The sequence below is a fragment of the Onychomys torridus genome, chromosome 12 (assembly GCF_903995425.1).
Source record: "Onychomys torridus chromosome 12, mOncTor1.1, whole genome shotgun sequence".
NCBI lineage: Eukaryota > Metazoa > Chordata > Mammalia > Rodentia > Cricetidae > Onychomys > Onychomys torridus.
The window spans coordinates 67,279,883-67,424,061 of record NC_050454.1 but is presented as its reverse complement, the minus strand read 5'-3'; the positions used below and the strand labels follow the sequence as shown (position 1 = coordinate 67,424,061).

At 43.8% G+C, this 144,179-nt stretch overlaps 2 protein-coding genes and 1 pseudogene across 4 annotated transcripts; 2 read left to right on the top strand and 1 right to left on the bottom strand.

Annotated features, from left to right (window-relative positions):
• Positions 1 to 34,786: 34,786 nt before the first annotated feature.
• Positions 34,787 to 36,331, top strand: LOC118593873 (annotated as a pseudogene).
• Positions 36,332 to 55,140: 18,809 nt separating this feature from the next.
• Positions 55,141 to 113,384, top strand: Scaf4 (SR-related CTD associated factor 4). 3 transcript variants are annotated; one of them, XM_036204136.1, is made up of 20 exons: positions 55,141 to 55,618; positions 77,667 to 77,750; positions 78,640 to 78,684; positions 80,421 to 80,582; positions 82,298 to 82,433; positions 82,987 to 83,126; positions 83,688 to 83,864; positions 88,346 to 88,554; positions 88,840 to 88,948; positions 90,660 to 90,947; positions 91,381 to 91,454; positions 92,392 to 92,582; positions 93,299 to 93,399; positions 93,825 to 93,938; positions 95,621 to 95,777; positions 96,990 to 97,147; positions 98,181 to 98,346; positions 98,430 to 98,516; positions 98,735 to 98,860; positions 111,413 to 113,384. In XM_036204136.1, the coding sequence occupies exons 1-20, from the start codon at positions 55,589 to 55,591 to the stop codon at positions 112,360 to 112,362; spliced, it is 3,504 nt and encodes a 1,167-aa protein (XP_036060029.1). In that variant the 5' UTR covers positions 55,141 to 55,588; the 3' UTR covers positions 112,363 to 113,384. The 3 variants fall into 3 exon arrangements, with proteins under 3 accessions (XP_036060029.1, XP_036060028.1, XP_036060027.1); XM_036204135.1 differs by having other exon boundaries at positions 91,381 to 91,466; XM_036204134.1 differs by having other exon boundaries at positions 91,381 to 91,466; positions 98,669 to 98,860.
• A 1,600-nt stretch (positions 113,385 to 114,984) lies between these two features.
• On the bottom strand, positions 114,985 to 121,066 carry Sod1 (superoxide dismutase 1). The gene is made up of 5 exons (XM_036204137.1): positions 120,858 to 121,066; positions 118,781 to 118,877; positions 116,985 to 117,054; positions 116,150 to 116,267; positions 114,985 to 115,181 (listed from the first exon to the last, which is right to left on the bottom strand). Exons 1-5 carry the CDS (start codon positions 120,927 to 120,929, stop codon positions 115,074 to 115,076), a joined length of 465 nt encoding a protein of 154 aa, XP_036060030.1. The 5' UTR covers positions 120,930 to 121,066; the 3' UTR covers positions 114,985 to 115,073.
• Between the last annotated feature and the right edge of the window lie 23,113 nt (positions 121,067 to 144,179).

Here is a 144,179-nt window from a genome sequence, read left to right as displayed (position 1 = left end):
CATGAGGCATGACCCTCCCCACTGAACATCACCAAGGCCTCAGGTTGTAGCCCCAAACCTGGGGTTTCCGTGTGACCTTTGGTGGTAATACAGGACTTGGATTTCAGCACAGACCCTCGCTTCAGTAGGACCACAGACCCAGACATGGTCCTCAGCAGCAGCCAGGTCTGGATGTCACCACTGCCCCAGGTGGCAGTGCAGGCCACTCAAATCAGCATGGCTCCTGTGCAGTGTGGCCCTTGACCACAGACCCAGACCTCAGGTGACTGCAAGGCCTTCAGCAGTAACAGGAGCTTTGGATATCAACACAGACCCTGACTACAGTGGGGTACCCATCACTTCTAAAGCAAAAAGAAACCAATGGCCAAAGACCAAGTTGTCTGAAGTCTGCTGGGATGTAGCTCAGTTTCAGAGGTTTCTTTCGTGGTTCATCCGGCATGGAGCTCCATTGATTTTAGGCCATGGCAAAGCAAACATGCTCACCTCATGGTGGCTATAAAACAAGAGAGAGAGATAGGAAGGCACCAGGAACAAGACACACTCTTCAAAGGCATGCCTCAGTGATCTAGTTCCTCTAATCAGGCCCCACCTCCTAGTTTATACCACTTCCTAACAATGCCATTAAATTGGAAATCCATCAACAAATTGATCATTCATCAATTAGGTCAGATCCCCCAGGAGCCAATGACGTCACAAAGTCTGGTTGCCTGCCAACTAAGCCTTGGGGGCAACTCATATTGAAGGTGACTGGCTGTCTGTGGGTAAAAGACACATTGCAAATCAGAATTGTCAGTGTTTAGAGACTATGGCTACCAATGGTTAGAAAATCTAAAAGGCATTTTCTACAGAGCCATCAAAGTCACCATTGGTACATCAGGGCAAAGGCACACTTCCATGTGAATAAACTCAAAGAAGTTTCTCTTTTGTTGTGGTGTAGCGGTTTCTCAGGATAAAGACATTGGTATCTGGTTCCTTCATCTTCCATCTCCCTGAAAGCTCTATGTGTGGGATCCAGTCAACAGAAAGATCTAGAACTGTGCAACCCTCCTCTGCTGCACTCATAGAACTGAATATGATAAAGAGCACCTATGGGCTTGGGGAAGGCAGGATTGATGCAGGCTAAGATTGTTCCATATCAAAATGCCAGAATATTTCCTGAAGAGAATGTTATTTACAAGTTGACACACTGTTGAGAAAACTAAGAGTGGGCAGGGCTGTACAAATGGGATAGGAAGGGTTTTCCTGAAGAGAGAATTCAGAAGGTAAGAATGTCAAATCTACCACTCAACTATCTACCTTCCTACCCTGTGTAATTAGTGCAGTTTTCAAAGCACTTCAAGTCCGCAGACTCTACCTTCCTTCTTCCAACTTCTCCACCCCTTCCTTGTGATTGTGTCAATAATCACTAAAGTTGGCTCTCTTCCCTTCTTTCCTCACTTAGTAAGCTTTATCTTCTCTCACAATTTTGTCTCCAAACCTTTCTCCAAGATTTTTCCAGTTTATGGGAGGTGGTCCCATTTTGATCTACCTGAGATGCACGGGACATTAGTTATGGCCTTGCTGTCTGTCAGCAAACTTCAACCCGGGGAGAACATTTAATCTGCTATTATTAAAGGTAGTAAGAGGGAGAAAGAGGAGGGAGACAGAGACAGAGAGAAAATAAATAAATGACACATGATATCTTGTGGCCAACTATCATATGGTCTGTGATGTTACACACATATGATGCTATAAAAAGGATACGTGAAAAATGTATTTAAAAGGTATCTAGGACTACGTCATAAAGAGAAGACGTGACACCTTCCAACAAGGCAGCAGCTATGTTTGGAAGATGATCCTAGAGCCCAACCCTGGGGCTGGTTTGGAACCAAGTCACACACGTGATAGGCACTGTGGCTCCTTCAGCTCCAGCCAGAAGCTTCTGCTGAAATCTGCAAGAACCCGACTGTTTAAAAGAAGTCTGAAGAAGCAAGGGCTCATGGGAGTACAGAAATAGGGTTCTATGCTTTCAAGGTGGTGCTAACCAACTAATAATATCTAGCCGGGGGGACTTGCTGCCAACTCTCAAGGGCTTCTGCAAACACCAGCTAATTAACCTGTGTTCTGCAGTGGGCGCACATTGGAATCGTTACACTTCAGCTTGCAGAACCGCTTAGCTCTGTCTCACTTCCTGTACCAACAAGCCAAGTGATCGCTGGAAACACACTGGGTTTTAAATACCTGGATCTCAGCAAATAGTGTTAGGAATTCTGAGGCTGCTGGTGCATCCGAATTAGAGTTCTCTCTTTCCTCCTCCCCGGCTCTGGGTGGCTATCCATTCTTCTAGACTGATCGCCCTCTTGGATATCCTCCTGCACAAAGCTCTCTTCCGTCTGCCGCGCTTGCTCCTAAACTGATTATTCTCTATGGTGACCAACTTTTCCAGCTGGCCCAGGACTATCTCAGATTTAACTCTCAAAGTCCTGTATCCAGTCAGCCCAGTCTGCTGTGACAGCCTGGGATGTTCACACCCTAAAGCACCTGTAGCAACAACTACAAAACTATAATAATCCTGGATCGCTGTATAGTAGTGTAACTCAGTGCGTCACAGGCTGATTTTTATCTTAAGGTAATAAAGGGTTTAGGATTAACCATCTTTTAATCTCTTGGGTTGCCTAATTTGGGTACCAAAAATTACACACTGAGGGCTGGGAAAATAGCTTAATGGGTAAAGAGCTAGCTGTGCAAGTATGATGCCTGAATCTGAGGCTCTAGAACCCATGTTTTTGAAAAAAATGCCAAGTGCTTTAGCATATGCCTGCTGGCCAGCCAGTCTTACCCAAGTAGTGAGCTCCGGATCCAGTGAGACAGACTGTCTCAGAAACCCTGTCTCAGGCAAAAAGCAACTGAGAAAAACATCCAACACTGATTGCTGCTTTCCACACACATGTGCACAAACATGTACACACACACACACACACACACACACACACACACACACACACACGTCACATGCTCACTTTATTCCTTTCAATACCAGGTCTCTCCTATGACACAATTCAAGCTAAGATGGCTGAAAGGCTTTGCCTTGTGAATGTAGGCTGGAGTCGTCCCCACTGTCTGCATCAGGAGCTCCAGTCTTCAAAGTCAAGGTCCATAGTGTAAGAGCCCAGGACAGTCTTCTGGAGCAGGTCTGAGGAAGCCTGTCTAACTGCTGGAGTAGATCCCAAGAAAGCCTGTTGTCTGTCTGCTGGAGTAGATCCCTAGGAAGCCAGTCTATCTGCTGGAGTAGATCCCTAGGAAGCCAGTCTACCTGCTGGAGTAGATCCCGAGGAAGCCTGTCTATCTGCTGGAGTAGATCCCGAGGAAGCCTGTCTGTCTGCTGGAGTAGGTCCCTAGGAAGTCTGTCTATCTGCTGGAGTAGGTCCCGAGGAAGCCTGTCTATCTGCTGGAGTAGGTCCCGAGGAAGCCTCTCTATCTGCTGGAGTAGGTCCCGAGGAAGCCTGTCTATCTGCACACGCCAGGGCCCACTCCCAGTGTTCCCAATTCAAAACCTCTGCTCCCTAACAGTTTTTATTCAAGAGATCCTCAAAACCCAAGTTAGGAAATCATCTGACCCAGTTGGAACTATCTGGGTGCTGTCAATTTTTAAAGCCCTTGAACAGTAAAATCTCATTTTTAAGAAGAAAACAGTAAAATCTCATTTTTAAGAAGAAAACGGTAAATATTTACCTTAAATGTTTTATGAGGCCTTCTTTTGGGTTTATTGAGTGAACGTCTTTGAGAGTTATTTTTTCTTCTTCTTCTTGTCTAAACTGTATTTGTGCTTTTCTAGTTTTGATTTTCCTAAAATAGAAGAATTTAAGGATGCTTGTGGAGTATTCTGAAAGTGGAATCCTTCCAGACCGATGCAGTATTTCTTCCAATCTTCTTACAGTTGTCTCAACCACACCAAATTGAGCAACAGTTTGAGCAACTTACATATGTTAGGTCTCACCAAAGCGTTCAACTTAGCTCTCTAAAAGGCAGTTTGCATATTTGGGGATAAGATATAAGTGGTATGGAGAAAGGATATCTGTGTTCTTTGTTCACCAACTTATTCTGGACACCACGTCGATAACTATGCCCGGTATCTGCAGATATTCCATCTGTTGGATAAAATGGATCGTGAAACACTTACATGGTTTAATTAGCTGCTGGTATAAGGAAAGTGGCATAACAGGCTCACAGCATGTAGATCACAAGTGGCTATGTGAGCGTACCGGGCAGTACCAGCCCACCAGGCGTGAACACTCAGTTCACAGTGACCATCATTCAGTGTGTGTTGGGAGGGACTAGTGAGTGTACACAAACCTGGGCAGCAATTAGGTAGAATTATTATGGGATATTTCTCCCTCCTAATAAGAAGCCTCAGGTGAAGCTGGGTAGTCAAGAGTGCTTGCTGCTCTTCCAGAGAACCCAGGTTCAGTTCCCAACACCCACATCAGGCAGCTCTGATCCACCCACAGCTCCAGTTCCAGGTCTGAACCCCTCTTCTGGCCTCTGTAGACACCTACACACACACACACACACACACACACACACACACACACACACACACACACACTCTCGGCAGACACTCGGACACTCACAGATACACACAAATAAAATAAATCTTTTAAAAATAAAATATTGTTTTTTTAAAAAAAGAAGTCTCAGTCAGTGAAGGACTGAGGCAAGAGTCAGTGCAAGAAATGGGAAGTGTTTCCTCCAGGTCTGTTTCTCCTGGTGCCCCGTTTTTGGATTCCAGAGGAATCCATTTATCCATTTATGTGTGCAGGAAAGTGATTCTCTACAAACACCAAGCTTCTCTTTGCGCCGGGTGGCAGTTAATGCAGACGCACAGCTGATCAAAGCACTGGTAATAAGTGCCTGGCCCGTGTTTAGCCCTAAACCAAACACTGACATCACCTGCTTCAAGACTCAGGGACCATCTCCATGGGAGAAGAGGCAGAAGGAACGTCAGAGCCGGAGGACAAGGAAGAGGGCTATGAAATGCCACCATCTGGACATGACATGACCGTCGTATCCATGAATCCACAGTGGCTATGGTGACCTGCACCAGTCCAGTACCCAATGTTAAAACACCCATGTGCTAGCAAATAACCCCTCACCCATGCTCATAAAAGCAATTTTAATTCAGTTCAGTAGGTCACCAAAACAAATAAAAAGACAAGGAAATGGGGGGGGGGGGCTCGTTGGTAAGAAAGAGTCCTGTGAGAGAGAGGAGAATAGGAGAAAGTAAGGGGGGGGGGATGACCAAAATGCACTATATATCTATTTATACCCACACGCGCGCGTGTGTGTGTGTGTGTGTGTGTGTGTGTGTGTGTGTGTGTGTGTGACATTGTCAGAGTTGTTCTATGGAATACTAAGGTTACTTTCCCTCCAAATAAGCCAATCTGTAAGAAGAGGACGGGTTGAGAATTTTGAGTTACTGTTATTTTGTTGTGACTTAGGGTATCGCCGTATAGCACAGACAGGCCTGGAAGTGGCTATTGAACACAGGCTAGCCTCAAACTCATGATCATCCTCTTCTACCCCCACGTGCCGAGACCACAGGCTGCTGGTGGGGTTTCTCTCAGGTGCACCCCCCCCAGTGCTACAGCCTTAGCCCCCCAAAGGCTCCTCCTCAACATCCTTTGTGCATGTTGTCACAGGTAAGACAGGCTGAGTATTAGTCACTTATCTCATTGTTGCCATAAAATATCGGACAAAAGCAGCTTCGGTAAAGGAAGGTTGACTTTGGCTCACAGTTTGTGGGTAAAGTCCACTGTGGCAGGGTAGGGCTGGCAGCAAGAACAGCCCTCGCTGTAACAGCCAAGATAGGAGGCAGCCGGTCACACAGTGAGGAAATGGGGAAGGATGAATTCGCGAGGCCACGCCTTCCCCCTTTCTACCTTTTTGGCTCGGTCCAGGACCTCAGCCCACGGCTGGTGTCACTCACTTCAGGGTGGCTCTTCACTCCTCCATTCAGTCTCTCTGGAAACATTTCTCACAGGCATACACCGAGTTGTCTCCCAGGTGATTGGTTCCAAATCACACCAAGTTGGCAATCAAGATTCATCACCACAGCTCATTCTCAGGAGCTGAGAACCCTGCGACCGACCCAAAGTGCAGACCAGTGGCTACAGAGTTCCAGAGAGCATTGGGGGCAAATGGTCAAGAAAGTAAGATTGTATAAAAGCCAGTGGACGTGGAGAGGGTAGAGGTGCTGGAGACTCCAGAAGACATAAATAAAGACCCGAGGGTGGAGGCTGGGCACAAAGGCTGCAAGTCCCAGCCACTGGAAGACTTCAATAGCACAGCCAAGGGCTATAAAGAGCTAAGGGACTTGACTCTCAGCACACAGGAGCTTTAACTCTAGAGGGCCCCTGGGCCTTAGCACTCTGATCCCAGGGCACTAAGCCTCAGCCTCCAGCCCCTAGTGCAGTAAGCCTCCTGCTTTGAAAGTTTGGAGCCTTAAGCCTCCAGTTCTCAAGATTTACAGCTGTAAGCCTCTGGATTGGAGGGCCGGCTTGTGAATCTCTGAGACTCAGGGTCATCAGTGCAAAGGGTGCTGCCTTTCACTGTTTGTGATTGAGAGAGAGAGAGAGAGACAGACAGACAGACAGAGAGCAAAATAACCCCTAGCCATCCGTTTATGACTGAACTCCATGAGAGAACACACTGGAATCATTTGAGTGACATCTATCCAGGAGCAGACTCTGCACGTGAAGTCGTTAATGATCTGTTGACATCCCCACCCGCCTTTCACCAGGACCTAATATCAGAAGGAGACAAACAATGAAAATTATGGCAGATTTAATTTGCTCCTGCCCCAGAAGAATGAGCCCTGATCTACTGTATGGTATTAACCTTTGCATCTCCAGACCACATTGATTTGGAGGACAACCAAGAACTTGGCAGATTTAAAAAAAAACGATGTCCTATGAGTGCTCGGGAAGGTTGTGAAATCATATTGTTTCACGAACAAGAGGCTCACCCCTGCCTTTCTAACATCTACTCCCCTCCACTTCACCTCCACTGTCACCAGGGGTTCCCTATGATGATTCAACCAAGGAGGAGCAAGCAAGATGGGCTTCAGAGGGACCTGTCTGCTGTGCGTGCATGAGGCAGCCCAAAGCAGACTGCCCTACACCATCGTTCTTTTTTTTTTTTTTTTTAAGATTTATTTATATTTATTATGTACAGAAGAGGGCACCAGATCTCATTACAAATGGTTGTGAGCCACCATATGGGTGCTGGGAATTGAACACAGGACCTCTGGAAGAGCAGTCAGTGTTCTTAACCTCTGAGCCATCTCTCCAGCCCCTTCACCATCGTTCTTGAATGTCCTCTAAAAATAGTAGGCAAGGAAAACCATCCTACCTCCTACATCGTCCAGTTTTGCTGGGTGAGAAAGCTTGACATTACATATTATCTGCTTCATAAAGAAAGAGCAGCTGACGTTAAATTAGCTGATTGGGAATCCAGAGGAAACAGACTAGAAAATCAGTACCAGGGAGATTTAAGGAGCCAGAGGATAGGCATGCAGGAAAGTGTCTCAAGTGTATATTCCCCGAAAGACCTTTAGACCACAGTGGAAAAGGTGAAGATCAGCCCTGCAGCCACCGATCAGCTCCTTCCCAGCCATTGAGGGACTCCTCAGTGGGCTCATGCACAGAGCTGGCATAAAATCAGGAGTGGGATCCGTGAATGGAGTCAAAGGCACAGGCTCCCTCCCCCCACAGCTGATCCTATTGCCTTCCCAGTTTAGACTCAAGTTGTAACAGCATCAACGTTCAGCCTCTGTCATTCCTTCCTGGTGGGACCAGCCTGCCCCCTGGTGGTGGATGGGCTCCATTCAGCCCTTTGCATCATGATGTCCGATCTGCCCTCAGGGATTCAGACTTGCTCTGGATTTGAATGAGCATTTACACCTACCACTGTTAGAGTAACATCTCCAGACATCACACACACTGCTTCTATCGAAGCAACACACATTTCAGAAGAGAAATAAGTCAATAGGATACTGTGTTTGTGATTCTGTGACCTATGTTGTCCAGAACTTGTTAGGCGGACACACACACACACACACACACACACACACACACACACACAATGCAATGTTGAATGTTGGTTTGGGTCCCCCTTGACTGTAAAGGGGAAGCGGGGCTGCTTGCCACAACTGAAGTCAATCTGTGCAGGTGGATGAATTCCATGGGCTATCTCCTGACACTGCTGTTTTTAATTTTTAAGATGGAAGTCCAGCAGGAGGAACGGTCACCCTCTTCAGTATTGACCACCAAGATGAGAAACATATTGGGAGGAAGATTGTGTTGCTCCAGCAGGTACAGTGTCCTGGTCAGGGGAGGGGCTGGCTGATTTCAAGGAAGTGTGGCAATGAGGAAGAGAGGGTGCATCTGACAACTTAACGCTCTTAACCAGATAGAAAAAAGTGAGATTAATTTTTCTCACCTATAGGCTGGTATTTTAACAAATTTTCTTCTCTGCTTATTTCGCTATTTCTATTACAATTATTTATTTAAGTGTGTGTGTGTGTGTGTGTGCACTTGTGCACATGCCATGGCATGCATGTAGAGCTTAGAGGACGTCTTAGGGAGTGAGTTCTCTCCTCTCACTACACAAGTTCTGGAAATTGAACTGTTGTCATCAGGCTTGGCAACAGATGTCTTTATCCCCTGAGCCGTCACTCCAGCCCCATTTCATTATTTTATGTGAGGTGTGTAGTCGGGTTACTGCATGTGCCCGTAGATTAGAGTATCACGGTGGAGTCAGGATGGAATAGCTGAGCGTGGTCCTGGCTCAGAAGTCCTGAACGTTAAGGAGGACTCAGAACATAGAAAGCAGGAATTCCACTACAGAGGAATTCTATACCAGAGGAGCAGATTCTATACCAGAAGGAGTGACGGTCATCTTGTATCAGCTGGGAAGCATGAGTTTACGACTATGAGGACCTGTATATGTTGGCACTGAGTCCCTGAGGGGGACACTGAAAAGGACGACTGTCGTTCTTTCTTTCTGACTGTCCAGCTGACCTGCTTCATGAGTTTGGGGACGTGAGTCAGCTGCCATAACAGAAGCTGGGAATTTCAAGCATTGTCTGTCTCGGCCTCCTCGGACTTAGATTCCTGGAACCAGGCATGTCAGGACTTCTGATAAGGAGCAAAGATGACAGATGATCCTTGAGGAAGATGGAGACCAGAAGTGGTAGAGGGTGGTGATGGCGGACACAGAGCTGTTTCATCTACATCGACAACCAGCACACCCGGGGCAAACTGCAACATCACACTGCCCTCTGTGGACCAATTTTAGGCATTTCCCGATGCTTACTTGTACCACATTCTTCAGCCTTCCAGGCTGCAGCGATAGCGAACTCTTTGTTAAAGGCAACCTTGCGTATAAGTAAGTTGCAGTTGAGTCCATGTGCGTGAGTCTGATTACTAAATGTCCAGTCTGCTCTTGACCCATGCCTCAGTTCTGACCAGTCCTGACCAGACATGACCAGGCTGCCTTGAACTAACTTTCTTTCCTTTCCTACTGAGTTCACTTTTCGGCAACCTCCTTTGATCCTGTTTCTGAGCTGACTCTCTGGGTAAAGCATTCCTGGGTGCTGCAGCCCTTAGTCTCTCTGCCTTGGCAGAATAAGACTTGAGACTCGGACAGGTCAAGATGCTATCCAGCTTGGAGGAAGTCACACGGAGTTTCATTGGGATGCACTTGAGCTTCTGCCAATGGCTCCCACTTCTTAGAAGACCTTCATGAGCTTTCTCATTCGATGTTTCCATTCTCCTTATTTCCATCATTTCTTTCTCTATTATCTGAGGGCCTGACTTACAACTGCCACTTTTTAACTACTAAAACTTGACCAGCCATCCTCCTGCTGATAGTGTCCGAGCTCTTCTCCACCTGCCCCTGCAAAGCCCTGCACTGATACTGGCCTCTTTGTGGGTTCCAGAAGCACCACACTCTGGCTAGTGACAGGGCTTTATAGCGATGCTAGCTCCATCCCCATTAAACACTGGAATTTTACCTTTAAATACACCAGTAAATGCAGGAGTCCCAGAATGAGTTGTACAGAGCACCTTTATAGCAATGCACTCCATCTTTCCAAAGAATCCAGATGCCCCTTGGTCGAATCAAGGAGGGCAGGCTTCGCCTTCTCGGTAGATGTAGAACTGCATAGCAAGGTATTCTGGGGCTCAAGCATGAGCAACAGGAATCTCTTTAGTGTTTCTTCAAGGAGATGTGAAATCTTCATGTCAACAAGACTTCTAGCAGCCTACTCTTCCATTCCCATATCCAAAGGTGCACAGGTAGGCTAGGTCCAGTTTATAGTTCTCACATGCAACAGGTTGGTCAATGCAGCCAGTAGGTAACAGGTTGGCCTGGACTACTCAAGACCATCCTAGATTAAACACTGACAGTCCCAAATTCATGAAACTCTCAAGTGCCAGACCAAATCAGACAACTGGTCACCCTAGCAGTCCACCATAGTAGAAGCAGAATGCCAAAGGCTGAGATCAACAAAGAGTTATGGTAAAAGTATTCAATACCCTTAGTGGTGACACACAGCATTCTTTCCTTGTATCGACTCTCAGTGCATTTCCTTAGGCCCACCAAAACAGTAAAGCAATTACCATTTTGTTCCAGCTTGAAATTTTTCATGGACATCCCAGAGCCCACTCTCTTCTGGCTGGCTGGCTGCTCAGCAAAGCATTCCCTGCGTCCCTGCCTCAACTTCCCCTCCTCTCATCCTTTTAGCTGGTCTCCTCCAGACCTCTTCACTTTGTCTGCATCTTCTTGATATCACGGCAGTCCAACCGAATGTCAGGCGGTCACCTCCTTGACTCATGACATGCCTTGGGCAGCAAATGCAGCAGAAATCGTGTAAGCATGTTACCCAATTATTGTAATTGCCTCTCAGGCCCATGTACACAGACAGAGACTGTGTTAGTTGGGAGAATTAAATGCCTTCTGAAGGTCAAAGCCCACACATCTTAGGGTTAGAAAAGACAGAAATAAATGATTTTGTGTAATTGAAGAGTAGAGCAGGAGCAGTGGGTGAAGAGCCAAGGATGATGGTAGAGGTCTTCCTCTTCCTCTGCTCCCACAAGCTGGGAGACCACAGAGACCTTATTGGCCATCCCAACTCTCCATTTCCTCATGAATGAAAGAATAAAGCAGTTACACAGATCATCACAAAAGTCCTTCCTATCACTGCAATTTAGGGAAAGACAGAATAACACTCAGGGTACTATCCAAACTAATGAAGTTCAATGATAATGAGGCTGAATCTAGGCCTGAAATACACCAGCTTCTCCAGACCTAATCCTGCTGCCTCTCTGTGCTGTGGGATGTCTTTCTGTATGCTGTGAATATGTGTTGTTCTGATTGGTTGATAGAGAAAGCTGCATTGGCCTATGGCAAGGAAAATCTAAGCAGATATACAGAGAGAAAAGAAAGGAGAGGAGAAGGAGATGCCAGCTGCTGAAGGAACAGCAAGATCCCAGAAGACTGGTAATGCCACGGCCATGTGGCAACTTATAGATTAATAGAAATGGGTTAAGTTATAAGAACTAGCAAGAAGCCTGCCATAAGCCAAACAATTGGTAATTAGTATAAGCCTCTGAATGATTATTTTATAAGTGGCCACAGGACTTCGGGGCCAGGCAAGACGGGGGAAAAACTTAAGACTACATCTCTAAGCATGTTAGTTTTTAGGGAAAGGAAAGAGGCATTTCTATAACTGCAATGGGCGGGCTGTGATCTCCTCCTAATCACCGGAATCTACAAACATGCCAGGTTATGAGCCAAAGGGAGGGAAGCATGGCTGTAAGGGTTAAAATTGCCAGTCAGTTGAACTTAGGTAACACAGTGTACTGCTTTGTTCAGAGACAGAGAAAAAGAAAGAGGGAGAAAGGGAAATGGGGGAAGAAGAGAAAGAGAAAGAAGAGGAAGAGAAAGAGAAAGCAGAGGAAGAGAAAGAGAAAGGAGAGAAAGAGAAAGGAAAGAAAGAGAAAGCAGAGGAAGAGAAAGAGAAAGCAGAGGAAGAGAAAGAGAAAGGAGAGAAAGAGAAAGCAGAGGAAGAGAAAACAGAGGAAGAGAAAGGAGAGGAAGAGAAAGGAGAGAAAGAGAAAGCAGAGGAAGAGAAAGAGAAAGGAGAGAAAGAGAAAGCAGAGGAAGAGAAAACAGAGGAAGAGAAAGGAGAGAAAGAGAAAGCAGAGGAAGAGAAAGGAGAGAAAGAGAAAGCAGAGGAAGAGAACAGAAAGGAGAGGGAAGGGGAGCGGAGGGAACAGCAGCAGAGTGTTCTGAAGTGGTCATAATACAATTGGGAGATTCTGTGTTTATTAAAAGTATAAAAACATGAATCTGCATTCAGTCTGTCTTAAACATTGCACAGTTGGACATGTGCACCTCACACATATGTATAGTATTTCTGTTTTGTGTATCATTTCATAAATAATTTAAATTTTAAAAAGGATAATTTGTGGGCAGGTGAGATGGCTGAGCAGGTGAAGTTGCCACCAAGCCTGACACTCTGAGTCCCAGGACCACACAGTGGAAGGAAGAACAGACTCGGAAAGTTGACCTCTCACCTCCATGTTTGTGCCGCAGCACGCACATACACACACCTCCACGTTTGTGCTGCAGCATGCAATACACACACATACACGCAAAATAAATACATTTTAAAGTTTTAAAAAGTATTTATGCTACAAGTAAAATGGAATTCAGGTCTGACATTAGATTGTGATCAATGGCTTTTTCACTGATATTAATGACCAACTAGGCATTAAAAATAATGTAGAGGGAGCCAAGAACCAGCAAGCACTTGCTGCCAAGACTGATGACCTGAGTTCGATCCCTGGGACCCACATGGTAGAAGGAAGAACTCACTCCCACGTGCGGTACACACACACACACACACACACACACACACACACACACACACACACACGGTGGGAGAAAATAAATGTAATTTTAAAATTTTAAAATAATGCAGAAAGGCCAGAGAGATAATAGTAAAGTGAGTTCTCTAGCCCTTGTGTTTGATTTGCACGAGGATCGGTTTAGTCCCTGCCACCAATGTGAATGAAGAAGACTGACATGGCGGTCCTCTCCTGGGACCCTGTCTGCACTGAAGAAGTGGAGACAGGAGCTTGCTGGCTGGGCCGTCTGGCCAAACTGGCAAGATCTAGGTTCAGTGAGAGACACTCTCCTCAAAATAAGGTAGTGAGCATTAAAAAAGAAGACACCCGCTGGATGGCGGTGGCGCACACCTTTAATCCCAGCACTTGGAAGGCAGAGCCAGGCGGATCTCTGTGAGTTGGAGACCAGCCTGGTCTACAGAGTGAGTTCCAGGACAGGCACCAAAACTACACAGAGAAACCCTGTCTCAAAAAGAAAACAAAAAGACACCCAACATTCACCTCTGACCTCCACATATACATGCACACTTAACTAACACATGCACCACAGACCACAAACACAAATGTACACACAATAATAACAGGCATTAGAGACAGTTCTTCATCATGGAGGAGAAACCCCAAATCTTTCAGGATGGCTACAAGCTCTGGCTTTTATCTACAAAGTACTAGGAATGTCTCCAACTACTGAAATGACAAAAATATGCCCCACATCTGAGCATGGTGGTACACACCTATAATCCCAGGATTTGGGATATGGGGACTGGTAGATCAGGAGTTCAAGCCAGCCCTGACTACTTCATGATTTTAAGGCCAATCCATCTCAAATAAAAAAATAAATGCCCACAGATTTCCAAAAGACTGAGGTGAACCCTCTGATGAACCCTCACTGAACAACATGGTTCCTACTGTAGACTGCTGATCCAAACACTCCACTTTGAATGGAGAATGATGAGTGATGTATGAAGTGGAGCATCTCCTAGGTGCCAGCTTGGGGTTTATGTATTTGATAGTTTGGGATGACACACAGTAGTTGCATGCATTTATAGGGTACGATGTGGCATTTCAATTCCTGTTGTATAATATTTTTTTGTGTTCTGACAAATGAAGCTTGCCTGGAGATCAGAGGGTGGAGCTAGCCACTAGTTAACCCTAGAGGCCAGACGGTGGTGGCACATGCCTTTTATCCCAGCGCTAGAGAGGTGGAGACAGGATCTCCAGCCCATTCAGTCTGAGATTTCATACAGGTAAGAACTCTCCTCTAGTGACTGGCTGCTCTGCTTCTCTGATCTTTCAGCTTTCACTCTGATATCTGACTCTCATTTTTAATTGTTAAGACTAATTAGGCTCATCCTTCAAATTCCTGCATTCAGTGTGTATGGGTCAGATCCGGTAACTGACATGCAGATACACACCATTCCTTTGTGTGGGAAATGTTCTCTACAGGCTATGTTGAAGCATCCAATACAAAGGGCATGACCACAGGTACCCTACTACACTATAGAATGTGAGACGTTACCTCTCCAGTCTGTCCGAAGCCCCTGGGCCCACTGACCATTCTTGGTCCCTCCCACCAAACTGGCTTTCTCTCAAGAGCCATTAGTGGATAGTGGGTCCCCAGCACAATGTGCTGAGAATCTGTCTTTGCGTGAAGACTGCCACTCCCTATTCATAATGTCCTGCATGAGCAAGACAAGAGGTCAGGGTAGCCCACCAACCATCTATTTGCCACCCAGAGATGCAAACTCTTTTCTTCCAGATGCTTTTGGTGGGTTTGTCTTGTTTTGGCTAAACATTGAAACCAACTTTTCCAAAAAAAATAAAAATTTTAAAAAAAATTGCAATTGACTCAGATCACACTCTTTCCCCACATTTTGCAAAATGTTTCAGAATTTAGAACCAAGAAGGAAATGCCAGGTTCAAATACTCAGAGCCATATGCATTCCAGAGAGCAGAGAAATCTGTGGAAGGGGAGGCAGGAGGGTGGTGCCACTAGCAGACACCAAAGCTGCCCAGTGCAGTTCACACACAAGCAGCTCCCAAGCTTAAGGCTGGGTTACAGGCTGGAGAGATGGCTCAGAGGTTAAGAGCACCAGCAGCTCTTCCAGAGGTCCGGAGTTCAATTCCTAGCAACCATCTGTAATGAGATCTGGTGCCCTCTTCTGGAGTGTGGGAATATATGCAAACAGAACACTGTATACATAATAAATAAACAAATCTTTAAAAAATAAAAAAAAAAAAGGACTGTGTTAGTTCTTACACTGAAGGCTTCCTTCCACCTCTTGGCCCCTGTGTGATGTATTAACAAGCTTCTTTAGAATTTATCCAGGACGAGGAGGAAGTAAGGGCACTGGAGAGAACTCACCTTCTGAAGAAAGGGAGGAACTGGCTGTCACTGCCGCCACTGCTGGAGGTGATGAGGCCTGGGATGGTGGCAGTGATGATCTCAAACCGCTTTGAAGATCAATCAGGTCCTTTCATGTTCCCGCACAGGCAGGCACTGTTTCCACGGGAGGAACTGAAGTCCATCCAACGATGCTACGTTACTTACCCAAGGCAACACAGCCAGTAGGCAGAAAGGAGGAAGGAGTTTGCAACATCCTGCTTTAAAACCTAAATTAAATAGGTTTTCCTACAAAATGTATTACTATGGATAAATAAAATTTTATATATAAAGATATAGAGAGACAGGGAGGGAAGGAGGGGGAGAGAGAGAGAGAGAGAGAGAGAGAGAGAGAGAGAGAGAGAGAAACAGAAACAATGGCCCTCATTTCATAATAAAAGTAGTAGACTTGAAGCCTCGAACTCACAGAGATCCGCCTGGCTCTGCCTCCCAAGTGCTGGGATTAAAGGTGTGTGCCACCGCCATCCAGCGGGTGTCTTCTTTTTTAATGCTCACTACCTTATTTTGAGGAGAGTGTCTCTCACTGAACCTAGATCTTGCCAGTTTGGCCAGACGGCCCAGCCAGCAAGCTCCTGTCTCTACTTCTTCAGTGCAGACAGGGTCCCAGGAGAGGACCGCCATGTCAGTCTTCTTCATTCACATTGGTGGCAGGGACTAAACCGATCCTCGTGCAAATCAAACACAAGGGCTAGAGAACTCACTTTACTATTATCTCTCTGGCCTTTCTGCATTATTTTAAAATTTTAAAATTACATTTATTTTCTCCCACTGTGTGTGTGTGTGTGTGTGTGTGTGTGTGTGTGTGTGTGTGTGTTATGTGTGTGTGTACAACATGTGGGAGTGAGTTCTTTCCTTCTACCATGTGGGTCCCAGGGATTGAACTCAGGTCATCAGGAGTGCACTCCCATGCTGGTCTTCTTCATTCACCTTGGTGGCAGAGTTTTGTGCATTCATGGACTATGCTGTAGACAGGAAAGGAAGAATGAGTGGAGAGAAGGGTGGTAGATACACAAGAAGGGTTCCTTGTGTTTATAATGACTTTTCCTGTGTGTGTGTCAGAATGTCTGCTGAGAACTAAAGGGAAGGACACATGGAATGTGTCAGGGAAGTCTGGGTGAGGAAACTGATTCAGTCCTAGTGATTCGCTGTGTCTGTTTCCATGGATCTAGAGTTCTATTGGTCCTGGATTCTAAAACTATCCAGCATCTGGTTTTAATAACGGGGTGATGTTCAGAGGTTAGGACTGATGCAGTTCCTTCCATGCACACGCTTTTGCTTACTTGGGGGAAACTTATCTGTTCAATTCTCTTCCTGTATTTTGTAACCCCAGGAGGTGTAACGTACCACCTCAACAGATCACCTGATGGGATCTGAAGGTAACTGGTTTGTTGTGTGATGGAGCTGGTGGGGAACACCAGTTGGTAGTGAAGTCTTTCATACAGAGCCCAGGTCGAGTGAGTGGAAACCACAACAGGATCACTGTAGAGTAGATCAGAAGGGTCTTTGTCCTAGTTAGCTGTTATTGTGCCGTGACAGGGCCTCTTGTCATCTGAGAGGAAGGCCTTAACTGAGAATTTGCCTAGATCAGATTAGCCTGTGGAGGATTGCCTAAATTTTTCACTTATTTACCTGTTTTTGAGACAGGATCTCACTGTGCAGCCTTGGCTGGCCTGGAACTCACTCTGTAGACCAGGCTGGACTTGAACTCACAGAGATCACTCACAGATCCTCCTGCCTCTGCCTCTTGAGTGTCACCATCCCCAGCTATCTTAATTTTCAGTTGATATAGGAGGGCCCGGCCCACTGTGGGCAGTAGCCCTACTCCCTGGGAAGGTGGTCCTGGGCTGAATAAGAAAGCTGACAAAGCATGAGCCTGCGAACGAGCCAGCAAGAGACCTTCCTCTGTGATGTCTTCTTCAATCTCCTACCCTGACTTTCCTTGATAATGGACTGTGACACAGAAGTATAAGCCAAACAAATTCTCTTCTCTTTCCTCCCTTACACTACTTTTGGCCAGAGTGTCTTACCACAGGGACAGAGAGGGAACTAGACCTGCCTCTCTGAGGAGATGACATCTGATGGATTCCTGAAGAAAGCTCTTGTGGTTTGGATGTAAAACGCACCCCCATAGGCTGTATGTTTGAACATTTGGTCCCCGCCCCACCTCTCCTGTTCATTGAGCTGTTTTGGGAAGGGTGTGGAACCATTAGGAGCTCACTGAACAAAGGAAGTCACTGTGGGGAATTCTCAAGGTTTCATAACCCAGCCCCACTTCCTGTGCACAGTCCCACTTCCTGTCCACAGCCCTCTGCTTCCTGGCGGCGGATTCAATATGGCTGGCCACTCTACCCGCCTGCCACTAAGCCTTACTCACCATAATGGACGGCCTTCCCTCAAACTATAGCCAAAGTCGATCTTTTGTCCCTTCAGTTGCTTCCCATCGGGGATTCAGTGACAGGGACAAGGAAAGTACCTAACACAGAAGGCAGCTGTGAAGAGAGGAGGAGCCCCGGTGTGCAGGGTCCACACACAAGCAGAAGGATGTAGCACAGGAAGGAGTGGGCGAGTGTTGGAGAGAGAAGCCATCTGAGTAGGTGGCGCACTTAGGAAGGAGCCTGGCTTTGTGCGCATTCCAAGTGCAACGGAAATGCCCTGGCAGAAGACAGGCGGGGTATGTTGAGCTGGGAGTGCTCTGCTGCACTTGAGGAATATGTTTGTAGAGTGGGTCATTGGGAGGTTCTTGATAGAAATCCAAGCCAGCAGTGGTGATGCATTCCTTTCACCCTAGCACTCCAGAGGCACAGGCAGGAGGATATCTGTGAGTTCAAGGTCAGCCTGGTCTACAAAGTGAGTCTTAGGACAGCCGGGGCTGTTACACAAAGAAACCCTGTCTCAAAAGGGAAAAAAAAATTCCGGGCCAGCAAGCATGGTATCTTATGCTAAGCTGGGAGCATAAAAGACTGAGCAAGAAAAGGGCAGAGCTGGACGGGCCTTGGAAGGACACTGGGCTTACTCTGAATTAGAAGAGTCGGGGAAAAGTAAGAATCTGGCATCTGGTTTTTGGCCTGGGTGTATCCTCCTGCCTGTGGATGGATATGAGGAAGACTTGTGAGGAAGTAACTGGTTACTTTTCCTTTGGGGGTTGGGATAGGAATCTGGTCATGAGTTCTGTTTTCAGCCCCATTAATTTTGAGAAGCCTATTAGGCATGAGGGAGGGATTGCAGGCAGAACTTTAGAGATACAGGTGTGAGGTTCTAGAGAAAGGCCAAGCCTAGAGAAACACAGCCGAGCTCTCCGTGGGAGCCAGCAGCTCAGAGCAAACACCGCACGGCCTCTCACGGCCATGCACACCTGCGAGTGCTCTGAGCTCAAGGCAGACTTGTGAGAGTGTCCCTTCTCAGCTCTACTGATAATGTTTTCTATTTGCATCTCCCTTTGGAGAGTTCTGCGAAACCTTCAAGTCCACAGCCTGTCTCTTAATTCCCCTGCTTCAAACCAAACCTTCTTAAACATTTTCCACTTGCAACCCCCTTTTGCCCAAGAAATACTTGTGAATGCACGCGCACATCTTTATGTATGTGTGTGTGCACCTGTGTGAGTGTGCATGCACATTTCTGGATGGGTGCAAGTCGGGGTCAGAGGTCAACACTGAGTGTTTTCCTCATTTGCTTCTCCACTGTGTTTTTTTGAGGCAGGGCCTCTCACTGAATCTGGAGCTCATTGATTCAGGGAGATTGGTGAGCCAGCAAGCCCCAGGGATCCTCCTGTGTCCACTGGAATAGTTCTTGATATTCATATGCTTTTATCATTTATTATAAACAAAAGTAAATTGGCAGACTAGTGAGGTGGATATGATTCTTTTTTGCATAAAAAAATAAGTCTTGATTAAATATTTGATACAGCTTCATCAGTGTTCTTTGGAGTAAACAGATATTTTGATTTTATTATGGTCAATGCTGAGAATGCTAAATTGCATAAAAACACAGTAAAACAAAACAAAACAAAAAAAAATAGCAGAAGTATGTTTAGAGCCATTTCAGAAATTGCTGAAAATTCTGTCCTAATCCTGAGCTAAAATTCATTTAGCAACTTTTAGATTATATTATTTTTAATTACATGTTTACTGGAGAGTGGTTGTGCATATGAGTTCATGCTGCAAGTCGAAAAAATATACAAAGTAGGATTTCAGCTGATTATGACAGAGCTAATACCCAGAAGAAGCCAAGGGCCTTCCAGAGGTCAAGCTGGTGATATTTGGCTTTTGATTATCAGCCGTTTCCTGCTATGAGTTTCTTGTGTATTATTGTAGCTTTTCTATCATTTACTGGGCACCATTTCCCCTCTACTAAAGGACTATTTAGATAACCTTGTGCGCTGACAGCTATGCACAGCCAGAACCCCAGTTCAAGCCTCCCTGTAATTATTGTCATTGGCAGCATCCGGCCAGGTCCATCCCTAGACGGAAGAAAGTACCTTATCAGAGACATCTCTGTACTCTCTAAGAACAGACTTAAGAGTCCAGACTACCTGCTTGAGAAGGCCTGGTGGATGTGCCAATTAAGCTTAACTTCCTACTTTCCTAAATTTTACCTCTAGTTCTAGATCTCCCTTTAACTATCACCAGAGGCATCTACCTGTACACAGGTTGCCTAGTGACCAAGCACACTTCCCCCCACCCTGCAGAAACATGGCAGATAGCTTGGACAGATAGGAGAGCCACAGGAAAAAGAAGGCAGTTTTATTTTCTCCCATTAATCTAGCAACTTACAGATACTTAACATTTTCTACCAAACACATTTAAGACTAGTGGAGCACATAAGATCCCTCTTCTTATTTACTACCCAAATTTAGCCTTTAGTTAATTCATTTCCCCATTGGTCACTTCCCTTTTGGGTTGCAAATGATAATTAACAATTTCTGCCCCTCTATGTGATTCTTATCACCCCTCGTTTGACCCTGGAATCTTGGTGGTCACTGCCTGAAGAAAAGTCTTACCTGCCTTTATGACCCTGTAGAATTCAAGCCTGGTGACCTTGCTGGACCAGGGGCTTGCTATTGCTTGAGTTTATAACTGGATTCCTGAGAGACTTAGGAGGAACATGGGGAACAGAAAGATGGAGAATGGGGAGGGATAAGGAGGATTTTGACCAGAGAGTAAGAACATGTGGACGAGATAGAAGATGAGGAAGAGTCAGATGGGGATGTCCTAGATGGTTAAGAACAAGGTGAAAAGGATCTAGATGAGGCAGAATTAAGATAGAACTTAGAGAGCCAGGCAGTGGTGGCGCACGCCTTTAATCCCAGCACTCGGGAGGCAGAGGCAGGCAAATCTTTGTGAGTTCCAGGCCAGCCTGGTCTACCAAGCAAGATCCAGGAAAGGTGCAAAGCTGCACAGAGAAACCCTGTCTCGGGGAAAAAAAAAAAAAACTTAGAGGGAGCAGTAGATGAATATAGAGAGAAATCAGGCAAGAAAGGAGCTAGGCACAAGAACAGAACTGAAGCTGTGTATGTAGGATGTTATGCCAGAGGAATTAAAGCAAGTGGACTAAAGAGCTCGGTGTGCTGAGATTCTATTTCCCAAAAATAGTTCTCGCTGTTTGTAGTTCTCTCTCCTGAGTCCCTGGGATGTATAATATTAAGGCTGGTCCCACTAATATTATACAAGAAGTTCAGGTACACATGGAGGCTAGAATTACAAGCAGTAGTGAGCTGGGAACGAAACCCTAGTCCTCTGTAAGAGCAGTGAGCACTCTACATGCTGAGCCATCACTCCAGCCCCTCATTTAGCAACTTTTTATGAAACCCAAATCAGGAACTCAAAGAGCAATCTTTAAAACCAAATATCCTAACACAATACAGTCCAAAGATATACTCATTTGATACTTACATGCTGAAAAAATATAGTAGGCAAATATCAAAAATCTGTGTTTCCATAATTAAAGCATTATTATTCTATAATAATAGAAAACTTTTAATGGACAGTAAAAACACTGAAGTGTATACCGTACAATAGTCTCAGATCTGAGCTGAGGTACTTCCAATCATGTGCGTGGGCAGTGTATAATGTAACAGAACACTGTGAATGTAGATTGTTCACTGCCAAGGCTGCAGTGAAGTCACATGATGCAATATGAGCAAGCTGCCCCAGAAACACTCATTCATTCATTATGTGTTTAATTTTGCATTAATTGCCAGATTTTCTTTTATGACCCTCACACTGAGTTACCTGGTCCCATAAGGCTTCCTACACCACAGTTTAAGAAGCTGGGTTTTAAACATTAAAAGGCATGAATGACAGAGTCCTTGAGAACAGTAATTACATCCATCAAATTCATCCCAGTCAAGATTCACAGATAATGGCGTGGAGACGGCGCACCTGCTCAGTTGCTATGCATAAGCAGGCAGCAATCTGCATTGTGTACATAAGTGCCCTCTGCTGTTCAGAGGGGTTTTGTCCATTAACGTAGATTCTTTAGTTAAACAATATAGAAATACTAAATTACAGCTCTCTTAGAGTTTTGTGAATTCTTGGGGAGAGGGGAAGCCACATGATGAACAATTTTGAAGCAATTTCACTGGCTATAGTTGATAACACGTCTATAGTAAAAGACCAAATCCTCTATTTCTCAAGAAAGCAGCACTGCATGGAAGAAATCAAGCATTTTGACATTCAAGGCCTACTCTTTTTACTGTGAATTACCTCAAATCCAGAATATTTTGTTCTTGAATAAGGGTGTCAATTGATGGCTTAAAGAAGACAGAAAAGCTGCCAAACCTTTATAAAATCTTCATAGGAATTCCACATGACACCAACAGTCTAAGATTTCAAACAACTCTGAGAAACCTCATCATAGTTACATGTGTAATTTTTTTAGAAAATGGATACAGTGGCGTTTCCACTGGGCTGAAGGGATGAGCTGGATCAGTAGATCCCTGTTGATGGGGACAGAGAGAACAGAGATGGCAAAGGGTGTGCTAGAGAGACAGAGTCACAGACTCCAAGGATTGGCTGCCAGTGGAGCCCCCAAAAGACTCATCAACGGGATGATGAGCTGTGTGATTGAATCTCAGCTCCAAGGATGCTCTAGAAGGCACGTGTGGTACACCCAAAGAGAGAAGGAGTAGGATGGAGAACAGACATCAAAGGACCTCTCACAAACAGACACCGGGTTCCCAGATGATGTTGCCATGGCAAAGAAAACAACAGGAAAATATTGAGAGGAAGGGATGATAGAAAGAGGGATGTTGACTGGGAGATGGGGAATCGCTTCATAAACTATCATACAGAAGTTTCAAAAAAAGGTAGTTTTTTTTTTTTTCAGCAACAACCATATCTCTCGTGCATCCCAGGCACACATGGCCTGGAACTCACTATGCAGACCAGGCAGGCCTTGAACTCATAGAGATCTACTTGCCTCTCCTTCCAGAGTACTAGGATTAGGTATGCACCACCGTGCCTGGACCCCATGTTTTGAGAACTTAACCAAGAACCAGGAATTGTAGTCACACTGGTGACTACTAAGAGTCAACCTGTGGTAGTTTGAAAGAAAATGGCCCCCAAGGGAGTGGCACTATTAGGAGGTGTGGCCTTGTTGGAGAAAGTGTGTCACTGTGGGAGTGGGCTTTGAGGTCTCCTATGCTCAAGCTACACCTAATTCAGTTCACTTCCTGTTGCCTGTGGATCAGGATGTAGGATTCTCAGCTCCTTCTCCAAAACCAGGTCTGTCTGCATGCCGCCATGTCCTAACATGATAATAGTGGACTAGACCTCTGAACTGTAAACCACCCCAATTAAATGTTTTCCTTTCTAGGAATTGCTGTGGTCATGGTGTCTCTTCACAGCAACAGAAACTCAACTAAGGCAGAAATCAGTACCAAGAACTGGGGTATTGATGTGATAAGCCTGACCATGCTTTTGTTTGAAGGAATATGGAACCTTAGGACTATGGATTAGAAAAGCAGTTGAGCCAGGAGGTGGAGGCACATGCCTTTAATCCCAGCACTCGGGAGGCAGAGCCAGGCTGATCTCTGTGAGTTCAAGGCCAGCCTGGTCTACAGAGTGAGATCCAGGACAGGCACCAAAACTACACAGAGAAACCCTGTCTCGAAGAAAAAAAGAAAAAAGAAAAGCAGTTGAATGCTTTTAGTGCTGCTAAATGGACCATACTAATAGGAGCATGGGGGGCAGTGGTGCTGAGCTGTGTAGGCCTTGCTCAAGAGGTTTCAGAGGAGAAGAATATTAATATGTGGCCTACAGATTGTTCTTGTACTATTTTAGTAAAGAACGTGGCTGCTTTTTGCCCTTGTCTGAAGACTTTGCCTGGGGCTAAAGTGAAGAGATTTGGATTAATCCCCTTGGCAGAGGAAATCTCAGCACAGCCTAACACAGACTCTGTCATGTGATATCTAGTGTGCATGCTTATCAAGACTTATAATGAAAAGGAACAAGCTGAGCAAGGAAAAGTACAAAGTATACAATTTGAGGAGGAAAGGAGCACAGGGAAGTGGAATGAAGCTAAATCCCTGTGTTCAAGGAGATAAAGAGATTAAGAAATGGAGTAAAGGAGTGGTGATCTCAGGGAAAGATGCCACCCAGCTAAATTTCCAACTTGTGAAAAAGAATTAAAGAAAAGCTTAGACCTGGGTGTGGTGTTGCACGCCTTTAATCCCAGTACTCCAGAGGCAGAACAAGATGGATCTCTGAGTTTGAGGCCAGCTTGGTCTACAGAGTAAGGTCCAGGATAGCCAAGCTTATGCAGTGAAGGAAACCATAGAGAACAGAAAGCTGGTGAAGATGTAATAGAGCAAGGGGCCATGTTCCAGCCCCAGCAAGCAGCAGAACTTGGCAGCTTGACCATGTGGTTCTGGCTTTAGAGTCAAGAAGCAACTAAGGAAAGCCACGAAGGCCAGGCGTGTGTCAGGGGTGTCCATGAATGGAGGCTCAGAAAGGCCATTGTGTGAAGCTGTGAAGGTGAAGCCTGGATTGCCTTGGAGACCCCAAAATGTTAGAGATACCAGAGCCATGGGATACCTGCTGGGGAGAGCTGCTAACAAGGAGTGGAGCCAGCCCCAAAAGAGAGAAGTGTGCTGTAGTCAACAAAGCTGAAAGGAGATGGAAATCTGAAGAGCATTTTGACATCAGACACAGAGATGCAGAGTTTAGAGTTTGCCCAGCTGGTTTTCAGACTTTTGTCCAGTATTTCCTCACCATGCTCCCTTTCCTATGTTTTGGAATGGTAATGTATATCCTGGGCCACATGTTGAAAGTATGTGATCTGATTTTTTATTTTAACTTTACAGGGGATTGCAGTTAAGAGTTGGCATGAATCTCAGAAGAGACTTTGTACTTTAGACTTCTAAATAAGTTTGAGACTGTTATAGACTATGGGAACTTTTGAAATTGGGCAGAATGCATTTTTGCATTATGATATGGCTACAAGCCTTTCGGGGCCAGGGAGTAGAATGTGGTGGTTTAAAAGAAAATGCCCCCCTTAAAGGGAGTGGCACTATTGGGAGGTGTGGCTGTTTTGAAGTAGGTGTGGCCTTGTTGGGAGAAGTGGAGGCAGGTTTTGAGATCTAGGCTATGCTCAAAGCTGTGCTTAGTTTAGTTTACTTCCTGTTGCCTGTAGTCAAAATGTAACATTCTCAGCCCCTTCTCTAGCACCATGTCTGCCTGCATACTGCCATGTCCTGCCATAATGATAATGGACTAAATGTCTGAACTGTAAGTCACCCCCAATTCAATGCTTTCCTTTATAAGAGTTGCCATGGTCATGGTGTCTTTTCACAGCAATAGAAACCCTAACTAAGACACAATCCTTGCCTGTTTTGTCAAGGAATAAACTACTAGCTCACAAAAGAACTCATGCCTTCCAAAATAGTTCCCCAGAGAAATCCTAACGATGAATCAGGACAGTATTAAGCACAACCTGATGTTTAGTTCAAACTGGAAGGGCTCTGGGACTTCTTAGAAGAGAACTCTAGTTCTCTGAGAGTGAGTTTTAGCATTCAGTTCCTGCTCCATTCAGTTGACCCCTTTTTCAAATATATTCACATAGTCCTGATGCTGTGCAGTCTCTCCGGGGAAAGACTACCACAGTCCAAGAGAACTGTGCATGTGAAGGCACAGAGAAAGTATGGGTGCTCATGATGAAGCAAGGGGAAAGGCACCACTTGAGAGAAGAGAGGCCCAGAGGGGAGAAGCCACCCAGAATTCCTACTTTCCATCAGCCCATAGGCTGAAGGTCTTCTTCTACCGTCTCCTAACCATGTCAGCCCAAGATGGTTGCTTTAGCAGGGCACCTGTTTCCTCACACGCAACACACAGATAATGATAGTTCCTGCCATGTAGTGTTGTTATTAGGACTAAAGTGGTAATGCGATGTAAAGCACTTGGTACAGTTCCTGGTACAATGTAGCAGGGGTGTGGGAGGAATGAAAAAAAGCTAAGGGGGCTGTAGAGGTGGTTGTAGAATGTGAAGGGCTTTTAACTTAGAGAGAGGTGTAGGTGTAGGCAAGGTCTCATAGAGGTGGTTTGTTTGTTCATTTTCCTATTGCTAAATATATCATTCAAAATAAATGATATGTATGCATACATATTCCTACTGTAAGTACATATATATGAATACCAAAGTAGTTACATGTAAGAGTTAAGGAATAATAATAAAGCAGTGTTTGGGGTGTAACTTAGGATTGAGCACTTGTTTAGAATCTGCTAAGTTCTATCCTAAGTACAGCACAAAGGGAAGAGGAGGATTATTTTAGGAGGAGGAAAATCCTTTACCAACCAGCTAAGAAATTGAACATCACCCCATGTAGTATATCACCAATGTAGCAGAATTCCTTATAGATCCCACCCTGATTACCCTCCATCCCTCTTTCTTCAAAGGGAACTACCCTATCTGACTTGGTCACTCCTCATTTTGGTTGTTTAGTATATCTGCATGCTTCCTTACATGTAATCCTAGTTCAACTATGTCTAAAGATCATATAAATAGCGTTATAAACTTGTTTTTCTGAGACTTTCTGTTGTTCAACTTCAGGTCCTAGAGAACCTCCCATGGGGTGGTGTTAGTTCTATCCATTCATCAGCACTTAGTTCTGCTTTATGATCTCAGTTTCATCTATTCTTTGGTCCATGGACATTTGGGTGAGTTCCTAATTTACGTATTGGCTCAGGCCACTGGTGGAACTCAGTAGTAGAGCATGTGTTCGACCTATGTGGGTTCAATATTTGGCACAAAACCAAAGAAATGCTGCCAAGAGTTTTCTCCAGTGGAGCCTGTGTACCACAGCAGACTTTTTAGGTGTTCACCATTTGAGTCTGGAATGATGGAAGAGACATAACTCTCCCTCTCTCTGATAGCTGTCTGCCTATGATCTCTTCATATCTTTATTCCTGGACATATCTAAACACAGTCAACAGCTTCTTAAGGAACAGCCATTTGGCAGTGGCAGGGTCGATGGAAGGCAAGTTCCTTGCCAGGTAAGATGAGCAGGAGAGCAGAGAACACCATAGAGAGTCCTCTAGAGGACACTCCCTAGAGAGGCTCTTGGATCAGCAAGATGCACTCCTTTTGAAGGAGAATGCTTACAGTTTCATTCCTGGATATGAGTTGCCCACCAATGGTACTGCACCTAACAGAATATGTTTAGGAATTCTAATGCTCTAACAATGTCCCTGGTCCATGGAAAGGATCTGGTTACAGAAAAGGTATCATGCATCTTCAAACCTAGCCTCACTTGTCGGCTACTCAGGCATCCTGGTCCACTCTACAGGAATGCTATGTGACAGGACAGATAACTGACCGTCATGGGCTGGTGGAACCTATAAAACTGAACATATGTGGAGTTCTGTTGACAAGTAAGAACAGGTGACTCACGAACCAGTTGGAGGTAGGACCGAGCATGACGAGTCCATATGGTGCCTCCTGGTGACAGTTTGAGTCTTATTAAACTGATAAAGGTTAGTTTTGTATAAACAGGACTTTCCCCAAACCACGGGCTTCCTTTACCACCTACAGAGCAAAACAGAGTTGTCGGGGGAGGCTGAGGAGGAAGGCAGGAAGGACAGGAAGCACTGGCAGGTTTCTTGAGGGGCGCCAACTCCCTGTGAAGACATCACCTGCACACATGGCATGGCCTCATCTTCATCAGTCATGTTATCCTGTTTGACCAAGGGCTGGAGAGACAGGCACTTCTCTCTCTGGCTACCTTGTGGCTGGTCCAACTGCTTTGACAGAAATATGGACCCTCGGTAGCAGGGAATATCATGAATCATTGCTATGCCCCCACTAATTAAGAAAGGAGAAACTCTCACAAATCACTGGGGGGCCAAATGCAAATGATGCTGATGGTGAGACATGTCCTGTCTCAGCAGATGCTGATGGCGTGGCATGGACTGTCTCAGCAGATGCTGATGGCGTGGCATGGACTGACTCAGCAGATGCTGATGGTGTGGTATGGACTGACTCAGCAGATGCGAGTCTTTAATTTGTGACAACTGCAGACCATAAATAAGAACCAAGGATATGATGGCAGGACCTTCTGTCTTAGCAAGCTCCCAACTGCAAACACAAAATACCACAGACTTGGTGGCTTAAAGAGTAGAAATTGGGACCCGGGGAAATAATTCAGCTGGTAAAGTCCTTGCCTTAAAAGCATGAGAATCTGAGTTCCATTTCCAGTACCCATGTTTCTAAAGAGCTGGGTATGGTGGAAACAGGTGGATGTTGAGGCTCATTGGCCTGCCTACTTGGTGGGTTCCAGGCCATCTTGTCTCAAGAAAAAAAAAGTACAAAGTGGATAGCATCTGAGGAAAAACATCCAGGGTTGACTTCTGGTCTCACAAGCACATATGAACACACACCCCGTGTGCACCTTCACACACACACACACACACACACACACACACACACACACACACACACACGGGAAAAATTTTTCACATGGTTGTCCAGTGTGGTGAGATATCACAGGCCAGTCCTTCCTTCCCTACCTGGAGAGATTCTGCTCTCTCCACACTCCCCTCTCTCATCCCACTCCTCTAGAGACTGGAAATCCAAGTTCAGGGTGCCACTACATTCGGGCCTCAGCTGAGGGGAAGGAAATTGCACAGAAAACCAGCTGAGTCTCTGCTCTGACAGCTAAGCCAACCACAATCGCTCACTGAAGGCATTCTCCCACGGTCCTTGGAGGTGAGCACCACTCTACTGTAGTCCCCTTGTAGTCTGGGTCATGTATGTCACAAAAAGGTCTGTATGTTAAAGGCCTGGTCCCAAAGATGGCACCACTGAGAGGCGTTTGGTTCTGTAGGGTGAGGGGCCTGATGGGAAGTTCTTATGTCTTTGGGAACATGCCCTCTCAGGGGACTGGGGAAGTGTAGGCCCATCCTTTTCCTCTTTTCTTTTCTAGCAATGAAATAAGTGGTTTGATCCAGTCGATGCTTGCATTATTATATGATGCCTTGCCACAGGCCTAGAGCAACAGAGCTAACCAATCATGAACTGGAAACTCTTAGTAAGTTGATTATCTCATACATTTTACCATAATGGTGGGAATCTGGCTGGCAGGTCCCTATCAAGAGGAGAAATAGTCCAAGATCTCCCACAAATGCTTGAAACTGTAGTTAGTACCAACCACTTTGGATACCACATTTTTCCCCTGTGCATGTGTACCTCGATAAAATTTAACATCTAGATATAGAAAAAAAATGACGCACCAATAACTCATATTAAAATAGAACAACCATAATGGCATACTATTATAAATAATAAATTTGCCATTACTGCTATTCCTGCACTTTAGGGGCCATTATTAAGTAAAGTAAGAGTTACTTAACTAGAAGCAGCCTAGATGGTTGATGGGATAACTGAGGTAGCTCCTCACTAGTGAGTGGACAATAAAAACAGCATGGAGACATTGGACAAAGAGATGCCTCCCGTCCTCAGCAAGACGGTGCAACAGACCGCACATGTGTTAATTATACACTCCACCAGTGGCCAACACCCCTAGCCTTCCGCAGTCCTTTGTATGTCCTCCGTGAAGGAAACGCCCAAGAAAGAGCCTCCGTTCATCAACTGGCAGATGTGGAGATCTGAGAAGAAAGGTGATGGATCTTGGTTCATCCAAGATCCTATGGCTGCTGAATGCCATGGACGCAGGGCTCATCCAGACCATGGCAACCAGTCAAGGTCTCTTTCTTGTCTTTTCTTCTTTTTCTTTTTTGTTTTTGTTTTGCTTTGTTTTGTTTTTTTTCGAGACAGGGTTTCTCTGTGTAGCTTTGAAACCTGTCCTGGATCTCGCTCAGTAGACCAGGCTGACCTTGAACTCAGAGAGATCCGCCTGCCTCTGCCTCTCGAGTGCTGGGATTAAAGGCGTGGGCCACCACCACCCAGCCAAGGTCTCTTTCTACCTGCCCACATTAAGGATGGTTTACACAAAGCTAGACAACAGCAAGTTTATGCGATACTCCTACCTGATTCAGATCAAGAAACTGACTTGAGGAACAGAAACTTGGTCAAAACTGGTGCTCTGCAACCAAAGAGAAAGTTGAATGCTTAAAATAGAAAGATCTGTTATGTGACTGAGAGCGTGAAAATTTCAGAGATTGCTTGTCAAATGTCTTCTGTTCAGACTTGGAAACTCCTCCAGTCCAGCATAAGCCAACTGATATTAGTAGAGAGTCGTCATTTGCAAAACCACCTTCATCCTTTTGTGACGTCTTCACAAAGCACTGGGATGGGCCTAGAATCGGATTCACCTTATCTCCACTCTACCCTTGAGGTCAGTGAGGCTGGGAGGAAAAAAAACAATGGCTTTCTAAAACCATGCAGCGAAGGGCTGGGTTATGAGTGGATGGATTGGTGGAGGGCTTCCTTGGAATACACAAGGCCTGCATTCAAGGCCCAGTACTGAATTATACCAGGAATAGTGGTGCCAGCCTGTATTTCCAGAACTAAGAAGGTAAAAGGAGAAGGATCAGAAACTCAGAATCATTCTTGACTCTATAATAAGTTTGAGGCTAGCCTGGGGATAAATGAGATCCTGTCGCAAAAAAAAAAAAAAAAAAATCATGCAGCTGAGGCTTGAAGTTTTGTGGGGTACGGTAGAGGAAGGTGAGGAAGATGTGAATTTGAGCTCTGACCTGCGGCTCTCTCACGCTGTCAGTGAGCAGCTTACCTGAGGATCTTCGGCTGATTCATGTGTAAACTGTAAAGCTCGAACACACAGGGCAGCGACGGAGAGAAGAGAAAGAATGGAGAGTGTCCAGTCGAAAGCCTGACCTGAAGCAGACAGCCAGACCACTGGCCTTTGTTTTCAGTGACGAGCGCAGCTTCTTTTTATTATCCTCCCTCTCAGTGTCTGCCGGCCATTCATCGCACAGCACAGAACTGAAAGACACAGTCCAATCGTTGGCTTGGTTTCTCATGAGGCAGTTCTTGGCTCGGGATTACAATTTGCATATGCTTTCTCCCCTAATGGTTCATGTGCTGGATAGCACAATGGCAGTCTGAGAGACGGTGGAGTCTTTAAAAGGTGGAGCCACACAGAAGGTAATCAGGTCATAGGACACCATCCATAGACAACAGTAATACAAAAAAAAAAAATCATAAAAGAAAGAAAGCCCACAAGAAATAAAAGCTCTTGGATGCTTTTGAACATTCTGCTAAGTAAATACTGTGTTTAAAAGGAAATGGAACACATATACATAAATAAAACTAAAATAAATCTTTAAAAAATTTTAATTTCTATGAAAATGAAACTTAATTTCTTGGGTATTTTTAAACATTCTACTAAATCAACCTGGTGTTTGGGAAAAAAAAGTAAAAACAAAGTGTAAGCTACTTGGAACTGAGTCACAATCAGAGAGTGTGATACTGATGGAAGATATGTAGTTATATATCTATCCGTACACACACAAGTACATGTAACATTTATGCTCTATATATGATCACATACACAAAGACACAAAGATACAGAATTTCATGTCCACCAGTGTATTAAAGGAACAGTACAATGTGGTCATTCAAGAAATGTAGTCATGCTTCCTAGTATTAAAAATTACTAGGGCTGGAGAGATGGCTCAGAGGTTAAGAGCACCAACTGCTCTTCCAGAGGACCTGAGTTCAATTCCCAGCAACCACATGGTGGCTCACATCCATCTGTAATGAGATCTGGTGCCCTCTTCTGGCCTGCAGTCATACATGCTGTATACATAGTAAATAAATAGATATAGATAGATAGATAGATAGATAGATAGATAGATAGATCTTCAAATAAAAAAATTACTAAAGAGGGCCTGAGAAGATGGCGCAGAGGGTAGGAGCCATGTAGGCAAGCATGAGGACACACGTTCAGGAGAATGGCTGAGACTTGCTGGCTGCCAATCTAGCCAAGAGCTCAAGGACCAGTGAGAGACCTTTTCTTCAGGGAGTAAGGCAGAGAGGGACAGAGGAATTAACTCAGAGATAGAAGTATCTTAGAAAATAGTTACAATGTTTCTAATGTGGAAAATAGGAAAAATGTTTATCATGAATTAATAACACATAAACAATGCTCTAACTCTGTGTCACAAACTAGTAATTACGGCTCCAGCTCATAGTGGAATGGGTATTCCATGTTCATTTCAATTGAGTTGTGGGCATGGTCTAGTCTGCTGTCTATTGCTATGACAAACCCAGGGTCACCGTGACCAAAAGAAACTCAGGGAGAAAGGTTTCATTTGAGCTTACGACTCTGAAGTCACACTTCTTCAGTGAGGGAAGGCAGGGACTCAGGGTAGGAACGTGGAAGAGAGAACTGAAGCAGACGCCATGGGGGAGCTGATTACTGCTTGCTCCCTGTGGCTTGCACAGCCTGAGTGTGCAACTCAGGACCACCTGCCCAGGAGTGGTGCCCCCACAGAGCTGGGCCCTCCCCATCAGTCATTGCTCTATAAAATGCCCCCAGACTTGCATACAGGTCAATCAGATAGAGGTATTTTTCTCAACTGAAGTTCCCTCTTCCAAAACAACTCTAGTTTATGTCAAGTTGACCAAAACAAAAAAACAAACAAAAACAACCCAGCACATGGGATAAATAAATGAATGAGTTAACAATCAGTAATCCTAGTAAATTGGTTGAATCAATAAAAAATAATTAGTGAAATTAGCATAAGTGACCATGTTCGTCCTACATATTACTATTTGTTTCAGAATCAGTAATACAAGACATTCTTTTTTTTCAGAGCTGAGGACTGAACCCAGGGCCTTGCGCTTGCTAGGCAAGTGCTTTACCACTGAGCTAAATCCCCAATCCCACAAGTCATTCTTTAAATAATAATAATAATAATAATAATAATAATAATAATAATAATAAATACTCCTGCTTCCTTAGCAATAGATTTGGGCATTTCCTTACAGTTGAATATAAAGAGTTCAAACACGATTTCACTAAGTGAGAACGCAGACCAGACAGAGCTGTTGTGCCTTAGGCAGTATCTCCTTAATGAGACAATTGCTAGGGAAAAGTTCTTTAGGAATAGATTCAAAAGAAAAGAAAGCCTTTGAACTTTGAGTGAGGAGCGAGAGGCAAGCTCTGAATGAGTCTGATAAATGGATGTGGGAAATGTCAGGAATTCAGCCTTCCTCGGGCTGGATGGCAATAACGTCGCTTTGCAAAGGAAGTCGATGAAAATGTCACAGGTAATAAGAACAGAGTCTGCCGATCTAAACAGCAGCACATACAGTAAAGATTGATGAACAGATGTCATGGCATTATAAAATGATAGGCATTCCATTCAGAGGAGACAGGCTCTTAGAATGGCAAGAATTACAGGGAAACCCTAGGATAATTTTAAGACGTGTTAAAGACAGATTGCTTAAAATGATCTGTCTGGACACAGGCCCTAAGGAAAACAATTTACTACAAGGAGTTGTGAGGTAATAGAGGGAGCTAGAGGCTAACAGATTATCCTCACACATGAAATACAAGATCACAGAAGATGCACAGTAATGCAGCCACACACCAAACATTTACTCATTCTATTTATGAACCAGCTCCTGTCTTGTGTTCCAAACTACTCTCCCAGGAGCAAATTCATGATAGATTTAAGAAGATCCATCTAATTCTTTCCCTTGACTTTCTTATAAGCACAAATTTAGAAAACAAAACAAAACAATGTCTAGGATTAAGCAGTCGTCTTCAGTAATGAAACCGAGTAAAAGCTGCCTAGTAGAAGCCAAGGTTGAACTTGGAATGTGCTCTCCGGGAACTATCTCTGAGCCTGAGGTGGGGTCAGCAGAAGACCTGCGTCCTTTGTTTCCCAGGGGGCCACGAGTCACTCTTTTCATGTCAAGGAAGAGCCTCAGTTTTGTTTGAGGAGGGAAATAAACTTTCCCAGAAACAGAAAGAGATGAGCCCACAGCTTCTCAGCAGGCATGGGCTGAGCAAATGCAATCTATAACATGTAATAACATATTAATAAAAATTGGCCCCTATCTGTGATGTAGTTAAGCTGGGTGAACAGTTCTGTTGGAATCATTTCAGCCTTTGTTATCCAGTAGAATTAAGAAAGAAATATGTATCTTGTTTGAATTTTAAAAGTTTACTGGTTGGGAAAAGTGGCAAAGTATTTTTTCCTCTAGATGCCATGGCCTCAACAGCCATGGGCAGTTTATAGGACCAGGCATGAATTCTCTTCTATTAAGCAGAACTTTGGTCCAATTAAACAGCAGTTGGCTACCACTATTTAGGGACATCTTGCCATTCTACTCATCATTGTGGTTTTCAGGCATCATGACTGGATAGGAACAACTGATTACTTTTCTTCCTTGGCAGCCTGCACGGCACCACTCAATACCATGAAAGCTTGTGCTCAGGGAATAGGCTTCCAGGTCAGGTCCAGCACAATTTGTCCAAGTCCTGTGTCTGGAATGCATAGTGCCTTCAGCAACGAGGACTCATCTTCAAATTCTGGTGGGGAGCTAAGGGCACCAGCAATAGCCTGTATCATTTTGGGGGGGCCTCTTGAACTCCCTTGACCAAGAACTCAAAGGGAGATTCCTCATCCCTGGTGCTAGAGTTTTCGTTAGATAGCTTGTACTATGGCCCTCAAGGGGAGCATCATCACCCCTCATGGTATAACTTCACACACACACACACACACACACACACACACACACACACACACATCCCTAGTGCTGTTTATCCATCCTTTTTCCCTCCGTATTGCCCTCCTTACCTTCCAAGTTATAACCCCTCATTTTCCCCATTTTTCCCTTAATAACACCTGTACCCTGCTACTGCCTGCCTGCATTTTTAATACTCAACCTTAAGCCCACAGAGAAATGCAGCTCTCACCGCTCATCAGGGAACGTCCTTTGCAGCGTCTGGAAACCAACCAACACAGAAAGCCGTAACTGGTCAAAATACAGAGAACCACTGACCATGAGGTACCCAGCCCCAACTGATACACCTACAAGATGCAAAAAAGATAGAGAAACATTGCAAGAGGCAGAGGACCAGGACACCTACTATGAGATGACATCATCTATATATAACAGGGAAGCTGTACCCAGGAACTCTTAACAATATGGTTGCTTAAACAAGACCTAAATAATAACAATACCAGCTGACGGCCCAATGTGGATGAGGGAACTCTTTCAAGTCCCCTGCCCCTAGATAAAAAGCTGCAGATAATTGTTAACTAAGGAGAGAAGGAGGATCAGTCTTCCTCAGGAGTGAGCCACCTAACTAGTTATCCACTACCAAGAGGTTGGCCCTAAAAACCTATATAGACAAGCAACACTTACTTGCTTTCTTATAGTACCCAGGACCACCAACCAGCCCAAGAATGCCACTACCCACAGTGAGCTGGGCCCTCTAATGTCAGTCATCTGTCAATAAATGCACCACAGGCTTGCTCACAGGCAAGTCTGGTGGCAGCATTTTTTTCAACTTGAGATTCCCTCTTCCAAAATGACTCTAGCTTGTGTCAACCTAACATTAAAAACTAGCTAGCACACATATATAACAATAATAACAAAGAAAATTAGGCTATGAATTTGAGGGAGGGGTGGGGGAGACTAAGGGGAGGAGGAAGGGGAAATGGTGTAAATACAGTACAATATAAAATGTAAAAGTAAGTATGAAAATAAAATTAAATTAGATTACATGCCTTAAATTACAGGCATGTAGCTTAGGAATACATCTTAGAGTTCTGCTGTTTGTTCAAAAGACTAAATAGCAAGTATTTCAAGCCTTGTGAGTAAGCCATGTATTGTCTACTCTACCAATAATTCTGCCATTGGAGTGTATGTAAATGAGGGAATCTGTGTTCCAATAAAACTTTATCTATAAAAACAGGCTTAGTCATAGTTTCATTACCCTTTATGAAATGCAACATTGTAGCCAACCGTTGTAAAACACACTCTCATGTGTAGTAGGCAGAGACAAACAAGGTCAAGACCATACAAGCAGTAGAGGGGAAATACTGGGAAGAGCATTAACTGCTGTGATGGCGGTAATCCCAGGAGGGAGGCATAGTTATTTGTTATTTAAAAGTATAGTACTTACTAAAGGCCAGGTTCTAAGACAAACATAAATACTAGCTCGTTTACTTCTTTAAAAAAAGGGGGGGCTCTGGAAAGAAGGGTCATTCTGCCATCAACAAGATGGTGACCTGAGAATGCACCATCACCAGTCATAAGCACATCCATGGAATGGGCTTCAAGGACCATGCCCCTTCCATACTCTTAGAAATTCGGAGAGTAGCCACCAGGGCGGTGGGGACACCTGGTGTGCATTACTACCAGGCTCGACAAAGCCTTGTGGGCCAAAGGAAGAAGGAATGCTCCAGATCATCTTTGGGTACGTTTGTCCAGAAAATGTAATGAGGACGAAGAGGCGGCAAGCCAGCTTTGTGCTCTGTTAACCTGTGTCCCTGTTAACACGTGCAAAAACCTACAGACAGCCCATGTGGGTGAGACCTAACTGCTCAGTGTCGAAGTTATAAAACTACGATAATAACAAAAAGAAAAGAAAAGGAAGGCGTGAAGAGGATAAGAAGGTTACCTACGAACTAGCAATGAGCCGGGCTGTGCTGGCACATGCTTTAATCCCAGCACTCGGGAGGCAGAGGCAGGTGAATCTCGGTGAGTTCGAGGCCAGCCTGGGCTACAGAGCGAGTTCCAGGACAGCCAGGACTGTTAAACGGAGAAACCCTGTCTCAGAAAACAAGCAGTGAGAGAAAGACAAAAAATGTCAAGTTAGACTCACAAGAATGTCTCCACACCTCTCCCTAAGACTGGTGAGGCATCCAGGTCCGTTACATTCAGGTCCGTTAGCACGCACATTGTGGCCAGGACACCCTTCGCTGCTGATAGTAGTTACTCGTCCATTCCAGACTGTGTATGCGGAAACCCTTGGTTTGTTCCTTCTTTTGCCCTCACAGTTACTTGTTAGCATTTGGCAATCTACTGACTGTGGAGAGAATACCAGTCACTAGGCAGTGAACCACACAGGGGAGCATCAGTTCATTTGCTGTTTGCTGTTTTTTCTTACTATAAAAATCAGCGGGTTGGGGATTTAGTTCAGTGGTGATTTAGTTCAGTGGTAGAGCGCTTGCCCAGCAAGCGCAAGGCCCTGGGTTTGGTCCTCAGCTCAAAAAAAAAAAAAAAAAAACCAAAAAAAAAAAAAAACCTCTTAGCTGGGCGGTGGTGTCGCAGGCCTGTAATCCCAGCACTCGGGAGGCAGAGGCAGGTGGATCTCTGTGAGTTTGAGGCCAGCTTGGTCTACAAAGCGAGTTCCAGGACAGCCTCCAAAGTTGCAGAGAAACCCGGACTCTCAAAAAACCACACACACACACACACACACACACACACACACACACAAAAAAAAAAATCAGCACACTGGGCTGGAGAGATGGCTCAGAGGTTAAGAGCACCGACTGCTCTTCCAGAGATCCTGAGTTCAATTCCCAGCACCTGCATGGTGGCTCAAAACCATCTGTAATGAGATCTGGTTCCCTCTTCTGTATACATAATAAATAAATAAATCTTAAAAGAAAAATCAGCACACAAGAAACCAAGTGTTTATAGTGGAACTGAAATCCATCCATGGGAATGGAGCCATCTCAGCCCTCCAAAATCAAGACTGCTGCAGTCTGGAGCCCTAGTGACCCCTTCAAATGACCTATGATCCCCATGGTAAAGGCTAGGTCCCAAGGGAGGTTTTACTAGGAAGTGGTGGAACTTACAGGCGGGCGAGCCCTGGAAAGGAGAGGTGGGACCCTGATCCTTCCTCTTTCTCTTTCACTTCCTGGCCACTTGTTGAGTGGCTTTGCTCTGCCACACACTTCCGGCCTGATGTGCTGCTGTGGGGCTAAAGCAATACTGACGACAGTCTCCATCCCTGGGAGCCCAAATAAACCCGTCTCTAAATGGATCCTTCACGTGTATTTATGACCGTAGCGGAAGGCTGACCACCACATGGGCAAATGGAAAAGCTGCCTCTTCATTGCCCTGGGCTTTATCATTTTTTTTTACAGGTGTGAATTAATTCAATTATAATAAAAATTGTTGCCCTAGAAGCTTACTCTTGAGAAAAACAAATTAATGTTTCCTAAAATTGCACTGCAAATCAATTCCGCTGGTGTTTCTCTGCCTCAGAATAATAATACAGCAGCTCAACAGGAGAAAAAAGAAGTGGGGAGAGGCAGTTTGCATACTTCCACATGTACAAGCATCTTCTGACTACTTGATAGTGCCTTGCTCATTTAAATGGTATGAATGAAGCATCGATATACTGAATGCAAAATTTTTGTTCTTCTCTTACATTATAAAAGCTGCATTTCACTCTTTCATCAATTAATACTAATATCTTTTGTGACAGTGTTTATAATTGTTGCATTGTCATATTAGTCCAAATTCAGGCCACTTTCATCATACAAGATAGTAGTGGTTATTATAAAGGAACACCAGTTTTGGAGACTTTCATTAAGAGTTATAATCATAGATGATTCTATATTGATTTAACCAAGATATCCTCCATAACAAAAAAAATGGGGGGGGGGGAATAGTTCAAATTGGTGTGAGCAACCACAAATATATCACCTCTCATGATTGCATATCTACAAATAAACCAGGCTGCAGAGTTGATTTAATCTAGTGGATCTCGTGTCTGTAGCAAGATCTTGGGCCTTCCCAGCATCCTGTGGCAACTGCATCCTCACATTGGCATCATGGTATGGGCAGATGCCACACAGTGTACACACCACGGCTGCCTCTCTTTCTCCAGCTTTCTGAAACAGGAAAACTGTTTCCCCGAGAGCCACAGTACCGGTGGGCTTGCTGCTCTGTAGACTAGAACGTAGCAGATGCTCATCCCTGAGCCAAGCTCTGTGGTCAGAGGAACAGCTTGGACTAACTTGTAGCTGGTTTTCTGAACAAATCAGTGGCAAAGGGAATGATAGTGTTAAACTTCACTTGAAGAAATCATGGACCACCTTTTGTGATGAGAATGATTTCTGAAGCCTCATGGTTATTAAGCAATTGAAGAGGTGGGGACCTGTAAGATTGGCTCAGCAGATAAAGGTACTTGCTGCCAAGCCTGATGACCTGAGTTTATTACCCGAGACCCACACGGTGGAAGGTGAGAACCAACTCCCCCAAATTGTCTCCTGATCTCTGCAAGTATACACACACACACACACACACACACACACACACACACACACACAATTTTAAAATTTTTCAATAGCTCAACAAAAATTATTTCTTAATGTTTTTAACTAAATACCATGGGAATTTCTTCTTGCTTTCAGAATAGATATCAGGACTTATTTTCCTGGAACATCTTGGTGAAAGACAGACTTTACTTTTCATAGCTGCAATTTAAAATGTTATCTCTGTGACCCCTACTAGGCTCCTTTGTAGCTAGGGTATGGATTTAGCAGCTAATCTCCCTCCAAACCTTCCCAGACAGTGAATCAAGAAGGATACAGGGAAACAGAGACAGAACAAAACCAGCCAGCTCTGGCTGGGGCTGATTACAGATAGAGTTTCCAGGAACAAAAACATTGAAGAGCCCACTCAGGTCTGATAAACAGACACATGGGCTTGGCCACTGGCAGAGAGATTCTCAATCCCAAACCTGAGTTAGGTCACAACCCACAACCCCAGAGTCTCCTGAACCAAGGAAGGATGCCACAATAAAATTCAAGTGGATATTACAAATCTTTGTCATGATCCTCCCCCAAACAACTACCTTCCATTGACCAGGATAAATGTGTGCCTGGATCTTTGGAGGATTATTAGGAAGTGAGCTGATACTATCTCCTGTGAATCCAGAATGCCAGTTTCGATCAGAGAAAACACTTAAGGCCAGCAGGGTAATAAACTGAGTTTTGACAAACATTTGTCTTCATGAGGCTCAAAGATCCATCCCCCAGATCTATGTTCATGGCCCCAGCTCCTGGTGGCGTAAGTGGAATACATACATAATAGAGACAGCCAATCCCCACAGTGTCTCTCAACTCCATGGAATGAGTTAAGGGCCACGATGGGCCATTTCTCAATTGTTATCTCAAGTAGCTCTAAACATTCAGAATGGTATATCACAACCATGCCCTTCTCTAGCAGAATGTCTGAGATAATAGACCTGAGTGATACACAGGCTGTAGCTGATAGCACATTCCGGTTAAACTCTCCGATTTGGTTTCTGCATACAATCAGATGGGGCTTGAGAACAGCAGTGTGTTACGAATGTAACCAGACCTGCTGTTCCACTTGGCTGACAACATGTCCATGTACACACACATCCACCAAAGACTATTTCAACACCTAGAAAACACCCAGGGAATGGTGTTTGTTTATGTGTCTGTTTGTTTCACTTGCCTGGGGTGGTTAACTTTTCCCATCCTCGGCAGGATGTTGATTCTCGGAGGCCGAACTACAGTTCAGTCCATGCAAACCTGGATCATCTCATAGGATATTTAGCCGAAGGACTACAAAGAGCTGAAGGGTCAGACACTCATCAGGTGAAATGGTTCACACTGAAGGGTCAAAGACATATCTCCGAAAGCTGCAGAAGATTCGGAGAGGAGGTCGGGAGAACGTCCCATCATCTACCTGCCCCGTGCCCAGCTCTCTCTGCAGAACAAGTTGTTCTTCCTTGCAAGTCCTCCCTGATAGCAGTGTTGCGGGTGCCAGCCTGTGCCAGGTTCTAGACAGGTAGAAGGCAGCTGGGCGGGCTGGGGATTTAGCTCAGTGGTAGAGTGCTCACCTAGCAAGCGCAAGGCCCTGGGTTCGATCCTCAGCTCCAAAAAAAAAGAAGGCATCTGGGCATGCTGTCTGAGTGAGGTGTGACTCACCAGCCCAGTCCTCAGTTTGGAGAACAGAAGGTCCAGAGCTAGTCCAGGCAATTAGCACCTGTGAGTCAACTGATCCAGCGGAAGCCTGACAAGTCTCCTGCCGACCGGGATGGGGTAGGAAATACTCTGAGGTCTTTCCAGGACCAGCTCTTGGGTTGCTGGGCTGGAAGACAGTACAACAGTGGACACTTCAGGTCTGTGTGTTCTGCATCCGTGAGGCCAACCAATGGCAGATTCCGAACACTTTTCAACAACTGCATCTGGGCCAAGCACGGAAGTGCACACCGTTCATCCCAGCACTTGAAAGACAAAGGCAGACAAACCTCTGTGAGTTCGAGTCCAGTTTGGTCTACACAGTGAGTTCCAGGCCAGACAGAGATACACAGGGAGTCAATGTATAAAAAAAAAAAAAAAATCTGGGGTCAAGAGATGGTTCGACAGGTTAAAAACAGTTGCCACACAAGCCTGATGAACAAGAGCCCAGAACCCAGGGCTAGATCCAGTGGTGCACATCTGTAATCCCAGCACTTCCACACTGAGATAGGAGGCAGAGGCAGGAGAATTGATCAGACCCTCTCTGGTCATCCATGAAATACAACAGAAACAAGAGAAACCCTGCCTCAGCAGGGTGGAAGGAAGGCATCAATCCCCAAAACGCCCCCAGCCTCCTCTTACAGGCTCCAGCCTCGATGTGGGCCCCCTAGCCACCTCCTGCAGGCCCCTCCCTCCGAGTACAGGCCCCTTGGCCTCTTGGTACAGGCCCTGGCCTCTGTGCGCCCTCCCTACTAAATGAATCCATTTAAATTAAATTTTAGCCATTGCACCTGTACTGAGAATGTGCGGGCTTTCTTCACTCTCTGTCACTTGTCCTTCCCTACACAAGGCAGCAGGATGCCTGTTTACATAGCCTGGACGTGGCACAGGAATTACAGTCAATCTACAAATGACTTAAAGCTTGGGGAAGAGGTCCCAAGTCACACACAGATACTGAGCTATATTCTACACGTGACCTGAGCACCCATGGTCCTGGTCCATTCCCCAGTGAGTGCAGAGGGACAAAAACAGCGTATGAGAGTTTGGAGTTTGAATCTCAGGTCAACCACTCACTAGGCTGTGGGCCCTCACCTGTCCTGACCTCCCTTCTGTGACAGTGACTTACTATAGACTCACAGGGACGGCTTATTTTATGAAAAGTGTGTGGTGTGGTGTGTGATGCGTGCGAGTGCTCAATGAATATTCACTGTGGGGTCCAGTGGGTTGACTGAGCATGAGTCACAGCCCCAGCAGGGGCTGCCGTGTTTACACTCACCCTTGGAGTTCTCCTCAGTGGACGGAGTCTTCTCGTGAGTCCTGATGAAACTCCATCGCCATTCAGTGCCTTTCTGCTCATTTCACACCGAATCATGAACATCTCCAGGTTAGTAGCTGGGGTGAGAGAACACCCAGTTCAACAGTGGTAAGCCTCCTTTCCTCAGCTTTTGCCTGGGAGTCTACACTGAGGTGTGATGTCGCAGCCCTGTGGCCCCTCTCACCCTGCCTATGTCTCTCCCAACTTGCCAGCTGTTGGTGCAGACCCACCAGGATGGGTCGGGAGGGGGTTGGGAAGGGGTAAGGGTCTAGGTCAGCTCTACTGGCTGGTGGCTTCTTGCTCAGTCTCTGGGCTGCAGGTGGCAAGAGCTCACTTTGTCATAGCTGCTTTGAGAGCTCTGCGGGTTGTCTGGGCCCATTCCTCCTTCTATTGGCTTTGACTTCACGGGATGTGACTGTTCTGGGTAATTCCCTGAGAGTCCTTCATTAGTCCCAGGATTCTCAGTGGTCAATTCCAGCCTCCAGCTGGTCTACCCACTAACTTCAAATGAAACCACTTCACTGTCCTACCCACCTACCCAGGCATGACTTCTCTGTTTCTCCTGGATCCCCATATCACACTAGTGGTTCTGTTGGCAGAAAAGACCATGTTTGCGACTTGGAGTCTTCAGCATCTTTAAGTCTAAGCAGATTATAAGAAGGAAAATATGCCAGGTGGTGGTGGCGCACACCTTTAATCCCAGCACTCAGGAGGCAGAGCCAGGCAGATCTCTGTGAGTTCGAGGCCAGCCTGGGCTACCAAGTGAGTTCCAGGAAAAAGGCACAAAGCTACACAGAGAAACCCTGTCTTGGGGAAAAAAAAAAAAGGAAAATAATGAAGGAGGTCCCTTTGAGGGCTCACATCTCTGTCTGGCTTTGCTATCCTGTGACTCCCACTTTAGCTACAACCTACTGGGGACACATCTCAGAACTTCCTCTAGTGATCCTTAAAGTCTGACTTCAGAGGCATGGGTTCAGAACAGCAGTAGGCAAACTCTTCTAAAAAGAGCCAGATAGTATCTATTTCAGGCATGTTGTACTTTGAGTCTTTGTCTTGACTTGGCTGTTGTAGCTTAGAAGCAGCCATAAATGATACATAGCTGTGTTAGCATGTCTGTGTTCTAATAAAACTGTCCTTATGGAAACTGGCTGAGACCAAATTAAGGCTGGAGCCTTGGATTAGAAGAAACCCCACACTCCTGTGTTGGTTAGTGTTTTCATGGCTGTGACAAACACCCAAGAGAACCAATTAAAGAGAAGGGTTGGTTTTTGTCTTGGGGTTTCAGAAGTTTTGGCACACAGTTGTTCAGCCCCATCACCAGGGGCCTATGGTGAGGCGGTGGTTCATCACCGCAGAGGGAGCAGAGCAGAGCCGCTCACTTAAGACAGCCATGAAGCAAAGAGACAGGAAGTGGCCGCGACAAGCTGTAGGCCTGAGCATGGTGACTTCCTTCCTCCAGCAAGGCCCCACTTCCTAAAGGTTTCCACCTCCTTCCCAAGTAGTGCCACCAGGGGCTGCAGAGGTAGCTCAGTGGGTAGAGGACCCAGCGTATCGGAAGCCTGGGTTCAATACCCAGCACTGCCCAAAATGGTGGAGGCACAGAGACCAAAATAGTGCCACCACCAACTGGGCACCAAGACTTCAACCCCGTGTCTGTAAGGCGTATTGCATATCCAAACCAGAGCAAGCCCTGGCCTCATTCCCCAATATCCGAGGAGTAGGAGCCCAGATGAGCGACCATTTTGTCCAAACCTCTCTCATTATGTGTCCTGTTCCACGCAGTGATTTCTCTCACTAGCCTAACCACTTGAATTATGTCAATGTTGGGGGAAGCTATGAAACGCCTTCCCTTGCGTTACATGAATTTGCCTTGTCACGCTGTGTGACCGTTGATGTATTAGCATCATCAGTCAAGTATGACACAGGAGAGTGAGCTTGGGCTGGAGATATAGTTCACTTGGTAAAGTGCTGCTTTTAATGTGCTTGGACTCTAAAAAGCAAAATGAAACGAAACAAAGATGGATATTAGAATTGCCGGGTAATAGAAGCATCAAGTGTTGAAGAGCGAGTCAGCAGGTGGGATGTGTGCTCTCACCGTGAGGACAATGGGGCTTCATTTTGGCTGCTTATACAACTGTCTCTTTACAGTCCACCCTCTGTATTCTGAGGCTCAGCCAACCAGAACGAGACATATTTAGAAAATATATCTGTATAGAACAGGTAACAGGCATTTCCTTCTCATTATTCCCTGAACAATGCACAGTATGGGCTTTACATTAGGTTGCATGCAAATACAATGCCATTGTGAGTGAAGGACTTGAGGAGTCACCTCGGATTCTGTTTTATTTGGAGAGTCCTAGAATCAGTCTCCCGTAGAGACTGAGGGGTTGCATTTATTTATTTGTTCAACTGTAACTGCCTCTAGACCTATCTACCTACTTTTCATGCATCCTTTTCTTTTTTCTTTTCACTTGCAGGCATGTAGATATCTTCTGGGCCTGTAGACCTCTGACACAGATGGTGTTAGGATTCCTTTTAAGTCTTGAATCATGGAGGCCAGTGAGATGGCTCAGGGGGTAAAGGCTTTTGAAATTGAACCCTGGAACTCAGGAGAGTATTGACTCCACAAAATTGTCCTCTAACTTCCATATGCATGCTGTGGCATGGCCCCTCATCACACACACACACACACACACACACACACACACACACACACACACGCATACACATTCACTATAATTTTTTAAAATTATTATTATTATTATTATTTTGGTTTTTTCAAGACAGGGTTTCTCTGTAGTTTTGGAGGCTGTCCTGAAACTCGCTTTGTAGACCAGGCTGGCCTCAAACTCATAGATCTACTTGCCTCTGCCTCCCAAGTGCTGGAATTGCAGGCATGCACCACCACCGCCCGGCTAAAATTATTTTAAATCTTGTATTTAGGGCCAGGTGGTGGTGGTGCACTCAGAAGGCAGAGGCAGGTAGATCTCTGTGAGTTCGAGGCCAGCCTGGGCTACAGAGTGAGTTCCAGAATAGGCTCCAAAGCTACACAGAGAAACCCTGTCTTGAAAAACAAAAACAAAACAAAACAAAACAAAATCTCATATTGAGTTATTTGTGTAGATTAAGGCAGAGGGCAGGCAAACACGGGTGACTGAAATAAGCTTTATCACCTTTACATATTTTATAAATGTATAGATCCTGTACATAGACATGAATAGCAAAATACAATATTTTAAATCTTTTTTTAAAAAATGTAATGTGAGTGTAAAAATTACAACAAAAGGTAATGAGAATAAATGATGCCAGAGCAGATATTTGGTGATGGCGAACTATTTTTTCAAAATATAGCCTGTTCTGCCTGTGGCCTGATGTATGTTCTGTACCATTAAGGGGAAGGGTAGGAATTCTCAGCATGTGTGAACCAGTTGCTATGAGTCTCAGTAAAGTGCTACAGTAAGCAGTGCTGGAAACAGGGACTTCCTCCTGCATCCACTGTGACTTTGTTCCCTCAAATGGTCAAACTCTGCTGAGGGTCTGTGGGATACAGGACCAACTGGCAGAAAATATGTTTCCCACCCTCCCCTGCGTCTTGTTATGGTCATGTGACTAAGATATGCGCAAACATGAAGTATGCAATGTCATGTCTATAGTGGTCAATCTTGATTGTTAGCTTGATTGGATTAAGGAGCACTTGGAGAGGGGAAGAATGTCTCTGGTGCATCTGAGATAGTGTTTCCAAAGAGGCTTAGATCTTGAAGGCTCTGGCTCAACAAATGGACTGATCTGATTCAGTTGGAATACGGTATGTTACTGGGAGGTGTTGAAAAGTAGGGGATGAAGCCTCATTGGAAGGAGTGGCTCCCGGGGACAGGCTCTTGGGGGCTGTATCTGGCCCTGCCCTCTCTTTCTGTTTCCTGGCCACCATGCCGTGAGCTGCTCTGCTCTGACATTCCTTCACGGTATGATGGACTGATACCTCTGAGATCATGACCCTTTCCTTGGGTTGTCTGTAGATGTAACCGGCTTGTTAAATAAGAAACACAGAACCAATTGCAGAGTTAAAAACCATGAGGTCAGAGCAAGAGCGGAAAACCTTACCCTTCACTGCTTCTGCTGTTCTTCCTCTCCGCCAGAGAGCTACCTCTCTGTGTCCTATCTTTTTTATAGATTTCCTGTTCTGTTTTCTCATTGGTTGTAAACCCAGCCGCATGACCTCCTCCTCACTGCCTGTTTGTACAGACCTCCAGGTCTTCTATGGTTGCTATTGAGATTAAAAGCGTGTGTCTGCCATGCTGGCTATGTCCTTGAACACACAGAGATCTACCTAGCTCTGCCTCTCAAGTGCTGGGATTAAAGGCGCGCACCACTACCACCCAGTTTCTGCTCTGGCTTGCTCTGACCTCAAGGCAACTTTATTAACATATAAATAAAATCACATTTCAATACAAATAAAATATCACTTTAGTTGTCCTTGGGTATTTTGCCACAGCGCTGCAAAATTAATTAATACACAGTCACACTTCAGAAACCCGCATGCTTCCACTTCCTGTTTCCCCATCCTATCGGTTTAGAAATGTGTGACAAGTGTCATAGTTATCCCGGTGTTCACATGTTGAAGATGTCAGAACCACACCATCAACCCAGAACTGCTCATTTCTGCAGTAGTATCTATGGAGAAATAAACTTAAAAAAAAAAGTGTTTGTGTGTGTGTGTGTTTGTGTGTGTGTGTGTGTGTGTGTGTGTGTGTGTGTGTGTGTGTGTGTATGTGTGTGTGTGTGTGTGTGTGTGTGTGTGTGTGTGTGGTCAGTTCTCTCCTTCCATCACATGGGGCCTGGAGATCAAACCCAGGCCTTCAGGCCTAGTGGCAAGCACCTTTATCTGCTGAGCCATCTCACCAGCCCAAACTTTCAAATAAAATAATATTTGTGTTGGAGTTAACTGGAAGTTTCTTTGTCTTAGCAGCACAACTTACATTATACCTGACAGATGAGACCTTATTTTATAGACTCTCGGTGTGACCATTGAATGGAGTAAGAATAACAGCTTTGCTAAACTGTGTAGATCTTCTCTAACTTGTACATTTTAGAGCTATTTTTAATCTCAGATGAAAGGTTTCCTCCTGGAGGAAGTTGATAGACACATCAGACTCAGGGGACAACTTATGGAATTCACTAGACATAGAATGTTACAAGATTCACAAGCTTCTCCAAGTAGCAGATGATTGTGGAAAGAGACCTTTTGGTCCAGCCGTTTGCAGGTGGACAGGGAGCTCCATGGATGCAGCTATCCTGAGTTGTCATTCATGCAGGGGTGAGCTTTTTGGTGACACCGTTTCCCAAGTCACCTCAAACTCACTGGTTCACTAAGCTAAACTTGTGGGGAATCATTCCCTTGGACTGTCATTAGCGCCCTACCTGGGGTGAAAATTGGATGCTTTTAGTTTTGACAAAAGAATACTGGGTTCTTACTCTAAAGTAAGGTAGGAAATAGCCAAGAGAAACAGCTGTGAGAACGGAGATTATCAATCCAGAACATTTTAGGCTTGCTTCACTCTTAGCTATAGGATCTCTCTCCTTCCTGTCCATCCCTGTAAATAACGCTGGAACAACTAAACATCCTATTGAAAATAATGAACCTCGATAGGCTCTGTGGTAGTTTGAATGTAATTGGCCCCCATAAAGGGAGTATCACTATTAGGAGGTGTGGCTTTGTTGGAGTAGGTGTGGCTTTGTTGGAGGAAGTGTGTCCTTGTCACTGTGGGGGCAGGTTTTGAGGTCTCATCTGTGTTCAAGCTATGCTCAGTGTGTCAGACTACTTCCTGTTGCCTGCTGGTCGAGACATAGGACTCTCAGCTCCTTCTCCAGCACCATGTCTGCTTGCACACCACCATGCTGTGCCGTGGTGATAATGGACTGAACCTCCGAACTGTAAGCCACCACCTCAATTAAATGTTTTTCTTTATAAGAGTTGCTGTGGTCATGGTGTCTCTTCACATCAGTAGAAACCCCAAGACAGGCTCCATCCTTATTAAAGGAAAGAACAGATTATTTGTCACCTTTCCTATTGCTGTGACCAAATGCCCGACAAGAAGCAACTTAGCTGAAGAAGAGTTTCCTTGGTCTCGTGGTTTGGGACTACACTCTGTCATGGACTGGAAGGCATGGTGACAGAAGACTCCACTGTGGCAAGAAGATGCAGTTAGGACTTCTTACCTCCTCACGTCTTGACGGAACAGGCAACAGAGTGTCTTAGTTAGGGCTTTTTATTTCTGTGAGGAGACACCATGACCACGGTTACTCTTATAAAGAAAACATTGACTGATGACTCACTTACAGTTTCAGAGGTTCAGTCAATTATCATCATGGCGAGGAGCATGGCAGATGTGGTGCTGGAGCTGAGAGTCCTTACATCTTGACTCAGAGGCTACAGGAAGTCAACTGACTGTCACACTGAGTGAAGTTTGGGAAGAGACCTCAAAGCCTGCCCCCACAGTGACTCACTTCCAATAGAAGGTGTGGCCCAGATTAAAGGTGTGCCCTCCAGCCTCAAGGTCTGGATTAAAGGCACGTGTCTTCCAACAAGACCACACCTACTCCAACAAAGGTACAGCATCTAATAGCACCGCTCCACATGAGCTGGGGGGGGGGGGGGGGGGCAAATACATTCAAACTACTACACAGACAATGGACAAGTGCTCTCTCTCTCTGTTCTCTCTCTCTCTCATTTCATTGAGACAGGTCCTCGCTTTGCAGCAGAGGCTAGCCTTGAAGTCTTTATCCTCAAGCCTGGACTGCCCCAGTACCAATATTACAGCATGCACCATCATTATTCCTGGCTTTGACTTGTCTTTTTAAGGAGTTACTCTTCCTGGCTGCATAAGTGACTCATGTTGGACAGTGGTGTAGCTTGGTGGTAGAACACGTGCTTAGTACATGACAAGCTCTAGGTTCAATCCTCAACACACGCACACATGCACGCACGCACTACATGTCTTGTGTAAGGCTTGTGTGTTTTTGAAAAACTATGAAAACCAAAATGCCTTAAAATCCCAGCTGCTTGTACCACTGAGTGACTCCTTGAAAGCCTTGGCTCTTTCCCACACCCCCTTCTAGTCTGTCCCACCTTTAAGGCAATAACAGCAGAAGAGCTTGAAGACAGAAGCTGGCACATAAAGGAGTCAGGTGGGGCCCATCTGGCATTAGGAATAACCATTTGCTCTCAATTCTTTGTCTGTAAACAGTTTCCTGAGCCTTTTGGGAATGAGATACTTTCTGGCCACATTTCCCAAGCCTGTGACTGTAGCCAGCATACCTCTCACAAAAATGAGTCAAAGGGTGCAGAGTTGACCAGAATAGAATTCCCATCCACGTTCTTTGTCCTCTGAGTGTTCATTCTATTTACTCTTTTCAAAAGTGCAAGTGTTGTATTTTAAAAACGGCGGGAAGGAGTCACACCATACAATAGGCCCACGTGGGAGGTTTATTGAGGGGAAGGCAGAGAAGAGGGCAGAGACCAGTCCCTGGGGATGAGAGCGAAGGAAGAGAAAGGCAATGAGACAGGAAGTGGACAAGGCCTGCCTTTTATAGGGAAATGCACACAGGGGGTGCTCTTAGCGGCTGCCCTGAGGATATATCTATCCTGTCAGGACCCCAAGGGCAGGCCAGCACAGATGCCTGAATGCTAACAGCGAGCTTGTTTACAGTAGCTTTCTAAACTTCCCATTTGCACTCCCATTATGAACAAACGAATCTGCACCAATGTATGCTCCTAGAAAGAAGGCCAGTTTGGGAGTGGTTGCGGTGTCCTGCTGGTTTTTATCATTCACCTCGATTTCTGATCCTTGGACCACTTTTTAAAGTAGGGCACATTCTCACTGCTGCAAGGCCAGCCATAATGGACGGTTCTTGTGAGATTTTCTCGTTTGCCCCAAAATGAGTTCATGGAAGATTTGCGGGGTCTGCCTGGAGAGAGATGGAAGGCCAGCAAAGCTTGTGCCAGGGACTGCAGAGGCCCGCCTCTCTTCAGAACAGAGAGATGCTAGAAATTGCAGCTGAGGCACCCCAAGTCTAGCTGATAGCACACATCTCTAGAGCCCTTGTTTAAACCTCCCAAACACTGTCAACATACAAACAACCCTTTCCGGGTTGGGGATTTTGCTCAGTGGTAGAGCGCTTGCCTAGCAAGCACAAGGCCCTGGGTTCGACCCTCAGCTCCACAAAAACAAAAACAAACCCAACTCTTTCCAGTAAGTAACCTACCCAAGTTGCCCACCTCAACACAAGAAGCTTTAAAAGAAAATCTCGCTCCTTACAAACAGAAATCTCAATAGGACGGGGGACAGAAAACATGCTTATTTGGGCCGCCATTCTCTCATTCAATAACCGTTACACCAGTCAACCATTCGTGGTGCATTGAATCCTCCAGACACCAGTCCAAAGCTGAACTCGTTACCTTCCCCTTAGCCCTCTCTGATTTCAGCTCAGATTTTCATATCTCCTTACCCAGATCAATTTCCTTGATATCCAAGATTTAAAACAAAACAACAACAACAAAAAAAAACAACCTGTTGGTTGAAGAGGAAAAAAATCTCATTTTGTGAGCACCTTCAGGGTCTTCTGAAGTTCAAAGACAAGTTATGACTTTACAGTCAAGTTTTCCGAAGGCTCGTGTTTGAACACTTGGTGTTCAAGGGCTGATAAATTTGGATTTTAGTGCGGGGATCTTGGCTAGTATTTGGCAGATAATGAATATCTAGAAAGGCAAGGGTAGAAGACTAAAGATGCACTAACTTCTGAACTTTCCAGTGCAATGTTGGTTGTCCTGTGGATGACAACTCTCGTGGAAGCAAATGGATTTAGGAAATAAGGTCGTTCAAGTGAGAGAGAAGGGGGCGACATGAGGTGATAGTGAGTCAACTTGAAAAGAAAACGGGGTATGTTGGGTATAAAATGACGTCATGTACAATATACTGGTTAACTGCTATGTTCTACTTGAGCTCACCGTGAAACTGGCTCTTTCAGACCAAACAATGTTTTTCCTGAAAGTGTCCTTCAAGGCCTCATCTGGGCATGAACTGGGTCCTTAACTCTGTTACAGGGAGGGCAAAAGAGCCCAAGAGTAAAAATACTCTGTCGCTGAGACCACCTAGAAGGTAAGCCAACTTGAGCAGAGATTACTACCACTTATCCCATGATATAAAAACACCTGAGGTGAGAGCGAGAAGCTGGAAGTTCAGCCACAGGAAGCTCATCCTGAGAAAGTCTAATGGGCAACTCCAGCTGCCCATCTCAACCTGTCCAGTTTCTGCTGGATGTTTTAAGAACCTGATGTGATTCTGTCTACTAGTTTGTTTGACTTTGGCTGGTTATATACTTAATAAATTCACTCATCCAAAATCAAAAGTCCATATGGCTACTGTACATCATTCTCCAGATCATACACAACAAATGTCTTCCATGTGTCCTTAGCTGGCGGCACTGTTTCTGAAAGGCTGTTGAACATTTAAGAGCTGGAGCCTTACTGGAGGAAGAGGATTGCTGAGTGAGCCCCGCCCTCCTTCCTACCCATTCTCTTCATCCTGCTCCATGCAGATGTAAGGAATGGAGGTGTTCAGCTGCACACTCTTGCCATCATGGAGTCATGTGTTGTGCCTTTCTCTAAGTGATCGACCACCGCCCTTTAAGTCTCGGGCCAAAACAAATCTTTCCTCATTTAAATGCTTCTTTTCAGGCAGGTAATGGTGGTATATGCCTTTAATCCCAGCACTTGGAAGGCAGAGTTTGAGGCCAGCCTGGTCTACAGAGCAAGATCCAGGACAGGCACCAAAACACCGGAAATATATATATATATCCACAAATTTATCTTACATTTTGGCTGGAGTGTTGAAGGCAAGAGCCCAAGGAATACACATTACAGAAGGGGAAGGCAGGTAAAGATAAATTTTACAGACAAGTTGTGCAGATATCATGGTCTTGCTCGAATCCTAAATGGTCTTATAAGAAAAACCTGGGGCCAGATATCAAGTGAAAGCTAAAAGATCAGAGAAGCAGAGCAAGTCACGGCCACCACCTCTTATCTCACCAACTCCTCAGCCTGAAAGAACGTGAGTTCCTGTCTCCTCCCACCTTATTCCTTTCTCTGCCCAACCATATCACTTCCTGTTTCAACCTTCCTAGTGCTGGGATGAAAGGTGTGTGCCACCTCTGCCTGACTGTTTCTCTTTTAGACTGGATTAATCTCACGTAGCCCAGTGTAGCCTTGAACTCTGACCCATCAGAGATGGATCTCTGCCTCTGCCTCCGAGTGCTGGAATTCAAGGTGTGTGCCACCACTGCCTAGCCTCTTTTTAATATAGTGGCTTGTTCTTTCCTCTGATCTTCAGGCAAATTTTATTCAAAATATCACACCAGGGGGCACTAGGATGAGGGAAAAGTTTCTATGAAGGTGAGAGAAGTGTGCTCACTTGTTTGCTAAAACAAAAACAAAATAGATCCTGTATGAGTCCTTTCTTGTTCTTAAAAAAATTTTTTTTTTTATTAATGTGTGTGTGTGTGTGTGTGTGTGTGTGTGTGTGTACAGGCACACTCACACCAGGGCATTCGTGTGGCAAATAGAGGGCAGTTGCCAGAGTCAGCTCCCTCCTCCTGAGGAGTGAATCAAGAGGGCTTTGAAGCCGTGCCATCTGCCCAGGTTTTCCAGGGACACAATCTCCTGCATTCCAGGCTGGCCTCACCCTGATATGTAGCTGTCTGAGCCTTCTGCCTCCACCTCCCCCTTATTTCTTGCTGCTGTGACCAAATCTTTGACGGATTTATTTATTTACTTTGTTTGTTTGTTTGCTCTGGTTTGGTTTTTAGAGACAGGGGTTCTCTGTGTAGCCTTAACTGTCCTGGAACTTGCTCTGTAGACCAGGCTGGCCTTGAACTCACGGACTAAGGGTGTGTGCCACCGCTGCCAGGCAATTTGTGGATATTTTAAACCAACGTCCTCAGGACTTTCTAGTGATTTAATTTTTAACTGATGGATAATAATTGGACGTATTTACTGGGTACAGTGTGGTGCAAGTATACACGGAGTAATGGTTCCTTCAGGGTAAATGGCACAGCCATTAAAGCAGATTTTTTATTATTATTATTATTATTATTATTATTATTATTATTATCTTGGTTTTTCTTTTTGGGGGGAGACAGGATTTCTTTTGTGTAGCCTTGGCTGTCCTGGAACTAGCTCTATAGACCTGCCTGCCCTGGAACTCACTCACAGAAATCTGCCTGCCTCCCAAGTGCTGGGATTAAAGGTGTGTGCCACCATCACCAGACAACCAGGCTTCACTCTGGTTTTTCAATACAGGGTTTCTCTATGTAGAACATGCTGGCCTTGAACCCACAGAAATCCACCTGCCTCTGCCTCCACTGGGACTAAAGGCGTGTGCCACCATCCTATTTCATTGTGTGGGGGATATATTCAGAATCCTCTCTAATGGCTCTTTGGTTAAACACAACTATCCTCCTGAAGTATTGTTCAACCCTTACCCTGCTGGACTAGAACCTTCCTCCCTGGACAGAGCTGATCACTCTCCAGAAATGGTTTTTTTTCCTCCCAACCTCTTGTTCTTAAACTCCTCTGCTCCTTGTCTGTTTGCCCAGAGCCACCTCCTCCCAGCTGTGCAGTACTGACTCCCAGATCCACCTTCTCCCAGCTGTTTTTCTTGACTCTCAACTATATCCCAGAAACCCTCACTCACTATCTCAGGCACAATTCAAATGGCAGGAGCCTCCAAAAGAAAAATCGTCCAGCTGTGTGACCTTGGGCATGGTGGGTAACCGAACTAGGCCTCGCTCTCAATTGTAAGATGAGTGTGCTGCTGATAGGCACTGACACAGAACCATGGCACGGATATTAAATAACAGCTTCGCAGGTCTTGTAGACCCTGGCACATGGAAAGCTAATCATTAGTCCCTCAAACTCATCCTCTTCTGTAATTACCAAGTCGACCCAAACCCACCACCCATGCATCCCCTTCAAGAAGCATTGTGCATCCCCCCCCCCCCCCTTGATAACATCCTTCCTGAACGCCATTCTGGCCCTGCCCCACTTCCTGATACCTTCCTCCACTGCCTGAGACCTTCAGCCTCATCATCCCCAGAGCCCGAAACCATGTTGTTCCTGACCCCACTTTCTTTCACTCCCTTCTAAGCGCATACTGTGCACGCTGCCAACCTCCTCTTAAAAGACCCGTTAGAAACAAAATCCTAACTGTTAAGACCGGGTTTGAGTAGCGCCGGTTGCTTTCCCTAAGTTCCAGTAGGTTGTCCTCCAGGGAGAAGTGAACAGAACAACGCGCATGGCCCAGAGGGTCCTTCTTTCTCTAGTTCTTCTTTTAGCTTGATCGTCATTTTCTCCGGGAAGTCATCCCGAACTTCCAGTCTGACGACTCAGGTCCTCTTGCTGTTATAATCAGGCGCTCATGTGCTTGCCCTCTCCACTAAAGTGAGGTCTCTGCAGCAGGAAAACTCACTTTTCACATACCCAACCAACTGCGGTAGCAGCGTGAGGCAGGTAGTGAGAACTCTAGGAAAGTGGATCAGAGCAGCGCTTCCACCGAGAACGAAACAACCGGGTTTAGGAAAATTAGCGTCAGGGCTCGGGAGCCCAGTGCTCGGAGGCTGCTCAGGGTTTCCTCCAGGTCCGCATGGGTGTCCTTGCGGGCGCACAGCCGTAACCCATGCAGTTGGGCGGGCGGGCGCAGGTCCGCAGGGGTGAGGTCGCAGCAGGGAGCTTAGCAGCCTGCACGCGCTCGCCCTCGGCGCTTTGTTTGCCGTAGCAGTGGGGCGAAGTCCTGCCTGGGGCACGAGGGCACCACAATGCACCCCGGGTGCCCGGGTCAGGATCGTGCGTCCTAGAGACCAGCGCTCTCGCGCCGCCACCACCGGCGGGAAAGCGCCCGGGCGTAGCGCCGTCACACGCTGGTTGCCCCGCGCGCGGGGTGGGCGGGGCGTGGGCGGGGCCAAGCGCGAGCGGGGCGGGGCCGTGCGCAGGAAGAGCTTGGAGGCCCCGAGCTGTCCCAGGGTGCCCCGCGCGGCGTGCACTCGGGTCGCTGCCGCCATCCTGCTGGCGAAAGAGAGGAGAGAGACAGAGAGGCCCGCCCGCTAGCCGGCCGGGCCAGTGCGGGCCAGTGCGTGAGGGCGCGGGGGGCCGTGTCAGCGCGACGCAGAGCGCAGCCGCCACCGCCAAACGGACATGTTGGAGCCCCGCGCTGCCGCCGCCGCCTCCCTTCCCTCCGCCAGCGCACGGGACTGAGCAGGGGCCCGCCGCCTCTGACTGCGCTCGACCGGCCCAGCCTCGCCGCCTCGGCCGCAGCCCCTTCCTGCTCGGCCTCGGCCTCGGCCGCTCGTCGCCTCCCGTCCTCCTCCTCCTCCTCCTCCCCCGCCCCACGCCCCAGGCCCTGCCGGTTCCCGGCCCTGCTCCGCCGCGGCGCGAGGTCTATGTGACCGGCGGGCCCGGAGCAGCCGCCGCCGCAACGCGAACATGGACGCCGTCAACGCCTTCAACCAGGAGGTGAGGGGTGCTCGGGGCAGGGCTTGCCGCGGGCCAGCCGGGCCGCTTCTCCCGCTGCCCGAGGGCTTTTCGAGCACCGCGTCGGGGCGGGGACGCTTCCTGTCCCGGGTTCCGGGGCGGCGGGCCTGAAGCGGAGGAGAGGTCGCGGCCCCCGGCGGGGGCTGACCCCCTCGCCCCTCCCCCGCCATGCCCCCTTCGCCCCCTTCCGGCCTGCGCCGCCTCCGGCTCCTCCAACGTGGCCCTTGTGCTCCCGGGCCGTTTATCGGCTTGGCGGGGCCGAGATCCCGCCAGGGGTTGCAGCGGAGCGCGGGCGGGCGGGCGGGCGGGCGAGCGGGCGGACTTAGGGGCGGGAGTTCCCGCGGGTCGGGGGCCGGCGCGGCCGCCGCCTGGGCTCTCCTGTTGCTCAGGCCGCGGCGCGTCGGCCGCTGGACTCTGATCCCGGTTGGCGGAGAGTTAGATAGAGAGGGTGTCTACCCTCCTCCTGTCTCCTGGATTGACACGCTCGCGCATAAACACAGAGAGGTGGCTCCTTAGCCTTTCGTAACAACGTGACACCTAAAAAGTTGAATGGGAGAGCAGAGTATTTGCCCCGCCTTAGTCCGCTAGAAAGGCTGCGTGAGTCTTCACTTGCTCACTCTCAAACCCTCCTCCCCGAGTACTTAGTTAATCCTCAGCTCCCTTCTTCGGGGACATTTACACGTGAAAAACCTCCCCAAACCGGGAACAAAGCTACCTGCCGCCTTAAAGCTCTCTAGTTGTATCTCTGATCGTTCCAGGTGCTGCTTTTGGAGCATAAAGTCCATACCATCTTATTTATCAGAATGGATTTGGGAGGAGGAGACGACCATTGATGCTTTAAAACGCAGTTACAGACTGGAAGTTATTGTGGGTTGAGTTGGATTATGTTTCCCGTTTTAAATATTAAAGATAAACCAGCACTGAAGAAATCTGATGTCATAGTTTGACATGTGTTGATGTGGTGTCAGAACTTGCTCCATCTCACTATTAGATTTCTGTGGCTCAACTTGGAGTAGGATTAGGGTGTTACTACCCTTTCTGTTTGTAGTGCCATAATAAGGGACCCTCCAGTTAATCCTGCAGTTGAGAACATTTATTGCCGTACAGATGACCCTTCCCCTTCCCTCAGCACTTCAGCTGATAGTACATGTCTTCACAGACTGCACAGTTGTACCTGGTAGTAGAAAGTGAAGTGAAAAAGTTCCCTAGGGGTGATTTTCAAAATAGGAAAACAATATTTCCTGAATTTGGGCTCCCAGAAAATTGGTAATAGCGCTCCAGATACTCCTTCCAGAGTTCAACGTTGATTTTGTAGAATTGCCTGAGCCTGTTTGACTCTTGGAGGGCCGTGTTTGGGTCTCTCCCTAGCCCTCCCCATCGTAGCAGGTGCTGGCAAACAGTGCTTGAATAGATGGAGCTTACACAATGTCACAGTCGTTAAGATTTCAGTCAGGCACACCTCTCGAGATGAAAACTAACTTGAGTGTTCTTAATGAACAAGGAGGATCTTCAGTGTACTTTTAAAGGCCGGGAATATTTTAATCTGATTTAAGTTATTGTGGAAGGTGATATCAAGTACTTTGTTAACGTATCCAATATTAACCTCTCCACTTAGTTAGGCTTTGTAAGGCCACCGAACCTTGTAAGGCTAATAGAATTTGAAGCTTAGAATGGATAAGGAAATATAGTCTGAAACTGCAATCAGTAATTGCTTTGAAATAACAAACTTAGGGATGCTTGACTGTTTGAGAAGGGGAAATGGTATTCTGACCTTTTAAATGGCACAGTGAGCATTTTTCTCAAGTTCCTTTTCCTTTTATTCCTTGTCTTTATGAACTTGAAGTTAAATTTGTTAGGCGTATGTTTCCATTGCCAACTCTTTCTGCTAAATTGCAAATTAAAGCCTGTGTTCTTGTGCCTTCTTGATTGTAGTGCTCATTCTTTTATTTCTCCCTCTTCAGAAAACATTGCCATTAGGTCCTTGGAACATTGGAGTGCCCAAATCTAGTGTTGTTATAAAAAAAAAAAAAAAAAAAAAAAAAAAAAAACTTGACTGTTTGGTTGTTCGGCTGTGTCCTTAATACTGGGGAAATCTAGTCACTTAGGGGTCTATCTGATAGAACTTTAACCAGTGGAAAAAAACACTTTTTCCTTGGAGCTCTGTGTTCTGGGTGCCCATGAGGTGTCACTTTGGATTTCAGAGAAGATGAGAGACAGTAGTTGGAGAGGCAGCAGGACCAAGAAGTGAAAGTGGTCTGACTCTGGGAGCTGTTGGGAAGTAAGGGTGGTAGTTTGGAGGGTGGTGTTTCATGTGTAATGTATTTGATTACATTTTTAGGCTGTGGGGAAACATTGAAGGCTTTATTTAAGTAAGTAGTACAATAGCAAGATTGTGTTTAGCTTGTAGTGGTGTGGTCTGAGAGAGTTAGGTAGAGTTCAGGAGAGGCGTGGAAGGATATGGCCAAGGAATTCTTGGACCTTGGTGTCTGGTAGTTCTATAAACACCTTTTGACATTGTATTCTGTATGCTGAGATGGTGATGGTGCCATCAATACAAGTCAGTCTTCAAAAGTATGTTTAGTGGAGTAGAAAATGTATTTGGTTTTGAATTAGGTTAAGTTGCTGTTGTGTGGAATAGTCATGTGGATATTTTTGGCAAGCAACCGGGCATGGAGTATTTAGAAGTAGCCAAAACAGGGACAGAGTCACTCTCATATGGGTGCTGGTGAAAATTCCAGGGTGCAGGGGAGAGAAAGAAAATACCTACTATAGCATATTTGGTTTGTCAAGTACCTTTTATCTATGTCTAGTTTAACAGATACATATTCCTACACACTTCCAGTTACATATAGAGAGGCTGATTTTTTTTCTTCTTTCTTTCCTTTCCTTCTTTCCTTCCCTCCTCCCTTCCTTTCTTCCTTCCCAATTTCTCTGTGTAATAGCCCTGACTATCCTGAAACTTGCTTTGTAGACCAGGCTGGCCTCAGAGAAGCTGATTTTCAAAGAATAATAATTCACCCAAGGGCACATTTCTAAACTAAAGGCAGAGCCAGGGTTTGAATGTAGATCTCGCTGCTTAATTGATATGCTTTGTAGAATACCAAGGGAGTGGCCAAAAGACTAAAAACTTATGGTTACTGAACCTTTTAAGGGTAATAGAGTTTAGGGTTGAATGGATAAGGAAATAAGAGATCAAATGTAATCTTTGGTTTGGTTTTGAGCGACTAGAGGGAACGGCTGCTTTGTGGGTGATGGGAAAGGAGAGAGGCTAACAGTGTACTAGAACTGCTGAATGGCACCATAAGATTTTAGTCTTGGTAAGAGGTGGGCTCTGTCAGATGAGATTGGGCACTTGGAGTAAGTAGTATGTCCTAGACCCTAGTCTCTATTAGATAAAAGGAGGGGCTTCAGGGCTGGAGAGATTGATTAGTTAGGAGTGCTGGCTGCTCTTCTGGTTGGGTTCCCAGAACCCACTAGAGCCCAGTTCCAGGGAATCTGATGCCCTCCTCTGGTGCCTGACAGACAGTGTCAATATCCATGAAGTAAACTTTAAAGGAGAATTGAGCATATTCAGGGAAGGGCTGTGGAAGGGTGAGTTTAAGGCAGCAAGGGAAGGAAGATGGGCAGGAAAAGGAAAAGGACAGATTGAGAATTATGTTGGGGGAGTCTGTCTCATAGATGGTAAAGGAGGAGAGTGAAGTTACTTGAGGCACTCATTAACTTGGGATTTGAGTGCTTAATTCTCTCAAAGACGCACTGATAAGTCTTGAAAAAGATGGAACGAGGCAGGCCCCCTATGGCCAGTACTTGGTGCTCTGCTATCTGGTTTTCCTCAGTGTGAAAATTCTAAAATTTTGCTGGTTTGTGGAATGAATAAAAGTTACAGAAATTTTAGCCAGGCGATGGTGGCGCACACCTTTGATCTCAACACTAGGGAAGTGAAAAGTTGCAGGTTTTTTTTTTTTTATCCTTTATATTCTTAGGGTTTAAAAGAACATATTCTGACCTTCCCATTTATCTATAGTTTTAAGATCTTTATGAAAATAACTTAGAAAACAATTTTTAGCTGGGTGGTGGTGGCTCATACCTTTAATCCCAGCACTTGGGAGGCAGAGGCAGGCAGATCTTTATAAGTTTGAGGCCAGCCTAGTGTACAGATCGAGATCCAGGAAAGGTACAAAGCTACACAGAGAAACCCTGTCTTGAAAAACGAAAGAAAGAAAGAAAGAAAGAAAGAAAGAAAGAAAGAAAGAAAGAAAGAAAGAAAGAAAGAAAGAAAACAATGTAAATGAAAATATGAGTTATTTTTAATTTTAAAAAGTCCCTTTGTCTTCACCCAAGCTATTACTTCCAGCAGAGACATTCAAATGATGATGGAATCTGAGACCTGTGAATAATAAAGACGGAGTTTATGTTTGTACATATGTTGCTTATTGTGCATTTTGTTAAACATGCTCACAAATTCATTCTACAGAGAATTCATCTTTGCTGATAAACTGCAATAAACTTTGTCAGATGTGTTCCTGTGCACATCCACTCTGATAGTTGTGCTCACTTTTTATTTTGACACCTTTAGACTCATAAATGTTAAGGACACAGCAAACCATTTCTGTATGTATAGAAATTTAAACTGGAACTATATTATGGAGGAAAACCTTTCATGCAGCAACAGCCTCTGGAAAGCACTTTTGGTGCTTGTAATAGGTGAAAAGGAATGTGGGTTTGAACTCAGACCATGGAAAGGGCTTCCTGGGAGTTTTAGTGCTGCATACAGTGCTGCTCTGCAGTAAAGGGGAGATGTGAATAGTTTATTAATACTCTTTACAATGAGACAGACTAAGCTGTGACTGTTGTCGTGAACTGATGTTGTACGTCAGTCTTCTCTGAGCACTTCCTGGGAATTGGAGGAAGTAGAGAGCTTGCTGCCCGCCTCTCTTACTAGTCATGATTGGTCAGTGGAGTTAGCTCTCTGACGAGGCTGATCCTGTATTTTAGCCTGCAGTGGTCATCGTTTGTTTTGTTGTTGTTTAATCATTCTTGTCTGAGTGGAAAGGGGACTCAAACTGTTCTTGTATGGAAGGGATACATGCTCTTCTTCTGTTAGCAGTCTGTTAGTGCACTTGACTGTGGGGGCTGCTGTTATTCCAGGAGGGTTTGGGTCCTGTTAGTTACAGTAGTGTTCTCTCCCCAGCTCTCATTTTCTTTATACAGTAACTGAAGGAAAGGTGGCTTTTCAGAGCATTCTGACAGCACTTTAATGGTTTTGGTAAAAATGTGTTACTCTTTAACATTTTTGTCAAGTATTTTATTGTAGAAAAAGTTACCTACATAAGTAATAAATTGATTTAGAGATAAATTTAAGAGTAATAGAAATGTTTGGTTTCTAAAGATGAAACAGAATTGGGGATAATCTATACCTAATCATAGAAAGATGGCAAAATGGTGGGTTTTGTTTGTTTAAAGCCAGAAACAAATTGTGGGTCTGTACACATCAAAATCTCAATCTTAAATATCCCTTGATAATGGTTTATTATATGCCCTGACTATGCTCGTTGTGTTCAACATTCGTGTGGCTTGTTGATTACATTCCTTGCTTTATAGTTAAAGCTCTTACTGGTATGTGTATTTACCTTACCATGTAGCACTAATTAATCTGAAAACCAGTGAAACTCAGGGAAGCAGTTAAGAATCAGAAACGGGTTGTTGTTTGTTTTTTTTAATCAGGCATGAATAGACTCAATAAAAATGGACAGCCGTCCAGTTAACCTGTCGAACGTCCTCAGTTGTGTTTGGATAATTGGAGTTGTCATGGTAGAAATCCATGTGATCAGTAATCTCAACTGGAACAGAACCTAGATGGGCAGAATAGTTGACACTCGATGCAGTGTTTTTCCCCATTTCCACAAAATTATTTTCAGACATACTAGATCATTGGGTAAAAATGGCCAGAGAAGAAGTTTGGCTGGGAGGTGGTGGTGCACGCCTATAATCCCAGCACTCAGGAGGCAGAGGCAGGTGGATCTTGAGTCCCAGGCCAGCCTGGTCTACAAAGTGAGTTCCAGGACAGCTAGGACTACATAGAGAAACCTTGTCTTGAAGAGAAAAAGAAATGAAATTTGGACTTTATACGCATACATAGAATCATACCCATTACAGGTAAGAATCAGTGGAAAGTGATTGGGTAGTGCCTAACAAGTCGTTCTAGAGTAGTAAAACTTGGTGTGTGTTAACTGTCACAATGATAGATAATAGTGTAGTAGTATGCAGATCTCTTCAGGTTTTAAGCTTGATTTATCAATGACTACTAAACTTAAATCTTCACATTTTTGTTCGGTAGACAAATGACTAGATTTATCTATACTCTTAATTAAAGAAAAATTGTTCCTTTTCATTGTAAAGTTGTCCATGAGACGCAGGAAGTCCTGGTTGGTTGGCAGAGATTTGTAAGAAGCCTACTTGACAGTAAGATTGAGTAGTTCTAACATGGTTATGTGTGCAGCACTGACGTTAGTGTCAGTTGTCACCCTAGTCAGCACGGGACCCGGACTGGCCTCCGGGACGGCTCAGCAAGTGAAGAAAGTACCTGCTCTGAGCGTCTGCTCGCCTGCTTGAATCCCCGGAGACTCCATAAAGGTGGAAAGAGTTGTTGTCCGGCCTCCACCTGTGCTCCCACATATCAGACACATTCATTTTTTAATTCACTGACTATTTTCACCCCAAAAAAACCACTATCAACTTCTATATAAACTCCTGCTTACTGTTTGTTATTTAGCAATGACATTCTGCATAATTTTTGTTAATGAGCCTTTAGTTTTAAAGCTCATATTCACTCACTATACATTTGTTTAAAGCTAAATCTGGCTCTTTGAAAATGTATTAGAAACATAATCTTGGCTGGGAGGAGACATAACCTGCACAGTTTGAATATATTGTTCAAGCACATGAATATACACAGGTGTATCACAAAGACTGGAGACACTGAATCCGAGGAAACCTCAATTCTGTATCCTCTTATTTTGAACATGAGTGCATATATTTGAACTGGCAGCTTGATGAGGTGGGGAGGTGGGTATTTGCTGATAAATTTGCACTCCGTGGGTTCTTACTGTAGGCATTGAAGTTTTGGTTCATCTCAGCAGTAGCTTCTGCACTGGTCTGTAAGACCTTCAAGTCTCCATGGACAAGATACTGGGGTGAGGGGGATACTTTATTCCTGATATTTATTATCGCAAATGCTTAATGGCATGAAAAAGAACAAGCAAAGCTTTATTGTGTTTAGACCTGATCCAGTATATCCCTTCCTATTCTACTGTGTCTTTGCCCCTCTCTAAAGTATGCTATCATGTTAGAGCAGGAGTTGACGAACTTTGTAGTCTGTCCTTGCCCTCTGAAAGACAGGCCTCAAGTGTCTTTCTGTTATAGAGTATAGCTATATAATTACTTTAACATGTCTTTAAGTCTTTTATAGATTTTATTTTATATGTATTTTGCACAGTACTGACAGCGGCCTGAAAAGGATGTTAGATTTCCTAGACTTGGAGTTACGGATGGCTGTGAGCCACCTTGTGCATACTGGGAACTGACCCTGGTTCCTCTGCAAGAGCAGTAAGTGCTCTTTACCATTTAGCCATACAACTCTTTAAGAAACAAGATACTTTTTTAAAAAGTTAGTGCCTGGGCTGAAGAGACGGCTGACTTGGTAAAGTGTTCACTAAATAAGCGTAAGGACCTGAGTGTGGATCCCGGGACCCATGTACAAAACTGGATTTGGAAGGACATGCCTGTAACCCTGGCACTGGGGAGATGGGGGCATGAGGATTTCTGAAGCTTTCTGGATAGCTAGCCTTGCTGAATGGGTGAGCTCCAGGTCCAGTGAGAGGCACGGATGGTCTCCAGAAGTGAGGGGGAAGGCAATTGGAAGACATGTAATGTTGACCTCTGACCTCCAGATATATGCCCACCGTGCTTCATTTGTTTGTTGGTTGGTGTGGGTGATTGCCGGCTGCATGCAGTGCTGCAGATGTGTGGAAGACCAAAGAAGTGTCAGATCCCCTGGGACTGGAGTTACAGACAGCGGGAGCCACCTTGTGGGCACTGAGAATTGAACTTGGGTCTTTCTGCAGGAACAGCCGGTGCTCTTAACTGCTGAGCCATCTCCTCAGGCCATCCCACACACTTTTTAAAAGGTGTGTGTATGTCACCTGATTCCTAGGAGTTGCCAAGTAGTAGTGAGTCCACTTTAGAAAGGATAGCTATGCTATGGAAGTTTGTTGATATGCGCACATCTTTTTCCCCTTTCCTGAGACAGGCTCTTTGCAGTTCTGGCTGGCATGTAACACTGTAGCCTAGACTGTTTCTGAGTTTGCAGCAATACTGGCTCTGCCCTGAAGTGCTGGGGAACCAGGGCTGCACCACATTGTGGCTGTCCAGATTTGTAGAAAGGCCCACAGTTAGTTGTCCAGTATGTTAAACACCAGTGGGTTGTACGTTTTTAGAATGCAGTTTTATTCTATAAGTTATATTTGAAAACTTTAAAAACTCAAAAATGTAACATTATAACATTCCATTTCACTGTTTTCTTGCTTGATCTGGTTTTCTGTCAGGTCGAAAACATTATCAGTTAGCTGACTACGGGGTTTTGTTAATTATTTTGTTGATTCTGAATCTAAAGTTTGTTCAAAGGGTGTGTTTGTTTTTGACAATTATAAGAAATTACCGGAGGAGACAATTCAAGGAAAAACAGGAGTGTTTGCTCCTTAAATAACAGTCAGCTGTTATAGCCAGGGTTATATATCTGTCTGAATGCTTTAAAAAAAAAAAAAAAAAAAAAAAACCAATTTTATTTTCTTCCAATAAAATGCTTTTATATCCTTGAACGAAGTTTTTTCTTTTCTCTATTGAAGCCTAGGAGGAAATATTTATTTATTTATTTATTTATTTATTTATTTATTTATTTATTTGGGCTGAGGATCAAGCCCAGGGCCTTGGGCTTGCTAGGCAAGCGCTCTACCTCTGAGCTAAATCCCCAACCCCAGAAATATTTATTTTATGAAATGTTTCTTCGTAGGTAATTTCATTAAGATACTAATTCAAGTTCACTTAGTGAAGCTAATAATAAAACTGATCTCGAAACGGGGCACCGTGTTGGTGAAGTAGAGCAATGGCTAAACTATGGATATTCTGAGAAATTAGTACTCTGTGTAGTGGGTGTGCACAGGTACCCTGGTATTCATGTGGAGGCCAGAACACCTTTACCTACTTAACCATCTTGCCTGCCCGTACGTAATAGAATCACCTTCTGGCCCATTTCTTGAGCAGGTGAAAAGGAGTTTGGGATTGGCTGCAGTTGGGTGAATCAAAATGGAGGTAAGGAATGGAAGAGACCTGGTATTGGGAACTGGAACTGAGTGCTTAAAAGACCCTGGTGAGGGAAGTGGCCGCTGGTTCTGAAGTGAAAAAATTGAACGCCTGGTAGAATTTTTGAAATTGTAGGGTAGCTTCTCCAAAATGAAGCCTAAGTTGGGGTATAGTTTAGGACAAATCATCAGAAATTACTTTGAAAATTTCTTCTTTCAGCAGTAAGTAGCAGAATTTTGAGTTGGTAATGATTTAAAGAGTAGGAATAAAGCAAATGAACATTGCTTGTTATATTACTATAATGTTAATGCATGTAGAAATACATGTAGTTAAGCTAAAATGGTTTTTATAATATTAACTGTTACATTTACATGAGGTTTTTTGTAAAATGTTTCTCTGAGGTCTGGAATTAGAAAATTTAATATATCTGTGGGAAAATGTGATAAGTGGAAAGAAATTTAGGGAAGAGGGTTTCTTGACACTTGAGTTTAAGAATATTATGTGTAACTTTGCTTGTAAAAGTATCTGGTTTGAGCCGGGCGGTGGTGGCACACGCCTGTAATCCCAGCACTCAGTAGGCAGAGGCATGTGGATCTCTGTGAGTTCCAGGACAGCCTCCAAAGCGACAGAGAAACCCTGTCTCGGAAAAAAATAAAAGAAAAAGTATCTGGTTTGAAACTTGGAAGAATCTGAGGAGTAGGCTTTATAAAGATGTAGGTGGGGAAATGTGCTATTTATAGCACACTGAAGAGCTAGGGTTGGAGTGTATCTCATGTGAGAGTACTTGACAAACATGGAGACCCCAGGGTGGTCCCCAGTACCAAGAACAGAGAGAAGGGAGGAAAAGAACAACTCAGGACATTATGGCTCATGGAAACTATGAAGGAGCATTTTAAAAACTTACCCTTTTTGTAGTTTAACTGTTTTTCTGTTTATGTTCTAAGCAATTGGGAAAGGTTTGATTTAAACATTTAGGCTTCAAAGGATTTGACACCAGAAAATAGAATTTATGTGAAAATAAGTTATTAGTAATCAAAAGAATCCTCCCTTTAATGGGCAGATGTCAATAAAAAATACACTATATCTACAAAGCCCTGGTGAAAATTCAAGAGAAACTTTATTTGTAATTTAAATAAGTTTTATTAAAGATTATTCAAGTATAGCTGACAATATATACTAAGTTCAGCACTACTACCTTTCAGAATTTGCAAGCAACAATATAGACTGTTAACTTCAATCAAATAAAATTTATTCCATGGACAAGTCATACCCGATACTAATGACTCTCTATAGTTGGCCTTTGATTGATTGATTGATTGATTGATTTTAGATTTTCAAGACAGGGTCTCTGTACATAGCCCTCTTTGTCCTGGAACTCTGTTTGTAGACCAGGCTGGCCTTGAATTCACCGAGATCAGCAGCCTGCCTCTGCTGAGATTAAAGGTATGACCACCATACTCAGTTTACACTTGGCCCTTTCTTATCATTTAATTACATTTATAATAATTTGAGAACAGACATGGTGGCACATATCTAACTCCAGCACTCAGGCTGAGGCAGGCAGAACTTTTGAGACTCTCTTCAAAGCGAAACCTTGTCTCAAAAAGAGAAAAAGGAAATAAAATAATTGCACTAAATGCTGTACTTGTTCATTTTAAATAAAGTGTTTTAGTATTTCTTTCCCTTTTACTTACATTGGGATTTTTCCTGTTTAAAGACATAGTCTCACTGTTTCCCCATGTACCATGAAATTGTTTATTTTGCTGGTTAGTAGTTGTGAGGGTTTTGAGAGCATCCCATTATTGCCTTGGGTACAAGGTTATGGGATTTTGTTTAGTTTTTTAGTTCTTGTTATTCTAACTTCAATTTCTCTGAGGAGTTGAAATGCATCAGCTATGTCTCACCAGCCTTTGGCTTTATGCTAGACTCAGCACTGTAGATATAGGAAGAAGTGTAGTTCATTTTAATTTGTACTTTGAGTTTTGCTTGGTAAAATTGTTCATTGGTTTACTATTTATAGATATTTCCTTTGTTAATTGAGTTCACTGTAGTATTTTAATTTCACTCTCTCTTGGATTTTTTGAGTTGTATTTATGGAGAGAAGGGGCATGTACCACTGCACATGTGGAGACCAGAGGACTTCCCTGCAGGACCCTTGAGTCTAGGGTGTCAGACCTAAGTCCCAGGCTTAGCAGCAAGCACTGGGGAGCCATCTCATGGCCTCTCTTGCTGTCTGTACCTGCTCTTGATAGCTCTATGCACAGTTGTCTCTCACCCAGAACAGCATGTCTTACTGTGCTTGCCTTCCTCAGTCCCTGCTTCCCAGCATTAGGAAGAGCACTTCTCAAACATAGCGTTGGTGAATGACGTACTCAAGCCCGAAGATGAAGTGCTGTCTCAGAGGCGCTCTACACTACCCTTCACCTAATTGTCCTAGCAGGAAGTTTCAGGAAGTTGTCTTTGGGCTATAATTAGCTGGATGAGCATTTTTTCCCCCAGAAATGATTGTCTTTTGTGAAGAAATGTATGTGTTATTTTATGTTTCTGTTATTAAACTTGACAGTTGTGTTGGCTTTAGCTTTTGATTTGGTATGAACTAGTAGTAATCTGATAAACTGAGTCAGATGTACAAAAGAGGAGGAAGAGTAGAGATGATGCTTTGGATACCTGTGTCTCACCGGAAGACCAGCACCTGCCTGTCACTGGCTATTTCTGTGACTCTCGCAAGCAATCTCCCCTTCCTTGTACCCTGTGCACATGTGGGCCTTCAAGGGCAGTGTCCAGGGGTGAGTTCTCCACGCGGGCTCTGGGGATCCCACAGTCCTCAGTGACACGTGCCTTGGGTGGTTGTTCTTTTTGGGTGTGGCTTTTGTTTGCTTTCTTTAAACTTAGTACTTAAATAGAAATAACAGGACCTGAGGGGAAAGTGCTTTGTCATCTTGCAGTTTATATAAGAGCAAAGGAAAGAATGGTAGATAGACTTAAAATCCATTATGAAGTAAATTTGAGAAAAACAAAATATTCAGGTTTAAGGGAAAGAAAGGTTGGGCCTAGTACCTCTTGAAAGAAACTCAGAAAGGACAAAGTACTTAAGGAATTTAAGAAATAAGAAATATTTAAGGTGCTGGGGAGATGGCCCAGTGTTTAAAGTGCTTGCTGTGGGGGCACATCCTGGAAACCAGTGCTGGGAGCGTAGAGACAAGTTCTGGTCAGCTGGTCCGGACAGTTGATGCCCTCCAAATTCAGTGAGATCCTGTTCCAAACAGGCAGTGGAGGACATTTGACTTTGACCTCTGGCCTCAGTGGCATACACACACATACATAAACATGTGCTGTACATACCTTCCTTTTTTGTTTTTTGTTTTTGTTTTTCTGTGTGTGTGTGTGTGTGTGTGTGTGTTGTTGTTGTTGTTGTTGTTGTTGTTGTGTGTTGTTTGTTTGTTTGTTTGTTTGAGACAGGGTTTCTCTGTAGCTTTGGTGCCTGTCCTGAATCTGTAGACCAGGCTGGCCTTGAATTCACAGAGATCTGCCTAGCTCTGTCTCCCAAGTGCTGGGGATTAGAGGCGTGCCATGCGTCACCACCACCCAGCACATAGTACATACCTTCCTTTTAAAAATTAAGACGGGCTGGAGAGGTGGTTCAGTGGTTAAGAGCATTTGTTCTTTCCAGGGTCCTGGATTAGAGTCACAGCACCCACGTGGTGGTTCACAGTTTTTCATAACTCCCATTCTAGGGTGCCCATGATATGTGCAAGTGATACTCATACATATAAATATTTTAAAAATTAAGACTGCTGTGTAATTTCTTAATTATTTTCATTTCCTTGATAGTTTGATTTCAAGAGTAGAATTTGTAGAATCTATTACCAGTTCAGTGTTATTTCTTCCAGTTCTGCTTCTCTTATGAATATCTAGCCATTGCTAGTTACCATCAGTCAGAACATTTTCACTAACAGTTTATAACAGAGAAAAAATTGTTTTGTCAAGTGGAAGACTGACTAAGAATTTTTTAAGAAAGATGTTGGCTGTGACTTCATCTGAATCAGTTAGAAAAATAGAGGTTAGATGAGAATATCAAATAGTTTCAATAAATAGCATTAGGATTATCAGTTGAGTTCATCCTAGAAGAACTCCCCCCTTTTAAATTCAAAACCACTGAATGACTTAGTTTAAGGCATCCAAAGTGAGTGTATAAAGTGAAATGAAAGTTGGTTTAAGTAAAGGGATTTCCAAACTACCTAAATAGATTGGAAATACTACTAAAAATCCAGCCTGTCACCGTGAAGGTGGAGTTTTATTAGAGGTGTCAGTGAAAAGCAGTCAGAGGCTTTAAGTTGATCACAGATGTTAATAGAGTGAATGAGCACTGTTTACACCTCTCTTGCATGGGTACCAACAGTGTGATTCCTTAAACCTTGAGACTGTTATCTTATGTATCAAAAATGGAGGGTTTAATTGTCTCCATGTGGAGTGACTACCCTGGGTTATCTGAGAGGACCCTGTGTAATCACTAAAGGTCCTTATTATGCGAGAACAGCAGGAGACAGAAGGAAGACAAGGCAAGCAGAAGTCAGAGAGTGGGAGGCCGTGCACCATAGGCACGTGGTCGGCCAGTAGAGTTGAAATTGCAAGAAATGGATTCTGCTCCAGAGTCTCCGGAGTGCGGCCCTTCTCCCATGTTGATGTTGACTAATGAAAGTCTGCTCTTGAGAATACAAGGTGTGTTTCTTCAGGCCTTTTTAGGGTACATTATAAACTTTCATTGCATCAGTAGAAAAGCAGTCAAGCTAATTCACTCTTAAAGGTATGTTAATTTGAGAATACATCTGACCTCTGGAATTTTAGGATGTCACCCTTAAAAAATAAGCCGGGGTAGTTAGATCTCAGAATCATATCATTTGGTATTATTGTAGTTAAGGTAAGGGGAAGGCATGGTGGACAACTTCAAATATTTTGTCTTGTAAGGGATTCCTGCTCTGTGCCTCGGGCTGAATTGTGGGTTAGTACAAGCAACGCTGATGGAACCATTGGTACTGATGGACTAGGAGTTACTAAAGTCTTGATACTCCTGGTTTTTCACCAGAAATATTGACTGACTGGGAGTTACTAAAGTCTTGGTACTCCTGGTTTCTCACCAGAAAGCTTTCTCCTAGTGTAGCATTTGGGCAGCACCACATCAGTATAAAAATAAAAGCACTCGGCTATACAAGCTTGAGGACCATGTAAAAAACTGGTGGGGTTGTATGAGCATGCTTGTAATGCTATTGCTGTGGTGAGTGGAGACAGGAGCATTGCTGGATGCTTAACTTCACTGAGGGATCCTGTTTCAGGGGAATAAGAGAGTGACAGAACAGTATTCTATGACCTTTGTGGTCTGCGTGCACGCAGACACACACACACACACACACACACACACACACACACACACACACACACACCACAGTCACATGTAAGTACACAGACTGGAGAGATGGCTCAGCAGTTAAGGTCACTTGTTCTTCCAGAGGTCCCCAGTTTAAGCAACCACATGGTGGCTCACAACCATCTGTAATGAGATCTGGCGCCCTCTTCTGGCAAGCATAACACTGTATACATAATAAATAGATCTTTATTTTAAAAAACAACCAAGAGTCTCAGGGCATTAAATTGCTCGTTTACTGAGTGCTTATATGCCAGGTATTATAGGCTTAAGATGTATGTACGTTGCCTTATTTAATTTCAACAACTTTATGAAACAAGGTAACTATTAACATGCTTTTTCAAATTAAAAAAAATCTTGTGGTTTGGAATGGTTAGCTAGAATGACATGTATGAATGATTAAGTTTGTGTATGGAATTATATTCATGCTGTTTGTGCAAGTGTGTTAGGAGATGAGACCTAATCAGAGATGGTTGGGTTACCAGGAAACTGATGCCATCATTGTGAAAGCAGGTTATTAAGAAGCGAGCTTGGGCCTTGTCTACAAAGTGAATTCCAGGACAGCTAAGACTGGTAACACAGAGAAACTATCTCAAAGAATCAACAACAACAAAAGGAAGCAAACTTGGACTCCCTTGAACTCTTCTCCTCTCCTGTGCTCTCTTACCATCTGTCCTTTGCCATGAGATGCCATGGTGACACATGCCTTCACCAGAGAGGGACACCTTGGACTTACCAGCTTCTGGAACTGTAAGGAATTTCCTGCGGCATCTGGGAGACTGCAACATGAAAATTGTCTTCAGTCTGAGAGAGACCCTGCTTAAAAAATAATAAGTAAACGTTCTTTAAAAATTGCATAGTGGGCTGAGAATGTAGTTGCCCAGCACACCTTTTAAAATTGTCTAGTATGTAGTATTTCTTACGGTTACACAAAATTAAGACATTTGCCCAGGTTTGTGTAGTTAGTAAAATGCCATTTTGTCTGATTCCCAAATGTGAATGAATTCCAAAAGAACCACAGTCTAAATCGTCATGTTCTGTGTCTTAGGTCTGTTTATTGGAGGAAGGGATGAGGATGAGGAGAGGTTCTTCGTGTTTGAAGTACTTTGTATCTCCAGCAAGCATGAAAGGACAATGTCTGTCTCGGGAGACTTTCTTAAAAGTTGTCCTACTGATAGATCACAGAGCTAACTAAGGCTGGTTGTGGTGCAAATGGCGTTAGAAAAAAGAACCACTCCTCATCCTTGGGCTTTTGAAATGGGCTGTTGCTAAGTGTAAGGAGCTCTTGGCCACACCCTCACACTGCTTCCAGACACACTCTTCCCATTGACAAATGAACGGACGTGCAGGCTGGTGGGGGTGGGGCAGGGGCTGCACCAAACTATACTCAGGAACACTCAGCGTTCCAGGTAGGTGGTAGTACAGACTGTACAGGTGGGGGTGCTGTGGCTTGGAAAGGCTAATCTGCCCAGATCTAGAGTCCAGTCTTCTAACTCTTAGTGCCTCAGTGTCTGGTGTTTTCCATATTAGATGGTGTTGGAATAGCAGTTTCATGGTTTCGCGCTTTGTGTTTAAATTGATTCTTTTTTTTTTGTTTTTCCCTTGAGGCTTGTTGGCTGAGACTGGATGTTGGTTAGAAATAACCAGTCTTGAGTTTCCTTTCTCCCCCTCCCCCCAAATCAGTGCTTTCCTATTTTCTAACCAAAATCCACAGGAAGACTCATAATTTACACTTAGATTCAGGTACTTATATGTTAAGTGCCCACAAACAAAACTTGAAAGTTTTGTGAAACAGTATAGTTGACCCAGTCCTACCCTCAAAGTCAGCTAGTCTTGCCTTAAAAATATTGTGGTAAAAACTGTAGAAAGTTCTAAAGGGTAAGACTTCAATTGCTGTGTGTAAGCAGTACTTGGAATCCTGCTCAGGCTGCCCATTGATTCAGAATCTCCTGTCCCACCGGCACATGCCTGAAATTATTGATCTCTTACCTCATTTGTAATACAGACTTTTTTCTTGTCATTATTCCCTAAATAGTACATCATAACACTTATTTTTTACATAGTACTTGCTATGTATTAGATATTATAAGTAGTCTAGAAATGATTGAAATTATACCAGAGAATATGCAGATTCTATGCCATTTTCTTTCTTTTTTAAAAAGATTTATTTATTATTAAGTACAGTGTTCTGTCTGCATGTATGCCTGCAGGCCAGAAGAGGACACCAGATCTCATTACAGATGGTTGTGAGCCACCATGTGGTTGCTGGGAATTGAACTTGGAAAAACAAGCAGTGCTCTTAACCTCTGAGCCATCTCTCCAGCTCTCTATGCCATTTTCTATAAGGGACATTAATGGGGAGCCAGTGCCTCAGGACAAGTAAATTAAAAGTCTCTTAGTTGTGACTTCAGCCTCTAGTTTGGAAAGCACTGCTTTGAACTGTTTCCAGGCTGTACCTGGAAACAAGCTGACCTCTTGAGCGCTTACTTTCTGCTTAACTTTCTCAGCATTAGCCAGTGGCAGAGCCAAACTTTGTGGGCAGTTAGTGTTCTGACCAAGAATAACAAATTATGAAGAGTCAGTAGCTGTAATCAAAGTCATGGGTTGTCACAAAGCTGGCCTTTATAAATCTGAGAGATTCCTCAAGCAGTACTGGTAACCTTGACAAATTTTTTTGTTTAAGATTATTAAATTGTAACTTGGCTCTTGAGGAGAAGTGCTAAGTAGTAAGTAAGGTGTTTACTTTAGATGAGATAAACTGCTTATAAATAGGAAACAGATTAATAGTATAATAAGTGGTGCTTATTTTTATTTACTTTCTATTTTGGGACAAGATCCCACTAAATTGTACAGGCCGGCATCGAACTTGTAACCTCTACCATAACTCCTCAAGTAGCAGGTGTCATGAACCTTTGTGTTGGTCTTAACATAACTGATTTTAATTAAAACAAAATTGGGGTTGGTACAATTGAGGAAGGGTGGCCATAGATATCAGGAAAAGAAAACAGAAAACTATCAAGGACGATTTTAGATAAGTCCGTTTGAAAGATGAATTAATAATTCGTAAGACAGTAATACAGTATTGTTTCTAAAGACTTGGGATCAAATTCAGAAGCAGTTGCTGTGGGGGCCTTGTCTTGCCTGGACGTGCTTGCATGAGTGTTTACAAAGTAGAATCTCACCGTACAGAACAGAAGCCTGCCTACTGATAGCTCTTCCGTGCTCAAAGACAAAATTGAGATCGCAAAACCAGTATCTGGTCATCCATCTTGTGACATTAAGCACAATTCTGAATAGCCTTCTTCTGATCACCTGAACGTGGGTAGGTTTCTGGTTTTTGTTTTTCTTTCTTTTTTAGTGTAGGAATCTAACCTAGGGCCTTGTACATGTGAACCAAATGCCCTAACATTGAGCAACATCCCAGCCCCCTAGATTGGCTTGTTTTCTTTTTCACTGTGACAACTTGACAAGTGAAAGGAAGAAAGACTTGTCTGGGCACAGATTTGAGAGGATTTTATTTAGTCCACAGAGGCAGCAAAGGTATGAAGCCGTTTGTAGCAGCTGAGACACGTTACATCACAGTGCAGCAAGGGGGGTAACATCAGGTGCAAATTCCAAAGGCTGCCCAGTGGTGGTCTTCCTCCAGCCAGGCCCTGCCTACTTCCTCTTAGCATGGGATTGTAATCCCAAAAACTGAGGAGATAGACCTGTGGGGTTTGCTCTCCAACCAGACTAGTTTAAGTAGTGAACTCCAGACCAATGAGAGACTTTTTTTTTTTTTTTTTGGAAGGGTGGATGACTCCTAAGCAAGGAAGCTCAGGTTGACCTCTGCCTTCCACACCCGTGCATGTGCACACCGCACACAAACACACATTTATATTGTATTAACTTAGGGCTAGGATGTTAGCATAGCAGCTGGGACCGATTCTTGGACCTTAACATGCTCATCTGTGACATGGGCTTGTGTCTCCCTAGCAGGCTGTTAGTACTTGTGTCCCAGTGATGAGTGTTGGAGCACATGGTTACCAGGAGAGTGTTTCCACGGAAGTGGGTTCACACCTAATGAAGCTAGTGAGCTATGTAGCAAGGAACCACTGTGACTTGTAAAAAGATAGAGATGTTGGGAGTTTGTGCTTTGAAGTCAGTCAGATACTGGTAACTGTCAACTTTAGATTTTTAAGTCTCCAGTTTTGAAACTTTCCTAAAGTGTTTTTTCTCCAATTACGTCAACTGCAAATTCACGACTCTAAGACTTAAAAATAGTTGGTGAAGGAGAATCAAGGTCATCTAAAAAGGAACTCAGGTGCCCTGGGAACCTAATGATGCTTAGTAGGTAAGGTCATCTGTAAAGTTCAGAAGCATAGGCTGCGTGTGGTGCACACACTTTAATCCTAGCACTGAGAGGCAGAGGCAGACAGGTCTTCTTGAACCCAGGTCAACCAGGGATAGATAGTGATACCTTGTCTCTAGTAGTTTTGAAGATGGCCCCGCTGCCTCTATGCTGAATGTGATGTTTGTTGAACTTTTGAGTGAAAAATTGGCTCCCCAGTGCATTTCTGCTTGTATGCAATCCTAACCACTGTGAAAAACAGTGGACAAGGGCTATTTACAGGCGGTTGGAGGACCTGAGTCTGTCCCTGGAATCCACAGTGGAAAGAGAAAACTGGCTACCCAGAGTTGTCCTCTGCCCCCCTCCACGTGTACTGTGATATGCTCACACCTGTATTCATGTCACACACAAATACACTAATAGACAAAACTTCATGTCTTATACCCTCATAATTTCCTAAATGAAAGAACAAGGTTTGGTTTGTGTTCTTAGCCTTCAAGTGTTTGAAAGTGCCAGGTGCATTTTTGAGTCACAGGATTTCACTTTGCTCTGCTGCGCTTGTCCAAGCTCTTTTCTCTTCTGTGTTGTACTTTTTTATCCCCAACTTTCAGTAGACCCTAGGTTTCCTTTTAGCACAAACTCCTTTCTTCCTGGAAGATATTTCTGTTTAAACATGGACCTGTTTGTGTGTTAAAGATCCATTTGCATGTCTGCTGGCTGTTGAGTGCACAACACACATTCTGTTTCATTGCCGGTGAATGCAACATTCAGAGAGGAGTGTCTGCCTGGTGTTTTTTGCTTCTTGAATTCCATATCATGGTCGGTACTGTGCATAAATGGTAAGCAGCATTGGATACACCATTCAGAAGTGTTAACTTTGGAATAGACTAGACTTGACATTTTTTAGTTCAGATTCATTTCTTGGGCCTCATCTAAAACGAGGAATCTTTCTAGGAGTGACATGAAAACATCTGAGAGGTGATGAGGTCATGCTGCTACCTTATGCATGCTAGTTAAGGAAGCAATTCTCTTCTTCTTTATGCACCTCTTGTTACTCTTTTGCCCGAATATTGACTGTTGTTATATGATTGTGCTTTAATTTTTAGAATGACTGTGATGGTTTGGTTTTGCTTGGAAGCAGTGGCAGTCTTATATGCTCATTGGACTTTAAAAAAACAGTGACTTGCTTACTGTTGACATGACTTAATATATGCAATCTGAGGCATCAGAAAAATCTGCTCTTGAGATCCATGTTTTAAGGTACCGAGTAGAAAGAATAGTAAACGTGTGCTGTATGTTTATGAATCAGTTTAGAGTTTTTAAGTTAAAATAGTTAAATTTGTCTTAGTTCACTGATTTGTATAGCTTTACCCATTACTATCCTTTCTACTTTTTCCATTAGTGTTATTCTCAAGGTGAACCTTTTTTGAGAGAGAGAGAAAGAGAGAGAGAATGAATATTAATTTATTTGTATGTGCACATGAATGTAGGTGCCCACAAAGGTGCTGGAGATCTGAGTGCCTCTTACTGCTCGGGAAATATAAAGAATTGGTGTCTTTTAGAATCTTCTCAGAAAAAGAATTTGTATATAATACCTTAAGTAGTTTCTCCAATTTTCTTAACATTTATAGACAATTTTGAGCTTTTTCTGCTTAGAGTATCTGAATCCTACATTGTTGCATCCCCCATCCCATGCCTCTTCTGTGTGTATGTGCACACTGTCCCTAGTTTTAAAGAGCTATGAAATTGTAACTTTTTAGGCTGTGCTGCCAGCTAGGGCTGCTTTCCCTCGGAAGAGACTCATTTTTTAGACATGCTGTATTGTTTAGTTAGTATGGTACACTTGAGACATTAGTTAGCTGGGAGGAAATGGAGATGGCTCAGAAACCCCTGAAAAGTGCTTGACAGTTATTAGAGAGTTCTTCAAGTGAGTGTTGCCTAAAAGTTGAGTGCATCATGCATGAGTGAGCGAGTATGTGTGGGCATGTGTGTGTAGAGAGGACAACCTCAAGTGTCATACACCTCCCGTCTGCCAGGCTTCTTCCAGCCTGAGGTTACAAGGACAAACCACCATACAGCACCTTCTGCCCTTGTGCTGCCAAACCATCTCCCCAGGGACAGGGACCCTCCATATCCCTGGCTGTCCTGGAGCTCAGAGAGATCTGTCTGCCTCTGCCTCCCAAGTACCGAGGAGATTAAGATTCACTGTCACATCCAGCCCTAATCTCCTCAGTGCTTAATTTCAGGATTTTATATTTATAACCTTTTCAGACTCTGATTATTAATATCTTAGTTGGACTTATTTTGGGGGGAAAGAATACTGCGTGTTTTGGCATCAAGAGATTACCTGATTGCTTGCTGTAAAGATTCATTAAACTTAGATCTGACTGTGAGTTGTGGGCCAGGTTTTAAATGAAGAAAATTTGAACATTAGCATCACAGATATTTGGATCTTTCTTCATAGTGGCATTTTAAATCTGTTGCTTGACTTTTTTACATATTTACCTAAATGACTTTAGGGTTATTGAAAGTCCTTCAAAGTCTCAGTAAGATTTGGAACTGAAATTAAACATTGATAAAAATCACACTATTGCTGCACACAGGAGGGGCTGTGTCGTTTTTCCTCACTTTTTGTTTGTTTGTTTGTTTCTTGAAAGACTGATTTTGTTGGTTTTGTAACTTTTTAAATGTTTTTGCCTCTGTATTCATACTTTTTTCTTTTTAATGTGATCCTCTCGATTGATTTTTTTTTTTCTACATGATGATATAGGTGTATAGAAAAGTTGATGTTGGATATGTACCCAAATTGACAAATTTTAGTTACAAGGATTTGTTGTTCTCTTGGCCAATGAATATAAATGTCTTTGTAAAACAAGGGGAATTTAGCCTTGAATTTACCTTTATTTCTTGTTTTTTTTTTCCAGCTTTTTTCACTTATGGATATGAAACCTCCCATCTCTAGAGCCAAGATGATCCTGATCACTAAAGCTGCTATCAAAGCTATCAAGGTGAGAGTAGACCTTTAGTTCCGGCGACGGGGTGGGGGTGGGGGGGGTGGGGGTGGGGGGGGTGGGGGTGGGGGGGGTGCCCTGTGGAGATCCGAAGCCCGCCCTGTGCAGTCAGCTCTCATCTTCCACCTTGACGTGGGGTCTGTGGACCCAGCTCAGTTGGCCAGGCTTCTCTAAGAAACACCCTAACCCACTCAGCCATCTTGCCAGCTCTGCTTTTGAATCATTTAAAATATTACTTACTTACTTACTGATTGATTGGTGTTTTCTTTTTGAGACAGGGTTTCTCCATGTAGTTTTGGTGCCTGTCTTGGATCTCACTCTGTAGACCAAGCTGGCCTTGAACTCACAGGCCTGGCTCTGCCTCCTGAGTGCTGGGATTTAAAGGCCTGTGCCACTGCCACCTGGCTATTTAAAATATTATTAACATCAGAATTTATCTTGTGAACTAAGTTTTGCTGAAGGTTTGTAACAATACTATTTCAATCCTTATAAACCAGCTGTGAGATATTGTCTTCATATGAGAAAAAAAGTCAAAACTTGGGCTTTGGGAACTTAACTATGTACCCAGGATCACATTTTAGTCAATGGCACAATTTAGGAATGTTATGACTTCGTTTTGGTTCTGTTCTTTACCATGTCATGATAGCCTGATACCTTGCTTTGTGAAGGTTGGTTAAGAAAGCACATTCTCCTTGGAAAGGAGTGTGTAGTTTTTGTTTTGATTAATCCCTTTCTCAAGATTTTTTTGCATTTGTTGATTTTGAACTGTTTCTAACTGTTCTTTGAGTTAATTGACAGTTAAAAATGTCAAGGCTCTGAGTGCTTTCACTGATTGTAAGAAATGTCAAAATGTATAAACTGGCTGTAACTTTCTGTTCTTTTTCAGCTCTATAAGCATGTTGTTCAGATAGTAGAGAAGTTCATCAAAAAGGTAACTGTTTCGTTATTACCGTGTTTACTTGTGCTGTGTGAACTGGGATTGGATCTGTGCTTCTAAAAGCACTCTAGAAAAACGTAGTTTCTGGGGTTGGAGCCATTGCTCAACAAGGTAAGGACACGGAAGGCTCTTCCAGAAGACCTGGGTTCAGTCCCCAACACCTACATGGTGCTCACACTCTTCCATAACTCCAGTTTCAAGGAGTCCTAGGCATTCTTTTGGCCTCTTTGGGTACCAGACATGCACATGGTGCGCAGACAGAACTCTTTCACAAAAATGAATGCTTTTAAAAAACAGTTACTGAACTGGGCAGCAGTGATGCACACCTGTAACCCCAGCACTCGGGAGGCAGAGGCGGGTGGATCTCTGTGAGTTCGAGGCCAGCCTGGTCTACAGAGTGAGATCCAGAACAGGCTCCAAAACTAGAGAAACCCTGTCTCAAGAAGAAAAAAGTTACTGACTTTTTTAAAACACAGAAGTTTGACAAGGTAGTTTTTCATTGTACTTCGGTTCATTGAATAGTGGCGAGAAGTTTGGCGCTCGGCTCCTGCCGTAGCTGACAACAGTTGGTTGTCTTTGTGTTCCATGCCCTTTGCCCCACCCATCCACTCTGTTGGTACTGATTGCCTGTGAGTTTTCAGATGAACTTACTGACTCTTCCCTGTTGCCAGTGTGAACCGTTCTCAGTTGTACGGTGCTGTGCTGTCTTAAAGTGTGTAATTAGCATGTCTTTCTCAGTAGAGAACTGAGGGTGATCTTAGACATCTTAATCCACTGATCTGCCTTTGGGCCGTGGAGTCCATAGTAGGGGTTTGTCAGTCAGAAGCTTCTTGTAGCAGCAGATCAAAAGGCAGAGAACTCAATGGGGAGAACATGGATTGCGTCCTGTTACCATGTATGTGCACCTGAATCTCCTGAGGTTTCCGTCTAAGGAAAATGGACACAGCGCCTGTACTGAATATGTCATCAACGTCTACCGAAGAGCCTTTGTAGTTGTTACTAGGGCTCCTTAGCCACTCTATAGGTCCTGCTCACTGAAGAGGCTCACCTTACAGAAAATGTACATGCCTGGGGTTTCCTTACCATAAACTCTGCACGGTCAAAGAAGGCTTTGTTTTGTTGCTGAACCGTCGTCTGTGCAGGGCTATGCCTTTTCCTACCGAAATGCCTATTTCACTAGTGTTTTGTCCTCCTTCACCAGCTGATCGACCCAAATGGCCTTTCCTTATACACTGTATTTCTCTGGTAAAACCTAGCATGTTGAAAAGTAGTTTTCAGTAATTTCAAAAGGTGGAAATTACTCAGTCAGAGACTCATAACAACTGAATTTGTAGGGATGTGGGTTGGTAATGGCCTCTGGAAAGTTTCAGAGAGGAAGTCAAGGATCTGGGGGAAAGTCTTTGGAGACCGCGATATCAAAGAATGTAGGTGTTCACAGACTTGAAGTTTGACAGCCATTTAGGTAGCTGTTTCAACATAGTGGACAATGGATGCGTAGAGCTGCATCCTCATGAGATAATGGGTGTCAGATTTGCTTTGGATTTTGGGGGTGGGGGCCTCAGCATTTTGCTGTGTAGCCCCGGATGGCCTGGACCTCACTAGATAGAGCAAACTGGGTTTCATAGAGATCCTACCTGTTCTGCCTCAGGGTTGCTGGGATTAAAGGTGTGTGCCACCATACTCACTGGTTTTACTTTTCTTACATTAACATTGTGTCTTTAACCTTGCAGTGTAAACCAGAATACAAGGTTCCAGGATTATATGTCATTGATTCCATTGTGAGACAGTCTCGTCATCAGTTTGGAACTGATAAAGATGTTTTTGGGCCAAGATTCTCTAAAAATATAACTGCTACATTCCAATATTTATATCTTTGTCCATCTGAAGATAAGGTATAGTTAATAACTTCTAAAGTTTTGTTGTTGTGTTTATTTTTATGTGTTTAGATTCATGTTACTAAATACTATCTTCGTGTAGTAAGCTCACTAGTCTTAAGTTTAGTTTCTCTGCAGTGGTCACTTCTAGTCTGGCTTCCTAATGTTGGATTGTAGAAGGAACCAGAGTTACAGAATCTCAGCAGAGCAGTGAGTGCTGGGGAGTGGGGTGTGAGGAGTTGCTTAGTGGTGGGTCCAATGTTTCAGTTAGGCAAGGTAAAAGTTCTGAGATCTGCCAAACATGGTACTTAAAATGAACAGCTCTGTGTTTCTAGTGATTTCTAGATAAGGTATGATTCATGTTAAATGTTCTTACCCCTGTTAAAAGAAGCCAAAGGGTTTGTAGAGGAGGCATTATCTTTAAAAATAAAATTATATATATACATATATATATATGAGTATCTGGGCGTGGTGGCCTCTCAGCACTTAGCAGGTATCTGCAGAAAATAGCTAGTGACAGACAACAAGCCTGAGCTACAAAGATGTACTTGGACAATGAACAGTCTGTGTAGAGAAAATACCGTCTCAGTTTGTTGCTTATTTTAGAAGACCCAGAATTGTTCTTCCCACCATGCAGGCATGTAAGTGATATTAATCTTCAATAAGACTGCAACACACACACGCACACGCGCACACGCACACACACACACACACACACACACACACACGCACACACACCTTCACGGTGAACTGTAGAAAGGAAGAAGGAACCTGACAGTCACACATAGTGAGCGCCCTCTCAGTAGGTGGGCACTACACTGCAGTGGTTTTGAATGCTCTCATAACCTGCTGCTTTGGTTTCCCTGGCTTCCTCAAATGATGAGACAGAAGGAAAGTTGGGTTTATCTGCAGTCTGACCACATCAGAAAGAAAGGATGATTGTTTCTCCTCCCATGTTGTTGTTAGAGTTGAGATTCAAAGAAAACCCTAAGGTAAAGGCCAGCAGATGTGGGACAGTTACCAGCCCTTTTCTGAGGTGTGAATGGTTAAGTTGCCCCCTTTGCAGTTTAGATGGTCTCTGCCATTACTCTGGCCCATTCTCTCGGCATGGACTCATGGATAAAGTACTCAGTAATGAAAATGGAGACAGTTGACATTCAGAGCAACACTGGCGTTGCTGAGTCTGTGTGTATATTCTTAGACCCATGAATGACACAATTTTATTTGGATCTCCTTCATATTTACTTGGCCACAAAACATCTTTTTCCTGTTATCGGCCAATTTCTTGAAAATGGGTTTGTTTTCATTTGTATTTTGTGCTAGGGTATTGGGCCTCATATTTACAGTCTTCCTTTTCTGAGTGCTGGTGTCACAAGCATGTGCGACCACATACAGAGAGTCTCTTAAGTAGTTAACTGCCTTGATCATCCCAAAGAAATTCACTAACTTTTCTAAGATAATTGAGTTTTGTCAGTGATTTTCTTTGTAAATCTTAGTAAAGAACAGTGATAATCAAATAATATCTTTTTTTTATTTGCTAGGCATATAATCTGTCTGTGTTCCTTTCATTAGATTATACCACTGAAGAAAGGTTAATTTAAGTTGTTTAACTAGGTAATGATTTTGATGGATTTTTTTCTCCGATGAAACAGTAATGGTTTCTCTTTAAAATCAGATATGATAAGCTATTTCTATAAGTATTTATTGTATGTTCATTTTCTTACATATAACAGAGTAAAATAGTTCGTGTGCTAAATCTTTGGCAAAAAAATGGAGTATTCAAAATTGAAATTATTCAGCCTCTTTTGGACATGGCAGCAGGAACCAGTAATGCTGTTCCGGTAGCAGAAAATGTCACCAACAATGAAGGTACAGTGGCATGTCTGATCACAAGAGAAGTTCCTGAGAGCACATTGGCATCTCTGGCTCTTTCTTCTGTTTGTTTGTTTTCCTGTTCTGGTTGGTTGGTTTTTGTCTTTATCATGTTCTATTTTTATTCTTTATATACCTGTTTTCTAATGAGAGACAGAGAGGGGAGGTAGGGAGGACCTTGGAGGAGCTGGGAGGAAAACCATAGTCAGACTATATTGTATGAAAAAAACTTGATTTTTTTCTTCCTTTTTTTTTTTTAACCAAAAAAAAAGTTTAAAAAGAATTGAGTTTATCTACATGAAAGGTTTTGTTTCTGTGTTGGTAGAATTTTCCCATAGGAAGGAAACTTTAGTTTGCATTTGGAAGGCAGCTTTTCTTATAATTCTTACTTCAGATGGGAATGTGCCCTTTGTCACTTCTTATATATAATATATATCTTACAAGTTGAACTGGACAGAATTTTGTTTTAGCAGCAAAACGTGAAAGTGTTTTAAACGGGTGTGGGGGGGTGTTGACTTTTTTTGAGGCCTAATGCCCTTTGCTTTTTTAGGCTCACCGCCACCCCCAGTAAAAGCCTCTTCTGAACTCGCACAAGCTCCCACAAACTCCATGCCCTCCGTGCCACAGTTGCCCAGCTCTGACGCCTTTGCTGCTGTGGCTCAACTGTTTCAGACAACTCAAGGCCAACAGGTAAGCTGCTGAGTGAGCAAATGGTTTGCAGACCTAGGTTCTGTTGGTGTTGTTTCCCATTTCTCCTTCATACGCTCCTTGATGGGAGAAAATGTCGTCTTTTCCACCAGAGTAGCTAGCGTTCACTACGAAGCAAATGTAACGAGTTAGAGCTAATGAGGGAAATGTGAATGTGGCAGTAAGGCAATGATAATACCTCTCTGAAAGCCCTTGAGAGCTGTTGAAGTGGCAGGTGTTGTTGCTCACATTTCTAGTAGTTCTGACTGACTCAAGATTATATGGAGTGAAATGTTCTGTATTTCTAGAAAACTTGCTGTTACAATTGCATGTGTTTTCTCTTTGAGCTTGTTTGTATCTTTGGGATTGTCAGCATACGTTTTTAACTGTAATCAGTACACTGTAATGTTCATTCACAAACGTAGCCATGATGAAAGGTGGACTCTGCCCAGTGTACTTACTGCCTATGCTATTTCAGTCACTCTGAGAGTCTTTTCTTTTTAGTAAAGTAACTTTGATGATGATGCTTTGTTGTGTGGTTTATCAGTTTTCCCATTCTTTAAGCTTCAGCAGATCCTTCAGACTTTTCAACAGCCTCCAAAACCACAGTCTCCCGCCCTTGACAATGCTGTGATGGCTCAGGTTCAGGCTATCACAGCTCAGTTAAAGACAGCTCCTACACAACCACCTGAGCAAAACGCTGCTTTCCCCCCACCTGAACAAAAAACTGCATTTGACAAGGTACGCTTCTCTCACACCGCCCCACTGTCTGTCTCAGCCATGTGCATTGTGGGCTCTCTTCTGCAGCTTCTCTGAGTGCTCTTCTGTGGTTGATGAGTCTTCTCAATGTCAAAATGTGTTTTTCCTGCTTATATGTGTCATGCAGACTTGCTGTAATCAAGTTTACAGAATAAAGAAAAGTGAACAGAAATTAATTCTTCACTGGCCAACTTGTACCTAGAGAGGATACTGTCGTGTTTTGGTGTGTGTTTTCCAGAAGTAATATACTACAGGTCTGAGCTTTTGTTCTGATCTTTATTGTTAGGTCTGTGTCCATTCAGTGTGAATGGTTATTAAGAAATTCAGTAGACCGAGACCTCAGGTTATCTGTTTTGCTGCTGATAGACATTTGCTGTTGCTGTGATAACTAGTTATCATGTCTGGGATGGGAGTCATGGGGTGACCCCAGCATCTCTGCTTACTCAGTGGGCCTTCCATACTTAGTTCTGTTTCTGTGTGACTATGACCATATGCCCAAGAGAACAATTGAAACAGGGAAGCATTTTGGTTCCTGGTGTCTGAGAGTTGAATCCGTGGTTGCAGCATGACCACGTGCAGATGAACCTCTTCAGTTTAAAGTGGACAGGAAGGAAGGGGAGGGGAAAGACACCTGGAAGCATCTCAGAGTGAAACTTCACAGGCATGGTTAAGACACTGCTACCAGGTGCGAGTGTGCTGTGGGCTTCAGCCCAGACAGCTCTACTTTGGTCTCTTGTGTTTTTGTTAGGGTTAGGACTGTTGAAAATTTCTTTTTCCAGTTTTATAGTTAAAAAACAAAACAAAACAAAAACCATAGTTTGAAAATCGTAGCATTAAATGACATGTTTGATATCATGATCTCTAAAATTTGATTCTTTCTAACAAAAGATACAAAAATTTTATCACCAGTAATCAGTGTGGTAGGTAAATGTCAGTTTTCATTATTTTAGCTTAATGATTAATAAGTGGCTACTGATGTTAAGAAAGACTGGATTAAATTTTGAGTAAAAAAGGAATGAACAGGGCTGCCGAGATGGTGTAGTCATGTAGATGCTTTACGCACTTGCTGTGCAGGCACATCCCCGGCCGTGTCCATGGAAAGCTGCATAGTGCGTGCCGGTCACCCAGCATATACCTGGTGTGTACACACACACACACACACACACACACACACACACACACACACATGAATAAGGAATATATATTTGTAGGCGAAAGAGAATACAGAGTTATAAAGCAAAAAGAAGCTATTCCACAGTGCTTTAAAAAGATGTGTTTGTATGTGTGCTTACATACTATTTCCATGTACAAGTGAACATAAGTTCGTGTGTGCTTTTCATTTGGAAATCTCCCTGTTTTTTATTACCCACCCGTCCCCACCCTCCAAAAAAAAAAGGCTCTGTATTCTTCAACTAGTTGTCTACTTCTGTGTCCTGTGTCCGTCTCTCTGGTCCTTCTGTTTTGGTTTTTAGGTGGGTGTTTGTTTTTGTTTGACACTGTCTTGTCACACTGATTTCTGCATCATCTTAACAGTTGAACTCAGGGTCTTAGCCCATGCAAGTCCTTGACCACCCGGCACATGTGCTTTACTTCCAAATGTCCTCTGCTTAGTTCTTCCTCAGGCTTACTGGGGCTCTTCATGGTCTTACGTACAGGTTCTTCAGATAAGCCATAATGGCATCTGCGATCAGTGGATGATTGGATGGGAAGATTTTTCTTAGATTTATTTTATGTGTATAAATGTTTTGCCTGAATGTATAATGTGAACCATGTGCATGCCTGATGCCTGTGGAGATCAGAGAAGGCATCCAATTCCATGGAACTACAGTCACAGAGGGCTGTGGGCCACCATGCGGGTGCTGGGAACTGAACCAGGTCCTCCGGAAGAGCAGCCGTTGCTCTCAACTGCTGAGCCATCTCTGCAGCCATGTGGAGTTTTGCTTGAGTTAGTTTGTGTCCTGTAGAAAGTCAGCAACTTTTGAGCTTGTTTCAGGCAGATGAGTAGGGTGTAAATCCTTGTAAAAATTAACAATGTAGATCTGCCTGAGAATATTCCGAGGGTTAGCATAGTAGAAATTCAGCTAGAGTTTCCATGCTGCGGCATCCCGGAAGCCTCTTTAGGACATTCCAGTTCTTAAGGTCTCGTCCAGAGCCCACTGCTATACTCTAGGTCTGCTGACTAAGTGACAATGTGAGATATATACCTTCCCAGTAACATCCATACGACATTGGACCTTACAACTGGTCCCTATATTAGATATCTAAGTTAACGTACATTACCTATCAAAACATGCTTGTTGGGTGGACAGTACCGTAAATGTATCCCTTTAGCTTTGGGTTTACTGCTACAGAATCTCCATAGAAAGCTAAAATGTTTTGGTGGTTTTCTTTATATAGGGCTTACATACTTCCTTGTTTCAGTGATCCTTGGATTCCTAGTCTTTTTTTTTTTTATGTTTCTTAGCACTTTTAATTTGGTTAATAATGCCATAGAGACAAGGCTGATGTTTATCTCACGTTGTAACTAGTTACAGTAGTAAGTGCTTAGTTTTCTGGGTGGTTCTCTTGGGATTTCAACATCTGCTCCTGTTACTTTTCTTCTTACACCAGTGGTAGGAAATACTGAATAAAGACCATAGTGGTGGGAATCCTTGCTGGTTTACCTGAAGTAGTTGTTAGTTCCATCAAGTTTGCAAAAAGGAATTCTCTGCTGGGGGCTGGAACTATGGGGTGTGTGTGTGTGTGTGTTCTGTACTCTTTCATGTTACTAAAATCTGTTTTCAGCTAGGCACTGGAGCACTTTTATTCAGATCTTCCTACATCTTCCATTTCCTCTAAACCATCGAAAATTAATTTTTTTTTTACAAACTAGAGATTCTATAATTTATTCAAGTCTTTTTCCAGATCATTATGTATGAATATTAAAACTTAAATGTATCTTGTTGTACTATAAGTTAGTATATGCCAAACTGTAAAGCACCTGAAGTACAGGTATATTCAGAAAACACTAGTTCTTTTATAAAGAAATTTGCTATGTCCAATACTCTTTCCATTTGGTTTAGTTCTGTGTACCGTGTTGTCTCAGGAAAGCCCTTACATTCGTTCCTTAGAAGTCTGTTCCTAAAATACGCCAGTGTTTGGAGGCAGAACAGAACAGAAAACATGAGTTAGGAACCTGCAAACCGTGAGCACAGGAGGCACAGCTAGAAAGAGAAGTGTGCATATTGGAAGCTGAGCACAGGCATTTAAAGTATAGAAGACCAGTGTCCACCAACTGTAGTTTGGTGTACGTTTCTTAACCTCCTGAGCCTTGAATTCTTTGTCTATATAAAAAATAGCTCTATATTGCAGTTTTTTTATGACTACAAAATATAACTGTTCAGTGTATTGCATTTCCTCCTTGAAGAGTAATTTTTTTGTAAGTTATAGCATGTGGGAGTGATGTATGTATGCCATGATATACATGTGGATGGAGGTCAGAGGACAGTTTCATGGAATCTCTCCCTCCCCCACTTCGGTTGGGTTCCAAGGATGGCTCTCAAAGGTGTCAAGCTTCCATGACAGGCAGTTTACCTGCCTGACCATCACCCCAGCCTAATACGTTTTATTTTAAATTTAAACTGATTTTAATTTTACTGTTTTTAACTTTTTATCTTAAAATATTATTTTAATTTTTAATTTTTAAATTTTTTATTTTTATTCTAGATTTGTGAACTTGTGGATTTTTGGATATTTATTTTTAAATTATTTATTTTTATTTTATGTGCATTGATGTTTTGCTTACGAGTATGTATGTCTGTGTGAGGGTGTCAGATCTTGGAGTTACAGACAGTTGTGAGCTGTCCTGTGGATGCTGAGAATTGAACCTGGATCCTCTGGAAGAGCAGTCAGTAGTGCTCATAACCACTGAGCCATTTCTCCAGCCTTTGTTTCTTGTTTTTAATGAAAGTTTCTGGTGTAAACTGTAAAGTTTTGAGAAGGAAGCTACTCAAGTCAACAGCTGAAGAGACTTCCCTTGTTCTTGTCCTACCCCATCATTTTTTTCTTTCATTGTATTAGCATATTCTTGGCCAGGCAGCCTATGGAGATATGTGGCTAGCCTGAAAGCACACACCTGTTTGCATGTACACAGAGCTCTGGAAGCTTCAGTCTAATAAGCAAATGAATATTTTAGATGCATAAGTTTACTGCTAAGTTTATTATGAAATAAGTAGATAATATTCAGAAAGAAAATACAGCTTTTGTAATTGGAGAAGGAAAGTAGAATTTAAAGTTGTATCTTTTCTAACGTGGTGTTTATGTCAAAATTGTCTCTCTTTGGACAAGCTCCCCAGGACACGCAGGAGAAAAAGAAAGGTGTGCACAGCGTGGTAGGGTTGTAGCCGATGTAAACACCGTTTTCTGTAGTTTCCGGGTCGGTGGTTGTCTGTGTTTTAAGTGGAACATTGCTGCACACGTTACAGAAGCTGCTCGATAGATTCGATTATGACGATGAGCCTGAAGCTTTGGAAGACGCAAAGAAAGAGGATGCGACTGTCACCGCTGCAGCCCCTGCTGCCGCCCCTCCTGCACCTGCCGTGACCACACCTGCTGCTGCTGCTGCTGCTGCTGCTGCTGCTGCTGCTGTGCCCATGCCCTCTGCCACCTCTCCCCCTCCTCCACAGGTGCCATTGTGAGTTCCTCCTTCACTCTGTGATAGCTGTAACAGTACAGAGCTTAACCTAAGCAACAGTCAGGGTTAAAAACACATTTCGGGGGGGGGGGGGGGGTGTCTTTCTTTTGTAGAATTATATTAAGAGAATTTGTGTCCTTTTCAGAATTTAGAATTTTAAATGGGGCTTTTATGTTGAGTTAATGTTTATTACGTGTGACCCCTGAGTGGCATTCTGCAATGTAAATGTGACTAAGAGTCTTAAGTGCTTTTGAATGAGTAATGAAAGTACTCACTTTGTTTCAGTGGCTATCCTGGCGATAGCTTGCAGCAGCCAGCCTACACACAGCATCAGAATATGGATCAGTTTCCACCTCGGATGATGGGCATGCAGCAGGATACAGTGCACCATCAGGTACAGACATTCTTCTTGTCTTGAGAAACTCAAGACGTGTTCTCAGAGACCTGTTTGCCTCTGAGCACTGTTGTTCCTGTGGAATTTGCTAAGAGAACTGCAGCTCCAATGAGAGCTGTGGAGTGACAACTGTTATTTTGAGTTGCTTTTTATCTTAATTACAAGTTTATAAATATGACATGTTCATCTAATAACAATAGGTATTTTAGTTAGAATAGAGACATTACAGTTCTATTTAAAGACACTCCTTAGTCGTACAGCTATTTCTTTTTGCTGGAAGGTGTCTTTGCTGTGTGCTCTGATGATCGGCTACTGTAAAGGGTTTTCAAGCTTGGTGTGGGTAATATAGATAGTTTGGACTATGAAACAAAAACATATATAGCACACTGGAGGGTTAAAGAGAATAGGGGTTGGGTCATTAGATTTATTTTGCTACATACTATAAGCTATGAATCTAAATTAGGGGCGGGGTGGGGGCTTTAAAGACACAGAGCCTGCGGCCTCCCCTCCCCCCACTATAGTTATTCTAGATAATCTGGAGTTTTGTTTGATTTTTAATACTACAATGATTTTCATATATAACCAGCCTTGGGAAACATTGCTTTATAGCCTATGAAAAGGGTGTCCAGATACATCCTTAGACTGCAAATTTTTTTGTCTGTATTATTTCCAGATCATTCTTTCATTTGATGACATATAGTTGGTACTGTGATTTTAATGGCTTATTGAGGAGGCCTGTTTAAATAATGAAAATACTGCGAGATATTAGACATGTATTACCATCTTTTTGATGGTTGGTTAATTTTTCGAGACAGGGTTTCTTTGTGTAACATCCCTGTCTGTCCTGGAACTCACTGTGTAGTCGAAACTAGCCTCAGACTCACAGAGATCCACCTGCCTCTGCCTCCCAAGTGCTGGGATTAAAGGCATGCGCCACCATGACCCAGCTCTACCAACAATTTCTAAATACTTACAGAAAGGTATTTTGGGACATGATTAGTTGTATTGGTGTTGGCATTGTACATGCAGAAACGGCAGGTTGTGCTTTGCTTTTACATTGTGACTTTTTGTTTTTTGGGGGCGTTTTTGTTTTTTTTTTTTAATTTCACACATAGTTAGGTATGGTGTTAACACACAGTCCCAGGATTTGAGGGACTGAGACAGGAGGATTGTATGTTTCAGGCCAACCTGGGTTATACTGTGAGGCCATTTTAATTTTTGCTTGTTGTTTTGTTTTGAGCTTGTTTCTGAGATAAGGTCTTACTGTGTATAGTTCTGTCTGTCCTAGAATTCCATTTGTAGACCAGCCTGGTCTTTAACTTAGACACTCAGGTGAACACCGTCATGCCTAGCAAACAAAATACTTTGCTTTCCAGGAATCTAGAATGGCAGCCATTTCCCCTCTTTTATATGCTTAATTACTGTTAAAAAGCTGAATGAAGATGATTTGTGATCAAGTACCTCCTTGGCTAAGGCTGGACTGTCATATTTGCTACCTTGGGTAAATAAAGCTGTGTCTTGAATCAGTGTTGGAAACTCTGAATGAGTTGTAAACCTGCCATCCATGTTACACTTGAAAATGTAATGATGGTTTGGAGAAAAGTTACACATACAGAAATCAGTAGCTTTTTTTTTTAAATAAAATAACTTTTCAAAATGATTTTTGATTGCTGTTACTTAACATAGATTTAACTCTTCTTTAAAATGAAAGGTTCCACTTCCTCCTAATGGACAGATGCCAGGATTTGGGCTTCTCTCTGCACCTCCATTTCCTCCCATGCCTCAGCCTGGGATGGCCCAACCTGGGATGCCTCAGCCTGGGATGGCCCAGCCTGGGATGCCTCAGCCTGGGATGGCCCAACCTGGGATGCCTCAGCCTGGAATGGCCCAACCTGGGATGCCTCAGTCTGGGATTCCTCCAACTCCACCAGTACAACCAACTTTCCAATCTACTTTTCAGCCACAAAATGAGCCTCTTTCACAAAAGCCACATCAGCAGGTAATAGTTTCTTGGGTTGATTTATATATATTCCTTCTTCTTTACCTGCTGTTTCAATTTTTCAATATGTTGAAGATCTTTGGGCACTCATTAATTCTTTGTTCTAAGAATTGTGTGGAAGGTTCACACAACAATACTATCAACTGTGAGGATTAAAGCTATTGTGTATAGGTTCAACCAGAGCTGAGTTTACTGTGTTTTATGGTGCTTTGTTAAAAATGTAATTTATACAGTGACTTCCAGAAGTAGAGCCATCCCCCTGGGTTTGCATATCACAAGAAAGGTTTTCTTTTTCTCCCAACGGTGGCTAGTCATTGTTTGGTCCAACCAGAAAATTAGTATTTCTGAGATTTTGGCCTCTTGTCCCTATGATTTCCAGAGTCCTCATTTTCTGATCTTTTTATTTTTATTTATTTATTTTTCTTTTTTTAAGGAAATGGAAGTAGAACAGCCTTGTATCCCAGAGGTTAAGCGGCACGCGCCTGAGAGCAGAAAGTCAAGATCTAGGTCAGCATCCAGGTAACTTACAGGAAGGCTGCAGCTCTGTGTCTGAGGAAGACAAAAGAGTCGATTGCATTGTTTGGTTTTGTTTTGAGATAGAGTCTCACTGTGTAGCCCTGACTGGCATGGAACTCAGAATGTAGACCAGGCTGGCCTTGAACTCAGAACAGTCCACCTGCCCCTGCCTTCTGGGTCCTGGGATTAAAGGTATGTCCACCACACCTAGCTTTAGGTTTTTCTGATATTCACAGTGTTAACAATAACACTTGGTATGTAAGGAGAAGGCATCAAAAGTAATGTTTTTTAGTCCTGTCTGGTGTTGTAGTTAGTTGGTAGAGTGCTTGCCTAGTGTGCCTAAAGCCCTGGGCTCAATCATTAAGTACTGCATGGTCTGGTGATGTTTGCCTATAATCCCAGTGTTCCGGCATCAGAAGTTTGAGGCCCGCTTGAGATACATGAGACCCTGTCTTAAAAAAGACTCAGAAAAGTAAAAATGTTTTCAGTTCCAAAGCACCTTACCTACATTTCCTTTGAGTTGGTTTAGTACCTGTAAGTATGTGGTTTTGTGGGAGTTGTGTGTTCAGTGTTACCGACAGACGTGGAAGTATCATAGCTGTGTCACACAGTTCAAGTGTGTTTTTAATTGTTGAAGAGAGGACATTCTTAGAAGAAGGTATAGTAGCAGCCGTGTTTCCAGCCCTGAGGACCAGCTTCTTAACCACGCAGATGGAATTGGGGGTAGTGTTAGAGATGTTAAACAGAGTACAGTTGTAAGTGGTCCAGCCATATTATTTTGTTTAAATTATATCCATGCATTCCCTGTTACTGAGTTCTTACAGATCCAAACATTCACTCACCTGGTTATAGTTCTTTTTTCAACTTACTCTGTGCATCTTTCCCTTTTTTCTTTGTGCTACCCATCTTCTTAATGAAAATGTATTAGGTCACCAAAAAGGAGAAGATCTAGATCTGGCTCTAGGTCTCGGAGATCCCGCCACAGACGTTCTCGGTCCCGATCCAGGGACAGGCGCCGGCACTCACCTCGGTCTCGATCTCAAGAAAGACGAGATCGAGAAAAAGAGAGGGAACGGCGACAAAAAGGCCTCCCTCAGATCAAGGCAGAAACTGCAAGTGGTAAGTAGTGAGCCTTTCTTCACACCTGTTTACTGCTTTTTCATGTTGTGCAAAGCTATAAGTGAAACATTGTTGTCATGGTTGCGTTTTGTTCTGAATAGACTATATGCAGACTTGGTGCTTCTCTATATGAGAAGGTGTCTTTCCATCGTCATAACTGTGTCCCTCTGACAGAGATTTAGCAGCTTATAGGCTATGTTAGCTGTGTTACCTCTTGATTTTCATCATTTTTAGAACATGTATAGTAGAAATATTCTTGTTGTAAATCAGTAACTATTACAATTTAATTCATAATAGTGACCAGTATGTATTTAAAATGAGGCTCATACATACAAGACACCATAAAGAAAGTCGAGTTAGAAGTGGGTGACTGCGCAGGTTAAAGGCTGGATTGGCTGGTAACAGAGACTTAGGTTCAAGTCCTTGTTCTGTGCTTTGCCAGCAGATAGTGATAGGCAAGACATTGCTGTTGGGGCCTGGGTGTTCATGGGCATTTTAGGTCTAGTCACAAAGACCATTGTTTTTTCAATTTCTGTGTCCTGGTTTAATTTCTAAATACCTAATTTTCTAAACTCTTTTAAATTTATGTAATTTATAAATAGGACTTCCTATTTAAACTTTGGGCATTGTAATGTCATGCAGTCATGACTTGTAATGATGTGTTTGTTGTGCTACTTGGGTTGAAATGAGTGTTTTCATCACTAATTTATTTTCAGTTTGTAGTACCACACTATGGGTGGGACAGCTAGACAAAAGGACTACCCAGCAGGATGTTGCCAGTCTCTTAGAGGAGTTTGGTCCAATTGAATCAATTAATGTGAGTACTTATTCCCCTAAGGGTGCTGAGCAGGATGAGAGCCTTGAGCTCTGAGGCAGAATGTGCCTGGGTTTGTGGAAGGCAGTTACAGGCTGGGCTGCCCCTGCTCACCTTAACATTCTCCATAGCTGACGTTTCTTGAACAGCCATGTTTAAGTTAAAGTATCTTTCTAGAAAAGTCTGTAAAAAATTTGCACAACTTAAAACCAAACTTGAATTGCCACCTTCAATGAATTTAACCCTGCAGGTCTGTCTTTTCGGTGGTAGTGTTGGGGGCTAAAGCTTTGTACATGCTTGGCAAGTGCTCAGCTGCGTACTGAGCTATAAAAGCACTGATAAGAAGGGGCTCCAGCTGCTGGCTGAAATCTGTATTGTCTTCTTTGTTATTGTCATTGCCTTTTGTAACATGGAAATATTTTGGACAGATGATTCCTCCCAGAGGTTGTGCCTATATTGTTATGGTTCATAGGCAAGATGCATACCGTGCCCTGCAGAAACTGAGCCGGGGAAACTACAAAGTGAACCAGAAATCCATAAAGGTACATTTTTTACCATTTATAAAAGGGTTTAATGTAGTGTTATGTTTATAAAAGGGTTTAATGTAGAATTGCTTTAACTATAATTTTGCTGTTTGGGAATAGCTGGAGACATAAAAGCCTCCTGAAAAGCAATCACATGTGGTGTGACAATTTCCTTAGTTTCTTTTTGATTAAGAAAGTTTTGTTTTCATGCAGTGTATTCTGACCAAGCTTTCCTCCTCTACCCCCACCACCAATTCCATACCCTCTGTCTCTCTTTCAAGATAAGCAACAACCCAGAGGGGGAAATACAGAAAACATTGCACCCTCCACAGATGCAGAAACCAAAACACACAAGCAAAAGATCAGTGAGACAGAAATGCCCAACAAAGACCAAGTCTACCCCACCATCCCCAAAAAAGAAAAGAAAAATAAAACCTGAGTTTAGTGTGTACGACGTCCATTGGCGTGGGGCCTACCTGGAAATTACTATCCCCAGGGAGGCTCTATTGGAAAAGCATTTTCCTTTGGAAGATTTCAGTTACAGATGAGTTCTTGGTTAGAGATGGGAGCCAATGTCCACTTCCCAGCCTCAGTGCTGGCTCTCTTTCTGGCTTAAACCGGTGCAGACCCTGTACATGCCCCACATCTCTGATTTTATCTGTGCATCAGTCCTGTTTGCTTGGAGTTACCCATCCCCTCTGGCTCTTACAGCCTTTCACATAGGTCCCTGAACCCCAAGGGGGCGTTTGATGACGGTTCCCATGTAGGACTCTGGGTGTCTATGTTATCTCCCATCAGTTTCAAGAAACAGCTTCTCTGGTGGTAGCTAAGCAAGGCAGTGATCTGTGGATATAGCAGAATGTTATTAGGAGCCATTTTATTGTCAAGCTAACATAAAATTCTCAATGATAAGTTTTTTTGGTTTTTTGGTTGTTTTTTTTTTTAGCAAAGTACTGAATTTAACCAGGGTCTTAATGTAGGCTAGGTAAGCACTCTGTCACTTAGCCATGCCTCTAGCCAGCTTATTTATTTACTTAAACATTTGTTTAGAAACAGGTCTCAGTAACCCAGGCTGGCTTGAACTCCTGATCCTCCTCCATCTACCTTCTAAGTACTGGGATTATAGCATGCAATACCACATCTATCTAGCTTTAACTGGAGCTTTAAAGATAATGTTTTCTAGTGAAATACTTTCTTATATAGGAAATATGGATATTCCACAACTTAAGGGTTGCTATCTCTTCTTAGATTTAACTGTTAAAACTATCAACAGACATAAAGAAAAACAGGAGCATAGAGACAACCATCCTCTGAGGAGTCCAGTTCAGTGTTACCCCGAGCTAGCACCTTGTTCTACCCTGGTGTGTGCTGTAAAACGATGTTGTCATATCTGTGAACTCTAAAAAGTGGGACCCAGTATGTCGGGTTTCCCTTGATGAACTTGTTCTTTCTCTGTTGTGTGCTGGCTATGCTGGATGTGGAGAGATTTGCCTCAGATTTCTGTCTTGAGGCAAAGTGGGAAGACAAGAAAACCACTAACCCATCCTATGTCGAGGAAAGTCTTAAGTAATGTCCAGGGACAGCAATCCAGGTTGCTCCCAGGCAGCCTCGTCCTGATGAGTAGAATGATGGGAAATGATGAGCTCTGAGGATTTATGACCCACTTTTTCTTTCTTTGTGTTTTTTTCCACTGGTTATAGATTGCCTGGGCCTTAAACAAAGGAATAAAGGCAGATTATAAACAGTATTGGGATGTTGAACTGGGTGTTACTTATGTCCCGTGGGACAAAGTCAAACCTGAGGAGCTGGAAAGTTTCTGTGAAGGAGGAATGTTGGACAGTGACACACTTAACCCAGGTAAAATAGTGTTTAGCTTCTTTCACTGTTGATAGTCATGTGACAAATCAATGTAAGTTTTTTCTTTGCACTAGGAAGAATTTTGGGGTGACCTTAAAGTTGTAAATTGAAGTTACGGTGACCTTTGTCTGTACAGCATGGTTAGCGGGAGAAATAGACAATTAGTTAGAACTTGGCACTGAAAACAGACTACTTAGTCTCCAGTTGCCCGTCATTGGTACGGACCAAGCATCAGGAAATGCCCCAAATCCAGAACACTTTCATCAGCACCAGAAGCATCTCAGGGTTCGGGCTCTTTGTTTATTGATGCTGTACCAGTAAGATATGAATGTTTAAAGCCCCACTTTGTGGTGATACTTTTGGTGATATTCAACTCTGTATTATGCTTCATAATAATTTCTTTTGAGAAATTTAAACATCCAGAGAAGACACACACACATGTATTAAGAAAGTTGGGCTGTTTGTGGAGACGAATGTTATGAGTGCTGAGTTAGTGGTAAGATTGTGGTAGGAATAAAGGATGCTTAAGAGTGTTGACTTGGGCTGGAGAGATGGACCCGGGTTCAATTCCCAACACCCACATGGCAGCTTACAACTGTCTGTAACTCCAGTTCCAGAAGATCTGACACCTTCATACCAATGCACATAAAATAAAGTTAAATAAATTATTAAAAAGAAAATGTCAACTTGACAACCAAAAGAGGGAAAGTGGTGTGGTGCTGCTAAGATGCCCCACCCCTTTGTATAATGCATGTTTTCAGAGCTAGATTTCACTCCAGGCAGATGAGCCTCCCAAGCTCAGGTGTGCGCTCTTAGCCAAGATAAAAAGACTAAGAAAGTGGAATCCTGGAAGTAGGGGTCCTAGGAGGTTTCATGGATGAGACAGAAAGTTACCAATCAGTTAAGCCCAAGAATCCAAAGGTTTTAACTTGCCCTGAAGACACTAAGGAGGTGGAAGGGCATCTACATTATTGTTAATGTTAGGGAGTGACTGAGCGTGTAGATGTCAGAGCTGGATATGTCTGGTTGGAACCATCCATTCTGCTCATGGATTTTTGTTGTTATTTGTTAATTTAAACAATTGCTAAAAATTAGCATAGAAATTTCTTTAATGAAGCTAATATTTTCTAATCTTCAATTTTCATTGCTGTCTTTAAAGTTGTAAGTGAAAATAGTAGTAAACATTTCTTACTATATTTCTGTAATTCATAGATTGGAAAGGTATCACCAAGAAGCCTGAAAATGAAGTTGCCCAGAATGGAGGTGCAGAAGCCTCCCACGCGGAACCAGTGTCTCCCGTACCTAAGCCTTTGCCTGTGCCCGTCCCTCCTATCCCTGTCCCTGCGCCCATAACAGTGCCACCTCCACAGGTAGGACTGTCAGGGCATGGGTGAAGCCTTGAAGGGTCTGAAAGATTGCTTTTTAAATCTTCGTCTGTCTGAAAAATGAATCAGTGGCCGTACTAGTTGTTCATATTTTGGTATATTGCATCTATTTTTGAACTCCCACTTTTTTCATAAATGTTAATAAGACCAGAATAAATTTAGATTGTTTCACAAGTATGTGAATTACTTACTGCCCTGACTTATAATATCTTAAATATGAAATCCACAAGTAATTTATGCTATTTTTGCTTATTAGGCTTTCTTCAGGGAGTTATTATGTCCTGAACTCATATATACATACCCAAGTCCCAGCTGCTTTGTGAAAAAGGAGTCATTTCTTTTTTTCCTGCTTGTTGTTGTTGTTGTTGTTGTTGGTGGTGGTGGTGGTGGTGGTGGTGGTGGTGGTGGTGGTGATGGTGGTGATTGGTTGGTGGTTTCTCAAGACATGGTCTTGCCATGTAGTCCAAGCTGCCCTTAAACTTGCATTCTTTTGCCTCAGTCTCCCAAGTGCTGGGGCTACATGAGCCACTGGACATGGCTTACTGATCATTTTAAACTACAGCTCACATTTGTTAGGTGTTCAGGAAGTGTTATTGAATGTGTATTAACTCATTCAACCTCATGCTGAGTTGTGTTCCCAGCTTCAAAAGCTTAAATAGCCAGTACAGACAATTTGACTGGAGGATTATTGATCTTAGCCTACTACATAAATTGCCAGCTATCCTTTCTTAGACCTGTATCTCCCAATTTTCAAAAAATTCAGTCTTGGAATATTTTTAAATGTCTCATGCTGTCAGAACACCAGTGGGTGCCAGTGAAATATAGTGTGAATGGCCATCTTACAGGAGAAAGCAGAGCTTAGATTTATACCATTTAGGTAGTCACAGGTTACCTACCACTTTTTTAATCTAATAAATGTAGTGGTATAGTAAAATTTTCAAAGCACCTGCTTTTATTTTCTTGATGCACTACACTGTATTTGAGGGCAGCTAGACGTGTCTTGTGTTTGTCTTTCCAGGTCCCACCTCATCAGCCGGGTCCTCCTGGAGTTGGTGCTCTCCAGCCACCTGCTTTCACACCTCCCCTAGGGATCCCCCCTCCAGGCTTTGGCCCTGGTGTTCCCCCTCCTCCTCCTCCACCACCATTTCTGCGCCCAGGATTCAACCCAATGCATTTACCACCAGGTACACGGACTCAGTGAGAATACTGTTTTAGGCTCTGAGATGAAGTGATACAGCAGGAGTTGACCTGGTCTTTCTTGTTCTAGGTTTTCTTCCTCCCGGACCCCCACCTCCTATAACTCCACCAGTGTCCATTCCTCCTCCTCACACTCCACCAATAAGCATCCCAAACTGTAAGCATGTCTTTCCTCTCTGTTGGCTTGTCTTGGAGTTGGGGTAGGGGGAAAGTGAGCACATGGTAGGGTCTGTAGTCTGGCTAAAGATGGTTGACCGGGAGCGTGCCTGATTCCTCAGCTTTACATGTCAATGTAATTATATTCCTTAGCTACTATCGCTGGTATAAGTGAAGACACTACAAAAGACTTACCTATTGGAAATCCCATTCCAACAGTGGTGTCTGGGGCTAGAGGAGACGCCGAGTCTGGTGACAGTGCGAAAATGTATGGCTCTGCCGTGCCACCTGCTGCTCCCACGAATCTGCCCACCCCTCCTGTAACCCAGCCTGTTTCACTTCTTGGTAAGTTCATTATTTTTTTATTGTTGGTTTTTTTTCCCCTTCAAGTTTGGCTTTTTAAAAATAAGGTGAATTTTTGCAAAGTTCCTTTGATGGAGATCTTAAATGGTTTGTGCAGTATGGCCTAGTTGTCTTCAATAAAACATATCCATCTGCACATGTTAATTTGATACAGAAGTTTGATTAGAGTAATATCTATGAAAAGAATTGTTACATGTTCTTAACATGATTCCAGACTTCCAGCTGTAGCAACTGGTTCCTCATAGATGTTTCTCTGTCTTTATCCATCTGAAACTCCTGGACTTTGAAAGCTTTTTTTAATATATAGACGTCAAGTACATCATCTATGATAATCCTAACAGAATGGCATTGTTTTCTGTGTGAGGGTTGTACAGTTGAGGTATAGCTGAGCCCATTCTCACCGGCTCCTGGGTTTTCTTCGGTTGGAGCTGCTCCTTCCCACAGCCTCATCATTTCAGTCAAGGGAGGTGCAGCCTAGAGGCTTCACAGTTATCCTTATGAGGGTGTACTCTAGTGGGCTTCAGTTACATTAAGTACATCACATCATTTTTATGGTAGCCTGTCTTTTAAATTAAAATCATATTTGAATTGATGTCACCAAGTATAATTAATATTTGATTCTCCTAATGGGAAGTTAGTACTTCTGAGTATGAGTCCATCTTGTTTTCAGAGGTATGTGTGTATGTACATTTGCTTTCAGAATCTTACTGCTTTAGGAAAGAATCTGTTGCTGACATGAGATGTAGAATTGTGGAACACTGGTTTCAGGTAGAACACTTTACACCAAAATTTTCTGGATTGAAGTTTTTTACTTTGTGTGTGTGTGCCCCATAAATAGTAAAAATGCCAGTCTCTTTTAAAGGTGAAGTTAGGGTTATACTTTAGTGAATATAATGAATTTACTTTAAATTTCCTTAGGACACAGAGGAAGGACTATTTGTTAGAGGAAGATCTGGGGAGGTGATTTATTAAATGAAGGGTTGCTTCAGAGATTACACGGGGCGGGGGGATGGCATGGGGATGGCATGGAAGCACCATTGGACTGCGAAACAAGGGGTACCAATGTTGCCAGACCTCACCTCGCTAGGCTATAGCTTCTTCTGTATTTCTAATGTACTTGCACAGGAATCTTAGAATCTGAGTCAGATGCAGCTTTCTAATCAGCCCATTCCTCCACATCCTCTCCACTTGTGCACAGCTCTGGCTTGGAACAAAATCTTATCTAAGGTCCATAGTTGTTAGGCTACCTGAAACTTACAAAATTGTGTGCATTTGCCATTTTCTTTGGACTTCATAACTTCACTGAGTGCGTAGAAAGATTTCATGATCTCCAAGATTTTGCTAGCCACTGCTTGTAAGTAGTCCTGTTTGGAGTGAGTACCTGCCTCTACTTACCCCAGAAGGTCCTGCCCTTTGTTTCTTACCACTACCAAGCAGACGATTTAACCTATGCAACCAACAAGAAACAAATCAAAAGTTAATAAACTTTTAAAAGTGATTTGGCATGCACAGCACTGTTGAACACCGACTCTTCCTCCAACATACTCATTACCTTACACACCTTTCAGTGTGCCCCTCCTGTCACAGGACGGAAGGTCAGGAGAGGTCATTGGTTCTAGGGAGGTGGGATAGGTAAACGGGTGGCGTTGATTTTAATGCTGGGCTCTTCGCTTTTGGTTATCTCTTTCTATACCTTTTAAAGCAGAATTTGAAAATGGAAGGTTATTCAAATCTTGGAAGGTTTGAAATTTGATATAAGATAAAAAATGGAAGCTATTTTATTAAAATAAATACTTTAAACTAACATGGAATAGTCTAGTTCCAGTTAACAGAAGGAAAATCTTGTGTGTGACTTCAGTCAGACATCTGGAAACATGCTGGGCCTTGTGGTACTGTATCCCCAGAACTCGGGAGGCTGAGGTCCAAGGAGATTGAGTTGGAAGCCAGCCTGAGCTACGTAGCAAGCCCCTGTCTCTAAGAAAGAAATCTTGAAAAAAGATGGTCACATAGATCTTGACCTTTCAGAGAAATGAGTTTTGGTTTTCTTATTATTACAACAATATTATGAAAATATTCTTGACCTGATTTTTACATTGTAGTAAAGCAAGCCCTCTGAAGAGGTGGATGGGTTTCTCCCCTGAAGTGCCATTGTGCTCATTCCAAGGCTTCTGGCATGGTGGTACTATTCCCTCCCATCCCCACATTCCAGCATTCTTCTCTTGCCCTTAGTTACCATCTCACACTGTCACCTGTCACAGAATTCAAAAGGAATCCATCTCTGCAGTATTCCTTGGACATACCTGTAACCAGTAAATTTCAATAAGTGCTCACCCATACTTCCGTCTGCCTGAGAGGGGTGAGCTTTTTTGAAGTGAGGTGTTTTTCTTTGTTGTCGTTGTTGTCGTTTTGTTTGTGTGTGTGTGCAAATAAAGGAGAATTTATTCAAAAGAATCACAGTTCCACCACTTTGTTTGAGGAACGCAAGAATCCCACTACGGTATCACAGTGGACCTGGAGCTGGGGGTTGTTAGTCTTCCTGTGGAAGCACGGAGGCTAGGTGCTCCCTCTCTTCTTGGTGCTCTAATGTTTTCTATGAGTCTGTAGAAGGAGATGCTGTGTTGACCAGAGCACCTTAACCTAGAGGCTAATGCTGAAGCCCCATTCCTTCATCTGTGGGGGACAGATGGCATCCACACGCCAGGGTGTGGTGGTGCTCTGTGGCTAACACACAGAACTGCCACCTGGGAGGCCTTTAGTGAGCAGTGTGGGTGCTGTCACAGGTAAGAAGTGCCTGGATGTGCTTAGGACATCTAGAAAAGCCTGTTTGTACTCCACGGTCTGTGCTGACACTGCTGACTCATTGTAAGCTCTTGTTTGCCCTCAAGTAGAAAGCAAACTTTTTGGAACAACTGTCTTTGTATAGTTGCTTGTGCATTTTAAGGAGGGTAAGACCAAATCACAAGCAATCAAGATCCATTATTTGACTTACTCAGAAAATAATGTTAAATCATAACAGCATTTTACTTAATAACACAACTTGGTATTGAAGGTCTTTCCATAGTAGATACTGAATAATTTTCTTGGAATGTATCACTGACACATTATTTCCAATGTGCAACAGTATTTTTGAAGCAGCAGAAGCCTGTCACATGTTAAGCAGATTAAAATTTCACATTGAGGACTAATTGTAATGGGAAAGGCAGTGGGGTGCCTTGGTGCTACTGATTTTTTTCTGTCATCAGACTTGAGTTTCGGTGTTAGTTTGTAGGTAACTTCCTGTTTCTAGAGCTGAGCTGAGGTGCCTCCCCTACACACACACACACACACACACACACACACACACACACACACACACACACCAACTGAATTTGGAAGGACACAAGCTTCCATCATATTTTTTAAAATATTTTGATTCTTTCAATAATACTGATCATTTGAAAATATAAATGACTAGACATACAACAATTACTCCTTGATTTTAAAGAACACTGTTTAGCATCTCATGGGCCAAAGTAGCTGAAACCTATAGTGGTTTTGTCAAAGCTAAAGATGGCATCTGCAGTTGCCAGTCCTCTGGGCGAGAAGATGGTGGCATTCAGTTCATCCTTTTGATTGTATGAGCATTTATGTTGCCTTTCAAATTCGTTGTATGGTATGTATTGCTAATAATATGTACAACGTATTGATTAAAAAGTTAATTGTAAATGTAAAGTTTGGGTTACTTTGGTGTTCCAAACAATAAAAAAGTACACAAAACCTGTTTGTTTGTGTTACCTATCTGTCCTATGTTACAAGGATATCCAGAGTATGTTTCAGATACAGACTGCCAGGTGGATGAATTCCTCTGTGGGAGGTGAAGCTGCTCCCTGACACGTGCACTTGCTTGTTAATTATTGATACCACAGGTTGTCACCTTCTCACCTTCCCTGCCTTTGTCACACCACTGCAGATGGTAAAGCTTATAAATAAAATTTCATTTCTGAGAATAATCTTTCAAGTGGAAGGTTACCTTTCTTTTTGCTGTAAGTCACAGGTGGTTTTAAAGACTCACACCTTGGTGTGGCCTATAGAGGAGTTGCTGGTCCATGGCTTGGTATACACTTTAGTCTCTACATAGCTGCAGCAGGCCTTTGACTTGATCTCGGACTAGGGCACCTCAAGAACAACTGAAGATACAATTGCTTTGTAAATTATATTCAAGTGCCTTTGAGTTTAGATTCTATCATTAAGTTAGGAGCCCTGAAACGTGCCTAGAAGATAAATAATCGTACCTACATTTCGGCAGTTGTTTCAACATGGGTATTTGATTCCGATGGTTTAGTTTTTAATTTCTCTGCTCAGTCTGTCTTGAACTTTGTAATTTTTATAGCTAGTAATTTAAACAGCATTTAAGTTAGAACATTAGAGCACCAATCTGCTAGTTGTATACTAGTCATGATATTAAATCTCAAAATTAGAGGAATTACAGGGTTGGTTTTTTTTTTTTTAAGTGTAGTGCCTAGTTTTTAAAAAATAGTGCATTTTAATATTTTTATACTGAACTTTAGTATGGTTATGTTAAATTACAAGCTAGAAGGTTATATCAGAAAGCCTCTTGACATCGTCATCTAAGAGTTCTTTTGAAAGCTATAAAAGTACCTAAATTGGTGTTCTAAACATTGCAGTGTTGTTCCACTAGTCACTAGTGTCACATAGAAATGGCTTTGGAATACAGTGCCTTCAGCTTAATAGATAAAACATTGTTTGGTGGGTGGAGTGGATAGCGCAAAAGCAATGGTTAATCTGCAGCAGATTTGCCTAGGATAAGAATTGATGTCTGAATGCAATATGTTAATCACTTCCAACGGAACCTGAGGGAATACCAGGTGGAACATCCAAGTGCTTGCACATTGTCCTCATGTCCCCTGAGGCTGTCCCCTAGGTGTTGTTCACTAGCCTGCAGAGTCTTTTAGCTTGTGTCTGAGGGACATCTTGAGTAGAGGGCAGAAACTTGGGGACTCTAGATAGGTTTTGGTAGACACAGATAATGCTTGGAAGAATTTCAGGTAAGACTCTTGTAGCTAGCACTAAAACTGAAACTGTCTACAGAAAACTACGGTGAATAATAGAAGTTAGCTATGTGTATCAAGTTTACTTGCCAGTACTGGAACTCTCCATTCTAAGCCATAGTTGTGTCTCTTGATTACCATAAAGTACTTAGCAAGTAACACACAACTGATTCTTAAAAGTAGTTATAAATGGTGTAGGCTAATTATACAAAGTATTGTATATTATTTTGTTAAAAAGAAAAATCCAAGGCATCTTTAAGAGATGGCTGATGATCGGATTTTATTAAAACTCTTGACTCAGTATATGGTATGCCTTTTGCTAAAAATAGATGAGACATCTCAGTATATATACCCTCTTCCTTAGATACTTTTAAAGACTTCAGTTTCTCTGAAAGATTCCCTGGTGACGTGTAAGACTCTGTAACAGTGAATGAATAGAATGTGCTTTCTCTTACTCTTGACAATGAGTTCCTTGAGTTCTCACCAACTTCCAGCATAGTTCATAGTGAGCCTTGCCTGGGAGGAAATGTTCATAAGTAGTATGAATTGGTGAATGTAGGGGCAGGAAACCCAAATGTTGATTGTATTGTGTCAGTTTTCTGAAGGTAGGATATCAAGAACAGAAAATGCCTTTTGTTGATTGATTGATTAAATACATACATATTTGTGTATTTGCCTACAGATCAGAAGGCACTGCTTGGGAAGTTAAGGGTTGTTGGTAGTGGGCTGGATGTAGTTTAGTACACTTGACTTGTGTGTACTAGTTCTTTGGTTGGATTCCCAGCAGTACAAATAAAGAAGAAATGAGTGGCTGATAGATATTTTCCTTGTGTATAAGAATCTCCTCCCCATGGAAAATACTACAGTGACCATTCTGTTGACTATTTCAATTAAGAAAAAGAAATTTAAAAGAAATGCAGTGGTTTTTCAAAGTTCAGGATCTCCCAGGTTTATGCTGAAAAGATTCTCACCACTTTGGGACCCATAGCCTCTGCTGTCATCGGAGGAGGTACCTTCTTGATGAGATTGCTCATCGCCTCTGCAAGCACCATTCAGTGTTATGGGTCCATGTCTACCAAGAACCACTCTGTACAAGTATCCTTTTAGGTACTAAAGGTAGCAGCATGAACAAAGTGCCAGCTGTCTCTGGTGTCTGTTCCTTTGGATAATAAGTAAGCTAATATATCGCGTGGAGCCCTCTGATGAAGAGAAGACAGTGGAGGTGCATGGGGGGGGTGAAGACATTGAAGATACTGAATGTGCCGTTCACTGTCAATAAGATGACCAGGGTGGGCATTGGGAGAAGTACAGGAGAAAGGAAAATACGCCACGTAAGTACTGATATTTGGCATTTCAGGCATGCCAACAAGAGAACCTGGACTAAGAAGCAACTTTTCCTGGAGGAACCACGAGAGACTGGTAGAGCTGGAGCAGAGCAATCTCCAAGAGACTTATGGATGAATGTAGGGAATATGGAAGTCGGGGGTACACAGAGGGAAGTAGTGTGCTAGGCTTTAAAACAGGCTGTTTTCTAAGGAGGAGACTGAGAGCTGGTAAGAGAACAGTAGCCCCATTTGGATGATACAGCAGTTTGAGATCTGAATGCATTTTGAAGGTAGGCCCTTGAGGACTGCCCCACTCTTAAGTATGTGCAATGAAAAGCATCAGATGTATACATTTGTCACATGGACATGAGCAGTTGGCGCAGTGACTTAGTCATTCCTGAGATGTACACATCTTCAGGGGTGCTGGCCATTGTGGCGTGTGGTGGCCACATTTAAGTGCTCAGTGTTTTAATTTTGATGTCCAGGTGAAAATGCCATGTACACTGGATAAATTCTAGAGAGATACATCCAATGTGCCATTAGATAAGGATAATATATAATGTCAGAGGCCTGTAGAGCCACAGCAACGACAGTTGTAAATGGGCATAGCCTACAGTCCTTAAAACATTCCACAGCTGAAAATAAGGCGCTAGCTGCTAAAGGACATGTATTTGTATTTGGCAGGATCTCTAAGCACTTGTGTGCATTAATCAGTTGCTGGAGAAACTGAAACAAAGGAAGACATAAGCCCCCATGGTCTCATGGCTACAATTGATAGGGTTAAAGTCAGAGTAAATTTGCTCCACTGGGAGCCTAGCATTTAGCCACTCATGTACTATTCTGCCCAGCAGACGGTAGAGAAAAAATGTAGCCAGTGGACTAGAACACGGGGAAATACTGTGGAGGCCATGCAAGGGCAAAGAGGGAAGAGATGAGCTCTGAAATGCCATTGTTGGCTCAAAACTCTTAAGTTGGTGTGGTGGGTCATGACTGGACTCCCCAAACCCAGGAAGTAGACGAAGAAAGAGGATCCTAAATTGGAGGAAAACCTGGAGTGTGTAACATGATGCTGTCTCAGAAACTAAGTGCTTACTTAGTCTTGGCAGCAGGCCTTAACAAAATGAAGGCTCTAAGTGACTCATGAAAAGTTTCATTGGATGATGGATTTGGGATCCTGATGTAGGGACAGGAGAGAATGGGGGTAAAGAAATGGATATAGATGGTGATTTTTTTTTTTTTTTTCTTAAATCCCCAGGGAGAGTTGCTTCATGGGCACATGGGGGTGGATACTGGAAGAAGGTGGCAGAGAAGGGAGTTACTTTGTTTTTATTTCTAAATAGTGGATGATTCTGGAGACCCTAATATAAGAAAGAAGGGCAGGATAGTGTACAGTAGCTTAATAGAGAGGGGAGTGTGGGTCCAGATTAGGGGCTTTGATATGGCCACAGATGGGCAGAAAACAGACACAGGTGCAAGCATCTAATGAAGGTTTGTGGGTTGCGTGGGAAAGTAACAAGGTGGTTTTGCAAAGAAAAGTACAATAAAACAAAATGGTGTGTTCATGTAATGGAAGATTATTTGATAATAAGTACTTGTTCGTGCTACACAACTTGGATGATCCTTGGAAAAATGCCAAGTGGAAGGAGCCACTCACAGAGGACTACGTATTGTATGATATTGTATGATTCTTTTATTTTTTGAAGTGTTGGTAAACAGGCAAGTTCACAGAAATAAAGAATAGCTGGCTGGGCTTGGGGTGGGGGGTGGTTAATAGAACACGCTTTCTTCTAAGGATATTGAAGGTATTCTGAATGTGCAAGAACCATTGGCTTGAAATTCCTATACGGGCACACTATAGGATGTGGGAAAGTCATCATAAAGCAGGCCAACTATAGTAAACTGAGGGGGGTGGGGCATTAACCTATGAAATAGGTTCCCTGGATGTGGGAGTGGGATTGACTGGGAATGGAAGGTTGCTGGTCAGAGGGAAACATGTTCTGTAGTTAAGAAATTTCTTAGGGGGTTTGAGGTTGGAGGGACTGGCAGCCACGCTTAGGCCCAGATTTAAAATGAATATTGAGGGTGAAGGCGTAGCTCGGTGTAAGGCCCTGTGATCAATCCCAAGTGCCACATGTTTGATATTTTAAAAATATCAAACCAGTGTTGGGAATCTCCCATGGCTATAAAGAGAGAAAATCAGGGGCTAAGGAAGGAGATGGTCGAGGACGTCTCCTAGAGGAGCATGGGCAGACAGACTAGTTGGGATTTGAATTGAGTGGGAAGTTAGTAGTGATAAAGCCTCCATGACCCCTAGAGGCGAGGCAGAGGCTGCTGCGGTGGAGTGGAAGGCCAGGCTGGCCAAGAAGAGAGGGAGGGGTACAGTCTTCGCCTCCTGCACTCGCTTCTGGCCCTCACCTCGCTCGCACACAGGAGATCCCTGCTGTTCTTTAAAGATCCATTTGTGTTTCTTATGTTTCATGCCCTCCGTGGGTCTCAGCTGAAAGCCCTTGTGTTTATGTGTATCCTTTTCACCTCGGTGTCAGAGCAATCTCCTGACATCCCTCCCTTACCCTTTTCATAGATCTCTTCTGCCATGGCGGTGTCTCTTTGTAATTTAATTGTGAAGCAGCCATTTTGGGAATCATTAGGAAATGGGCCAATTTGGTTGGTTGTTTTTTGTTTTGTTGTCTCCCTCACCACCACCTCATCCTGGACTTGCTCTATAACCCTGGCTAGCCTGGCACCCATCATCCTTCTTCCTCCACATTACAGGCAGGCACTTGGATTTTTTTCCCCCCAGCCTGCTCCCAAACCTTGTTTTCTTAGAAATTTCTAAGTGTATGTGATGTGTTAGTTCCCCAGGTCTGATCTCTTTTTTTTCTTTTTGTTTAGTATTGGCCAGTATTAGTGCTGTGACTCTGCTTTGCTGAGCCCTGTGTATGTACATGATTTGCTGCTTACACACATCTAGCAAGGTTGTCCAAGTGCTCTGTTAAAAAGGACATATCTCATTCATCTCCTAAAATAGTTACTGTTGCATTCTTGATCTTGCATTGACACCTTCATCCACACAGTGGTCTGAGTTTCTGAATCCCAGAAGTCAGCCCTGCCCACTAGCTGTCCTCAGTGTGTCTCCTACACTAGCTCTTGTCTTGCCATTCACCCTTCTTTGATTCTTGGGGGTAAGAAGAACTTAACAGTCCGACCGACCCTCCCTGTTTTCTGTGCACCACTTAGCATGTTCTTTCAAAACAAACAGGATCATTCGTCTGCTCACGTTCCCACTCTGGTTTCCCCCACTAATTAGGGAAAGACCAGATTCTTTATCATGGCACTCAAGACCCCTATTGCCTTGGCCCTCCTTTTCAGCTTCAGAAGCCTTGTCTGTAGCTAGGGTCTCCTCTCTTTGCGTTCAAGGTCATCCTGCAGTTCACTTGAATGATACACCTACTGCCTCACTGAAGTACAAAGCTGTTTTTAAATCTCCCAACCCCCTCCCTCCATCACACCTTCCTTCCCCTACCCATACTGGTTTGTATTTTTTCTGCCTGTCCTTCAGACCCAACCCAGACCTCTTCTCTGATTGCTGTTCAGGTCCACACATCTGCTGTCAGTCTAACCCTAGCCCTCTTACTGTTATCTGGCTGCACCATCTGTAGCATTTGAAATTGAAAGGAAGACTTTTTTTTTTTTAAATCCTCAAACTTACATGAGTTCATAGTAAAGTTTTGGTGTGTTAGTTTTTTGGGTTTTGTTGTTTTTTGTTGTTGTTTGCTTGTTTTTTGTTTTTGGTTTTGTTTGGTTTTTTTGTTTTGTTTTGTTTTTGTTTTTTGAGCTGAGGATCAAACCCAGGGCTAGGCAAGCGCTCTACCACTGAGCTAAATCCCCAACCTGTTTTTTTTTTTCTTTTTTCATGAATCTTTTCTGTATTCCACTGGTGTATAATGCCAGCTTAAAGATTCCCTAGCAAAAGTTAACATCACCTGTGTTGTCTATTAAAGGATTCACTGTATACATTTTAATTATATCCTTTATTACAGAAGTAGTGCATTTTTACTGCAAAAATAGCTAAAGGAGCTGCAGTTGAAAGGGGTAGGGAGCTGAGGTTATCCATTGTCTGAGGGCCAGCAGTGTATGTGATCTAGAAATGTTACTGCTTCTCCACACTCCAAGAGGACATCCCACCTGACACATCTTCCCAGTTGATAAAAATGAGAAGGATTTGGTCTGATATTTAGAGCAAATGCCAAATAGAAACATCCACATTTATAAAGTAGATTGGGCAAGTGTTTTGTGGGTTTTTTTTTATTGTACTTTATGGGAGGTTTAAATACATATTTATTGACCCAGTTTATCCCTGTACATCTTCAAATCCACTCTGTTTAAGGATTAATAAGTCCTAGGGACTGTGGAGTATGTTTAATAAAGATTCTCATTTTATCCTCTGTGATGTGGAGTTGGCCTTGCATCTTACATCCATAGTCAGTTTGGCTGTTAAGGACTTCCCATTGCCTAGCATAAGGCTGACTTTTGATTTCTCAGGCTTGTCTGAGTTCTTAGAGCATTTTGAGATGGTCCCCATGAGCCTATAGATGAGTGCTGGAAGATGCCCACGCGCACCTAACAGTATGCATCAGTTCTTTTAGTCCTGAGAACAAACTCTTCCTAGTAACTCAGTGCATAAAAAGCACTGACTGGGTTTGCTACTTGAGTATTTTGGTCTTGGTCTAGCTGATAGTCTGTAGTATTTTTATTGTCTAGGATTTTCTGGTAACATTCAGAAAGTCCTTGCCACATTTACCCATTTCATAGGGCTTCTCAACTTACAACCTTACATTGGGAGTTTCATTGGCTTTAAATTCTTAGCTACTAAAGTTGACTTTAAAGCATAATTGATAATGGAAGAACATGGATCTAAAATGTTCTGCTTAGTCCTAGAATATCACCTTACTAAACAAAATAATAGTGGCTGAGTTACCTCAGTAGGCACTGAACTCTGTCATGTTTTAAGTGACAGGTATTACTGTCCCCATTTTGGAACACTTAAGTGTGTATCAAAAGTAACTCCAAGCAGTGGTGGAGCATCACCTTTAATCCCAGCACTTGGGAGGCAGAGGCAGGCGGATCTCTGAGTTTGAGGACAGCCAGGGCTACACAGAGAAACCCTGTCTTGAAACACACACACACACACACTTTAAAAGTAACTCCTGACTAATGTTTATCTTTGTGTACTTGGGGGACTTTCTCAAAGCTTTTTCTGTGGTACATGGGCAAATGATGTGCTTATTACCCACTACTTTATTACCTGTTGCTATCTGGAGCCTTTTCTGTTATCAGAATAGCTTTTTTATCATAGTGACTTTTGTTCTTTGTATTTGGAAAGAAATAGATGTGATACCTGTTTTTCAGGACTAAAACAAATCCTTAATTTTCCCTACTTCTGCAAATGTTGGGTTGAACTTACATGATTTTTGGGCCAGAATGAGCAGGCTCTCCTCCAAACCGGAAACAAAGGCCATAAGCAGGCCTTGAAAGAGCATCAGCTTTGCCAGTCTTGCCTCCTGTGGAAGAAGAGTAGAAGGTGTGTAGTTGAGGATTCCACAGGATCCAGCCCTCATGTTGCCCTCACAGATGACACTTTGAACAATGCTTCGAAAAAAATGAAAAGGCGGCTTTGTGTGTGTGTGTGGGGGGGGGTCTTTATCGTAGATGCTGGAATGGTGATGAACACTAACAGCCACAGGAAGTAGTAGAATGGAATCTTGACGAAATGCTTTAAGCCGTTGACCTCTCTTCTTCAGAGGAGGCACATTAGGACACAGGATCCGATCGTAAACGTGGAGAACGAGCCAACAGTGAATACAGGCCTTCATGTCCTGCGGGTTGGTAGCACAGCTTCTGAGGGTGCTGCTAGAGGAGATGTCTGATGAGAGAGCTGCAGTGTACAATTACTCTCTCACTGTTTCTTGGCCTCTGCCTGTATTGGGTAACTAAACAAGGAGTCTGCCATTGCTTACCTGGGTTGTCACTGGCTAACGTGGCCTTAGTTCAGCATGAATTCAGAGTGAAATTGATTCAGAGCTGAATTGTATTTTTCTTTACAATTCCATAGGAGACAACTAAAATCAGACATTGACATTTTCCTTTGTATTATCTTTCAGGTACTCAAGGAGTTGCACCTGGCCCTGTAATTGGGCTCCAGGCACCATCTACTGGTCTTCTTGGTGCCAGACCTGGCCTGATCCCACTCCAGCGCCCCCCAGGGATGCCTCCACCTCACTTGCAGCGGTTTCCTATGATGCCACCTCGCCCCATGCCACCGCACATGATGCACAGAGGTCCGCCTCCAGGACCAGGGGGCTTTGCTATGCCCCCACCTCATGGAATGAAAGGGCCCTTTCCACCACATGGCCCCTTCGTTAGGCCTGGTGGAATGCCAGGGCTTGGGGGCCCAGGGCCAGGCCCTGGAGGACCAGAAGACAGAGATGGAAGGCAGCAACAACCACAGCAGCAGCAGCAGCAGCCACCACCACAACAGTCACAGCCACAGCAGCCAGCGCCATCACAGCAGCCAGCACCAGCTCAGCAGCAGCAGCAGCAGCAGCAGCCACAGCAGTTTAGAAATGATAGCAGGCAGCAGCAGTTCAATTCAGGTAGAGACCAAGAAAGGTTTGGAAGAAGATCTTTTGGAAATAGGGTGGAAAATGACCGGGAACGGTATGGGAACCGTAATGATGATAGAGATAATAGTAACCGTGAAAGGAGAGAGTGGGGAAGAAGGAGCCCTGACCGGGACAGACACAGAGACTTGGAAGAGAGAAATAGACGCTCTAGTGGGCATCGGGACAGAGACAGGGATTCTAGAGATAGAGAGTCCCGTAGAGAGAAGGAAGAGAATCGGAAGGAGAAGCATGAGCTCCCAGACAGGGCAGGTGGTGGCAAAGCCAGTGAACCTCCCCTTAGCCAAGTGGGAAACGTAGACACTGTTTCTGAACTTGATCAGGGGGAGGCCACGGCCACAGTGGTAAAACCTGAAGAGTCACCTGCTGAGGCTACCTCATCCGTTGAACCTGAGAAGGATTCTGGCTCAGCAGCAGAGGCTCCTCGCTAGAGACTGGATTTAACAGAATCTGACAGGACACTTGGGTGTAGAGCTGAGGTGTACAGATGCTGTATAATATTTGCTCCTGCTACATCACCTCCCAGTAGTTGGTGGGGTCTGTAAGCAATTTGATTGCTCCCCTTCTATTTAAAAATAGCCACAAAATAACAAAAAATACTGAAGATATATTGCCCTTTTTTGCTGTAACTTTTTAAAAGTTTTGACTTTTAAAAGTTTACAAATCCTAATTAGAAGTGCTCTCTATTTTTTTTTTTTTTTAATTTAAGACAAGGTAACGGTGAAAGCTCCTCAAACAATAGGGATGTTTTTAATAAACTCTATTTTCGTAACAAACTTTAATGTGTGCTATTCTTCATACACTGCATTAAGGTGGAAAAGGATGTTAACCATTGAAGTTTGAGCTGTTGATGTATTAGAGTCTAAGTTAGACTTCTTTGATAAGAAAAAAGACATGTATTTGCCAACACGAGTTTTATTCTTCTGACTTTTAATATTTTGGTCATAAGGTAAAGATCAGTGGTCTTAATGTTAAACTAAGAAAGATCTTTTTCCCCATTGGATTTGTGGTAATGTTGCCGTAATTAATTTGTAAAGAGAGATTTGCTAGGGGAAATAATTGGATTCCCAACATTATACTACAAATTACCTGATTGCCTGGGCATTATTTAGAACGTTGAATATGTTGTTTATTATAGTCATCCCATTAAAAAATTTCCAAGATGTAAAGTGAGGTCAAGGTTAATGTATGGAACCAAAAAGCTTTTTATAGACTAGGTACAGTGTAAAGTTTTGCCTGTTTCCTTTACCATCTTCAATAGCCCAAGAGGTACACTGAACGTTTTGCTGCATCTGAAACCAAACTGAGGCTTTAATAGTAGTGAGAAGCACTGACATACAAGGGAGTTGTCCAGAGTCAGGGGTTTATTTACAGTAGCAGCTCTCAACCTCCATGCTGTGGGGACCCCCAGCCATAGAATTGTTTCATTGCTACTTCATAGCTGTAACTTGGCTGTTAGGAATCATAAATATCTGATAAGGGACCCCCAAAGGGGTTGTGACCCACAGGCTGAGAACCACTGATTTATTCTGAAAGTTTTTTCCCTAAAATTACATTAAGGACAAGCAAGATGACTCAGGCAGTAAAGACACTTTCTGCCAACCTTGATGGCCTCGGTTTGATCCCTAGGACCCAAGTGGTAGAACTCATTTTCCTCTCATGCACATAATCCTAAAAATAAGTAAATGGGATTTGAAAACCACAAGATGCTAAGTTAAGCAAAAAAACTCCTAAACTGGCTTAGCTTTAGAGTGTCAAGAAGTTCTCACTTGAGTTTTAAATGCAAGGTCTTTGTGATGATAAGGAAACTTATTTATAGCTGTTCCAGGTTTTAGTTTTATGCTGATCCTACTTAGATTTTTCAGTTCTTGCTCTAATATACTTCAGGGAAGAAAAAAAAACACACCCGATTATCCAGTGCCCAGATTTCAAGGACAGACTTAAATCTCCAACTAAAACTACTAAGAAATGAACCACTAAACAATACAGCTGGTTTGTGATTACACCAGATGTTTCATCTCTGCATTTGAATCATCCCACACATCAAAGCTACTTTTAAGGAAATCTGTGACATTATTTACCTCAAACTTCAACATAACCACTTATGAACACATTCCATGAGTGGTTTTAAAACTTGGGAACACCAAAATTTATCCTTTTCCAATTTAGCAGTATCCCAGTGACTTGTGTTTGAAAAATTATGAATGAACAGGACTATGGCTTACACCTGATTTGTCAGAAATATTTCAGTTGAATTAACTTTTCCAGGTAGTCACAAGCCAGTTAGGTTAGTATTTCCTTTAAAAGGGAGTCTTTCTTAGGTACATATGTATTAAGAGACACTCAGTTTCATTAACGTGTTATAAAAGTCAGGATTTAGTCAGAACCTCTGGTCAAATTTGGTTTCATCTCCCTCTCCCCCCCCCCCCCCCACTGATGCCGTGTTTTTCCAGAGCACCAAAACAGATGGCACCAGCTTCCCTTGGAAAGTAGAGTAGGTACTAAATTAACTTTGGCTAGCTGTGGCTATATATTTGCCTTTTATGAGTTCAATGCAAGTGACTAAAGGGCTTTTTCTTAAATTACGACACCTAAGTGTAATATTTTTATTTTAAAATAGTTAGGTACTCTGAATCTAAATGGAGAGCTTTAGGTAATTTCTGTGAAGCTACTACCAAGAGGCAGCAAGTTTTCTAAGATCAAATTCAGTTTGAGCTACCACAATAAAGGCCATGCATACATTTTGATGGTACCACATTCAAAACCCAGTACTATGAAAATTAGCATCACTGAGTCTGTTGCTGATGCTTAATGTAAAGGCTGACTTCGAATTTTTACTTGTATACATTAATAGGCTCAAAATAAGTGTCACACGTTTCACTCACAGGCTTGAATGAGAATTTGAGTTTAATATCCATGTGTAATTAAGTCTGGCAAAACAGAGACACATAGAAACCGGGTTTAGTTTAGTGAGTTATAAAACTATACACTTCTTCCAAACATTATCAGTTCTCATTACAAGTCCTTAAAGCAATCAAAGAGGAGTCACACAGTTACACTTTCAATATTACAGTTTAATGGTTTTCTCTCTACAGTTTAGCAGGATGGCAGGTGATTTGAGACTCGGCCACACAGGGAATGTTTACAGGGCAATCCCAATCACGCCACAAGCCAAGCGGCTCCCGGCGTTCCCAGTCTTTGTACTTTCATCATTTCCACCTTTGCCCAGGTCATCTTCTTTCTCATGGACCTTTGAAAAGAATTAACAACATTTAGCTTTGGGCAATCAAGTAATAAGTACCTTTCCCCGGCAATACCACAAAGACTTAAAAGCTTTTACAAAATGTTCCAATCTATTAGTAAATAAATAGGCTAACATTTATACTAGCATTTAAGAGCAGACAACTTAGCTTTTCCTTGCTAGTAACAAAGACACATTACCTTTAACTGCTAGGTAAATGTTGCTGTTTCTAAATGAAATATTATGAACCCAAGTGACTGTAACGGGCCACATGCTGATCTTAGCCTCACACATACACACCCCAAAATTTTTTGCTATTAAAATCTCACGTTAGTGAACTATAGGCCTACAAATAAGAGGCAATTCTAAATATCTTTATTTAGCAACAAGACTTTAAATTTTATTTTTAGAACATTTATAAGTGACTGTTCTGCTTCACCAATAGGGCTGAAGAAAATTCTAAGGATAAAGGGTCAACTGAAAGGAAGTGCCTACTGAAAAGGTAGCTGCCCGAGGTGGGCAAGAGCCTTTACTACTTGTTCTGCATGGACCAGATTCAGCTCCTGAGGGTAACTTGGGAAGACGGCTCCCATATGGTAACCAAGCCATGATAACCTACAGACTTGAATACTGACATCCATCGCAGAGTTTACATTCAACGAAAGGTTTAACTGTAAGGGGGCAATCATGGCAAGAAAATCTGGCTGTTTTAAACTAAAGACTACTGTTTCTTCTACTTAGACCCAGTCTGATCAAATGTAACCTGCTTTCTACTACTGCATCTCAGCAGAACAGTGTTCTTAACTGACCTAGGCAAATTAATTCTTCACTATTATATCCAATAAAACCTTTTTCCTATTCTGAACTCTTATAGTTTATGTGATTCTTTAGAAACTAGTTTGGCCATCATCAAGTCATGGAAAGGTATATAACCATGTTAGAAGAAATCCTATCTATGTTCTCATATGAAAACTTACCACCATTGTTCGGCCAATGACGGAATGCTCTCCTATGAGTGAGATCATAGGATCTTCAATGGCCACATTGGCCACACCATCCTTTCCAGCAGTCACATTGCCCAGGTCTCCAACATGCCTAACATTAGAACAGCATCAAGTGGATAAGCACTGATGTCTACTTCATTCACATCAGCAGAGTTTAAGAGCTACATTAACATCCTAAGTCAAATACATCAGTGGATTAATAGGTGCACATATCAAATCTAACCACTTCTCCAGACTGACAAAGATCTGGAAACATTTTAAAACAGGTAGCTAGGATACCCTGAATACACAGTTCAAGTTTAAAAGTATGCTCTGAGAAGAGTCAGGGTCTGGGATATACTTCTCATTTCAGGGTTTGTAGCAAAGGATGAACTCAGCTCCTGAGTTAGCATATTTAGCAAAGCTTTGCTCCCAGGCCTCCAGTAGAAAATCAAGGCAGTCTTTTAAATTTAGGACTTTCCTGAGAGATTTAACATATAAATGGGGTCTCAACTAGCTTTCATTAACTGCAGTAGTGTCTTGTTACACAATGATACTTTGCTAGTGACTAACAGTACTGTTATCCTTGACATTTTCTGTATTGATTCCTTTGGGCACTTGTATTAGTTCATCTTCAATAAATGCTACAAAACTAAATCACATTAAGAGTCCCCATTTGTCAACTCCTTTTCCCCCAAATAAACCATTCCAGCACTTGTGGAGAGGGAAGCTGTGAAGCGAAAGAAAATACAAAAGCAGAAGTAGGGAGACCACTGGGTTGTCTCACAGGTGGCCTCTCCACCATATGCATATGAAGCATGCTGCTCACCTCTCTTGATCTGCTGGTCCGCCATGTTTCTTGGAGTGAGGATTGAAATGAGGACCTGCACTGGTACAGCCTATCCACGAGAAACCAGCAGTTAGATTATGAAGCAAATGCCTGTATGTAACAATGTAAGCATTCTCACAACTTCCAACACAACAAACATTGGCCTGGTGTGTGCTGGGATAACAAAAACAAGAAGCAGCATGTGGTGTAAAGAGCAGGGGTGTATAACCATATATTCTCAAGCTCCCTTCTTTCTCTAGGCCGTCACTTTTCCTTTGGTTTGTGAGACAAAGTCTTACTCTTATAGCCCAGGATACCTGCAACTTGTGATCCTCCTGCCTCAGCCTTCCAAGTGCTAGGAACATGGAGTGTCACACCATGCTGGCTCTGACTCCTTCCTTTAAAGTGGAGCAGATGTGATCTTCAATGGCTCTTCTGAAGTCCCACATGTAAAGATCTTGGCTTTTAAGAAAGTGGCATACCTTTATGACAAAAACACTCGTCTTTCAAGTAGTTCATCCATCTGGCCTTTACTTGGGGCAAGCAGACTGTTAAATGGAACCTTATGCCTAATGGCCAAGGCTGCTGCCCTACACAACTCAAGGGATATAACCAGTATTACAGGTACTCTTGTGGGCCAACACAATCATAACAATGCAGGAAGTCCTTTCATGTAGGGCTTTCCATTGTTTACAGCCTCTACCCAGGCCCAGAGAATAAGTAAAGGGCATTCAGAAAGGAGTTTAGCATATCAAAGCTATCAGCAGAGGCAAAGCAACTTGGAATTTTAGTTAATTATCAGAATGGATCAAACTTGATCATAAGTAACTGGACCAAATTGTGCCACATTACACACAGGTTCTAACAGTACATGCTATAACCCAGCACACACGAGACTTAAAAGACAAGTTCAGAGACTGGTCTGGACTACACCACAAGTTCCAGACCAGCCTGGGCTGTGTGGAGAAGGGAGGGAGGCAAGAGCGGAGAGGCCAGGGAAAAAGGAGGAAAAGCTCTCTGATGAATGGGGCTCTTCTTACAAGTGTGTGAACAAAATTCAGATCATTACTCCCAAGTGGCAAAAGATCACTAAATGCAATTGGACCCACCACTTTTTGCTGACTTGATTCTACTCCCAAACTGAGAAAATACACCTCATCCTAAGAACCTATGTTGTATCATCTCCAGTTCTCATCACTTGTGTCCCACGGTGCCCCTCATGCCAAGGCTTGGAGCCGTTCCCAGACACTGTGCCCACCCTCAACCCCAGCTCCAAACACCTCAAAGCATTACCCAAAGTAAGCAGGAGCCTGACTGTTTGTTTGTTTGTTTCTGTTTTAAACTCAAGCCACTATGACAATATATAAAAAAAAGAGAGAATCAACTTCCTTCACACCTAAGGATTCAAACTTTTTTTTTAAGATTTACTCATTTATTTATTGTGTGTACAGTGTTCTGTCTGCATTTATGCTTACAGACCAGAAGAGGGCACCAGATCTCATTACAGATGGTTGTGAGCCACCATGTGGTTGCTGGGAATTGAACTCAGGACCTCTAGAAGAGCAGTCAGTGCTCTTAACCTCTGAGCCATCACTACAGCCCCTCAAACACACTTTTTATGGCTACTTTCCTGAAGGTTGACCTAAGTGGTTATTTTAACTTAATTTTAAAAAGAAAGAAAAGGAAAAAAAAAATTCTATTCTTTTTTTAATCACTAACAATTGAGTCTCAGCTCAGTACCATTTGTTTTACTGGTCAGCCAGGTTCGGATGGTCACTAGCCAGCATGAGACCTACCTTGTGTATTATCCCCAAACTGATGAACATGGAACCCGTGTTGGCCTTCAGTCAATCCTGTAATTTGTCCTGACACCACAACTGGTTCACCACTTGCCTTTATTTAAAATAAATAAATAAATAAAATTAAGGCATCAAGTTTGAGTGCAAATGTTTCTGAACCCTTCACCCTTCACAGTAAAAGGCACAAAAGCCGGACACACACCCCCAAAAAAAAGTCCAAATTCTAGTGCACCACTCCCACAGGGTAAGGACTCTTGTTGCTTAGCTCTAGGCCTCCCTCCCTATCAATCTTCTCATAACACTTGCTGCCAGCGGCCATGTTGGCAGGCTCCTGGACTGAGCAGCATTTAAAAAGCACCTAACAGAACAACAGAATTAAGAGGGCTACTAAATGTCAGGCCTAGGGAATAGACAGGCACTGCACTCACTGTGTCTGGCTTGACTCTTACAGAAATGCACACTGGCTACCCCGGGACCCTGGTTCTCCACTCAGCAACTAGGGATGTTCATCGGCTCCCTTATTTTTATTTAGTAGCCAGAAAATATCATGTCCTACTGCCTGAGGGGGTCCACCTGGGTGTAACCAGAGCTACTTAAAAAACAAACAAACTCATTAGGCATTCAAATCTAGAGAACTCCCCACTTATCAAAAAGAAAGGACAATAACAATACTACAGAGAGTAGAAGACCAAGGCAGTGTCATCCACCACCATCCCAGCAGCTGTGCTGTAATGTCACATCCAAAACTCAAATTAGTATAGCTCCAGATTGTAACAGAGAGAAAAAGCAAGACGTGACTGCATCGATCAGCACACACACGCTGAGACCTTCTTCAACAAAAGAAGGAAAAGTTGGCAACAGGTTAAATCAAACAGCGGTGATGGCCAGGTTATTACAAGTGCCAATCTGGAATGCTGAACTATCCAAGGGTCTTTATCGGGTACAAAGGGCACCAGCAACGTGAAGCTCCGGGATTCACAGAAGAATCCTGCAAGCTGATCTGGGAAGGCAGCAGATGACGGGAACGAACCTGGACCCAGGGGTGGACCCCTAGCTGGTATTCACCTTTCTCACGGTGAGGAAAGAAGACCTTTCTCACAGTGGTGAATTTACGTGTGGGGAAAAACAAAACAAACAAACAAAAAAAAAAAAAAGAAAGAAAGAAAGAAAGAAAGAAAAAGAGCAAAGTGCATTCAAATGCCAAAAAAGCTGCTGAACCCGAGACAGGTTAATAAAAACTAAATCCACGTGATCAGCTCTCCCTCGCATAAAGGAGACACTTGCATTCGCTCCGTTGTGTCTTCTCACATTTATGTAAACATTCTAGAGCGCATATCCACACTCCATTTATCAAATATTCTCTCGGGATTAAGCCAACTGTAACAGAACCTTCCTGCAGATGGTAACCTCCCCTAAGGCTCTGGACACGCTCTCACCACAATGATCTTCCCTGTGACGCATGTGTTTCTGCAGTACTACTGACAATATTTTTCGAAAATACACTTCTTCATGAGCTTCCAGACAGGCTCAGCAACACGCGGCCCTAGAAAACACCCACGGTCGGGTGTCTTTCCGGAGCTGGGAGAGAAGAAAAAGCCACGGCCATCCCTTTTTTCACCCTTGCGGCCCGACCCTGACCTAGTCCAGAACGACCCAGGATGTCGTTTTCAAAAAAAACGCCCCAAACGCCATCGGTCGGCCGCCTGAAAAACATACTCAGCCGGTGGCCACGGAGCGCTGAGCCCTCGGGACAGGGACATCGGGAAAGCTGCGATCCCGGAGGGATAGCGGATGCCAAGAGGGCTGGCTCGCCCGGGCGGACCGGGCCGCTCGGGGGCGCGGAAAGGGACGGACCGGCCCGGGAGGCCCCGCGGCGCCCCGGCCGCCTCCCTCCCTCCGTCTCCCGCGCCCAGCCCCTGCCCGAGGCTGCGGTGACTCAGCACCTAGCGGGGCGCAGGCCGCGGCGGAGGCGTGGCGGGCTCCCTACAGGTGCGCGGCCTGCGCCCCGATCCCCGATCCCCGCGCCGCAGGGCCCCGGGCCCCGATCCCCGCGCCCCCGAGCCCCCGGCCTTGCCTTCTGCTCGAAGTGGATGGTGCCCTTCACCGGGCCGTCGCCCTTCAGCACGCACACGGCCTTCATCGCCATGCTTCGCGAGGAGACGCGCGGCGGCCTCGGGAACCTGAAGAGGGCGAGGGGGGAAAAAAACCCGGTAACAGCGGAAGTTGCCCCAGGAAACGCCGGCGCAAGCCCAGGCCCCGCCGCCGCCGCCGCGGACCTTTTATACGCCCGGGCCTGGCCACGCCCACCCTGGCACGGAACCAATCGTCACCCGCGGGCTCCGCCCACCCTCCGTGGAGCGCCTTGGCCGCGGGGCGCGCTGCGGGGTGGAGCCGAGGGCGGCGCGGGAGCGCGGCGGCCAAGAAAGTTCCCGAGAGGCGGCGGCGCGGGAGCGCAGGCCGCGCTTGTCTCGCGAAGGTGACCGGCGCGTAGTCGCCCTGGAAACCGAGAAGGCCAGGCCTGCACGGCGCGCCCCCGAGGTCTGAAGCCAGCCACTCCGGCTTGGAAAGGCCGCGTGCGTGCGAGCGGCGCTTTGAAAGTTGGGGTGCGCCAAGATGGATGCTGGGTGTAGTGTCCGGTGTCCTGGGCCGCGGCTTTATTTCCTCATGAGGTTTACACGTGCAAAGCCCGCGCCCTGTCTGCAGACGCGCCTCTCTCCCTCGGGAGTTTTGATTTGGCTTCCGAGTCCAGGGGATTGGACCGACCTCCCGCGTGAGGAACAAGCGCCCTATCACTTAGCCACATCCTTCTTTGTACTTTTTGGTTTTGTTGTTTTACAGACGGGGTTTCCCCCTCTAACAGTCTTGGCTGTCCTGGAGCTTCCTTTGCAGACCGGGCTGGCCTCGAACTCACAGAGATCTGCCTGCCTCTGCCTCCCTAGTGCTGGGAGTAAAGGCGTGTGCCCGGCTACTTTCTTTCTTTCTTTCTTTCTTTTTTTTTTTTTTTTTTTTTTTTTTTGAGCTAAGGATCGAACCCAGGGACTTGCGCTTACCACTGAGCTAAATCTCCAACCCCGGCTGCTTTTTTTAAACACAGGATCTCACTATGTAAACCCTGGCTAAACCGGTTGTGGTGGTGCACACCTTTAATCCCAGCGCTTGGGAGGCAGAGGCAGGTGGATCTCTGTGAGTTCGAGGCCAGCCTGGTCTACATAGTAAACCCTGGGCGTCCTAGAACGCGCTCTGCGGCCCAGGCTGGCTTTGAACTCAACAGAGATCCGCCTGCCTCAGCCTTCTGAGTGCTGGGAGAAAAGGCGTGCGCCACCACTGCCCCGTGTCTTCTTTTTGAGATAAGTATTGAACTTGAATTTCAGATCCTGCTGCCTCGGTATCCCCATTAACTAGGATTACTTGTCCACCCCACCATTCCCAGCTAAATTCTGTATTCTCTTGCCTGTTTGACGGGTCTGTAGACATCAAAATGGCTCTCAGGGATCCCCTGTGCTCTACTCTGGCTTTAAGCCATGCACTGGAGGACAGGATGCCTCATGAAGTCATTTTCGATACCTCCATACAACAGGTGAAACGTAGTGTTTCAAGGAAAGTGTTTCTAAAATGTCATGGGATGAACAAAGGACTTTTGAAATGTCTGGAAAGATATATAGGAGTCCCTGTAGCTAAGAAGGGGCCTCAAGAAGAGAGATGGGATTCTTACCTAGAGTTCATTTCTTTTTAAGATTGCAACCTCCCTGGTCTCCCAAGAGCTTATACAGACATCTACATTTCCTGCTACCCTCAGGAGGCGAGATTCAGTTCTGAGGATGGCAAGACACCACAACCTCACTCCAGGCCAGGGTGAAACAGAGAGAGGCTAATTTGGCCATTGGGATCCACCCATCAATGGAGACCCTTGGGCTCTGCTGTGTGACTTTTCCCAGGGAATCTTACTACGATTTCCACAGAGTACTAACAAACCAAAGAAATATTAATTGCGCCCAAGCCCTATATGGTGGACAATCTAGTTTATTGGGGTTCCTTACCAGAGCGTAGGTGACCCAGACAACTACACCACAGAAGATCCTCCCTCTTCCAGTGGGTACCAACCACTCATCTACCTTCAGACAGTGTGGGGCCTCGTGAGCGTCCACTCCTTCCACAAGTAAAGATTAACTGGGCGGAGCTCCTGAAGGCCTGACAGGAGTAGTTACGGCTGCTCCCCTTCAAGACAGTGACTGTCACATCCAACTCAGGAAACAGGCTCACAGCAGGTCCTGATGCCTCCTCCATTGAGAGATTCCCTGCTCACATTCTCTCTTGAGGCACTCCATGCATGCTTTGCCATCCTTCATCAACACATCCTACCCCACAGGGGTCCCCCATAGGGGTCATGCTTAAAACTACCTTAAAAGCGTTGTTGAGTGAGTCTGTGTGAGATAAAAGGATGGTATACATAGCTGTGACTTCGATTGTTATTTGTATTCTCCAGTTAACTTGCATATATACTGAAGAGTTAGTTACATAAGCACAGATCCCAGCCAAAGGGCCTTTGCCCAAAGCCAGACTTCGGGTTCCAGGAAGTTAGAGTTGGATTTCAGGTCATTGTAAACTTGCCAAGAGAGCAGGCCATGGTACAAAGGGCCTCCCTCAAACAATGATGATCACTCTTGAAACACTCAGGTGAGGCTGGAGCGCTCTCTTGTTTGGCTCCTGGGAAGCCAGGCAAGGATTTCCTGTTCCACGGGATTAGAGGGGTTGAACTGCCTTCCCAGGACCTGCACAAAGGGGTCCCCAGCAGAGGTAGAGAGTGAAAAGTTTCTGCACCCCGATAAGCCCTTCCTCCAGTGAAGCAATCCAAATCAGACCGAATTAGAAAAAGCCTCGGTTTAATGGGTATGGTGTTCCCGGGTGATTCTCCACCACCACCACCCCCCAGAGGAGACGGGCATGAGAGACCAAAAAAATCACGTGTCTGATTTCTGGGGAGCAGTTTAAATATCCTGTGGGAGTAGTCTTTAGCATCCCTGGAGGAGGAGCTATGGAATTTCTGAGGTGCCTGGGCGAACAGGTGGGGCTTCCACCAGAACAACCCAGACTCTTTGGGTGTATGGGTGTCAGGGTGCCAGGGCCAAGGTGAACCTCATACCAGAACATCCCAGACTCCTTGGGTGTATGAGTGCCAGGGTGCCAGGGGCTAAGGTGAACCTTCTACCAGAACATCCCAGACTCCTTGGGTGTAGGGGCACTGTTCAAGACTGGCTACTTCCTGCAGGCTAAGTGGGGAAGGGGAGAGTCGGGAGTTGGTGGGCTCACATTCAGCAGGAGGTGTGAGTGAAGGAGCATCCGGTTAATTGTCATCCTGGAGACCTCAGGCACCTGTTTCTGATTACTGGACTTCAATACCTTGGTCGTCAGCCTCAGGAGGAGGATGTGGTCTATAATGGAACAGACCTTGGAGGCGAGCTTCAGGAATGAAATCTAACGGTTTTAGCAAGGCAGAGGGGATGGGGAGGAGGTCCAGGTCTGCCAGAGCCATGCCTGCCATGCTCAAGCTGGCCAGACTCCCTTCTCTCAGAACTAGAGCACAAACTAGACAGTCAAACGTGGCACTTGTCCTACCTGCATACATTTAAATGTAAATAATTGTTTAAAAAAAAAAAAAAAAAAACCTAAGCAACTAAAAATAAGCATAAACTCCAAGATTAGACCAAAGAGGCTTGACGTATCTGAGACATTTTTGAAAGTTGGCAATGGGGAAACAAAATGAATTTACATTGTTCAGCAGGAGTAAACAACCTGAATTAGCAGTTTACAAATGAATTGAGAGCTAGATGGGTTGTTAGGCATCTTGGCAGTGAAGCGTGTTGAAAGCTCTCTGTTCCGATGGCCCCGTTTGGTTTCAGATTCTCAGGAGCCCCTGCACCATCCTGGATCAAGTGTTAGTCAGAAGGACCTGAGTGGAGCAGGTGTCAGCCCGACTGCACAGCAGAGTCACCATAGGAGCTTAGGCCTCACCAAATGAAAAGTTGGTTCGTGTGTTTGTGTTATCAATGTGTACATGACATTGCTGTAAGATAGATCAGAAATTGTCACTGGAAACGGAAACAGCAAAAGGAAGTTACCAATGATTATCACTAGGAATGGGGCTGCCACTCTTGGCACCTTCTTTGCCTGTGTATGTGTGTAGGATGCACACATGCCACATCTTGGGTATGGAGGACACAGGACAGCTTTGTGGAGTGGGTTCTCTTCTACCTTTATATGGGTTGTGAGGATAGAACTCAGGTCAATAAACGCTGCTCATCACACTTGAAAAAGAAACTTTTATGTGATTAGGCAAGCATAAAGCAATTGCAGTCACAAGTGCCCAAAGACAGTTTCTTACTGACAGAGGTAAAGCCACCATAAGCAGTTAGCAGGGACAGCATGATTATGTTTACCTGTGAGGACAATGACTCCATTTATCATGTGTGGGTAGAAAGAGATGGGGTGAGGCTGGCAGCAGAGAGGCCTTTGGGGAGACATGATAAGTTAGGGCCTTGTCCTGAAACCGTTACTGGGAGAAAGACAGAGATAATGCCACTGGAGCCTCATGCCAACAACATGTGGATATGTAGGGTGAGGGAGACAGGCTATTTACTAAGGAGAATGGCTTTAGGAATAGAGGTTTAATTGATAATATACACATATGGTATGTAAGATACCTAAAATCACCAAGCTAGGAGAGTCCATCTGGACACTTGTCTGAGCCCCACATCATTTCTAAGTCTGGGCAATATACCAGACATACCAAGTCTGCCATTCCCTTTAGGGGCCATAATTTGCTTCATCATCTAACACATCAGTGTTAGGAACCAACTGAATGCCAATTGTGTCACTTTGTTTTTATAGTCTCAGTGGCCTCTCTAGAGCAGTGATTCACCAACTTTAGTGTAAATCAGAGTACAGGGGGAAAGCCAGTGAGGAAAGGTGGCTCAGTGGGTAAAGGTGCTTGCAGTCAAACCTAACAGCCTTGAGTTCAATCCCCAGAACTCGTATGATGGAATGCAAGTTGTCCTCCATCCCTCACACACATGCCCTGGCGTATGTGCCCATATATATATACACACATGAGCGAATCTCTCTCTGTACCTCCAGCTCCCAAATAAGGACACAGAGACTTACTATTAACAACAAAAGCTCAGCCTAGCTTAGGCTTGCTCCTAACCTAGTTCTTATAACTTAAATTAACCCACATTTTTAAATCTGTGTTCTTCCATGAGGCTCGTTTCTTCATGTTCATACTGTTCATCCTGCTCCCTCTGCATCTGGCTCACAACTAGGCCTTTCTTCTTCCCAGAGTTCTCTCTCTGCTTGGAAGTCCCGCCTATACTCTCCTGTCTAGCTATTGGCCGCTCAGCTTTTTATTACACCAATCACAACATTACATCTTCACACAGTGTACAAATATCCCACAAAACACACACACACACACACACACACACACACACACACACACACACACAAATTTTCTTAAAAGAACCTAGATGGAAGGCTTGTGAAAACATAAATTGTATGATCGGTAATCATCAGGGAATACAAATCAATCCACAATGAGTGATTCCCTCATACCTGTTAGGATGATTCTCAAAGGGCCAAGAACTTTCCTATATTGTTGGTGGGAATGATTATAGAAAACTATTAATTCTCTGTGTTTGAGCCTGGCCTGGTCTACAGAGCGAGTTCCAGGAAAGCCAGGGCTACACAGAGAAACCCTGTCTCAAAACACCAAGAAAGTAACAGTACTTCCAGTATTACCATATAGCCCAGCAATCCCGCTGCTGTAGTCGGAAGTTTTCCTGTGTCCCACCCAGTCTTGCAGCTGTCCGGTCCCATGTAAACATACAGAGGCTTATATTAATTACTAACTGTATGGCCTATGGCTTCGGCTTCTTGCTAGCTAGCTTTTTCATCTTAAATTAACCCATTCCTATTCATCTATATGTTGCCACATGGCCATGGCATTACCAGTCTGCTGGCATTTTGTTGCTCCTTTGGCAGCAGGCTGGCATCTCTCCTGATTCCACCCTTCTTCATCTCTGTCTTCAGTTTAAATGTACCACCTAACCTTGTTCTGCCTTGCCATTGGCCAAACGGCTTTATCTATCAACCAATGAGAGTAACACATATTCACAGCACACAGAAAGACATCCCACAGTACTTCCCCTTTTCTGTCTCATCAGAAAGGAAGTTTTTAACTTTAACTTGGCAAAGTTATATATAACAAAACAGTTATCAAGTAAGAATTACAGTTACAATATCTAGTCTATTTGTATTTGGTAAAATTAAAGAAAATATTCTATCATTTATCCTATATTTGCGAGCCTGAAGTTTTATATCTTACCTTTTATCATAACTAAGAAAAATTACAATTATCTAGTCTTCAACTCTACCAAAGACCTGAGAAGGAAAATAATAATACCTGAGAAAACAGGAAGTGAAAACAAGCAATATCTGAAAAATTGTGAGAACAGACAGAAACATCTGGCAGCCTGGACAGTCACCTAGTCTCAGCACCATGGGGCATCTGTTTTGGCTACAGGCCTAGAATATCTTACAAACCATTTTTAGAAGTAGGAATTTTGAAAGACCATCTTACTCTGTCTTGGCAGAGTTCAATAGTTGCTTTTCCTTGTGTCCTGCTCATCCAGAAAGGGACAGCACTTGTATTGCCAGCAGTCGAGGCATGGGCAGTTCTTTGCCCAGCAAGCCAGTTTGTGCCAAGAAGAAGACAAACTTCCATATGGAGTGTCTTTAAAGCCCAACATTCTCTCGGGAGTAGATTGGTGCTGCCAGGAGCAATCATGTCTCATGTCAACAGAATTCTAAGTTATCAAAACATTTAAATGCCATATTTACAAGGTCTATGAAGTGTTTGAAGATTACTTTTCTATCTGACATGTGTTTCTGTAAAGCTGGAAAACTTAACTAGCATAACTTAGATATGACAATCATGGGTGATTATTAATCTGTAAATCTTATCTACATAAATAACCTAAGGACTAAAGCTTCACATATCAAGGTAAACAGTCTATAAACAGATGTATAGAGTAAGGACAATAGCCTCAAAATTGTGACAGTATACAAAATATCTTAAACAGAGGTAGAAATGTATTGTTCAATATGATAACAATATCCTAAATATGTATCAATATACAAAATATTATAAGCAGAGGTAGAACATATAGACAATATGACAAATATAATTTTACATTTGTATCAATATACAAAATATTTCAGATAGGAGTAGGAACATGTGTACAATATGACAGTTATAGTTTTGAATTTGTATCCATGTACAAATTATCTTAAATAGTAGCAGAAAATAGTTTACATTTATATCAATATACAAGAATCCATATCAGTGTAAATTATCTAAGGCTGATAGTTTGCTAAATTAGTTTACTAGTATATACAAAAATCTAATTTAATATACTATACCTATCCATTCCCCTTTTTTCTTTTCCAAAAAAAAAATCCTGAGTCTATGGTGATATTTTATTTGTGCTGAAATGTGATTTTATTTGTATGTTAATAAATAAAGTTTCCTGGGGATCAGAGCTAAGAGCAAGCCATTTAGCAGAAGTCTGGTGGTGATAGCACACACTCTTAATCCGATCACATGGCAGGCAGGATTTCTGTGTGTTCAAGGACACAGCCAAGCGGTCACCCGAACCTTTAATCTCAGTACAAACCATAGAGACCTAGAGGTCTGTATAGACTGGCAGTGATGAGGAAGTCATGTGGTTGGGTTTAGAACCAATGAGAAGGCAGAACAGAAAGGCAAAAAGACAGGACACAGGAAGAAGGTCTCTCTCAGGGGAAGGATGGCAGCGAGTGGTAAGATAAGGCGGTCTTAGCTCTTGGCTACTGATCGATCTCCGGGCTTTTAAGTCTATTTGACTCTGTTTCTTATTTAATAAGACTGCTAGAATTATATCTACATGAGTATAAGTTTTATTGTCTACCCCCAACCCTATAACAACTTAAGATTTATGGGTTGCCAGGCAGTGGTGGTACATGCCTTTAATCCCAGCACTCAAGAGGCAGAGCCAGGTGGATCTCTGTGAGTTCAAGGCCAGCCTGGTCTACAGAGTGAGATCTAGGACAGGCACCAAAACTACACAGAGAAACCCTGTCTTGAAAAACAAAAAACAAACAAACAAAAAAGAATTATGGGTTAATTTAAGTATAAGAGCTAATTAGTAATAAGCCCAGCTAGCTCAGTCTGTAGAGCATGAGACTCTTAATCTCCGTGTTCTGGGTTTGTGCCCCATGTTGGGCACCAGTTGTAGCTGGAGAAGGTCCCACCTGGCCCCAGTCCTGCAGCTGCTTATAAAATAATCACTCAGAGGCTTAATAGTAATTGCAAACTGTGTGGTCTATGGCTCAAGCTTCTTGCCAGCTAGCCCTTATAACTTAGCTCAAGCCATTTCTGTTAATCTGCATCTTGCCACGTAGCTTTTTGGCTTACTGGTACTTTCACATCTTGCTTCTTCTGGTGGCGGCTCACAGCATCCCCCTCACTCTCCTTTCTTCTCCTGTATCTTCAGTGCGAATGTAACACCTAACCTTATTCTACCTCACCACTGTCCAAACAGCTTTATCAACTAATCAGAGCAACACATAATCACAGCGTACAGAAAGACATCCCACTGCACTCTGCTGTTATGTTCTCCATGGAAATTAACTTAGTTTGTCATGGAGATATCTTTGCTCCCAGGTTTGATGCACAATAGCAAAGGGACTGAAAAAACCTGCATGTCCACTGGGGGTGGTTGAAGGGATAAAGAACTTCTGGTAGAGATCTCCCTCTCCCTATCCTCTCACCTAGAATGCTGCTCAGTTATAGGGATGAAAATACTGCAACACTAGACAGAGCAGTCAGCCTGCAGGACACTGTGCTAAGTGCAAGTGACTACACGAAGAAAGAAGAATAAGTTCATAGTCTGTCTCAGTGCTCTTCTTGCTGTGAAGAGACACCATGACCATGGCAACTCTTTTGTTTGTTTGTTTGTTTGTTTTTTCGAGACAGGGTTTCTCTGTGTAGCTTTGCACCTTTCCTGGAACTCTCTTTGTAGACCAGACTGGCCTCAAACTCACAAAGATCCACCTGCCTCTGCCTCCCGAGAGCTGGGATTAAAGGTGTGCACCACTAACACCTGGCGTTTGTTTGGGTTTTTGGGTTTTTTTTTTGTTTTGTTTTGTTTTTTTTGAGCTGAGGATTGAACCCAGGGCCTTGTGCTTGCTAGGCAAGCACTCAGGAAGCATGGCAGCATGCAGGCAGACATGGTGCTAGAGAAGGAGCTGAGAGTTTTATATCTTTTTTTTTTTAAAAAAGATTTATTTATTTAGTATACAGCATGTATGACTGCAGGCCACAAGAAGGCACCAGATCTCATTACAGATAGTTGTGAGCCACCATGTGGTTGCTGGGAATTGAACTCAGGACCTCTGGAAGAACAGCCAGTGCTCTTAACCTCTGAGCCATCTCTCTACCAAGTTTTATATCTTGATCCATAGGCAACAGAAGAAGAAACTATGTGCCCCACTAGGTGTAGAGCATATATGAGACCTCAAAACCCGCCCCTCAGTAACATACTTCCTCCAAGTCCACACCTACTTCACCAAGGCCACACCTCCTAATAGTGCTACTCCCTGTGGGCCAAGGATTCAAACACATGAGACTATGGGGGCTATACCTATTTAAACTGCCACATGGTCTTAGTCATATGTGCAACCTAAAAGTCATTATAAGCATGGTGGTGTTTATTTGTAATCCCAGAGCTCAAGAGACTGAGGCAGGAGGATTGGATCCTAGGCTGGCCTTGACAACAGACTAAGTCTGTCTTAAGAAAAAAATAAAAGAAAATGTTAGTAAGTAAGTACTCAAACAGATAGAAAAATAGTAAAACAGTGGTTGCCAGATGTGGCCAGCATTCCAGCTTTCCTGCCCCACTCCAACAACATGCTCCTAATGTCAGCAGGAAGTAGTCATAGAGAAGACATTGCCCCTTATCATTTATTATCAACAAAAATGCTGGGATGTTAGGTTTCAAACCCAGGGACACATGGCTGAGGTGCTTATTTAACATACCTAGCCACCAGGTTTCCCTGCAATCCCTCAGTCCCTCAGTCCCTACCTGTTACCGGGCTCTCCTGGCTGGCACGCCGCCCCCTCCCCTAAACTTCTCCAGCCCAGGGGCTAGGCTGCCCTCCTGCAGCTGCCCTTTCCTATATACTAACCATTTGATTACCTGGTTCCTTCCATCTCACCTTAGGGCCCCATGGTTGCTGCACTCGGTTCCCCTCCTCCTCCCCTCCTCCCGCTCCTCACATGGTTCCGGGTCATATCCACTCTGGACTCTCCCAGGTATCTCTGCCTCTGGCTATGCGCTCCCTTTTGTCCACAGTAAACCTCCTCCACCCTCGTTCCTTTCCCTTTTCTTTCTTTTTTTTCATTCAGTGATGAGTCAGGGAAGAGAGATGTAGGCTAAAGGGCACACCTTGGACTTGCAGCCTGACAGGCCTGTCATCAGGATAAGACTGATAACAGCAGAAGAACTGGGATTAATGCTCTCAAAGTCTCGTGAGTGACGGTTATACAAATTGAAAACTGCTGCTCAGGTTGAGACAAAGGGCATCAAAAGAAACTGGTGATCTGAATGAGAAATGTACCACAGTAGACTCGGGCATTTAAATCCTTGGTTCCAGTTGCTGGTACTGTTGGCGAGACTTAGGTGGTGCAGCCTTGGGGGGTAGTTATAACACCCGGGTGGGCTTTGAGATTGTAGGGCCGGTCCTGCTTCGAGTTAGTGCTCTCTGTCTGGACTCCTGAAGCCACGCCTGCCGCCTGCCGCCTGCCGCCTGCTGCCAAGCCTCCCCTGCATCGTGAACTCTTATCCCTCTAGAACCATAAGCCAGGATAAATTCTCTCTCAAAGTTGTCTTTGGCCATGGTATTTCATCATGGCAACAGAAAAGTAGCTAATACAGACACATTCTGTTTGATATCATTACGTTACCCCAAGGTTAATCAGGCCGCATCCTTTTTCAAATACAGTGGTCCCCTCTTACCCACTAGAGCTACACTCCAAGCCTCTCAGTGGATGGATGCTTGAGGTTATGGGTAATACCAACCCCCTATACACTGTTTTATCCTATGCATTTATATAATAAGATTTAACTTTAAATTAGGCACAGAAAGAGGTTAACAATTACTAATAACAAACTAGGTTATAATAAAAATTAAGATTTCTTCTTTCTCAGAATATCTTGCACTTTATTCTTTTTGCCTAAGAATCACTTTATAGCTTCTTCTGTTTACTTTTTTTCCTCCAGGGCTTGGGCTCAAACCCTTGCCTTGCACATCCTCTATGCTGATCTACACCCCAATACGCTTTGTGCCTTCTCTTCACATTCAGGTTTCTGGCTTCACTTTCTCACAGTTGGAGCTGAGGTCAGTAATGACTGCGTGGAAACAGTCACTAGGAGAACTTGGCCATGAATCCGTTAACAGTGACAGCTACTGAGTGACTGCACCACAGATACAACACGCATGGGCTGGACCAAGGGATGATTCATGTCCTTGGAGGGAAGAATGAGGCCTGTACTTTCATGCTAAAGAATGGTTATTCCTGGAATTTTCTAACTGGTATTCTAGACTTTACTTGACTAACAGAAACTGGAACCTTGGGAAGCAAAACTGCAAATCAGGGCCGCTGGTCTAGTCAGATCCTCTGTCACAGGACGACACTGCTGGGGAAGTGGGTGATGATAACTGCTTTTCTGTTTAGAGAGGATATTGTTGATTACACACACACAGACACACACACTCACACAATCACACAGGTGTGTGTGTGTGTGTGTGTGTGTGTGTGTGTGTGTGTGTCCACCTCCAGAGGGTTATTCGTGTTTTAGAAATTTTGTTAACATATAATTTACTTATCACAACATTCATCATTGTAAGTGTAGGCGTTTTGATTGGTTGGTTGGTTTTTTTGTTTGTTTGTTTTTAGTAAATTCACATGGCTGTTTTCTACTAAAAAAGGGACTTTGAAAACATTTTCACCAGTACAAGTTTCTTCATGCTTAATCCGTTCTCCCTTCCCAAGCCCCGGGCAACTCATGAGCTGCCCCTTCAAAAGATCCTCCAGCTTTGTCTTGTCCTGGTGAACTCTCCACGCTATGGCTGGAGGAGGGTGGAGACGTTACCAGCGAGAACCTCAAAGACCTTGTCTTGAATGTGGTCATTTGGTTTTAGAAACGGGGTCTCTACATAGCCCAGGCTGTTCTGGAACTCACCCTATAGACCAGGCTGGCCGCACAGAGATCCACCTGCCTCTGCCTCCTGAGTGCCCGGGTTAAAGCCTTGTGCCACTATGCCCGGCCTGTGTTGTTTTGTTGTTGTTGGCTTTTTTTTTTTGGTAATTTTCTTTTGTTTTCTTTCTTTTTTTAATTAATTTTTTTTTTTAAATATTTCACTGTTACTTGTTTAAATGGCCTATTAAGATAGCTGACTGAGCCTGGCCAATCCTGGCTTTTTAGGGTTTCCAGGACCCAGGCTCTGATCTTAACAACTCCAGTAACAAGGAGATCTAGGCACCCAAGGGACTCCTAGTCCCCTCCCATCCTCTCATCATATTTCCCATGCTCACAGTAGCACTAGGGACATTCCTGAGGAGGCTGCACTTAGACTGCACAGCCTCTCCCCAACCTCTGTCCTCAGTGGACAGTCCTCTACCCCCAGCTTCCTGCAGCCCTCAGTGTACAGTCCTCTACCCCCAGCTACCTGTTGCTTTCTGCTTTCCCCCTGCTGCAGAGGTGAGGCCCACGGGGGGCATGTGGTACTGTTACCGTCATGATGGTTCTGCAGCAGAGCAGCTGGCCCGGGCCTCGTCTGCAGCAGTGTTGGCTCCAGAGGGACTGCACCTACACCTGTCAGCTGAGGTTCTGACCATTTGCCTCCCATCACCAGGTCCCATGTCTTTGCCCCACCTCCAGCCTTCTACCAGTCAACAGAGCATTTTCACATCCTCACAGGTCCCCCAAGATGTTAGGTTGGGAGGCACAGGCCAGGTGATGTTCCTGGACTTGCCTATCTTCACACCTTCCTCCACCCCCACCTGCCCTCTCTCCGGTTACCAGGTTGAACCATCTCCACATGGAGCTGCCCCCAGACCTTCGATTCTTTCCCACCTCTACTGTATACATTCCGTGAGTGCCCCTGAAGTTCTCCAGATCCTCCGTTACTGTGTCTCTCGCTCCCGGAACGCCACCAAGAGGGGAAGGAGCACCCACACGGCTCGGGCCACATGCGTCCTCTCCAGCTGTCTTCTTTAGGGTGTCGCACCTTTCCTGTCCAGAGGACTTCAAATTTACCAGCTTCAGGATGCACAGCAGGTGACTGGGCCTCACCACAGCTTCTGTCTGGGTGGGTCCAGGAATGAGAGACTAGAATCTGCGGATTTCTAGCGAGTTCCCAGGAGCTGCTGCTGTGGGGCCACCCTTAAAGAGATAGTGCTTTACCGTACACCCTGACCTCTTTTTGATTTTGTAATTTTTTTTCCGCTCTGACTACTTGGTGGCCCTGGTTTACAGTAAAATTCATTGTTTTCTTTCCCTTTCAATTTCCCTCTATTCACTGTTGAGGTTAAGCTGGGAGTTTCATGCGTTCCAAGCCTTTACTCTTCTCCTGAGCAATATCCCCAGCCCCACTGTGAAATTTCATGATCCTTTAAAAAGGAAAGCTAACTCTGGATTTTGAATCCTAAAGAAAATCTTTGATCAATAAAAGACAGGGTGTGGTGGTTTGAACCACCTCATAGACCCAGATATTTGAACACTTGCTCCCCGGTTGGGGTGCTGTGTGGAGAAAGTCTGTCCCCGGAGGAGGGTTTTGAGACTGTGCCTCCACCTCACATGATGGACTCTACACCTCTGGAACCATAAGCCAAAATAAACTCCTTCTTCTAGCAGCCGTCTTGGTCATGGGGTTTCATCACTGCAACAGAGAAGTAACTACTACTTAGATGTGGTGACTCTACAGCTCATCATCCAAACTGCGACTTCTGAGGGTCAGACAAGTCGCTGTCGATGATAATTCAGGTTCACTCCAAGTGTGGATGGCACCATCCCAGGTAAAGCAAGCTGTCTGGTCACCTCATGTTAAGGCCTAAGAAAATCATGCTTGGCACTCAAGAGTAGTTAGCTTTTTGTTCTGAGAGTGAGTACTCCTCTTTTGGAATACAAATTGAACTTGGCAATGGAAGCCGGTCTGTGGTGGCACACCCCTTTAATCCCAGCACTCGGGAGGCAGAGGTAGGTGGATCTCTGTGAGTTCCAGGCCAGCCTGGTCTACAGAGTGGGCTCCAGGACAGCCAGGACTGTTACACAGAGAAACCTTGTCTGAAAAAAATAAATAAATAAAAAGCAAAATAAAGCAAAACAAAACAAAGCAAATCTTTGAAGTGGAAAGGTACCAGAGAGTATGACAAAAAAAGCACAAAAAGAATATTTTTATAACATCATTCTCATTGTACACATTTGCCCAGAGACTCTAACACCAGGAAACACAGAGTAAAGCCAGTCTGCGTTCTTCTGACATAAGCCCCCACCATCTCTACTGGAAATCGGCCTGTACTACATCCCCTGGTGTCTTTTGATGGGCATGCCGACAACAGCTATTCTCATGTGAATTGTCAGCTGCAACCACACAGGGCATCTGTATTGTCCTACCTGTCTTGTTCATTCACATCTGTCTAGCTTCTTGTTCCAGCCATCATCCACAGAGCTGCGTGAAGTTCATTCCTTGCCCTTGTCCATCATGAGGACAGCCAATCCCGTGTCATAAGGCTGCTTCCAGATGCTCCGTGCCTCTCTGCTACTGGAACATGGCTGGTTTTATGCTAATGTAGGGAGGCCAGCTGTCTTCTCGGCAGCTTGACACAGTCTCCTGGGCTCTAATCTGGGTGTTTATTAAAGGCAACATGGACAGGGTTGACTAGTTGATTAGGATGTAGGGTTCAAAAAGAAAGGAGTCTGTAATAACTCCAGAATGTTGGCACAGTAGAAGAGGTTGTTAGGAATCTGGGTGGTTGAGGAAATGTAGGGAGAACAAGTTTGAGGAAAGGATGAGTTTCGTTTTGGAGGTAGTTAAGTTTGTAGTGTCTCCAGTAAGGCCACTATGGGCCTTCCCTTTTAACGTAAGCACATTTCCCACAGACACTTGAAGTATAAGAGGTCTTTCCCATTCCAGCAGGCACTGTTGTTTTCTTCTCTGGCATCCCTCTCTGTTCTCATTGGCAGAGTTTGGGTTTTGTTTGCTTGTCTGCCCTTCTCTCCATGACTGACAGTCTTGTCCATCTGAACCCACCACACTAATCCACAGAGCTTAGCTGTGACCTTGTGACCTGCCACATTCTGCTCCTCACGACAGAGAACCATTTGGAAGCTTCTAGAAAATGTTCTTTTTCTTAGATGAATAGAAGCAAAATGAAGTAAAATGGCTTCTCCTCATGCCCTAGGGCAATGTTCTTACAGCCATGATAGAAATTAACTTCAGTAAAATGAGCCAAGGATGTTGCAGCTGAAAGACATGGTCTTTCCAGCCCATTAATTAGCTGAGGTGAAGCCAGCCCTTCTATGGATGCTTTCAGGAGATAACACAGCCTACGCCAGATAAGCCACTTGGAGATAAGGTTCATTCACTTGCTTGTGAAAGCGTCCCAGTTAGCATATAAAGTAAGAGGGGAAATAATCAATGTTTATCTGTTCTTGAATATTATAACTAGATGAGCTGAAGAGGGAATCACAAATCACAGACTGGGCAGTAGACTAAGATACCCAGTGTCTGACTGGCCAGGGGGTGAGAAGGACATTTCCAGGAATAAGGTCCTGACTTGGTGTGAGGACCTGCATAGGAAACTGCTTGTTTGGGCAGAGGTCTTTGATTTTGTTTTGCCAGACAAGACGGGTATGTCACACCGTGCGGGCAACCATCTCAATGTCTCCTTTCTGCTACTGTCTCTGTCACATACCTGGCTTTTCCTTGACTCTCAGCCCATGCGTTGTCTTCACATTATCCCATTGTACACCGAGAATCTCAAATGACCACGAAAGTAATGTCAACCTAGAAATGGGTGGTGACCAAGCCTGAGGCAGGCTTCCTGAGCTTGGGGGCCGATGCTCTTTACAGTGATTGGTGAGGTTTGTTTCAGTCCAGAGTAAGCTCCAGTCATTGTTCTGACTTGATTACTGTTCCTTTGCATACGTCTGAATAAATGAACTAGACATTGCGTCTTCTCAAGGGTCTTGGTTCAACAGGAAGCCATGTTCGTACCATAACTCAGAAGGTCATGTCAGCTTCCTTAGATGAACCCAAACAGTGTTTCTTCCCATGCCGCTTGGTTGGGGCTGTCTTTCCCCTTCCGGTTTTCTTCCATGGTCTTTCAGTTAGTCTGCTGCTGGATCGTAGCATAGGCTGCCCCCTCATTAGCTCACACCAATTGTGAGACAATGACGGTGACCCTCTGACATTTGCGTTAACACTTCACGGAACAGAATGATTGACAGCTTTGCCTTTGGGGAAATTTCTTATTTTCTTTATTTCTGTGGGAATTGAAACTAGGAATGAGTCTGAAGTGAGAGCTCAAGGTCAGTTTTACCACAGAAGACAGGTCTGACCAGTCTGACAAGGTGAGAAAGTGGTTCTTAATGAGTGGCTTCGAGAGCAAGAATAGAGCAGTGCCTTGTTTAGTCCTCGGAGTGAGAAGTGCTCCAGAAATGTTGTTCATAAGCTGATGGTTTGGTATTTTTGTTGTTGTTAAGAGTAGAGCGTATTTAAGTGTGCCAACAGTCCTGACTATAACAAATGTCTTTGAGGGGGAACCTGGTTTGTCTTCTAATTCTTCGTGTACACAGTTAAGAATAACTAGGGCTGGAGAGGTGGCTCAGAGGTTGAGAGCACTGGCTGCTCTCCTGGAGGTCCTGAGTTCAATTCCCAGCAACCACATGGTGGCTCACAACCATCTGTAATGAGATCTGGCGCCCTCTCTGTATACATAATAAATAAATAAATCTTAAAAAAAAAAAAAAAAAAAAAGAATAACTAGAGAGCGTTGTGATTGACCAGGAGCTTGCTGTGACCCAGCATTGACTTCTCCACTTTTGGATGTTCTTGGCTTTCAGTATTTTCCTCCTTCAGATGATAAATTACCTTGGTATTTGGGTTTCCTAGTTCTGTCCTGAGAAATGACCATGCATTGTGCGGTGAGATGGCTCAGCTGGTAAAGGCACTTGCCACCAAGCCTGACGACTGAAGTTTACCCTATGTCCCATGTGTTGAGAGAATGAACTGACTCCCAAGTTTTTCTATGAGCTCCACCCAAGCATTGTGACACACGCACACACACACACACACACACACACACTTGCTCATGCACATGCACAGAGAGAGAGAGAGAGAGAGAGAGAGAGAGCACAAGAGAGAATAAGTGTATATAAACAAACACTTTTTTAAACTAGAAAATATCCTGAGTGAGGTAACCCAAACCCAGAAGGACAAACATGGTATGTACTCACTCCTAAGTGGATTCTAGATATAAAGAAAAGGACAATCAGACCACAACCCACAGAACCAGGGAGGCTGCAAAGCAGGGGAACCCTAGGATGACTGTGGCTTATAATAAGTTTTGGTTTTACTCAATCACTGGGAAAGCTTCAGTGAAACATTTCACTATTAGGATAAGAATTTGTACTGTATCAAAACTGATGAGAGAAAAATAAAATTAAATTTAAAAAAACAACAGAAAAAAGTTCACACACATGGTGGTTTGAAGCAATGTAAGCTTATTCTGTCATTCTCCTGGAGGTCAGAGGTCTAATGCAGACCTCACTAAACTAAAGTCAAGGCCCATGTGCCTTGTGAAGTCTTAGGGAGAGGCCGTTTCCTTTCCTTGTCCATTATTGTGGCCTTTGCTGTGTCTTCAAGGCCAAAGCCAGTACAGCTGACTCTTTCACACCGAGCTGCTCTAAACTGGCTCTATTGACTCCTCCTCTGTTCCTTCTTCTTTGGTAGGGAGGTTGAGCTCAGGCTTTACAAATGGCAGGCAAGTGTTCTTCTGCTGATCAGCATCCCTGATCCTTTCCTTCCCACTTTCTGTTTAAGTCATGGGTGTGCATACACAGGTTCATGCACTCGAGTGTAGAGGCCAGAGAACAACCTTGGGTATCGTATTTAGAAATGCCATCCACCTCCCCTGAGACAGGATTTCTTCAGGCCTGGAGCTTACCAACTAGTCTAGACTGGCTATCCAGAAAACCCAGGGATCTTCCTATCTACTTCCCCAATGTTGGGATAACAATGTGCTCCACCATGTCTGCCATTTTTCCGTGGGGGTTTGGGATCAAAGTCAGGTCCTCATTTGTGAGGCAGGCACTTTGCAGATGGAGCTGTCCCCCCCAGAACCACCTCTCATACTTTTTATGAACTCTTGTCATGACATTGGGGCCACATGAGTACTCCAAGGAGCAATGTTTAAAGCCATCTGATTAGCAACCATCTTCAGCTCTAATTTCCTTTTGTCACATACTGTGGTGGTTTGAAAGGAAATGGCCCCCAAAGGGAGTGGCACTGTTAGGAGGTGTGGCCTTGTCAAGGAAGTGTGTCACTGTGGGGTCAGGCTTTGAGGTCTCTTTTGCTCAAGCTACCCTCAGTGTGACAGTCAGTCGACTTCCTGTTGCCTCTGAGTCAAGATGTAGGACACTTAGTTCCAGCACCACGTCTGCCTTCATGCTGCCGTGCTCCCTGCTGTGATGATAACGGCCTGAACCTCTGAAACTGTAAATGAGACACCCCAATTAAATGTTTTCCTTTATAAGAGTTACAGTGGCCATGGTGTCACTTCACAGCCATAGAACCATAACTAGGACACATCCTCACAAACTCACAGTCTGGGAAATAAGTTGTGGGCATATTGGGACCCACTGTTTTGTGTGTCAGACTAGGTGATTTCTTTCAATGTATGTATTATGATAAACAATATAATGCTTTTTTACTGTGGTTTTGAAGTGAAAAAATAATGTCCATACAGCTAAATTATAAAAAAACAAATGGAATGCCATTTTAGTTTTACCTATGGTTATTTTGTGAAAAGAACTGTATTCACATAGTTTAAAAACTGAAAGATAGAAGGGAATAGGTTGAAGACCTTGCTCTCCTCTCCAGCTATGTGTGTGTTGCATTTTGTAACTGGTCCCCTCATGTTATTTTTCTACTGTTTCCATAGTAAATTACAACACATGAGATGTTTTCCCACAACAAAAGTGTATTCTCTCATGACTGTATGTCAGTCAGGTGATTTTCCCGCAGCAGGCTTGAGGAAAGAACCCTTCCTTGATTCTCCCCTAGTCTTATGGCTCAGGTTCTTTCTTGGCTCATGTCCCTATTGCTCCGTAATAGTGAATTGCTTTCCTATAGGTCTCTATCTCTGTTCCTCTGTGTCCTCTCTGCTTCTTGTAGGGATAGCAGTCATTAAATCCTATAGATGACCTCACTTGAACTAATTGCATCTTCTACTACCTTATTCCCAAGTAAGTTCACCTTTACAGCACAGATGTTACACCTGTCATTGGGCACTTGCCTGGTTTCAGTTGTTCAATGCTAGGAGAGAGCTACATGTTTTCTCTGGATCTGTGCGTGTATTGTTCTGCACTGTGCGTATCATATTTTCTTACTGTTAAATGCAAGCTTAGTTGGGCGGTGGTGGCACACGCCTTTAATCTCAGCACTCTGGAGGCAGAGGCAGGTGAATCTCTGTGAGTTCGAGGCTGGCCTGGTCTACAAAGTGAGTTCCAGGACGGGCTCCAAAGCTACAGAGAGAAACCCTGTCTCAAAAAAAAAAAAAAAAAAGAAAAAGAAAAAGAAAAAGAAAAAAAAAGAAAAGAAAAGAAAAAAGAAAGAAATGCAAGCTACTAAAAGTATACATTGTGCTAGATAGGTTTCTTCTAAAATGTCTTTCAAAATATTTGTGTGCATTTTTAGTCTACTCTTTTTTGCTTGTTTGTTTGTCTTGAGACAGGGTTTCTCTGTGTAGTTTTGGGAGGCCTCGAACTCACAGAGATCTGCTTGGCTCTGCCTCCCAAGTGCTGGGATTAAAGGTGTATGCCACCACTGCCCGGCTCAGTCTTCTCTTAATTCCTGTTTCTTTACCAGTCTCAGAGCTGAGAAGTCAGCTTCATCTCCAATTTCCCTGTCTTTGATTATTGATTTGCTAATGATCAAATAGAGGTCGCCATGTTTGTAAGGCAGGCACTTTCCTGATGGAGCACATTGTCATTCATGTGCTGTTGGTGTTGACATTGTTTTCTGGTGCCCTGTTTGAGTTGCTGGGTCTGTTGTAGGCAATCATTTTACCTTTTTCAAATGTGTCCCTTTTTGTGTCACTCACTACTCTCCATTGCTGTGGTTCTCTTACTTGAATGGAATTTGATCTTCACCTAAGCTTGAAAAGACAGATTATGTGAAATTATATCCATAGAGAAAGGGTATTCAGTCCAGAGCATTGAAAATCTCTGGTGCAGCTGTGCTTTGAGTCTGGGAAGCGCTTGATGATTAGGTCTGTGATTGGCACAGCACATAGAGTCACACACTGGACATAGGTGTGTTTGAAGTGTGTCAGGAGAGGACTTTATTTAAATCTGTGAGGAGATAAAATCTCTTGCCCTGATTTGTTCTGGTTGTTTGTTTTTTTGTTTGTTTGTTTTTGAGACAGGGTCTCAATATGTATGTAGTTTTGGCTAGCCTGGAACTCATTGCATAAATGAGGCTGGCCTTGAACTCTCAGATCTGCCTGCTTCTGCCTCCCTGTTCTGTTTCTAAATAAAAGGACTTCGTTTAAATTGACAAGCCAGTGACACAAATCCAATAGACTGCCTGTCCATCCTGACTTTCTCTTCTCAACACAAATTCCCTTACTTTTAGTTAAGATCCTGGGGGGAAAATTGTATGATTCCATTCATGTGAGGTACTTAGAAGAGTCATATCCACGGGAAAGAGTAGATTGTGGTTGTCAGGGTCTAGCAAAAAATGGTAAAGTCAGAAGCAGGGTTGTTTCCCCCAGGGTCTAGCAAAAAATGGAAAATGAGAAGCTATTGCTTAATAAATACAGAATTTTATTTATAAGATTAAAAGAGGTTTAGGGATTGGTTCCACCACAATGAGAATATACTTAATGCTGCTGAATTATATGCTTAATGTGCAAGAAAACCTCATAAGACTGTGAATGAATTCCTAATCGGAAACTTTACAGAGCACATGGCTATGAGCTAAGTATTCAGATTAATGGAAGGAAGAAGAAGAGAAAGAGAAGGAAGAGGATGAAGAAGAGGAAGTAGTAGTAGAGAGGAAGAGGAGGAGGAAGAGGAAGAAGGAGGTAAGGAAGGAAAGAAGGAAGAAAAGAGGAAAGAAAGAAAGAAGAGGGCTGCTAATCAAGAATAGCATATCTGGGAAAAGAATCCTTCAAAACTGGTGGAGAAGCCGTCGGGGGTGGCCCACACATGTACTCCTAGCACTCGGGAGGCAGAGGCAGGAGGATCTCTATGAGTTCAAGGCCAGCCTGGTCTACAGAGCTCGTCCAGAACAGGCTCCAAAGCTATAGAGAAACCCTGTCTCGAAAAACAAAAACAACAAAACAAAATGGTGGAGAGCCAGGTGGTGGTGGCACACACCTTTAATCCCAACACTCAAGAGACAGAGAAAGCTGATCTCTGTGAGTTCAAGGTCAGCCTGGCCTATAAAGCATGTTCCAGGACAGCCAGGGCTGTTACACACAGAAACCCCGTCTGAAAAAACAAACAACAACAATGGTGGGGGCTGGTCACATGCCTATAATCCTAACACACAGGAGGCTGAGACAAAAGTTAGAATGCTCAAGGATAGCTTGGGCTACATAGTTCAAGGTCATCCTGGACTACATAATAAGACTGTCTCAAAAATCAGTATCGTTTTTTGCTCTGAAAAACAAATGTTAAAAGTATTTATCACCGTTAAAACTGTCTTACCAAAGAGAGACAAAAGTACTATAAATACCAGTGACTAAGAGGCAGGTGAGTAGGCCTGCAGTATAGATACATGTACATCCTGACAATGGCAAACATGGAGAGTGGAGGAAAATGTTAAGCTTTTGCATGTTACTGAATTTAAGTTATTTAATGATCAGCCGTCCATATTGTGGTAAGCTCTATGGTAAAGACAGAGAAAATACTTGTAGGAGTTAAAAGACAGTAAAATAACCCACAGCGTATCAATACAAAAACAACGAGAAGAGAATATACACTGAAGAGCTCTGAGAATAAGAGAAACCATTTAATAGAAGTGCAACAGCAGCGGGGAGGTGGTGGTACACACCTTTAATCGCAGCACTCAAGGAGGCAGAGCCAGGTGGATCTCTGTGAGTTCAAGGCCAGCCTGGTCTACAGAGGGAGTTCCAGGACAACCAGGGCTACACAGCAAAACCGTGTCTCAAAAAAAAAAAAAAACAAAAAAAAAAAAACGTGCAACAGCTGAACCTTCCCTGTCCATGATTATTTTAAATGTAAAGGTTAAATTTATCAATCAAAAGACATACAATAGCTGAATGGATTTAAAAATAAAAAGCTAAATTACATGCTTTCTGTAAGAAGCTTGCTTTGGATTTAATGACACAAGGAAGTTAATGGGACAGGAAAAGATGTCCCCAAATAGAGCAGGGGTGACTATACTTACATCACCAAAACAGACCTTAGGCCAGAAACTCACAGGAGACAAAGGAATATATGATTTAACGTTGAAGATGTCAGTATACTAGAAAGACACAACAGCTGTACAGCTGTGCGCTCCCCACCTCAGAACACCAACGTGGAAGCCTTGACAGAACTGAAGGAAGAGCTCTACAGCCACACGGTGATCATGTCAGTCTTGAGTGTCCCACTTCGAGCAGGAGAACACCCACAGATGTCTAGTGAGGGAACAGGTGATGGAGTACCACCGGAGACAGACGGACCCAAGACATGTCCTCGTTCGTTACTCTGCTGTTGCTGTGACAAAGCACCGTAATCAAGGCAGCTTAAAAAAGACAGCATTTGATTGGGTTTATAGTTTCAGAGTCCATGATGAGCTGGTGGCAAAAACCTGCTACAGTGACACGCCTCCTTTAACCAGACCACACCTTCTAATTCTTCCCAGACAGTTGTGCCAATTGGGAACTATGTATTCAGATATAAGAGTCTGGGACCCAACCTCATTCAAGTGTCCCCAAATGCACATAGAATATTCTACCCAAAATCAGAATTTTTCTCCTCTCTCTCTCCCTTCCTCCCTCCTTCTC

Coding starts and splice junctions, on each gene's coding strand:
- Sod1 (XM_036204137.1), bottom strand. CDS start 120,929: ATGGCGATGAAGGCCGTGTGCGTGCTGAAGGGCGACGGCCCGGTGAAG. Junction 117,055..118,780: donor GTTTGGGGATAATACACAAG/GTAGGTCTCATG, acceptor TCTCGTGGATAG/GCTGTACCAGTGCAGGTCCT. Junction 115,182..116,149: donor TCATTGGCCGAACAATGGTG/GTAAGTTTTCAT, acceptor TTCTTTTCAAAG/GTCCATGAGAAAGAAGATGA.
- Scaf4 (XM_036204134.1), top strand. CDS start 55,589: ATGGACGCCGTCAACGCCTTCAACCAGGAG. Junction 83,127..83,687: donor AGACAACTCAAGGCCAACAG/GTAAGCTGCTGA, acceptor CCATTCTTTAAG/CTTCAGCAGATCCTTCAGAC. Junction 91,467..92,391: donor AGATCTAGGTCAGCATCCAG/GTAACTTACAGG, acceptor AAAATGTATTAG/GTCACCAAAAAGGAGAAGAT.